Below are 144,179 nucleotides of genomic sequence, written 5' to 3'. Positions count from 1 at the left end.
TACCAAAGTAATCCCAGCAAGGAACACTGGACAGCGGTCAAGAATATCCTGAAGTACTTGAAAAGGACTAAGGAAATGTTTCTCTTTTATGGAGGTGACGAAGAGCTCGTCGTAAAGGGTTACGTCGACGCTAGCTTCGACACAGATCTCGATGACTCTAAGTCACAAACCGGATACGTGTATATGTTGAATGGTGGAGCAGTGAGCTGGTGCAGCTGCAAGCAGAGCGTCGTGGCGGGATCTACATGTGAAGCGGAGTACATGGCAGCCTCGGAGGCAACACATGAAGCAATATGGGTGAAGGAGTTCATCACCGACCTAGGAGTCATACCCAATGCGTCGGGGCCAATCAAACTCTTTTGTGACAACACTGGGCTATTGCACTTGCCAAGGAGCCCAGGTTTCACAAGAAGACAAGGCACATCAAGCGTCGCTTCAACTCCATTCATGAAAATGTTCAAGATGGAGACATAGAGATTTGTAAAGTACATATGGACCTGAATATAGCAGATCCGTTGACTAAACCTCTCCCTAGGGCAAAACATGATCAACACCAGAATTCCATGGGTGTTCGATTCATCACAATGTAACTAGATTATTGACTCTAGTGCAAGTGGGAGACTGTTGGAAATATGCCCTAGAGGCAATAATAAAAGTATTATTATTATATTTCTTTGTTCATGATAATTGTCTTTATTCATGCTATAACTGTATTATCCGGAAATTGTAATACACGTGTGAATACATAGACCATAATATGTCCCCAGTAAGCCTCTAGTTGACTAGCTCGTTGATCAACAGATAGTCATGGTTTCCTGGCTATGGACATTGGATGTCATTGATAACGGGATCACATCATTAGGAGAATGATGTGATGGACAAGACCTAATCCTAAGCATAGCACAAGATCGTGTAGTTCGTTTGCTAGAGCTTTTCCAATGTCAAGTATCTTTTCCTTTGACCATGAGATCGTGTAACTCCCGGATACCGTAAGAGTGCTTTGGGTGTATCAAACGTCACAACGTAACTGGGTGACTATAAAGGTGCACTACAGGTATTTCCGAAAGTGTCTGTTGGGTTGACACGGATCGAGACTGGGATTTGTCACTCCATATAACGGAGAGGTATCACTGGGCCCACTCGGTAATGCATCATCATTATGAGCTCAAGGTGTCCAAGTGGTTGATCACGGGATCATGCATTACGGTACGAGTAAAGTGACTTGCCGGCAACAAGACTGAACAAGGTATTGGGATACCGGCGATCGAGTCTCGGGCAAGTAACATACCGATTGACAAAGGGAATTGTATGCGGGGTTGATTAAATCCTCGACATCGTGGTTCATCCGATGAGATCATCGTGGAGCATGTGGGAGCCAACATGGGTATCCAGATCCCGCTGTTGGTTATTGACCGGAGAGTCGTCCCGGTCATGTCTGCATGTCTCCCGAACCCGTAGGGTCTACACACTTAAGGTTCGGTGACGCTAGGGTTGTGAAGATATGTATATGCAGTAACCCGAATGTTGTTCGGAGTCCCGGATGAGATCCCGGACGTCACGAGGAGTTTCGGAATGGTCCGGAGGTAAAGAATTATATATAGGAAGTGCAGTTTCGGCCATCGGGACAAGTTTCGGGGTCATCGGTATTGTACCGGGACCACCGGAAGGGTCCCGGGGGCCCACCGGGTGGGGCCACCTGTCCCGGGGGGCCACACGGGCTGTAGGGGGTGCGCCTTGGCCTGCATGGGCCAAGGGCACCAGCCCCAAAAGCCCATGCGCCTAGGTTTCCACAAAAGGGAAGAGTCCCAATGGTGGAAGGCACCTCTAGGTGCCTTGGGGGGGAGGGAAACCTCCCCTTGGCTGCCGCACCTAGGAGATTGGATCTCCTAGGCTGGCGCACCACCCCCCTTGGCCCTCCTATATATAGTTGAGGAGAGGGAGGACTTCATACCTCAGCCTTTGGTGCATCCCTCTCCCCTGTTACATCTTTCCCTCGTAGTACACGGCGAAGCCCTGCTACTGTGACGCCCTGCATCCACCACCACGCCGTCGTGCTGCTGGATCTTCATCAACCTCTCCTCCCCCCTTGCTGGATCAAGAAAGGAGGAGACGTCATCCGCTCCGTACGTGTGTTGAACGCGGAGGTACCGTCCGTTCGGTGCTAGAATCTCCGTGATTTGAATCACGTCGTGTTCGACTACATCAACCCCGTTCTTCGAACGCTTCCGCTCGCGATCTACAAAGGTATGTAGATGCATCTAATCACTCGTTGCTAGATGAACTCCTAGTTGGATCTTGGTGAAACGAGTAGGAAAAATTTTGTTTTCTGCAACGTTCCCCTACAGAGGTATCTCTGGGCCCACTCGGTAGGACATCATCATAATGAGATCAATGTGACCAAAGAGTTGATCACAGGATGATGTTTTTATGGAACGAGTAAAAGTGACTTGCCGGTAGTGAGATTGAACGAGGTATTGAAATACCGATGATCGAATCTCGGGTAAGTAATGTACCGATTGACAAAGGGAATTATATACGGGATAGATTGAATCCCCGACATCGTGGTTCATCCGATGAGATCATCGTGGAACATGTGGGAGCCAACATGGGTATCCAGATCCCGCTGTTGGTTATTGGCCGGAGAGTTGTCTCGGTCATGTCTGCATGGTTCCCGAACCCGTAGGGTCTACACACTTAAGGTTCAATGACGCTAGGGTTATTAGGAAGACTTGTATGTGATTACCGAATGTTGTTCGGAGTCCCGGATGAGATCCCGGACGTCATGAGGAGTTCCGGAATGGTACGGAGGTAAAGATTTATATATGGAAAGTTGTTGTTCGGGTTCCAGGAAAAGTTCGATTTTTTTCGGTATTGTACCGAGAAGCTTCCGGAAGGTTCCGGAGGATTCCGGAGGGGTCCAGAGGTCCGGAAAATGTTCCACCATGTCCAATACAGCAGCATGGGCTGTAAGGGGGCTCCCTAGCCTTAATGGGCCAGGGGCACCAGCCCCCCCAAGGCCCATGCGCATGGGAGAGGGGAAACCCTAAGGGGGATGGCCTCCACTTGACTTGGGAGGCACTCCTCCCCCCTTGGCCGCCGCCCCCAACCCTTGATGGGATCTAGGGGGGCCGGCCCCCTCTCTCCCCACCTATAAATAGTGGAGGGGTGGGAGGGCGGCCATACCTTTGCACCTGGCGCAGCCCCTCCCCTCCAATACCTCTCCTCCTCCGCGTGAGCTTGGCGATGCCCTACCGGAGAACTGCCACTCCATCACCACCATGCCATCGTGCTGCTGTTGGACTCTCTTCCTCAAACTCTCCCTCCTCCTTGCTGGATCAAGGCGTGGGAGACGTCTCCGTTCCGTACGTGTGTTGAACTCGGAGGTGCCGTCCGTTTGGCGCTAGGATCATCGGTGATTTGGATCACGACGAGTACGACTCCATCAACCCTGTTCTCTTGAATGCTTCCGCTTAGCGATCTTCAAGGGTATGAAGATGCACTCCCTCTCTCTCTCGTTGCTAGTATCTCCTAGATTGATCTTGGTGACACATAGAAATTTTATGAATTATTGCTACGTTCCCCAATAGTGGCATCATGAGCTAGGTCTATGCGTAGATTCTATGCACGAGTAGAACACAAAGCAGTTCTGGGCGATGATTTGTTCAATTTGCTTACCGTTACTAGTCTTATCTTGATCCGGCGGCATTGTGGGATGAAGCGGCCCGGACCGACCTTACACGTACGCTTACGTGAGACTGGTTCCACTGACTGACATGCACTTGATGCATAAGGTGGCTGGCGGGTGTCTATCTCTCCCACTTTAGTCAGATCGGATTCGATGAAAAGGGTCCTTATTAAGGGTAAATAGCAATTGGCATATCACCGTTGTGGTTCTGCGTAGGTAAGAAACGTTCTTACTAGAAACCCATAGCAGCCACGTAAAACATGCAACAACAATTAGAGGACGTCTAACTTGTTTTTGCAGGGTATGCTATGTGATGTGATATGGCCAAAACGATGTGATGAATGACATATGTGATGTATGAGATTGATCATGTTCTTGTAATAGGAATCACGACTTGCATGTCGATGAGTATGACTACCGGCAGGAGCCATAGGAGTTGTCTTAATTTATTTATGACCTGCGTGTCAATGAAAATGCCATGTAATTACTTTACTTTATTGCTAACCGTTAGCCGTAGTAGTAGAAGTAATAGTTGGCGAGGCAACTTCATGAAGACACAATGATGGAGATCATGATGATGGAGATCATGGTGTCATGCCGGTGACGATGGTGTTCATGCCGTGCCTCAAAGATGGAGATCAAAGGCACAAGATGATATTGGCCATATCATGTCACTTTATGATTTGCATGTGATGTTTGTCACGTTTTTACATCTTATTTGCTTAGAACGACGGTAGCATAAATAAGATGACCCCTCATTAAAATATCAAGGATTGTGTTCCCCCTAACTTTGCACTGTTGCTAAGGTCCGTTGTACCGAAGCACCATGTGATGATCGGGTGTGATAGGTTCTAACGTTCGCATACAACGGGTGTAAGCCAGATTTACACACGCAATACACTTAGGTTAACTTGACGAGCCTAGCATGTACAGACATGGCCTCGGAACACGGAAGACCGAAAGGTCGAACATGAGTCGTATAGTGGATATGATCAACATGAAGATGTTCACCGATGATGACTAGTCCGTCTCACGTGATGATCGGACACGGCCTAGTTGACTCAGATCATGCATCACTTAGATGACTAGAGGGATGTCTATCTAAGTGGGAGTTCATTGAATAATTTGATTAGATGAACTTAATTATCATGAAGATAGTCAAAAGGTCTTTGCAAATTATGTCGTAGCTCACGCTTTGGTTCTACTGTTTTAGATATGTTCCTAGAGAAAATTTAGTTGAGAGTTGACAGTAGCAATTATGCGGACTGGGTCCGTGAACTGAGGATTGTCCTCATTGCTGCGCAGAAGGATTATGTCCTTAATGCACCGCTTAGTGTGCTGAGCCTCGAGAGTCGGTTTTGTATGTTACGAACATCTGACATGCACGTTTTGATGACTACATGATAGTTCAGTTCGTAGTGCTAAATGGTTTAGAATTGGGGCACCAAAGACATTTTTGAAACATCGCAGAACATATGAGATGTTCCAAGGACTGAAATTGGGATTTCAGGCTAGTGCCCACGTCAAGAGGTATGAGACCTCTGACAAGTTTCTTAAGCCTGCAAACTAAGGAAAAAAGCTCAATCGTTGAGCATGTGCTCAGATTGTATGAGTACTACAATCACTTGAATCGAGTGGGAGTTAATCTTCCAGATGAGATAGTGATGGTTCTCCAAAGTCACTGCCACCAAGCTACTAGAGCGTCGTGATGAACTATAACATATCAGGGATATATATGATGATCCTTGAGCTATTCGTGACACCGCAAAAGTAGAAATCAAATAGGAGCATCAATTGTTGATGGTTAGTAAAACCACTAGTTTCAAGAAGGGCAAGGGCAAGAAAGGGATACTTCATGAAACGAGAAATCAGTTGCTGCTCTAGTGAAGAAACCCAAGGTTGAACCAAACCCGAGACTAAGTGCTTCTATAATGAGGGGAACGGTCACTTAAGCAGAACTAACCTAGATCCTTGGTAGATGAGAAGGCTGGCAAGGTCGACAGAAGTATTTTGAATATACATTATATTATTGTGTACTTTACTAGTACTCCTAGTAGCACCAGGGTAATAAATACCGGTTCGGTTGCTAAGTGTTAGTAACTCGAAATAAAAGGCTACGGAGACTAGCTAAAGGTGAGATGACGATATGTTGGAAGTGTTTCCAAGGTTGATGAGATCAAACATCGCACGCTCCCTCTACCATCGAGATTGGTGTTAAACCTAAATAATTGTTATTTGGTGTTTGCGTTGAGCATAGACATGATTGGATTATGTTTATCGCCATATGGTTATTCATTTAAGGAGAATAATGGTTACTTTCTTTACTTGAATAATACCTTCAATGGTCTTGCACCTAAAATAAATGGTTTATTGAATCTCGATCATAGTGATACACATGTTCATGCCAAAATATATAAGATAGTAATGATAGTACCACATACTTGTGGCACTGCCATTTGAGTCATGTTGGTATAAAACACATGAAGAAGCTCCATGTTGATGGATCTTTGGACTCACTCATTTCTGAAAAGATTGAGACATGCGAACCATGTCTATTGGTAGATATCCATGAAGAAACTCCATACAGATGGATCATTTGGACTCACTTGATTTTGAATCACTTGAGACATAAAAATCATACCACATGGGCAAGATGACTGAAAGACCTCGTTTTCAGTAAGATGGAACAAGAGAGCAACTTGTTGGAAGTAATACATTTTGATGTCTGCAGTCCAATGAGGTGAGGCACGCAGTGGATATCGTTATGTTCTTACTTCACATATGATTTGAGTAGATGCTGAGTATATTTACTTGATGAAACACAAGTCTGAATTATTGAAAGGTTTAAGTAATTTCAGAGTGAAGATCGTCGTGACAAGAGGATAAAATGTCTATGATATGATCATAGAGATGAATATCTGAGTTACGAGTTTGGCACACAATTAAGACATTGTGGAAATTGTTTCACAACTAATACCGCCTGGAACACCATAGTGTGATGGTGTGTCCGAACATCATAACTGCACCCTATTGGATATGGTACATACCATGATGTCTCTTGTCGAATTACAACTACCGTTTATGGGTTAGGCATTAGAGACAACCGCATTCACTTTAAATAGGGCACCACACAATTTCATTGAGACGACACTGTATGAACTATGGTTTAGAGAAACCTAAGTTGTCGTTTCTTAAAAGTTTGGAGCTACGATGCTTATGTGAAAAAGTTTCAGGCTGATAAGCTCGAACCCAAAGCGGATAAATGCATCTTCATAGAGTACCCAAAAAAGTTGGCTATACCTCCTATTTCAGATCTGGAAGCAAAAGTGATTGTTTCTAGAAACGGGTCCTTTCTCGAGAAAAAGTTTCTCTTGAAAGAATTGAGTGGGAGGATGGTGGAGACTTGATGAGGTTATTGAACCGTCACTTCAACTAGTATGTAGCAGGGCACAGGAAGTTGTTCCTATGGCACCTACACCAATTGAAGTGGAAGCTTATGATAGTGATCATGAAACTGCGGATCAAGTCACTACCAAACCTCATAGGTCGACAAGGATGTGTACTACTTCAGAGTGGTACGTAATCCTGTCTTGGAAGTCATGTTGCTAGACAACAATGAATCTACGAGCTATGGAGAAGAGAAGGTGGGCCCGAATTCCGACGAATGGCTCGAGGCCATAAAATCCGAGAAAGGATCCATGTATAAAACAAAGTATAGACTTTGAAAGAACTACTTGATGGTCGTAAGGCTGTTGGGTGCAGATGGATTTTAAAAGGAAGACGGACAATGATGGTAAGTGTCACCACTAAGAAAGCTCGACTTGTCGTTAAGATGTTTCCTGACAAGTTCAAGGAGTTGACTACGATGAGACTTTCTCACTCGTAGCGATGCTAAGAGTCTGTTAGAATTATGTTAGCGGTTACTGCATTATTTATGAAATCTTGCAGATAGGATGTCAAAACATTGTTTCCTCGATGATTTTCTTGAGGAAAGGTTGTATGTGATACATCCAGAAGGTTTTGTCAATCCTGAAAGATGCTAACAAGTATGCAAAGCTCCAGCAATCCTTCTAAGGACAGGAGTAAGCATCTCGGAATTGGAATGTATGCTTTGATGAGATGATCAAAGATTTTGGGTTTATACAATGTTTATGAGAAACTTGTATTTCCAAAGAAGTGAGTGGGAGCACTATAGAATTTTTGATGAGTATATGTTGTTAACATATTGTTGATTAGAAATGATGTAGAATTTCTGGATAGCATGCAGGGTTATTTGAAAAGTGTTTTTCAATGGAAAACCTGGATTAAACTACTTGAACATTGAGCATCAAGATCTATAAGGATAGATCAAAAACGCTTAATATTACTTTCAAATGAATACATACCGTGACAAGATTTTGAAGGAGTTCAAAATAGATCAGCAAAGAAGGAGTTCTTGGCTGTGTTACAAGGTGTGAGTATTGAGTAAGACTCAAGACCTGACCACGGCAGAAGAGAGAGAAAGGATGAAGGTTGTCCCCTATGCTTTAGACGTAGGCTCTACAGTATGCTATGCTGTGTACTGCACCTGAAGTGTGCCTTGCCATGAGTTAGTCAAGGGGTACAAGAGTGATCCAGGAATGGATCACATGACAACGGTTGAACTTATCCTTAGTAACTAGTGGACTAAGGAATTTTCTCGATTATGGAGGTGGTAAAAGAGTTCGTCGTAAAGGGTTACGTCGATACAAACTTTGACACTAATCCGGATGACTCTGAGTAGTAAACCGGATTCGTATAGTAGAGCAGTTATTTGGAATAGCTCAAAGTAGCGCGTGGTAGCTGCATCTACAAGATGACATAGAGATTTGCAAAGCACACATGGATCTGAAAGGTTCAGACCCATTGACTAATAAACCCCTCTCACAAGCAAGATATGAACAAACCCTATGGGTGTTGGATTCATTACAATCACATAGTGACGTGAACTAGATTATTGACTCTAGTGCAAGTGGGAGACTGTTGGAAATATGCCCTAGAGGCAATAATAAAATGGTTATTATTGTATTTCCTTGTTCATGATAATCGTCTATTGTTCATGCTATAATTGTATTATCCGGAAACCGTAATACATGTGTGAATACATAGACCACAACATGTCCCTAGTAAGCCTCTAGTTGACTAGCTCGTTGATCAATAGATGGTCATGGTTTCCTGACCATGGACATTGGATGTCATTGATAACGGGATCACATCATTAGAAGAATGATGTGATGGACAAGACCCAATCCTAAGCATAGCGTAAGATCGTGTAGTTTGTCTGCTAAAGCTTTTCTAATGTCAAGTATCATTTCCTTAGACCATGAGATTGTGCAACTCCCGGATACCTTAGGAATGCTTTGGGTGTGCCAAACGTCACAACGTAACTGGGTGGCTATAAAGGCACACAGCGGGTATCTCCGAAAGTGTCTGTTGGGTTGGCATGAATCGAGACTGGGATTTATCACTCTGTGTGACGGAGAGGTATCTCTGGGCCCACTCGGTAGGACATCATCATAATGAGCTCAATGTGACCAAAGAGTTGATCACGGGATGATGTGTTTACGGAATGAGTAAAAGTGACTTGCCGGTAACGAGATTGAACGAGGTATTGAAATACCGACGATCGAATCTCGGGCAAGTAACGTACCGATTGACAAAGGGAATTGTCTACGGGATAGATTGAATCCCCGACATCATGGTTCATCCGATGAGATCATCGTGGAACATGTGGGAGCCAACATGGGTATCCAGATCCCGATGTTGGTTATTGGCCGGAGAGTTGTCTCGGTCATGTCTGCATGGTTCCCGAACCAGTAGGGTCTACACACTTAAGGTTCGATGACGCTAGGGTTATTAGGAAGACTTGTATGTGATTAATGAATGTTGTTCGGAGTCCCGGATGAGATCCCGGACGTCACGAGGAGTTCCGGAATGGTCCGGAGGTAAAGATTTATATATGGAAAGTTGTTGTTCGGGTTCCAGGAAAAGTTCGGTTTTTTCCGGTATTGTACCGGGAAGCTTCCGGAAGGTTCCGGAGGATTCCGGAGGTCCGAAAAATGTTCCACCACGTCCAATATAGTAGCATGGGCTGTAAGGGGGGCTCCCTAGCCTTAATGGGCCAGGGGCACCAGCCCCCCCCCCCCAAGGCCCATGCGCATGGGAGAGGGGAAACCCTAAGGGGGAGGGCCTTCACTTGACTTGAGAGGCACTCCTCCCCCCTTGGCCGCCGCCCCCAACCCTAGATGGGATCTAGGGGGGCCGGCCCCCTCTCTCCCCACCTGTAAATAGTGGAGGGGTGGGAGGAAGGCCATACCTTTGCACCTGGCGCAACCCCTCCCCTCCAATACCTCTCATCCTCCGTGTGAGCTTGGCGAAGCCCTGCCGGAGAACTGCCACTCCATCACCACCACGCCGTCGTGCTGCTGTTGGACTCTCTTCCTCAAACTCTCCCTCCTCCTTGCTGGATCAAGGCGCGGGAGACGTCACCGTTCCGTACGTGTGTTGAACGCGGAGGTGCCGTCCGTTCGGCGTTAGGATCATCGGTGATTTGGATCACGACGAGTACGACTCCATCAACCCCATTATCTTGAACGCTTCCGCTTAGCGATCTTCAAGGGTATGAAGATGCACTCCCTCTCTCTCGTTGCTAGTATCTCCTAGATTGATCTTGGTGACACGTAGAATTTTTTTTGAATTATTGATACGTTCCCCAACAATTAGGACATGTATCTCAAATACAAGTTACAGGAATCTTGCAACCGTAGGGGTTCTCCGGATGCTCAGAATACATCAGTGATGGTGCAGACTGGTAGTGGGAAGGCACGGCCAAAACAATCAACCTCAATGGCGGCCTGTCATCCTTGATGGTGGCAGTTCCAACTCGGTGCTCGATTGTCGACGGCGGCGGCAGTACCCAGAGTTCTCAATGGAGGCAGTTCCTGCTCATACCCGGCGACAGTGCCAGTAGCCCTCAAGAATCAGTATCGGCAGTAGAAAATGACGCATGTGGGGCATCACCGCCTACAACGTTGTTTACATCATGTCACTCATCTCGTGCTGTGCACCACGACCCACCGATGTGCCGTCCCGTGCCTCCTTCCTGCATCGGCACTACGCCGCCGCCAACTCCCATGTGTTGCCTGGATCTGACCGACATGGGCCCCAAGTGGCAACCTGGCCTCATCTGCGCTCGGATCCGGCCGCTGACTTCCTTAATGAGCGCCCCTCCCCCCTACAGAAACGCATGCCGCCACTTCACCTCGAGCACTCACGGCCAACTCCAAGCCCTTCGTCGCAAGCTTCGTGTTGGATCCGAGAGAGCCGCTGCAGCGGCGGCGGCCTCGCGCGGAGGAACACAACGCGAAGGTCCGGCGCGGACGACTGCATGGCGGCCGGCGGCCAGAAGAGCACGGGCGCTAGTGGCGATCAGATGCGAAGCGGTGGGGGCGTGGGCGATTGATAGGAAGGGGATCGTGGAGTCGAGCTGGAGGTGGGGCGGCGGCCGCGGCTGGAGGTGGCGGGGGCGGCAGCGACGGGCGGCGGTGTTTGAGGGAGGGAGATGGGGGAGGGGATCGGCGGCGGCTGCGAGGGGATTGAGCGACGTAGTAACGAATGACGGCGGCGACTTGTGTGGGCAAGTGCATCGAGGGCACGAGGGTGCAAGCGTCTGGCTAATTTTCGTAGGTTAATTTTCGTAGATTTTTTTAGAGCAAGTTTTTTTCGATCAACCGAAGGGTTTAGCACTGGACATAGTGGGAGCATACCGATTTTTATTTCCTGGTTCGAGGACGGAGGGGGGAATCGAGGGGAAGCGGGAAGTGGGATCGAGGACGAAAAAAAACCATTTCTGGTGGGACGAAAATTGGTCGGCGGAGACTACCAACTGCTCCATTAGGAGTAGAGATTCACCGGAAGTACAAAGCACCCCAAACATAATAATAATTACATCAAGGTCCATGGACAACCGAACGACCATTGCTGCCGCCAGAACGAGCCGCCGACGTGATTTGAATCCAAAACATTGTAGATGGTACAGGATATTAGTTTATGCAGTATCAGTGGATACGTTTAATCTGCCTGTTCATGTTCTATTATAGGAATGTATTTATTGTGAACTTCTTTCATGTATTCAGTGTTATTGCCTTTCACTTCGAGATTTTTTTTAAACTCTCCTCCATCTGGCAGGTCGGTGAAGGTGCTGACTTGACAAGAGAAACATTCATCAAATTTGGAGCATCGACAGTGCAGTATTATTAGATATATAGAACTTGACTATGTAAATGTGAAAGTGCTGTTCCCTGCACGAGCACAGGTGCGATCGTTATTATTCCCGTCTGTCGGCTTCGAGATGGCCAGCCCACCACGTATAGGCCTAGGTATAGCTATTGTATTTCACCATTTTCCAAAGCTGATGGCCCACATCTGACACGTAGCAGAGGCGACGCCGTTTGTTTAGCGCTAATTTTTTTAAAATAATACATTCTTTTTATTAATTTTCATAAATATTACGCGGGATAAAAAAAGTTCAAAAATAATACACCGTCGGCCCGCTGCAGGCCGACTGGGCCTAGTCGGCCCACAGCAGGCCGATTGGATTCCAGTCGGCCTACAGCTGGCCGACTGGCCCCTGTCGGCCCACTGTGGGCTGATTGCATCCTGTTGGCCCACTGTGGGCCGACTGGAGCTAATTGGCTCGCTGTGGGCTAATTGTTTTTGCAAAAAAAGTAGGCATAAAAAATATATGTTTAAAAAAATGTTAATCATGTAATTAAAAAATGTTAAACGTGTATAAAAAATGTTCCTGATGTATACAAAAATGTACAATATATATGCAAAAAAGTACAATATAGACTATCGGCTCAGGTGTCCTACGACAACATGAGCCGTCCACAGACATATTCTGTCCTCAACGCCGGAAGTCCATTCAGACCTATTTAGTATGTCCACATGGTTGCATTTGAGGATAGATAAAAAAAAATGGAAATCCGTATCCATCAGGAACCAGTTCCTCGCATAATTATCAAATCCAGATTTCCATACTGATAATAAGGTGGACGCTCTTGCTGGATGATAGTACTATCAAGCAAGAAACACCAGCCCGCTCTTATGCTAACCATCATCTGACTACAGATACCATGTCCAACAGATACAGTTCATTCAGCCTGAGACCTGGATCCCCCCACACTACTATAATTCCGTCCCGCATTACGGAATACTTGAATACAAAGTCCACATTTTCTAGTCATCAGCTCAACACATTTTTATCTACCCATCACATTAAGATACGCAACAGTTTATCACCCAAAGTAAAATCACAAAGGTCAACTCTCATCTCTAATGCTTAGCAACCATCTTGCAGTTTAAGGGGCCGTTTGGGTCTCACCGGTGTTCGACTTGCCAACTACCGGCACGCCAATTATTTGGCGGACAAATCAACCGCCAGCGCCTCACCAACAAATGGCTATGGATTGCGTTGGAAAGATGGTTGGGCCTTGGCGAACCAAATTATTGGAGGCGATCCAAACGGATGCCGATGTTCTGGTCAACGCCAAAAATTTGGCTTGGCACACGGCGGCACCGATCCTGACAGCCTCTAAGCTCTACAAAATTATAGCAATTGGTCCTTCGCTTTCACACCACAGTTCTTGCAGCGAGCTGGTCCTCGTGGCTGTTTTGGCACATCCCCTTGGTCGGGTAGGTTGTCCTCTTATGGCCCTCGCCTCGACATATTGTGCACAATCTTGTACGTTTACTTAAACCTTCATAGGGTGCCTTCTCCTTGATTGTCGTTGGCTAGCCCATCTCCTTTTAGCTGGTGGCAAAAGCCCTACTATCTATTCCCGGATTCACTAGCTGATTGAGTATCCCCATTAGCGGCATCGTTAGGTAAACATGTTGTAGAGCATAGGCTTTAGAACACCCCCTTATCTAGCCACTCATTTTTGCATTGCGATTTGTGCAAGTATTTTTTATCTTTTTTGTTTCTCCCATATAGAACAACAAATGAACTTCAAACTTGGCAGCTCAATTGAACATTCTTACTAGAATGTGAGAAAAAACTTTCAGAATTTTTTGTGCATCATAAATACTAAAAAGTACATTTTTTAATAAAAAAAAATCTCATTTTGTATATTTATGTTGGACCAAAAAATCTGAATTTTTTTCCCACATTCTAGTTAGAATGTTTTGGTGTCTTGCAAAGTTTGAAGTTTATATGTTGTTTTGTTTTGAAGAAACAAAAAAGAGAAAATTTGGTGTAGTAAGTTAGTTGTCTAGCACGGATCTTAAAGCAATGTTAGAAGGTAAGGATAAGGAGTGTCCAGAAACCTGAGCTCTAAAAATCCGCGTCACATTAACTCTAACAGCTGCAACTATCATACCACCTTAAGGCTGAGTGATGTTGACAACATCACCATTTTCACCAAGTCTATCCTCCAACCATTGTCTTTTGACCTCAACAAACAAAAAAGAGCAGGGAATTCACACCGGCATTACCGAGTATTCTCACCCTCGGCCTTCCCCTGCATAACACACGAAATTCAGAACTGGTATTTTAGCCACTATCAAAGTAACGAAACAACATCACACCATACAAAATTAAAATGACAACAAGTACTGACCGCACATCCCCGAAAATTTCCGTCATGCACTTTATGCTCTGAACATTCAGTCTGCTTCTGCCATGTCTAATACCAAATCTCTTCTTCAGGAGTACAAGTTCCAGAAGTCATGTGCTTCACCTAAAGTATGAAAGCTAGTTCACAACGAATAGCATTCTCCAGGGCACTCACACGGCTTGGACAAAGGTGTCTACCGGGCACAGCTGCACCAATCTGTACTCTTGATTCATTCAAGAAATCAAAAAATTCAGCACATCGTAACAATAGCTAATTAACCATTTCCATCAAAAATTCTGAAAGTGCGTCAATAACAAGTACCAAGGCTAATTACCCATTACCATTTTTACCAACCATTTTGCTCTTTCCAACAATTGACTTTCTAACATCGAAATGCTTCCCAAAATGCACTTTCAGTGTAGACATGCAGTTCTAAAAACTAAATAAGGAAGTCATCGATTTTGACAGAAACAATACAGAACATAATTTGTTTCCCTCACTACCTGATCTAATGTAATGACGAGTAGGGAAGCAAAAAATAGTGCCAAAACCATGTGGTCAGCTAATACTGAACTAAATTCAAAAGTTGAAACACTGTAAGCGTGCATACCTTCGTGTCCACCCAAGAGCTCTAGGGTTCATCCCCCCATCGATTGTTGGGACACTTGTGGCGAATCAATAAATTTGGGAGATCTCAACCTCCACCAATAACGCTAGTGCCTGCTGCTATAGCTGACCGTCCACCATTGCGGCGACTAGGTTAGGCAGCGTTCCATGCCATTAACCTCCTCCACAACCTTATCTGTAGAGCGACGAGACCAGGCCGAGGGGTTTGATTCCAGAGACGAAACACACCGCCAAAATTTCACCTCACAGATTCATTTTCTTACCTTCTAACCGGCTGCATAAAAAACTCCATGTCCGCCTCTAGATATCAGGCCCGTCCAACAGAAAGTGTGTTTCCTGATCCACGGATCCGAAAAACACATGGCTTCATGAGCCATGGCCCACCTATGATAATGAGAAAATACAATGGTCTTTTATCTAGCACCATTCAAAAATGACAATGAGAAAATTATTCTGCACAACAACACACCTAAACAAACAGACATAAATTGGTTCTTAACAGTTCATCACTTGATCTAATTAGAAAGTACAGCAGCACAGGACAACAGTTCCGTATTCAACATGCATTATTCTCATCAGATGCACTGATCTTGTCTTAGCTGCAATTTCAGCAGCCCTCCTGGGGTCTTAGTTCTGCAACTTTGTTATAGTTGTTGCTGGCGACCCTCGACGCCACAGTTCCTCACCGAGCATGTTTTCTAGGTTGCTTCAGAACATCTCCTCGATCCGGGAAGTCATCCTATTTTGTCCGTGCTGCCGACAGATGGTGCAGAATCTTGTCCAGTTATTCAAGCCTCGTACAACGCCTTGTTGTTTCAGTGATTACGCAGAGCACATAAAACTACAATTAGACAAGCGGCTTTCAGGAAGCTAATTTATACAAGCACTGAAATTGTCGGTAATAGATAGTTTAATAGCAAGATAATTTGTAACGAGCAAGTAACGGTAACCATAAATAAAATGCAGGAAAGTAGCCCAATCCTTTTATGGCAAAGGACATGCCAAGACGGTCTCTTATAATAAGCAAAGCATTCTTGAGGGCACACGAAAATTTTATCTAGTCACTTTCATCTTGTTGGTTTGATTCACATTCACTATTTTGATAATTTGATATTTGGGTGGACCGGTGCTTGGGTACTGTTCTTACTTAAAAAACCTCCCACTTATGATTAACCCCCTCGCAAGCATTCGCAACTACGAGAAAAGTATTAAAATAAAATCTAACCATAGCATTAAACATATGGATCCCAATCAGTCCCTCATGGAATAGCGCATAAACTAGGGTTTAAGCTTCTGTCACTTTAAGAACCCATCATCTAATAACTACTCCACAATGCAATCCCGTAGGCCCAATGACGGTGAAGTGTCATGTAGTCGATGTTCACATAATACCACTAAGAGAATCACAACATACATACCATCAAAATATCGAACACATATCAAATTCACATGATTACTTGCAACATGACTTCTCACGTGACTTCAAGAACAAAAGTAACTACTCACAATGATATTCATGCTCAAGATCAGAGGGATATTAAATAGCATAATGGAACTGAACATATAATCTTCCACCAAATAAACCATATAGCGATCAACTACAAGATGTAATCAACACTACTAATCGCCCACAAATACCAATCTGAGGTTCGGGCACAAAGATTGAACACAAGAGATGAACTAGGGCTTAGAGATGAGATGCTGTTGTTGAAGATGTTGATGGAGATTGGCCTCCCAAAGATGAAAGGGTTGTTGGTGATGACGATGGCTTCGATTTCCCCCTCCGGGAGGGAAGTTCCCTTGGCGAAATCGCTCCGCCGGAGGGCAAAAGTGCTCCTGCCCAAGTTCCGCCTTGAGACAGCAGCGCTCCATCTCGAAATTCCTCTCCTTATTTTTCTAGGTTAAAAGACCTTATATACTAGAAGATGGGCACCAGAGGTGGGCTGAGCTGCCCACCACCCACCAGGGCGTGCCAGGGGGTGCCCTCTGGTAGTTATTCGCTCTAATATTCATTATATATTCTAAAATAATTCTCCTTAGATTTTCAGCTCATTTGAAGATGTGCAGAATAGGTATCTCTGGCATAGTTTATTTGGGTCTAGAATTCCAGCTGCCGTCATTCTCCCTCTTTGTGTAAATCTTGCATATTATGAGAGAAAAGACATTAGAATTCCTCCATAAAGTGTTATTATGCATAAAAACATTATAAATAATAGTAATTGAAAGGATCGATATGGTTGTCTAGAGGAGGGGGGGGGTGAATAGGCAACTAACAATTTTTAGCTTTTCTTTAACAATTTAAACTTTGCATCAAAGTAGGGTGTCTAGATATGCAACTAGGTGAGCAACCTATATGATGCAACAAGGATAGGAACACAAGCAAGCAAGTGATATGATACAAATAAGCTTGCACAAGTAAAGGCACGAGATAACCAAGAGTGGAGACGGTGGAGACGAGGATGTGTTGCCGAAGTTCCTTCCCTTTGAGAGAAAGTACGTCTCCGTTGGAGCGGTGTGGAGGCACAATGCTCCCCAAGAAGCCACTAGGGCCACCGTATTCTCCTCACGCCCTCACACAATGCGAGATGCCGTGATTCCACTATTGGTGCCCTTGGAGGCGGCGACCAAACCTTTACAAACAAGGTTGGGGCAATCTCCACAACTCAATTGGAGGCTCCCAACGACACCACGAAGCTTCACCACAATGGACTATGGCTTCGCGGTGACCTCAACTGTCTAGGATGCTCAAACACCAAGAGTAACAAGATCCGCAAGGGATTAGTGGGGGGAATCAAATTTCTCTTGGTGGAAGTGTCGATCGAGGCCTTCTCAACCACTCCCGAACAAATCAACAAGTTTGATTGGCTAGGGAGTGAGATCGGGCGAAAATGGAGCTTAGAGCAATAATGGAGCTTAGGGTTGGAAGAGATAAGTCAACGGAGAAGAAGGGGACTCCTTATATAGTGTAGGACAAAGATCCAACCGTTACCCACCAACCAGCCCGCGGCCAGCGGTACTACCGCGCCAGGCCAGCGGTACTACCACAGGGCTGCGCGGTACTACCGCTTGCTACCAAGCGATACTATCGCACGGCCATACGGTACTACCGTACAGGCCCGTGGTACTGCCGCAACCCCAGCGACAGCAAGGTCAGATCTGACGCGCAGGAGCTGAGGGCGGTACTTCCGCGAGCGCGGTACTACCGCGCCTCCATGCGGTACTACCGCATGGCAGAAATCCCCTAGCCAGGGGGGAGGAAACATCCGTGCCTACTTCCGCAAAGAAACGGAAGAAGTAAAAACCCGACACAGTAGTATTGCCGAGGGGCGGTACTACTGCCTGACAACATAGCGCGGTACTACCGCGGAGCGAAAGCGGTACTACCGCGGTAGGTGTGGATGTAAAAAATTACATCCGCCCCTACTACCGCGAAGGAGCGGTACTAGCCTGGTGGGCAGCGGTAGTGCAGCTCCAGGGGAGCGGTACTACCGTGGGAACCTGCGGTACTACCGCGCCACCGCACGGTACTACCGCTGGTGCCTACGGTACTACCGCTCTCCTTGGAGCAGTACTACCGCGACCCAACTCAGCAGCCAGAACCAGGGAGGCAAGAAAGCGGAGGAAGCGCCAAGGGAAAAGGAGGGGACAAGAAGGAGACGTGTACGTGATGATTCCACCCAAACCTTTCCGACGCGGACCCCCTCTTAATAGTACGGCTTTCCTACGACTCAAATCCACCAAAAAGAAACGTAGAAAAGACGTCGTCTTCAACAGACTTCGAGGGGCACCCAACCGTCTTGTGCCTAGCGATGAAATGTCTGGGATACTCAAGACACACGATTAGTCCGCAAACGCATTGTCATCAATCACCAAAACACCTTAGGGATAAATATGCCCTTACAATCTCCCCCTTTTTGGTGGATTGATGACAATACGGGATTTGCACAGGGGAAATAATATTTAGCAACCGCAAACCCCTCCACTCTAGAATATAGACGGGCTCCCCCTAGATGTGTGCCACCTAGATGAGTGCTTTGGACTGCACGACACACATACTAGGATTAAAGCTCCCCCTATATTATAGAGACGCGGCATATCTAGTAATAGGAAGGCTATCACAAGACAAGATAGCACAAACATAAGTTAACTAAGATAGATAGAGTGCATATGTCTTACACCATATGAAGGATAGGTCTCGAAGGCTTAAACCAAACAAAAAGCAAACAAAACGAGGCAAACGAGGTCCAAACGACAAAGCAAACAAACATACCAAGCACGACACAACGCAAATCCCTACACTCTCCCCCCTTTGGCATCGAGACGCCAAAAAGGCAGAGAGGACACCTACACACACAGGGTGGCTCAGGCAGAGAAGTTGTCCCACTGCTCCTCGTGCTCCTTGTCAGACTCAGCGGCGGGGACGGTCTCCTCGATGTCTTCCTATGAACTGGTCCACTTGTATCTCTGCTTTGACATCCAGGCAGCCTCAGGCGTGATGACGTCCTCAGACCCGCCAGACACATCCTCTCCAAAGAGCCTCATAACCTTCTTGTCACGGCGACGACTCTCCTTGTCTGCCACATGAGCCCTGTACTGTCCCTTTGCCTGCATGCAGGAGAGAGTCTTCATCTTTTCCTTTAACTTCTTGACCCACGACGGCTCAAAGGAAGGTGTGGTGGACCTAGCAGCACGGTCCTCAACAATATTCTCAGTAGCAGCCTCCTCCTCACAAACAGCCCTCCTAACAGAAGAGGCCTCAGCACGGGTAGTGGTGTTGGCCCAGTTGGGCTTGACGCGGAGGCTGATGGACTCATGGCGAATCCAGTCTGGAGCAAGGAACTCATCACCAGGGCACATCTTCTCCCAAGTGGTGGAGAGCAGCAGAAACAGGTACGGTCCATAGATAGGTACCTTGCGAGTGAACACCGCAAACCGAAGCTCACACCACATGATGTGTGAGACATCAAGTGGCTGAGTCTGAGATGAATGTGCCTCTGCACACAGGAGCAACATGTCCACTAGATAGGCATGTACCTTGTCCTTGTCTCCAATGCGTGGGAACAGAGTGTTGCGGAAGATGCGATGCATGATATCCAGAAAGGAGTTTAACACCCAAGTTGACTTGCCATTGGGGAGCACCTTCTCAATAAGGAAAGGCTGAAGCAGGTTCTTGTTGGCAGACTCAGAGTTGGCGTGAGGGCGAACACCAACGGGGGTGTGAAGCCCGTCATCAGGAATGTGAAGCAGATCCATGAACTCCTTCCATGTAGTAGACAGCTGACGGCCGTTGGTCATCCAGGTCATCCTCCGCTCATCCCCGGGATGAAAGTACACTGGGGCAAAGAACTGACAGATAAGCTCAAGGTCATAGTTAAGGTGAAAGGAGATCACTGGCTCAATAGCAAACTGCTCCACCAAGTCCAGAGCCTCTCCAAAATAGTCATGAAACTTGTCCTTCCGCATGTGATTCATGTCAATCCACTTGACATCCACGAAGGTATTCTGCTTGTTCTTGATCACATCCAGATAGATGAGAGCCTATTTCTTGGTCCAGAACAACTCGGTGCCTCTGAGGATAGACCGAGGATTCACATAGGGATTGATCTTCCGGCGTTCGACATACTCAGTGACTGAAATCTCGTCCATGCCCTTAGTAGGTTCCTTTTGCTTGCTGACAGTGGTCTTGATATTGCGCTTGGGGGCATTGGAGCCCTCTGGGGCTTCATCTTGGGGGTTGCGCAGACGCTTGGAGCCAGTGTCACGACTGGGATTGGAACGGCGAGAGCCACCACCTGAGACACAAAATGCAAAACACCCACGACAAACAAGAGGGATCAATGCAAAGACCACAACAAAGCAAAAGCAACATGCAGAAAGCACACAAGATAATTACCTAGAGAGAGATTTGACCCCTACGGTAGTACTGCCAAGTGCTGGGGAACTAAGATAGTAGTACCGCTCTTAGTCGCGGTAGTACCGTGTAAGGTCACGGTAGTACCAGGTCTAGGAGCGATAGTACGAGCTTAGTGCCTCAGCTAGCTAGTACTGCGTCTGATGAGCGGTAGTACCGCACGAGCTAGCGCAGTAGTACCGCACCTGATGGGCGGTAGTACCGCACGATCGGTAGTACCGCACATGAGACACGGTAGTACCGCACCGCGTCAGATCCGAACAAGTTCAAATCTGAGAAAAGCCTGCGAAACCGCGGCGGTACTACGGTTGGACAAATCTACCACAAGACAACATATCAAGTATGATTCCTACGCAACACGACTCTCCTACATCCTACTCTTGCATAGATTTGGCCTAAAATCTCAAGAACAACAAGCATCTCCCTAAAAACCTAGAAGCGAGAGAACAACCAAGAAAAAGAGGGATTTGAGGAAAAACCTTGGTCCATGGCAGGAGGAAGTGGTGGGGAACGATCCCACTGGTCGGAATCCGAGGAGAGTGGCGGGAGACGGAGATCCGGCGAGGGCCTCCGGCGCCGTTATTGAGCAAGAGAGAGAGAGAGAGAGAGACGTGGGGAGAGAGACAAGTGAATGGGTATGGGGAGTTGGAACTCCCCTGCCCGAGTCATAACCCCCACGCTCCCTCGACGGCGCGGTAGTACCGTGCCCCATCGCGGTAGTACCGCCCGGTGCGGTACTTCCGAAGTACCGCCACTACTAGGAAAAGGCCTACTAATGGCGCACCAGTTTTCTAATGGCACACCAGTAGTGCGCCATTAGTATGCCTAGAGGTGCGCCATTACTATCTGACTTAGTAATGGCGCACCACATAGAAGTGCGCCATTAGTAATAAATTTTTTTCAATTTTTTTTAAAAAATTCATTTTTTTTATTTTTTTCTTAATCTCGAGTCTCTATGGCTTAATCTCGGGTCAATATGCTTAATCTCAGGTCAAATCACACTCTATGGTCAAACTTTCCGGAAGGTCACCCATCCTCACACTACTCCAGCCCAAGCACGCTTAACTTCGTAGTTCTATCCAATCCCAGCACCACCTCACTTCACAAGCACTTATTGATATATCTATCATATCAATCCTATTAAACCTTGCTGATGTCTAAGACTTTGTTCATGTTCATGAGTATGATGAAATTTTGAAAAAATATTTCAAACTTCCCGGTTATTTTACGTATCATATTTTGAAAAATAATTCAATTTTTTCGAAACCAATTTGTTTTTCTGTTACTAGTGGCGCACCTAGCATACGATGCGCCACTAGTAAGTTAAATTTTTTTGAATTTTTTTCCTCCGGATCTTAAAAGCCCCGTAACTATTTTCTGTTAGGTTTTTGGGGATTTTGAAAATGTTTAATGGGGTAGATGATTTTTCATATAGAAAACTTTTTAATCCGAGTTCGTATGCAAAAGTTATGCCCGTTTTACAAATTTCAGAGAGATTTTGCAAATAAAGTCGAAATTCATATTTGTAAATTTTTCCAACAACTAGACCACATATCACATGGAAAACTTATTTTCTTTTATTTTTTTGACATTTCCATCATTTTCTTTAATTTTTTTAAACTGGAAAGGCGGTCCACTGGAGGGGGGGTGCATTCGGTGGAAGTTTTCGGCCAAGTTAGTAATGGCGCACCGTGGGACTGGTGCGCCATTACTAGTTGCCATTACTAGTTAAACTAGTAATGGCGCACCACACCCACGGTGCACCATTACTAGTTTTGAAAAAAAAATAAAACAAATTCTGAATTCTTTTTGAAAAAAACTTAGTAATGGCGCACCAGTTGATAGTGCGCCATTACTAGTTTTAACTAGTAATGACGCACTGTCCACTGGTGCGCCGTTACTAGTTTTGGAAAAATAAATAAAAAAATTTGAATTTTTTTGTGAAAATAATTTACTAGTGGCGCACCGTGGATGTTGTGCGCCATTACTAGTTTAACTAGTAATGGCGCACTATCCACTCGTGCGCCATTACTAATTTTGAAAAAAAATGATTTTTTTTTGTTACTAATGGCGCACCGTGGATGTGGTGCGCCATTAGTATTTGGACACTAATGGCGCACCAACACATGATGCGCCATTAGTATATACTAATGGCGCACCATATGTCTGGTGCGTCATTAGTGGCCATATCATCTATAGTCCTTTTCCTAGTAGTGCGCACCTGAGCGGTAGTACTACGCTATGGTGCGGTAGTATCGCGCCTCTCAAAGCAGTAGTACCGCGGCAAGACGCGGTAGTACCGTGGGCTCAAGAAGATGCACGTTTCAAGCACACGAAAAACGGGGTCTTTGCACGAACACTCCGAGGCAACACGACACCACAAGACCACGCTACACACAAAGGCAGAAAGGCAAACGACAAAACGAAACAACCACGAGACACCACCTCTCCAAAGAGAGGGCGGTGGCCGTAGCCACCTATGTTTGAGTCAATTGGTATGGCACCGCGAAGAATTATCCTTGGGTCCATGACCAAAACTCGTCTTTGAAGCACAAGTACCATCAAACATGGCTAATGTGAAAGACTTGATCAATTTATGCATAATGGGGGGAGGGAGAGTTCATTGAGAGAACAACACTCCCCCTATGTCCATGCCTACATCTAAACAAGATAACACGTTGAGTATGGTGGGGTGTGCAAGGATTCAAGCAACATTGCTCGAATCAATGATATTTAGATCATGCCTTAACTCACGAAATCTTGCTTCATCCAAGGGCTTCGTGAAAATATCTGCAAGGTTATCATGAGTGTTGACATAGTTCAGCTCGATCTCTCCTCACCTAATGTGATCCCGGATGAAGTGATACCAGATCTCGATATGCTTCGTCTTGAAGTGTTGCACCGGGTTGAGAAAGATCTTGATGGCACTTTCATTGTCACACCAAATAGGCACTTTGTCACAAATGAAACTGTAATCCTTTAAATTTTGCCTCATCCATAAGAGTTGTGCACAACAATTACCGGCCGCCACATACTCCGCTTCGGTTGACGAGAGAGACACACAACTTTGCTTTTTGGAAGACCAACTTACCAAAGAGCAACCAAGGAATTGGCACCCTAAGGAAGTGGACTTCCTATCCACTTTGTCTCCCGCCCAATCGGAATCCGAATACCCTACAAGCTTGATGTTTGCTCCTCTTGGGTACCATAAGCCAAAGTTTGGGGTATGAGCCAAATATCGAAAGATTCGTTTGACCGCCACATAGTGACTTTCCTTAGGTGCGGCTTGAAACCGTGCACAAATTCCCACACTCAACATGATATCCGGTCTAGATGCACAAAGGTAAAGCAAGGAGCCTATCATGGAGCGATATACCTTTTGATCCACCGCTTTACCATTGTGATCTATGTCAAGTTGGCACTTGGTGGGCATTGGAGTGGAAGCCGGCTTGACATCACTTAGCTTGAATCTCTTGAGCATGTCTTGAGTATATTTGGCTTGGTTGATGAAGGTTCCTTCTCTTCTTTACTTCACTTCGAACCCTAGAAAGAACTTCAACTCTCCCATGGAAGACATCTCGAACATTGAGGTCATGAGAGCGGCAAATTCCTCATTGAAAGCTTTGTTAGGGGAACCAAAGATGATATCATCAACATATAATTGGCACACAAACAACTCCTCTTTGACCTTCTTAGTAAAAAGAGTGGGGTCGATTAGCCCAACTTCAAAATCACGGTCTTGTAACAACTTGGTAAGGTGGTCATACCACGCACGTGGGGCTTGTTTATGGCCATAGAGTGCCTTATCGAGTTGATACACATGATCGGGAAAGTAGGGATCCTCGAACCCGGGGGGGGGGGTTGCTTGACATAAACCAATTCATTAATGGGACCATTAAGAAAAGCACTCTTCACATCCATTTGTTGTAACTTAAAGTTATGATGAGAAGCATAAGCAATCAACATGCGAATAGATTCAAGACGAGCAACGGGAGCAAAGGTTTCACCGTAGTCGGTACCCTCGACTTGGGAGTAGCCTTGTGCTACCAAACGAGCCTTGTTGCGAATGATAATCGCATGGGCATCTTGCTTGTTTTTAAATATCCACTTGGTTCCAATGACATTATGGTTCCTCGTCGGTCTTGGCACCAATCTCCACACTTTGTTGCACTCTAAGTTGTTGAGTTCTTCATGCATGGCATTGAGCCAATCCGGATCTTCTAGCGCCTGATAGACCTTGTGGGGTTCGACACAAGAGACAAACGCGTGATGCTCACAATAGTTTGCTAATTGTCTACGAGTGCTTACCCCCTTTCTTAAGCTTCCAAGCACATTCGTCATGAGATGATCCTTGGTGGAGAGCTTGGAAGCAACCTTGGCGGCACGACGCTCCAATTCCTCCTCGGGGGTGAGACGAGGAGTGGTCACTTGATCATCTTGAGCGTCGTCTTGAGCTTGTTCTTGTTCTTGAACTTGATCGAAGGAGATCGAACTTGACCTTGGGCATCACTTGATGTGTCAACACCGTCTTGAGCATGATCTTGCCCTTGGTCATGTTCTTGAGGATGAGGGCCTTCATGTTGTTCTTCGGAAGCGTGTGGGCCTTGGGTTGGTGATGGCTCCACTTGAGTGGAGCTTTGTCCTTCTCCTTCGGCCACAAGGGGTTCCTCAATGGGTTGGATAAAGCCAACACCCATTCTTCTTACGGCTTGAGGAAGAATTTCATCACCTACATCACAAGTGCCACTTTGCTCCACTTGGGAGCCGTTATTCTCATCAAACTCCACATTACATGTCTCCTCAATAAGTCCGGTGGATTTATTGAGGACACTGTAAGCATGAGAGTTTGTAGCATAACCAACAAATATGCCCTCATAAGCTCTAGCCTCAAATTTTGACAACCGAACACCTTTCTTGAGAATGAAACACTTACACCCGAACACCCGAAAGTACTTGAGGTTGGGCTTGTTACCGCTGATTATCTCATATGGAGTCTTGTTCAAGCCCTTGCGGAGGTAGAGCCGATTGGATGCATGACATGCGGTGTTGATGGCTTCGGCCCAAAAGTTGTACGGAGACTTGAACTCCACCATCATGGTCCTTGCTGCATCCATCAACGTCCTGTTCTTCCTCTCCGCAACACCGTTTTGTTGAGGGGTGTAAGGTGCGGAATATTGATGCTTGATCCCCTCATCACTAATAAACTCATCCAAGGTGTAGTTCTTGAACTCGGTGCCGTTGTCACTTCTTATTGTCAAGATCTTTGCATTGTGTTGACGTTGTGCTTCATTTGCAAAGTTAATGGCAGTTTGTTGGGTCTCGCTCTTCCTCTTGAAGAAATACACCCAAGTGTATCTTGAGTAGTCATCCACAATCACCAAGCAATACTTACTACCCCCAAGACCATCGAAGGATGGAGGCCCAAAGAGATCAATGTGAAGGAGCTCCAAAGGCCTCTTTGAGTAAATGATAATCGTGGGAGGGCGAGCCTTCTCATGTAGCTTTCCTTCGATACAAGCACTGCAAGCACGATCTTTAGCAAAACTAACATTCGTTAGTCCACGGACATGGTCCCCTTTAGGAGACTTTGCAAAGATCTCATCTTGACGTGGTCTAGACGGCGATGCCAAGGCCATCCCGCATCAACTTTAGCCATTAGGCATGTCACGGTCTTAGTGGGTCGCTCTGAAAAGTTAATCACATATAGACCGTTCTCGACATGCCCAACAAAGGCTACTTTAAGAGTCTTGCTCCACAAGAGGGCCACGGTATCGATATCAAAGAAAGTGGCAAAGCCCATGATTGCAAGTTGACAAATGGAAAGTAAATTGTATGCAAGGGACTCAACAAGCATGACCTTCTCGATCGTGAGATCATGAGAGATGACCACCTTGCCAAGTCCCAATACCTTAGAGGATGAGGCTTCACCCCACTCGACATTGGTGGGCATAGATGGAATCTTGTGCACGTCCACCACCAAGTCCTTGCTTACGGTCATATGATTTGTAGCTCCGCTATCGAGCAACCATGATCCCCCACCGGAAGCAAACACCTACAAGAGATTAATGCTTGGTTTTAGGTACCCATTTTGTAATGGGTCCTTTGATGTTAGTAACAAGGGTCTTTGGAACCCAAATAGACCATTCAATGTATTCATGAGGAGAACCAACGAATTTGGCATAGACATGCCCATCACTAGCACGGCATAACACATAAGAAGGATTAAAGTCGTCGGCTTTGATGCAATGAGTGACATTGCCCTTTTTGACAACGCGACCCTTCGCATTGTTCTTCTTCTTCTCCTCGGAGGCACTCTATCCCTCCTTCACAAAGGTTTGCATGAGAGGAGGAGGTAGTTTGATCTTGTCATTCTTCTTCTTGTTCTTGGAGTCGGGCACGTACCCAACCCCTTCCTTGGCCACAACTCCCTTTTGGTTGATCAAGAGGTCGTTGAGGTTCTTCTTGCCTTGTATGCAAGTCGCAAGACCTCTCTCAAGTTTCCCCTTTAGCTTAGCATTCTCCTCAACGAGATGCACATGATCACAACACGGGTTAGTAGCATTTACATTATCAATTAACATCATACGAGGAAAAGTGGCTTTTTACTTGGTTAGCTTTACTTGAAGTTAATCATGAGACTCTTTGAGGCTAGCTTGAGCACCCTTCAAGACCTTGTGAGCCTTGTCAAGTAGATCACACTCCTCTTTGAGTCTAGTAAGATCAACCTCAAGTTCGGCCTTCTCGGAGTTTAGCACATGAGAAACAATGAGGACATGATCATAATCTTTCTTTAACTTAGCATGATCAACGTTGTGTGACTCCTCAAGAGCCAAACAAAGACCACGCTCTTCCTCAAGAGCACTAGAAAGATCCGAAATCTCATCGGCATAGTCACGACTATACCCTTCCATCTTAGTGATGGTGTCTTCGTGAGCCTCGATCATGTCATTGGCTTCACCAAGTTGTTCCAAGAGAGCAACAAAGTGCTTCTTGGATTTTCCCTTAAGTTTGCCCATAAAGGCCTCAAACTCATTTGCCTCCACATTAGCTCCCTCAAGTTCATTAGTGCTATCCATCGGAGAAGGATGATTAATGATGGTAATTTTGATGTTGGGGGTTACCTTGATGGTGGCTTTAGCCATGAGGCACTTGGCGGTGATGCTCTCATTGGGTGAGTCGAAGAGAGACACCCGTGGAGTCGTCACAATGGCAACGGAGGCCATGGCAACCGACTTATCACCTTCATCATCGTCATCATCCTCATTGTACTCTTCTTGTACCACCAATGCCTTGGGAGGAGTCTTCTTGGTGAAGTTGCTCTTGTTGGGGAATGACTTGGCCGTGTCCTTTCGGATGAGCTTGCCACCATTGTCTTCCCTCTTCTCACACGGGCACTCCTCAACAAAATGACTCACGTTGCCACATTTGTAGCAAGTGCTTACACGTTGCTTGCTCTTCGTGCCACTTGAGTTGTTTTTGCTAAAGTTTGGCCTCGAGTTTTTCTTGCTCCAAAATTGCCTTGAAGCGAGTGCCATGTGTTCATGATACGCATACTTTGTATCTTCGGGGTTTCTCTCCTCTTCTTCCTCTTCTTCTTCTTCAACAGTGAGCTTGGCATTCAATGCAAGGTTGGGCTTCTTTGCCCTTTGAGAACGAAGCATCGCATTGTCGGCGGTCTTGTCCAAAATGTTCGTGGCCACAAACTCATCCAACACATCGCTTGAGGTCAAAGTGTGGAAGTCCGGTCTTTGACGAATGGCGGAGGACATGGCCTTGTGGTAGGGCATCATTGCCTTGAGGAATTTGCTCTTGATCCAATTGTCATCCGTGTCCTTGCTCCCGTGATCTCGTAGTGAGACCGCGAGTTTGGTTACTCTCCGATAAAGCTCACGAGTTTCTTCATCTTCTTTCATTGCAAACTCATCGGCCTCATCTTGCACCACTTCATAGTTGGAGCGTTGAATGCTTGCGCTTCCTCGGTAGAGAGAGACAACACAATGCCATGCGTCTTTGGCCAAGGCGAAGGGCCGAAGATGAGGTAGGTCTTCGGGTGGGATTGCATCTTGAATGATGAAGAGAGCATTCTCATTGAATTGATTATCCGCCGCTTCTCGAGGAGTGAAGTTGCTTGGATCATGCGGATAGAAACCTTCTTCAATGATTCTCCAAAGGTTAGTGTTCACATGATTTAAATGACGTTTGAAGTGGTAAACCCAAGAATCAAAGTCCTCATTTTTCACAATCTTAGGAGGAGGACCGACATGATTCAAATGAGTGGAAGGAACCGGTCCACCATAAACAAGTGGTGGTTCCACATGAGCAAAGATGCCGGTGCCATTTTTACCACTAGAAGAAGGAGCCTTTTCACTACTAGCTTCCCCCTTATCAAAGATAGCATCCGTCACCTTTTCGGTGGGATCACCCACTTTCAACGGTGCGGTGGATAGTTTAAGCCCCTCAAGGAATTTAGTAAACATGCTTTCAACCTCGGTCGTCATGGAGGTTTTCAATGTCTCCAAGGCCACATTGAACTCCTCACGAGAGACCGAGGTTCCCCCATCGCCCGTAGACGAGGTCGGATTCACACCGGAGTGTTCCTCCACACTGTCTACGGTATCAACCATACTCTTCGGATGGTAAAGTCCTTAATAAAGAGACGAGGCTCTGATACCAATTGAAAGGATCGATATGTTTGACTAGAGGGGGGGTGAATAGGCAACTAACAATTTTTAGCTTTTCTTTAACAATTTAGACTTTGCATCAAAGTAGGCTGTCTAGATATGCAACTAGGTGAGCAACCTATATGATACAAATAAGCTTGCACAAGTAAAGGCACGAGATAACCAAGAGTGGGGACGGTGGAGACGAGGATGTGTTGCCGAAGTTCCTTCCCTTTGAGAGAAAGTACGTCTCCGTTGGAGCGGTGTGGAGGCACAATGCTCCCCAAGAAGCCACTAGGGCCACCGTATTCTCCTCACGCCCTCACACAATATATGCGAGATGCCGTGATTCCACTATTGGTGCCCATGGAGGCGGCGACCAAACCTTTACAAACAAGGTTGGGGCAATCTCCATAACTCAATTGGAGGCTCCCAACGACACCACGAAGCTTCACCACAATGGACTATGGCTTCGCGGTGACCTCAACCGTCTAGGATTCTCAAACACCCAAGACTAACAAGATCCGCAGGGGATTAGTGGGGGGAATCAAATTTCTCTTGGTGGAGGTGTGGACCGAGGCCTTCTCAACCACTCCCGAACAAATCAACAAGTTTGATTGGCTAGGGAGTGAGATCGGGCGAAAATGGAGCTTAGAGCAATAATGGAGCTTAGGGTTGGAAGAGATAAGTCAACGGAGAAGAAGGGGACTCCTTATATAGTGTACAAAGATCCAACCATTACCCACCAACCAGCCCGCGGCCAGCGGTACTACCGCGCCAGGCCAGCGGTACTACCGCAAGTACCGCAGAGCTGCGCGGTACTACCGCTTGTTACCAAGTGTTGGAAATATGCCCTAGAGGCAATAATAAATTAGTTATTATTATTATTATATTTCATTGTTCATGATAATCGTTTATTATCCATGCTAGAATTGTATTGATAGGCAACTCAGATACATGTGTGGATACATAACAACACCATGTCCCTAGTAAGCCTCTAGTTGACTAGCTCGTTGATCAATAGATGGTTACGGTTTCCTGACCATGGACATTGGATGTCGTTGATAACGGGATCACATCATTAGGAGAATGATGTGATGGACAAGACCCAATCCTAAGCCTAGCACAAAGATCGTGTAGTTCACATGCTAAAGCTTTTCTAATGTCAGGTATCATTTCCTTAGACCATGAGATTGTGCAACTCCCGGATACCGTAGGAGTGCTTTGGGTGTGCCAAACGTCACAACGTAACTGAGTGGTTATAAAGGTTCACTATAGGTATCTCCGAAAGTGTCTGTTGGGTTGGCACGAATCGAGACTAGGATTTGTCACTCCATGTAACGGAGAGGTTTCTCTGGGCCCACTCGATAGGACATCATCATAATGTGCACAATGTGACCAAGGAGTTGATCACGGGATGATGTGTTACGGAACGAGTAAAGAGACTTGCCGGTAGCGAGATTGAACAAGGTATCGGGATATCGACGATCGAATCTTGGGCAAGTACAATACCGCTGGACAAAGGGAATTGAATACGGGATTGATTGAATCCTCGACATCGTGGTTCATCTGATGAGATCATCGTAGAACATGTGGGAGCCAACATGGGTATCCAGATCCCGCTGTTGGTTATTGGCTGGAGAGTTGTCCCGGTCATGTCTGCATAGTTCCCGAACCCGTAGGGTCTACACACTTAAGGTTCGATGACGCTAGGGTTATTAGGAAGACTTGTATGTGATTACCGAATGTTGTTCCGAGTCCCGGATGAGATCCCGGACGTCACGATGAGTTTCGGAATGGTCCGGAGGTAAATATTTATATATGGAAACTTGTTGTTCGGGTTTCGGGAAAAGTTTGGGTTTTTCCGGTATTGTACCGGGAAGCTTCCAGAGGATTCCGGAGGTCTGGAAAATATTCCACCACGTCCAATATAGCAGCATGGGCTGTAAGGGGGTGCCCTAACCTTAATGGGCCAAGGGCACCAGCCCCCCCAAGGCCCATGCGCATGGGAGAGGGGAGACCCTAAGGGGGAGGGCCTCCACTTGACTTGGGAGGCACTCCTCCCCCCCTTGGCCGCCGCCCCCAACCCTAGATGGGATCTAGGGGGGCCGGCCCCCTCTCTCCCCACCTATAAATAGTGGAGGGGTGGGAGGGCGGCCACACCCTTGAACCTGGCGCAGCCCCTCCCCTCCAATACTTCTCCTCCTCCGTGTGAGCCTGGCGAAGCCCTGCCGGAGAACTGCCACTCCATCACCACCACGCCGTCGTGCTGCTGTTGGACTCTCTTCCTCAACCTCTCCCTCCTCCTTGCTGGATCAAGGCGTGGGAGACGTCTCTGTTCCGTACGTGTGTTGAACGCGGAGGTGCCGTCCGTTCAGCGCTAGGATCATCGGTGATTTGGATCACGACGAGTACGACTCCATCAACCCCGTTCACTTGAACGCTTCCACTTAGCGATCTACAAGGGTATGTAGATGCACTCCCCTTCCCCTTGTTGCTAGATTACTCCATAGATTGATCTTGGTGATGCGTAGAAAATTTTAAATTTCTGCTACGATCCCCAACAGTGGCATCATGAGCTAGGTCTATGCGTAGTTTCTATGCACAAGTAGAACACAAAGCAGTTGTGGGCGTCGATATTGTCAATTTACTTGCCGTTACTAGTCTTATCTTGATTCGGCGGCATCGTGGGATGAAGCGGCCCGGACCGACCTTACACGTACTCTTACGTGAGACTGGTTCTACCTACTGACATGCACTAGTTGCATAAGGTGGCTAGCGGGTGTCTGTCTCTCCCACTTTAGTCGGATCGGATTCGATGAAAAGGGTCCTTATGAAGGGTAAATTGAAATTGGCATATCATGTTGTGGTTTTGGCGGAGGTAAGAAACGTTCTTGCTAGAAACCTATAGCAGCCACGTAAAAACTTGCAGCAACAATTAGAGGACGTCTAACTTGTTTTTGCAGCATATGCCTTGTGATGTGATATGGCCAAAAGGATGTGATGAATGATATATGTGATGTATGAGATTGATCATGTTCTTGTAATAGGAATCACGACTTGCATGTCGATGAGTATGACAATCGGCAGGAGCCATAGGAGTTGTCTTAATTTATTTATGACCTGCGTGTCAACATAAACGTCATATAATTACTTTACTTTATTGCTAAAGCGTTAGCCATAGTAGTAGAAGTAATAGATGAAGAGACAACTTCAAGAAGACACGATGATGGAGATCATGATGATGGAGATCATGATGATGGAGATCATGATGATGGAGATCATGGTGTCATGCCGGTGACAACGATGATCATGGAGCCCCGAAGATGGAGATCAAAAGGAGCAAAATGATATTGTCCATATCATCTCACTATTTGATTGCATGTGATGTTTATCATGTTTTACATATTATTTGCTTAGAACGACGGTAGCTTAAATAAGATGATCCCTCACTAAAATTCCAACAAAAGTGTTCCCCCTAACTGTGCACCGTTGCGAAGGTTCGTTGTTTTGAAGCACCATGTGATGATCGGGTGTGATAGATTCTAACGTTCGAATACAATGGGTGTTGACGAGCCTAGCATGTACAGACATGGCCTCGGGACACATGCGAAACACTTAGGTTGACTTGACGAGCCTAGCATGTACAGACATGGCCTCGGAACACGGAAGACCGAAATGTCGAACATGAGTCGTATAGAAGATACGATCAACATGAGATGTTCACCGTTGATGACTAGTCCGTCTCACGTGATGATCGGACACGGCCTAGTCGATTCGGATCATGTTTCACTTAGATGACTAGAGGGATGTCTATCTGAGTGGGAGTTCTTTAAATAATTTGATTAAGATGAACTCAATTATCATGAACATAGTCTAAATTGTCTTTGCAAATATGTTGTAGATAAATAGCTCACGTTGTAACTCCCTGTTTCAATACATTCCTAGAGAAAGATTAAGTTGAAAGATATTGTAAGCAATGATGCGGACTAGGTCCGTAGTCCGAGGAGTGTCCTCACTGCTACACAGAAGGCTTACGTCTTTGATGCACCGCTCATGTGCAAACCCCTACAACGTCGTCTGTGGATGTTGTGAACACCTGACAGACACATCCTGATGACTACTTGATAGTTTAGTGCATCATACTTTACGGCTTAGAATCGGGATTCCAATGACGTTTTGAACGCCATAGAACATATGAGATGTTCCAAGAGCTGAAATTGGGATTTCAGGCTCATGCCCGTGTTGAGAGGTGTGAGACCTCTGACAAGTTCTTTTGCCAACAAGATGGAGGAGAATAGCTCAGCTAGTGAGCATGTGCTCAGAATGTCTGGGTGCTACAATCACTTAAATCAAGTGGGAGTTAAACTTCCAGATAAGATAGTGATTGATAGAGTTCTCTAGCCACTATCACTAAGCTACTATTTCTTCGTGATGAACTATGACATGCAAGGGATGGAGTTGATCCCGGAGCTGTTCGCGGTGCTTAAGACCGCAAAAGGTAGAAATCAAGGAGCATCAAGTGTTGACGGTTTAACAAGACCACTGGTTTCAAGAAGGGCTAGGGCTAGAAGGGAAACTTCATGGATGGCAAACCAGTTGCCGCTCCAGTGAAGGAACCCAAGGTTGAACCCAAACCCGGGACTAAGTGCTTCTATTGTAAGGGGAACGGTCACTGGTAGCGGAATTACCCCAAATGCATGGTGGATAAGAAGGTTGGAAACTTCAAAGTATATATGTGTTATTAATGTGTACCTCACTAGTACTCCTGGTAGTACCTGGGTATTGGATACCGGTTCAGTTGTTATTATTGGTGACTTGAAGCAAAAGCTACGAACTAAACGGAGACTGGCTAAGGGCGAGGGAACGATGTGTGTTGGAAGTGTTTCCAAATTTGATGAGATCACCATCGCACGCTACGTCTGCCTTCGGGATTAGTATTGAACCTAGATAAATGTTATCAGGTGTCTATGTTGAGCATGAATATGATTAGATCATGTTCATTGCAATACGGTTAATCATTTAAGTTAGAGAATAATGGTTATTCTGTTTACATGAATAATACCTTTCATGGTCATGCACCCCATGTGAATGGTTCATTGAATCTCGGTCGTGGTAATACACATGTTCACGCCAAAAGATGTAGAGTTAATAATGGTAGTACCACTTTGTTGTGGCACTACTGCTTAGGTCATATTGGCGTAAGATGCATAAAGAAACTCCATATCGATGGATGTTTGGAGTCACTTGATTTTGAATCGCTTGACACATGCGAGCCATGCCTCATGGGCAGGATGACTAAGACCCCGTTTTCAGGTACAATGAAACGGGCAAGTGACTTGTTGGAAATCATACATGCTAATGCGTGTGATCCAATGAGAATTGAAGCGTGCGGTGGATATTGCTATTTTCTCATCTTCACTGACGATTTGAGTAGATATAGGTATATTTACTTAATGAAGCACAAGTCTGAAACGTTTGAAAAGTTCAAGCGATTTCAGAGTGAAGTTAAGAATCATCATAACAAGAAGATCAAATTCCTACGATCTGATCAATGAGAATTTCTGAGTTATGAGTTTGGCAAAAACTTAAGACATTGTGGAATTGTTTCACAGTTGAAGCCACCTGGAACACCACAGGGTAATGGTGTGTTCGGACGTCGTAATCGAACCTTATGAGATATGGTGCGATCTATGATGTCTCTTACCGATCTACCATTTTCATTTTGAGGATATGCGTTAGAGACAGCTACATTCACTTTAGATAGGACACGATCTAAGTCCGTTGAGATGACGTCGTATGAATATGGTTTGGAAAGAAACCAAAGTTGTCGTTTCTTAATGTTTGGGGCTGCGATGCTTAAGGCTTTAGCCGGAGAAGCTCGAACCCAAAGCGGACAAACACATCTTCATAGGATACCCAAAGGTGACAATTGGGTATACCTTCTATCTCAGCCCCAGGGCAAATTGTTTTTCGCTAAGAAAGGGTCCTTTCTCGAGAAGGAGTTTCTCTCGAAAGAATTGAGTGGGAGGAAGATAGAACTTGATGAGGTTTTTGAACCTTTACTTCAACCTGAGAGTGATGCAACACAGAAAGATGTTTTTTGTGGCACCTACGTCTGTTGAAGAGGAAGTTAATGATAGTGATCATGAAGCTTCGGATGAAGTTGCTATCGAACCTCGTAGGTCGACCAGGATATGCACTACTCCTGAGTGGTACGGTAATCCTGTCTTAGATATCATGTTGTTAGACAACAATGAACCTACGAGCTATGGAGAAGCGATGGTGGGCCCGTATTCCGAAAAATGGTTAGAAGCCATGAAATCCGAGATAGGATCCATGTATCAGAACAAAGTATGGACTTTGGTGGACTTGCCCAATGATCGGCGAGCCATTGAGATAAATGGATCTTTAAGAAGAAGACGGACATGGGCGGTAATGTTACCGTCTATGAAGCTCGACTTGTGGGAAAAAGTCTTTTCACAAGTTCAAGGAGTTGACTACGATGAGAATTTCTCACCCGTAGCGATGCTTAAGGCCGTCGGAATCATGTTAGCATTAGCTGTATTTTTCGATTATGAAATCTGACAGATGGATGTCAAAAAAAGTTTTCTTACCAGTTTTCGTAAGAAAGGGTTGTATGTGATACAATCAAAGTTTTGTCGATCCTAAGGATGCTAAAAGGTATGTTGGCTCCAGCGATCCTTCTATGGACTAGAGCAAGCATCTTGGAGTCAGAATATATGCTTTGATGGAGTGATCAAAGCTTTTAGGTTTATACAATGTTTGCTAGAAACTTGTATTTACAAGAAAGTGAGTGGGAGCACTACAACATTTCTGATAAGTATATGTGGATGACATATTGTTGATTCGAAATGATGTAGAATTTCTGGAAAGCATAAACGGTTGTTTGAAGAGTGATTTTCAAAGGAAGACCTGGATAAAGCTGCTTACATATTGGGCATCAGGATCTATAGAAATAGATCAAGACGCCTGATGATACTTTCAAAGAACACACACCTTGACATGTTTTTGAAGGAGTTCAAAATAGATCAGTCAAAGAAGGGGTTCTTACCTGAGTTGTAAGGTGTGAAGTTGAGTAAGACTCAAAGCTTGACCACGGCAGAAGAAAGAGGTTGGACGAAGGTCGTCCCCTATGCTCTTGTCATAGGCTCTATACGGTATGCCATGCTGAGTACCGCACCTGATGTGTGCCTTGCCACATGTCTGGCAAGAGGGTACAAAGGTGATCTAGGAGTGGATCACCAGACATCAGTCAAAATTATCCTTGGAGGAATAAGGAAATGTTTCTCGGTTATGGAGGTGATGAAGAGTTTGACATAAAGAGTTACGTCGATGCAAGCTTAACACCTATTCGGATAGCTCTGAGTAGAGATACCGGATACGTATAATGGAGCAATAATTTGGAATAGCTCCAAGTGGAACGTGGTAGCAGCATCTACGATATAAAGTTTTGCGAAATGCATAGGGATCTGAATATGGCAAGACCTGTTGACTACAACCTCTCTCACAAGCATAACATGATCAAACCCAGAACTCATTGAGTGTTAATCACATAGTGATGTGAACTAGATTATTCAGTCTAGTAAACTCTTTGGATGTTGGTCACATGGCGATGTGACCTGTGAGTGTTAATCACATGGCGATGTGAACTAGATTATTGACTCTAGTGCAAGTGGGAGACTGTTGGAAATATGCCCTAGAGGCAATAATAAATTAGTTATTATTATTATATTTCATTGTTCATGATAATCGTTTATTATCCATGCTAGAATTGTATTGATAGGAAACTCAGATACATGTGTGGATACATAACAACACCATGTCCCTAGTAAGCCTCTAGTTGACTAGCTCGTTGATCAATAGATGGTTACGGTTTCCTGACCATGGACATTGGATGTCGTTGATAACGGGATCACATCATTATGAGAATGACGTGATGGACAAGACCCAATCCTAAGCCTAGCACAAAGATCGTGTAGTTCATATGCTAAAGCTTTTCTAATGTCAAGTATCATTTCCTTAGACCATGAGATTGTGCAACTCCCGGATACAGTAGGAGTGCTTTGGGTGTGCCAAACGTCACAACGTAACTGGGTGGCTATAAAGGTTCACTGCAGGTATCTCCGAAAGTGTCTGTTGGGTTGGCACGAATCGAGACTGGGATTTGTCACTCCCTGTAACGGAGAGGTTTCTCTGGGCCCACTCGGTAGGACATCATCATAATGTGCACAATGTGACCAAGGAGTTGATCACGGGATGATGTGTTACGGAACGAGTAAAGAGACTTGCCGGTAACGAGATTGAACAAGGTATCGGGATACCGACGATCGAATCTTGGGCAAGTACAATACCACTGGACAAAGGGAATTGAATATGGGATTGATTGAATCCTCGACATCGTGGTTCATCCGATGAGATCATCATGGAACATGTGGGAGCCAACATGGGTATCCAGATCCCACTGTTGGTTATTGGCCGGAGAGTTGTCTCGGTCATGTCTGCATGGTTCCCGAACCCGTAGGGTCTACACACTTAAGGTTCGATGACGCTAGGGTTATTAGGAAGACTTGTATGTGATTACCGAATGTTGTTCCGAGTCCCGGATGAGATCCCGGACGTCACGAGGAGTTCCGGAATGGTCCAGAGGTAAAGATTTATATATGGAAAGTTGTTGTTCGGGTTCCGGGAAAAGTTTGGTTTTTTCCGGTATTGTGCCGGGAAGCTTCCGGAAGGTTCCGGAGGATTCCGGAGGGGTCTGGAGGTCCGGAAAATGTTCCACCACGTCCAATACAGCAGCATGGGCTGTAAGGGGGCGCCCTAACCTTAATGGGCCAAGGGCACCAGCCCCCCCAAGGCCCATGCGCATGGGAGAGGGGAAACCCTAAGGGGGAGGGCCTCCACTTGACTTGAGAGGCACTCCTCCCCCCTTGGCCGCCACCCCCAACCCTAGATGGGATCTAGGGGGGCCGGCCCCCTCCCTCCCCACCTATAAATAGTGGAGGGGTGGGAGGACGGCCACACCCTTGAACCTGGCGCAGCCCCTCCCCTCCAATACTTCTCCTCCTCCGCATGAGCTTGGCGAAGCCCTGCCGGAGAACTGCCACTCCATCACCACCACCCCATCGTGCTGCTGTTGGACTCTCTTCCTAACCTCTCCCTCCTCCTTGCTGGATCAAGGCGTGGGAGACGTCTCCATTCCGTACGTGTGTTGAACGCGGAGGTGCCGTCCGTTCGGTGCTAGGACCATCGGTGATTTGGATCACGACGAGTACGACTCCATCAACCCCGTTCACTTGAACGCTTTCGCTTAGCAATCTACAAGGGTATGTAGATGCACTCTCCTTCCCCTAGTTGCTAGATTACTCCATAGATTGATCTTGGTGATGCGTAGAAAATTTTAAATTTCTGCTACGATCCCCAACACCAAGTGGTACTACCGCACGGCCATGCGGTACTACCGTACAGGCCCGCGGTACTGCCGCAACCCCAGCGACAGCAAGGTCAGATCTGACGCGCAGGAGCTGAGGGCGGTACTTCCGCGAGTGCGGTACTACCGCGCCTCCATGCGGTACTACCGCAAGGCAGAAATCCCCTAGCTAGGGGGGAGGAAACATCCGTGCCTACTTCCGCAAAGAAACGGAAGAAGCAAAAACTCGACAAAGTAGTACTGCCGAGGGGCGGTACTACTGCCTGACAACATAGCAAGGTACTACCGAAGAGCGAAAGAGGTACTACCGCGGTAGGTGCGGATGTAAAAAATTACATCCGCCCCTACTACCGCGAAGGAGCGGTACTAGCCTGGTGGGCAGCGGTAGTGCAGCTCCAAGGGAGCGGTACTACCATGGGCACCTGCGGTACTACCGCGCCACCGCATGGTACTACCGCTGGTGCCTACGGTACTACCGCTCTCCTGGGAGCAGTACTACCGCGACCCAACTCAGCAGCCAGAACCAGGGAGGCGAGAAAGCGCAGGAAGCTCCAAGGGAAAAGGAGGGGACAAGAAGGAGACGTGTACGTGATGATTCCGCCCAAACCTTTCCAACGCGGACCCCCTCTTAATAGTACGGCTTTCCTACGACTGAAATCCACCAAAAAGAAACGTAGAAAAGACGCCGTCTTCAACAGTCTTCGAGGGGCACCCAACCGTCTTGTGCCTAGCGATGAAATGTCTGGGATACTCAAGGCACACGATTAGTACGCAAACGCGTTGTCATCAATCACGAAAACACCTTAGGGATAAATATGCCCTTACAGTAAGAAAACATGATAGAAAATGGACGTATCAATGGCCCAGATGCAATGCTCGCCGGGGTTGTAAAAGCCCACCACGTCGTCGGTATACATTCGCTCTTTGATTATCGTCCCATAAGTTTGATTCACCTCATCGCCATGCTTTCCATGAAGCTTTCCGCAAATCAAAGAGCTCCTTTCTGAATCAAAGATCATCTTCACGAAAAGCTTGGCAATGAGGTGAATCAGACTGATCGGCCGATAATCAAAGAGTGCCTTCGCAAATCAGAGTGTTGAAAGTAACACACCAATGGTAGTCAATTCATCCCTCTCAACACGCCACTTGGTGCTCAAGGTCATCCCAATTTATCTATTAATGGTATTCTCTTCGACACATGGGCAATCAAGGAGACCAACGAGATTTGTAGGAATTTCCTCTAGAAATCTAATGTATATGCAAATGGGAAATGGGAGGGCAAAGGTGTTGCACTCCCTTTGCCATCAACAGCTTCATTTATGAGGGATGTACTGATGCTTATGAACCCTTCATATCTCCGGCCGTTTGCCGCTATCTACGCAAGCATTTGATGAATCTCCTGAGTCCTGACTACAAGTTTTCCTTTGGGCATACTGAAGCACCCATCTGCTCCAACTGGACCTGGATATCCAAGTGTGCATCCAGGATCGAAGATTTCACCTGGCTGCATTTGCGAGATTGATTGACTGAATGCATTTGGTCAAGGGTACGGCAGAACATGTAGATGAGATTTTCTCTTTCATTCCTCGAATGTTGTGACTGTGTCCCCGAGTACCATTTTGCTCTCTTTTTTTCTACAAAGAGGATGGTAATGAAATCATGATGATAACATTGTTTTTTCATCAATCTCCAAAACACCTTAGGGATAAATATGCCCTTACAGTAAGAAAACATGATAGAAAATGGACGTATCAATGGCCCAGATGCAATGCTCGCCGGGGTTGTAAAAGCCCACCACGTCGTCGGTATACATTCACTCTTTGATTATCGTCCCATAAGTCTGGTTCACCTCACCGCCATGCTTTCCATGAAGCTTTCCGCAAATCAAAGAGCTCCTTTCTGAATCAACGATCATCTTCACGAAAAGCTTGGCAATGAGGTGAATCAGACTGATCGGCCGATAATCAAAGAGTGCCTTCGCAAATCAGAGTGTTGAAAGTAACACACCAATGGTAGTCAATTCATCCCTCTCAACACGCCACTTGGTGCTCAAGGTCATCCCAATTTATCTATTAATGGTATTCTCTTCGACACTTGGGCAATCAAGGAGACCAATGAGATTTGTCGGAATTTCCTCTAGAAATCTAATGTATATGCAAATGGGAAATGGGAGGGCAAAGGTGTTGCACTCCCTTTGCCATCAACAGCTTCATTTATGAGGGATGTGTGGGGGAACGTAGCATAAATTCAAAATTTTCCTACGTGTCACCAAGATCTATCTATGGAGTCATCTAGCAACGAGGGAGGAGTGGATCTACATACCCTTGTAGATCGCGCGCGGAAGCGTTCAAGAGAACGGGGTTGATGGAGTCGTACTCGTCGTGATTCAAATCACCGATGATCCTAGCGCCGAACGGACGGCACCTCCACGTTCAACACACGTACGGAACGGAGACGTCTCCCACGCCTTGATCCAGCAAGGAGGAGGGAGAGGTTGATGGAGATCCAGCAGCACGACGGCGTGGTGGAAGTAGCGGGATTCCAACAGGGCTTCGCTAAGCGCTGCGGGAGGAGGGAGATGTGTCACGGGAGGGAGAGGGAGGCGCCAGGGCTCAGGTATGTTTGCTCCTCCTTTTCCCCACTATATATAGGGCCAAGGGAGAGGGGAGGCGCAGCCCTTGCCCCTTCCTCCAAGGAAGGGTGCGGCCAAGGGTGGGGAGGAGTCCATCCTCCCCAAGTCACCTCGGAGGTGCCTTCCCCCTTTAGGACTCTCCCCTTTTTCTCTTCTCTTGGCGCATGGGCCTCTTGGGGCTGGTGCCCTTGGCCCATATAGGCCAAGGCGCACCCCCTACAGCCCATGTGGCCCCCCGGGGCAGGTGGCCCCACCCGGTGGACCCCCGGGACCCTTCCGGTGGTCCCGGTACAATACCGATGACCTCGAAACTTGTCCCGATGGCTGAAATAGCACTTCCTATATATAATTCTTTACCTCCGGACCATTCCGGAACTCCTCGTGACGTCCGGGATCTCAGCCGGGCCTCCGAAAAACTTTCGGGTTACCGCATACTAATATCTCCATAACCCTAGCGTCACCGAACCTTAAGTGTGTAGACCCTACGGGTTCGGGAGACATGCAGACATGACCGAGACGTTCTCCGGTCAATAACCAACAGCGGGATCTGGATACCCATGTTGGCTCCCACATGTTCCATGATGATCTCATCGGATGAACCACGATGTCAAGGACTTAATCAATCCCGTATACAATTCCCTTTGTCTATCGGTATGTTACTTGCCCGAGATTCGATCGTCGGTATCCAATACCTAGTTCAATCTCGTTACCGGTAAGTCTCTTTACTCGTTCCGTAACACATCATCCCGTGATCAACTCTTTGGTCACATTGCGCATATGATGATGTCCTACCGAGTGGGCCCAGAGATACCTCTCCGTTTACACGAAGTGACAAATCCCAGTCTCGATTCGTGCCAACCCAACAGACACTTTCGGAGATACCTGTAGTGCACCTTTATAGTCACCCAGTTACGTTGTGACGTTTGATACACCCAAAGCATTCCTACGGTATCCGGGAGTTGCACAATCTCATGGTCTAAGGAAATGATACTTGACGTTAGAAAAGCTTTAGCATACGAACTACACGATCTTTGTGCTAGGCTTAGGATTAGGTCTTGTCCATCACATCATTCTCCTAATGATGCGATCCCGTTATCAACGACATCCAATGTCCATGGTCAGGAAACCGTAACCATCTATTGATCAACGAGCTAGTCAACTAGAGGCTCACCAGGGACATGGTGTTGTCTATGTATCCACACATGTATCTGAGTTTCCTATCAATACAATTATAGCATGGATAATAAACGATTATCATGAACAAGGAAATATAATAATAACTAATTTATTATTGCCTCTAGGGCATATTTCCAACAGTCTCCCACTTGCACTAGAGTCAATAATCTAGTTCACATCGCCATGTGATACTCACAGGTTACATCGCCATGTAACCAACATCCAAAGAGTTTACTAGAGTCAATAATCTAGTTCACATCACTATGTGATTAACACTCAATGAGTTCTGGGTTTGATCATGTTGCTTGTGAGAGAGGTTTTAGTCAACGGGTCTGAACCTTTCAGATTCGTGTGTGCTTTACAAATCTCTATGTCATCTCCTAGATGTAGCTACCACGTTCTATTTGGAGCTATTCCAAATAACTGTTCTACTTGGAGCTATTCCAAATTGTTGCTCCATTATACGTATCCGGCATCTCTACTCAGAGCTTTCCGGATAGGTGTTATGCTTGCATCGTCGTAACCCTTTACGTCGAACTCTTCATCACCTCCATAACCGAGAAAATTCCTTAGTCCACTAGTTACTAAGGATAACTTTGACCACTGTCCTGTGATCCATTCTTGGATCACTCTTGTACCCCTTGACTGACTCATGGCAAGGCACACTTCAGGTGCGGTACACAGCATAGCATACTGTAGAGCCTACGTCTTAAGCATAGGGGACGACCTTCGTCCTTTCTCTTTCTTCTGCCGTGGTCGAGCTTTAAGTCTTAACTTCATACCTTACAACTCAGGCAAGAACTCCTTCTTTGACTGATCCATCTTGAACACCTTCAAGATCATGTCAAGGTATGTGCTCATTTGAAAGTACTATTAAGCGTTTTGATCTATCCTTATAGATCTTGATGCTCACTGTTCAAGTAGCTTAATCCAGGCTTTCCATTGAAAAACACTTTCCAAATAACCCTATATGCTTTACAGAAATTCTACATCATTTCTGATCCATAATATGTCAACAACATATACTCATCAGAAATTCTGTAGTGCTCCCACTCACTTCTTTGGAAATACAAGTTTCTCATAAACTTTGTATACACCCAAAATCTTTGATCATCATCAAAGCATACATTCCAACTCCGAGATGCTTACTCCAGTCCCTAGAAGGATTGCTGGAGCTTTGCATACTTATTAGCATCTTTCAGGATTGACAAAACCTTCCGGTTGTATCACATACAACCTTTCCTCAAGAAAATCGTCGAGGAAACAATGTTTGACATCCTATCTGCAAGATTTCATAAATAATGCAGTAATCGCTAATATAATTCCAACAGACTCTTAGCATCGCTACGAGTGAGAAAATCTCACCGTAGTCAACTCCTTGAACTTGTCAGAAAACATCTTAACGACAAGTCGAGCTTTCTTAATGGTGACATTTACCATCATTGTCCGTCTTCCTTTTAAAATCCATCTACACTCAACAGCCTTACGACCATCAAGTAGTTCTTCCAAAGTCTACGCTTTGTTTTCATACATGGATCCTCTCTCGGATTGTATGGCCTCAAGCCATTTATCGGAATCCAGGCCCACCATCGCTTCTCCATAGCTCGTAGGTTCATTGTTGTCTAGCAACATGACTTCCAAGACAGGGTTACGTACCACTCTGAAGTAGTACGCATCCTTGTCATCCCACGAGGTTTGGGAGTGACTTGATCCGAAGTCTCATGATCAATATCATAAGCTTCCACTTCAATTGGTGTAGGTGCCACAGGAACAACTCTTTGTGCCCTGCTATACACTAGTTGAAGTGACGGTCCAATAACCTTATCAGGTCTCCACCATCCTCCCACTCAATTCTTTCGTGAGAAACTTTTCCTCGAGAAAGGATCTGATTCTAGAAACAATCCCTTATTGCTTTCGAATCTGAGACAGGAGGTATACCCAACTATTAATCGGGTGTCCTATGAAGATGCATTTATCCGCTTTAGGTTCGAGCTTATCAGCCTGAAACTTTTTCACATAAGCGTCGCAGTCCCAAACTTTTAAGAAATGACAGCTTAGGTTTCTCTAAACCATAGTTCATATGGTGTCATCTCATCGGAATTACGTGGTGCCCTATTTAAAGTGAATGTGGTTGTCTCTAATGCTTAACCCATAAACTATTGTGGTAATTCGATAAGAGACATCATGGTATGCATCATATCCAATAGGGTGCAGTTATGATGTTCGGACACACCATCACACTATGGTGTTCCAGGCTGTATCAGTTGTGAAACAATTTCCACAATGTCTTAATTCTGTGCCAAACTCGTAATTCAGATATTCATCTCTATGATCATATCATAGATCTTTTATCCTCTTGTCACGACGATCTTTCAACTTCACACTGAAATTACTTGAACCTTTCAATAATTCAGACTAGTGATTCATCAAGTAAATATACTCAACATCTACTCAAATCATCTGTGAAGTAAGAACATAACGATATCCACTACATGCCTCAGCACTCATTGGACTGCACACATCAAAATGTATTACTTCCAACAATTTGCTTTCTAGTTCCATTTTACTGAAACCGAGGCTTTCAGTCATCTTGCCCATGTGGTATGATTTGCATGCCTCAAGTGATTCAAAATCAAGTGAGTCCAAACGGTCCATTTGCATGGAGTTTCTTCATGCATACACACCAATAGACATGGTTCGCATGTCTCAAACTTTTCAATAATGAGTGAGTCCAAAGATCCATCAACATGGAGCTTCTTCATGCGTTTTTATACCGATATGACTTACATGGCAGTGCCACAAGTAGGTGGTACTATCATTACTATCTTTTGGCATGAACATGTGTATCACTATGATCGAGATTCAATAAACCATTCATTTTAGGTGTAAGACCATTGAAGGTATTATTCAAATAAACAGAGTAACCATTATTCTCCTTAAATGAATAACCGTATTGCGATAGACATAATCCAATCATGTCTATGCTCAACGCAAACACCATTCTCGATGGTAGAGGGAGCGTGCGATGCTTGATCATATCAACATTGAGAACACTTCCAACACATATCGTTAGCTCACCTTTAGCTAGTCTCCGTTTATTCTGTAGCTTTTATTTCGAGTTACTAACACTTAGCAACCGAACTGGTATCTAATACCCTGGTGCTACTAGGAGTACTAGTAAAGTACACATCAACACAATGTATATCCAATACACTTCTATCGACCTTGCCAGCCTTCTCATCTACCAAGTATCTAGGGTAATTCTGCTCCAGTGGTTGTTCCCCTTATTACAGAAGCACTTAGTCTCGGGTTTGGGTTCAACCTTGGGTTTCTTCACTAGAACAGCAGCTGAATTGCCGTTTCATGAAGTATCCCTTCTTGCCCTTGCCCTTCTTGAAACTAGTGGTTTCATCAACCATCAACAATTGATGCTCCTTCTTGATTTCTACTTTCGCGGTGTCAAACATCGCGAATATCTCAAGGATCATCATATATGTCCCTGATATATCATAGTTCATCACGAAGCTCTAGCAGCTTGGTGGTAATGACTTTGGAGAACCATCACTATTTCATCTGGAAGATTAACTCCCACTTGATTCAAGTGATTGTTGTACTCAGACAATCTGAGCACAAGCTCAACAATTGAGCTTTTCTCCCTTAGTTTGCAGGCTAAGAAAATCGTCGGAGGTCTTATACCTCTTGACGTGGGCACGAGCCTGAAATCCCAATTTCAGCCCTTGAAGCATCTCATATGTTTCGCGACGTTTCAAAAACGTCTTCGGTGCCTCAACTCTAAACCGTTTAGCATTACGCACTGAACTATCATGTAGTCATCAAAACGTGTATGTCAGATGTTCGCAACATCCACAGACGACGTTCGAGGTTCAGCACACTGAGCGGTGCATTAAGGACATAAGCCTTCTATGAAGCAATGAGGACAATCCTCAGGTTACGGACCTAGTCCGCATAATTGCTACTATCTACTTTCAACTAATTTTTCTCTAGGAACATATCTAAACAGTAGAACTGAAACGCGAGCTACGACATAATTTGCAAAATCCTTTTGACTATGTTCAGAATAATTGAGTTCATCTTATGAACTCCCACTTAGATAGACATCCCTCTAGTCATCTAAGTGATTACATGATCCGAGTCAACTAGGCCGTGTCCGATCATCACGTGAGACGGACTAGCCAACGTCGGTGAACATCTTTATGTTGATCGTATCTTCTATACGACTCATGCTCGACCTTTCGGTCTTCTGTGTTCCGAGGCCATGTCTGTACATGCTAGGCTCGTCAAGTTAACCCTAAGTGTTTTGCATGTGTTCCGAGGCCATGTCTGTACATGCTAGGCTCGTCAACACCCGTTGTATGTGAACGTAAGGATCCATCACACCCGATCATCACGGCGTGCTTAGAAACGACGAACTTTAGGAACGGTGCACAGTTAGGGGAGAACACTTCTTGAAATTGTTATGAGGGATCATCTTATTTACTACCGTCGTTCTAAGCAAATAAGATGTATAATCATGATAAACATCACATGCAATCAAATAGTGACATGATATGGCCAATATCATATTGCTCCTTTTGATCTCCATCTTCGGGGCTCCATGATCATCATCGTCACCGGCATGACACCATGATCTCCATCATCATGATCTCCATCATCGTGTCTTCTTGAAGTTACCACGTTATCTATTACTTCTACTACTACAGCTAACGGTTAGCAATAAAGTAAAGTAATTACATGACGTTTATGTTGACACGCAGGTCATGAATAAATAAAGACAACTCCTATGGCTCCTGCCGGTTGTCATACTCATCGACATGCAAGTCGTGATTCCTATTACAAGAACATGATCAATCTCATACATCACATATATCATTCATCACATCCTTTGGCCATATCACATCACATAGCATACCCTGCAAAAACAAGTTAGACGTCCTCTAATTGTTGTTGCATGTTTTACGTGGCTGCTATGGGTTTCTAGCAAGAACGTTTCTTACCTACGCAAAGACCACAACGTGATATGCCAATTGCTATTTACCCTTCATAAGGACCCTGTTCATCGAATCCGATCCGACTAAAGTAGGAGAGACAGACACCCGCTAGCCACCTTATGCAACTAGTGCATGTCAGTCGGTGGAACCTGTCTCACGTAAGAGTACGTGTAAGGTCGGTCCGGGCCGCTTCATCCCACGATGCCGCCGAATCAAGATAAGACTAGTAACGGCAAGCATATTGAACAAAATCAACGCCCACAACTACTTTGTGTTCTACTCGTGCATAGAATCTACGCAATAGACCTAGCTCTGATACCACTGTTGGGGAACGTAGCATAAATTCAAAATTTTCCTACGTGTCACCAAGATCTATCTATGGAGTCATCTAGCAACGAGGGAGGAGTGGATCTACATACCCTTGTAGATCGCGCGCGGAAGCGTTCAAGAGAACGGGGTTGATGGAGTCGTACTCGTCGTGATTCAAATCACCGATGATCCTAGCGCCGAACGGACGGCACCTCCGCGTTCAACACACGTACGGAACGGAGACGTCTCCCACGCCTTGATCCAGCAAGGAGGAGGGAGAGGTTGATGGAGATCCAGCAGCACGACGGCGTGGTGGAAGTAGCGGGATTCCAACAGGGCTTCGCTAAGCGCTGCGGGAGGAGGGAGATGTGTCACGGGAGGGAGAGGGAGGCGCCAGGGCTCAGGTATGTTTGCTCCTCCTTTTCCCCACTATATATAGGGCCAAGGGAGAGGGGGAGGCGCAGCCCTTGCCCCTTCCTCCAAGGAAGGGTGCGGCCAAGGGTGGGGAGGAGTCCATCCTCCCCAAGGCACCTCGGAGGTGCCTTCCCCCTTTAGGACTCTCCCCTTTTTCTCTTCTCTTGGCGCATGGGCCTCTTGGGGCTGGTGCCCTTGGCCCATATAGGCCAAGGCGCACCCCCTACAGCCCATGTGGCCCCCCGGGGCAGGTGGCCCCACCCGGTGGACCCTTCCGGTGGTCCCGGTACAATACCGATGACCCCGAAACTTGTCCCGATGGCTGAAATAGCACTTCCTATATATAATTCTTTACCTTCGGACCATTCCGGAACTCCTCGTGACGTCCGGGATCTCATCCGGGACTCCGAACAACTTTTGGGTTACCGCATACTAATATCTCCATAACCCTAGCGTCACCGAACCTTAAGTGTGTAGACCCTACGGGTTCGGGAGACATGCAGACATGACCGAGACGTTCTCCGGTCAATAACCAACAGCGGGATCTGGATACCCATGTTGGCTCCCACATGTTCCACGATGATCTCATCGGATGAACCACGATGTCAAGGACTTAATCAATCTCGTATACAATTCCCTTTGTCTATCGGTATGTTACTTGCCCGAGATTCGATCGTCGGTATCCAATACCTAGTTCAATCTCGTTACCGGTAAGTCTCTTTACTCGTTCCGTAACACATCATCCCGTGATCAACTCTTTGGTCACATTGCGCATATGATGATGTCCTACCGAGTGGGCCCAGAGATACCTCTCCGTTTACACGGAGTGACAAATCCCAGTCTCGATTCGTGCCAACCCAACAGACACTTTCGGAGATACCTGTAGTGCACCTTTATAGTCACCCAGTTACGTTGTGACGTTTGATACACCCAAAGCATTCCTACGGTATCCGGGAGTTGCACAATCTCATGGTCTAAGGAAATGATACTTGACATTAGAAAAGCTTTAGCATACGAACTACACGATCTTTGTGCTAGGCTTAGGATTAGGTCTTGTCCATCACATCATTCTCCTAATGATGTGATCCCGTTATCAACGACATCCAATGTCCATGGTCAGGAAACCGTAACCATCTATTGATCAACGAGCTAGTCAACTAGAGGCTCACCAGGGACATGGTGTTGTCTATGTATCCACACATGTATCTGAGTTTCCTATCAATACAATTATAGCATGGATAATAAACGATTATCATGAACAAGGAAATATAATAATAACTAATTTATTATTGCCTCTAGGGCATATTTCCAACAGGATGTACTGATGCTTATGAACCCTTCATATCTCCGGCCGTTTGCCGCTATCTACACAAGCATTTGATGAATCTCCTGAGTCCTGACTACAAGTTTTCCTTTGGGCATACTGAAGCACCCATCTGCTCCAACTGGACCTGGATATCCAAGTGTGCATCCAGGATCGAAGATTTCACCTGGCTGCATTTGCGAGATTGATTGACTGAATGCATTTGGTCAGGGGTACGGGAGAACATGTAGATGGGATTTTCTCTTTCATTCCTGGAATGTTGTGACTGTGTCCCCGAGTACCATTTTGCTCTCTTTTTTTCTACAAAGAGGATGGTAATGAAATCATGATGATAACATTGTTTTTTCATCAATCACCAAAACACCTTAGGGATAAATATGCCCTTACAGTATGAAAACATGATAGAAAATGGACATATCAATGGCCCAGATGCAATGCTCGCCGGGGTTGTAAAAGCCCACCACGTCGTCGGTATACGTTCGCTCTTTGATTATCGTCCCATCGCGTCCGCTTTGCCGCCGTATGCAGGTCGTGGCGAGCCGCTGCCATCGCAGCAAGGCAGGCGGCGCCGCCCGCCTTACCTTGGCTGGTCTTCCCCGGCGATTACTGCAAGAAGAGGCGTGTATACTGCCCCGAGGATGCCGGGGTGCTGCAGATCCCTCTACTGAGCGAGGCGCTCATCAGCAAGAAGTTCGTGGGAGCTCATGACGAGGGCTGGGTCGCAGCACTAGGGGACAACATGCATCTTGCGGTCGTGAACCTCTTTTCCGGTGTTGAGGTATCGCTCCCCGCCAAGGACCTGAGCAAAGTCTTCTCAAGCAAGGGCAACTCAATTCGGAAGGTTATCTTCTCGGAATCTCCAACCTCAAGCGGCTGCATCATTGCCGTCATCACCCTGCGATACGATATGGCACTCTGCAGGATTGGTTGTCCGGACAGCATGTGGAGGACGAACCAATATTATAAACATCTACTCATCGACATCGTATTCTACAATGGACACCTCTATGGCCTTGCCTACTCCGGGTATCTGGTCATGTTTGAAATAGGTGCGAACAAAGATGGAGGGCCGGTGATTACCAACATTCCACGCTTGTTGCATGTCCAAAATAGTAGCGTCCCTATTGGGTTCCCGAACTACATCATTGAGCTGCACAACAAATTGGCGATGGTGGTGAATATTCTTCCGGGCGGTAGCCGTGAGCCTTTCTTCAAGGTGTTTGAGATTATTGACGATTTGACGACAATGTACACTCACAAGTGGAAGGAGGTGACAAGCCTGGGTGATTACGCCTTGTTTTTAGGGAAAAGGTGGTCCAAGGTGATGTACGTGCCGTCTGCTAGGCACGGCGAGGTGCAGAGAAGCTGCATCTACGCCGATGATATGACGTACTTGACAAGTTTGGATGGCCATGGCGAACGTGTATATCATATGCAAGAAGAAAACAATAACAATGCCACACAGATGATCAAAACAGCAGGATCATATGTAGGTGCCCGTTCTTATCCATGTGGCATGTGGATTCTCCCTCCGAATTTCTAGGAGCACAAGAATAGTCAAGAGTTACAACTTCAACTTTATTCCGAGTGTGTACATTATGTAAAGTCACATTTACTATATTCTTCCTCCGTATGAAAATATAAGACGTTTTTTGACACTATGTATGAAGTTACACACATGGTGCCTTGTTAAAACAGTGGCTGCCCATATGTAGTATCGCTAGAATATTGTGTCGTGAAGTAACAAAAAAAATGAATTATTTTTTCTTTTTCCCTCTAGCTATGTGTTTTGAAAATGTGTTTTCTAATCTTAATTTTACTATATTCTAGGACCCACATGCCATCCAGTAATAATTGCAAAGCGCCCAATTTATTGGGTAGTGGACGATTTAGTCAATCATATGACTTTTTTCACAACGTAAGCATCCAACCATGGATGAAATGGTCGAAGCACCATCTCAGGGCCTTGTCAAGCTTTGCGGCAGAATTCTGCATCAACTTCGCTCCCCCGGATTCTCCATGGATTGCAGCTGCGCGCCACGGGCACATGTCCGATGTGATAGATATATGCATGGTGCCATGGCCCATGGCAGCACCTGACCGTCTCACATGCCAGCCTCCTTTGCACAGTGAGTGCCATACACACAGATAGCCAGCAAGCATAATCGATAAACTTGCTTCCTATCGCAAATGTTTCTTTGCTTGTCCAGTTTTCGGCTCTCCTCGTGAGCATGCCTCACGCCATCGTTTTGAAGTGAAAGGATTCAAAAACATACTACAAAACTGTAATCCAAATTTGAGTCCGTCATCACTTGGACCTAAGCTAGGTGACGAGACTTCACGTCCACTCCTGCGCTAAGGTGTGGTAGGCATGTCTACTGTTGTATAGTTTTCTTAAATCACACACATTTGCCAGTAACATTGTTATCAAATATAATTGTTATGAAGGAGAGGCATCCTCCGCGAACCCTAGCCGCCGCCGCCCTTCCCCGCCCGTCGCCGGCAGGATCCGGCCTCCCTTGTCGGCACGCGGCCCGGATCTGGCCCTTCCTCCCCCCGCCCTTCGTCCCCTCCCCCTCCTTCCGCCCCCACGCCGCCCCCCCGGGAGGCGGCCGGGGCGGCCCCCGCGCCGCTGCTCTCGGCGTCGATCCGCCCTCCCTCTCCCCTGCCGTCGCCGGTGGGCGCCCCTGGCTCCGGCCCGGGGGGTGCCGGCGGCGGCAGGACCTCCTTTCCCCACGCGCGCGTCTCCCTGGTCTGAGACCGGGGGGGGGGGGGGGGGGGGGGGGGGGGCGGTGTCGCTCGGCTTGGCGGCGGCCCAGCGACCCGGCGCGGTCGCCGGCGGTAGGCGCGGTGGTGGTGGTGCCCTTGGCAGCAGGGCGGCGTGGTGGCGTGCGGTGGCCGGCGGCGCGTCCCCGACCCAGATCTGGGCCTTCCCGGCCCCATCTGGGTCCTAGCGGGCCGGTCCCTGGCGTGGCTTCGTCGTCGTCTGTGTGGTGAGGCGGAGGAGCGGCTCGGACGGGGGGCGGCGATGCCGATGGCGTGCCAGCTGCAGCGCGATGGCGGGAGCTGTCCGGGAATGGAGTTCCCGGCCGGGTCTGTGGGCACATGGGCCTGGTAGGCTCCTGCTTGTGTGTCCGGTCGGCTACCGTCGTTGACGGCGGAGGTTGTGCCCTCCCGCGTGCCGATGGTGTTGCGGCCCCTAGTCCCGGCTCCTATCCCTTGTTGTGCAGACCTCACCTCGTGGTGCCGTGGTGAGACGGCGTGGAGGCTTCTTGACCATGGTGGCGCAAGATGGTGGTCGGTTTAGTGGCAGGCTCTGGAGCACCTAAGGTGAAGGTTGGGATCGGGGGAAACCCCTGTCGGCCTGTCCGACACCAACGCGGCGACGCCGGTGGGTGCCGCTGGACCTTCCTGGAGGGCGTCGGGGCGACCCTTCCTCTCGCCTCGTCGTGTACCGGGGGAAACCCTTGGCAGCAGCGTCGTCCTCGTCACGGTCCTTCTTGGAGGTGCTGATTGGTACCGGTGCTTCGGAGCCTTGGAGCTTGGTGAGAGATCTTCGGTGGGCGCAGTGGTCGTGAAGCTTCTCCGTTTCCGTCGAACCGCCGTTGTCGGCATTCTTTTCTCTTGTTGTTTCTCTTTCGTTTCTTTTTGGCGTGACTGTGCTGCTTCCGCCCCAGCACCTATCCTTGGTTGTATCGGTTGGTTGCTTTGGAATACAAAACGGAGGAAAACCCTTTTTCGTCAAATATAATTGTTATGGTTCCCATCACAATTCTTTGTGATGCTCTGAATACGAGTACATAATCTAAAATAAATGCTAATGTTTTGCGAGCAAAGGGCTCTCTATTAAGTGCCGAAGCAATAGTCAACACTAACAGTCTTCCAGTAATGCATCCAATTTAGCAAAATAGGTGTGTCATGTGTCGTTTCCATCAAGCGCCCAAGTAAAAAGATCAAGATTTGCCAGGGTTCTTTCCAGAAACATGGAAATGCACAAAGCTAGCAGAAATGCTTAACAAGAATACCTAATGTGATCAGGAACAAACAGGCAAGGCATGGCAGGCTGCAAATGTTTAAATTTTCATGAAAGAATAAATAAACAAATAGAATATGTCAGCAAATCTCATAATCAGGGAGAGCACGATCTGCATGAAATTGGTAAAATGAATATCGAAGAAGCTTTTCTGGATCACCATCCCCACAGCATACTTGATTAAACAAGTTCTTGCTCAATTGGAAGGTACAAATCGAAAGGAGGGTAATAATGTAAGATCCAGCAAAGTAAAATGAAAATGTGCATCTAAACAACTACCCCCCCTGTTTCTAAATATAAGCCTGTTTTAGAGATTTCAATACGGACTACATACAGATGTATAGACATATTTTAGTGTGCAGATTCACTCATTTTGCTCTGTATGTAGTCCATATTGGAATCTCTAAAAGTCTTACATTAGGAATGGAGGGAGTAGAAGAAACAGGAACTGATTACTTAAGCAGTGCTTACTAAAGATTCCAGGATGAAAGGAACTAGATGGTGGACGCCCCATTATTTAGTAATCAGGTCAGACATGACTAGTTCAGAACTGCAGCTCATTTTCAGTTTTCTGTGTAGGTTTGCAAAACATCGAACAAACAAATTGGCAACTTTACACCTCTTGTTTCAGTTTTCCAAACATCCAGATCTTACCACGGAGATAGAATAATGGATCACAGCATAACAGAACAAGTTATGCGCCCAAGCCAAAATATAATCGCTAAGAGAGCACTAACCAGTCTAAGAACTGAATAAAATAAGCATGATTCAAAAGTATAATAGGATAAAACCCATTATAAAACCAAGTCCCTCTATGAACTGGGTGGTCTAAGTTGATAAGTTAAGTATTGCGGATTGTACGCCATCACATATGATGCATACACAAGAAAGAAGATGGCAACACCGCCACAGCCTATCCGCCGTCAACCAGATCTTCTAGCCCTTCCTAGTATGGAAACTGAATCCTGTACAGAAATGGAAGGATAATGTAAGTGTATTGCAGCTGCAGACGTAAAAAAAAAAACTCAGTTATTTGACATTTAAGATGAACAGAATTCCAAAGTATGAAGGACATTCACTGCAAGTGCAACTTCTCTTAACATGAATCCAGAAATAAACTTTCATTACATTTGATCCGTCCATTCCTAGCTGATAATAATCTAAAGAGGAAATTGCAACCAGGATACAAGAACTTGGCTAGTGGGAACAGATTGGTACAGGAACTTCAAAAACATTCACCACCGAACAGGAACTTGGTTTTCGTGTTGATCTGTGGTACAAATCATTCCTGTGACGACACATGGCACTATTCTTTTTACAAGAAAAACCGCTATTATATTTTCCTGCATTCGTAGCCCTCTCCTCTTTTCCCCGGGTCCATGGAGGTACCACACTCAGCACCTGTGCAGTGCACCATCGTCAAAGTGCTTGACGGGGAACCCAGCGCCGGCATCCGCATGGGGTCCTCCGATTAGAGAGGGGGTGGAGGTGGGGACAGCTGGCGTTGGTATTGCGAGCTCGCCCATGATGGATCTAGCCAGCGCGCATTGTGGCCTGGACGTAGCCTACGCCGCGAAGGTCATCGTCCACCATAGTGGGGACGACAAAGCCTTCTTCGAGGTTCCCCCGGTGCTCCAGTTCGCGTACCTCATGTGCGCTGCTCGGCCGGTGGATCCAATCGAGCTATTGCCACCGGAATCAGGTTCCTCCTCCCACTACCCGCATCGGTTTCGGTTTCACCCGGCGGCAACTGGCCTTCACCCCCACCCTGCCGGGACTGTGGCTTTGCCGCTCTGGGGTATGGCTCTAAAGCACCTCAGCCGTTTTCTAAGAGGCGTCATGTGATTCGAGAGCAGAGGACACGTGCAAAGCATGGTTCACCTTGGTTCCGCTGAGGATGATGTAGTCGTAGTGCGGTGGGCAATCACCAAGGCCTTCGAGCCCGCACAGGAGGCTGACGACCGCCTCGATGAAGCACCACCAGCACCTCGAGGATCCCGTGCCAGTGTGAGGAGGTCACTCTCAGGGAAATTCGTCAAACAGGTGGTGGCCAACGAGACCAACATGGTGCTCCGTAGCCATCGCCAAGAGGAGAGGGAGGGGCAACCCGATGCGCCATGAGAAGTCGTGGCGCGAGGAAGCGGGTGGGGCACCGCTGTGCCATGATCGGCCATGGCCATTGTTCACTTGTCGGCCGTCTCGCTGATGCGGGCAAGGTGCCCCTGGCGATTATGTTGTCACCGCTACACCACACCATATCGCCATATCGGACGGTGCCGCTGTCATAATCGACTATACAATGCTAGACCGATCTGTACATTATGTAATCGATTTGCTGCCAGCCAGAAACGCAAACAACTCGCATGCGCTAATTAGATTTTTTATAAAGGGAATATATTAATATCATAAAGATGCCAATTACACCCAGCCTCTACACCAACAAGATATCGAAAGACTTCAAAGATGCAAACAACCAAAAAAAATAAAAATAAAAAGATAAAAGAATCAAAGACCCCGTCGCAGTGATGAAACACTCGCAAAAGAGACTCTCTAACCGCCACCAAAGACAACATCCGGACACCAGAAGAGGTTCTCCAAAAACGATGCCTCCAAGAAAAAAACAATGCTCAAGTATTGCCGTCGCCCGATCAAGGATCTTGAGTTCTCATCTTGGAGAGAATCCGAGATCCCAAAAACATTGCCTTCACACGACCATTGCCAGGTACAACCAATGAAGGTCAAACCTTGGGCTCACCTTGAAGATCGCGGCTGGTTACTCGAGTAACACCCCCAAAAATGTTGTCCACCTGAGTTGCCACCCCCTCCCGCCAAGACCACCGCTGCAAGTTCTCAACACCTGACACACAGGAAAAAAAACCCGTGTCGCCATTCTTCGACGCAACCAAAAATCCTCTTCGCCACTACAAGTCTCCGATCGCAGCCATCATCACTTCCTTCAATTCTGTCAACGCCGTGGAAATCTATATTTAGATACATGTCCCATGACACTGACAAGACAACAAAGCTTCACACGACGCCCTCGAAGCCTCTTTGGCTGAAGATGAGGGCACACCCGACCGGACCAATACCGATCAAGATATCTAGTGACGCCATGCACCAAAAACTGAGATCTCGGAGAGAAAGACCGGAACCCGTCGGTGTCCAGATCGAGGAGACTGGCATGAAGCAGATCAAAGTTTTGGAGATCAAAGAACAGCAGGGCCAGCCACCGTGGAGCTCCCCTGAATCCGGACTGACCATATCTAGGGAGTTCCCGGCCTCCACCAACCCATGCGAGAGCCGCCGTCGCAACTCCTCGGGCAGCATGTTGCCTGTCCAAGGCCGGGCGAGGTAGCCACCGGCGCACCGGCCGTGCCACCCGCGAGGAGGAGGGCGTCAGCAGCCCTCTCGGCTGTGCCCACTAAAGGGACAGACCACCGCTGGGCAACAAGGCCGGCTTCCCAATTCACGCCAGCCCTCCTCGCTACGAGCACCATCGCTGGAGAAGGATGATGAGGGAGCCCCACCGGCAGCGTCGAAGCCCCCCGCAACCACCAGCGTCCCGATCTGATCGATCTAGCCGCTGCCGCACCACGGGAGACCATCACTGTGTAGCCCTCCGCGCCTGAGCATGACGACCACGTCACCGTCGCCCAACAACTGCCAGGAAGCAGCTGCGCCCCACGCCAACGTGCCACCGCCGCCCACCGCCATCTCCCCGCGGAAGACGACTCCGAGCGGGAGGTGAGGATGCCCCGCCGCTGCCAACGCTGGCCTGGCTTTGCCTGGCGGCGGCGAGGACAGGGGATGGGAAGGGTGCCAAGGGCGCTAGGGTCCCCCCGGTCGTGATGCGGGCGCGTCACGGGAGGGATGCGGGCTCTAGTGTGGAAAATATTTGTATGACATATACGCAACATCCTCAACACAGCGTCCGCCAGCGTGTCGTTGCACCTCTACCTGGTGTTCTTCAAACCCCACAGGTAAGATGATCCTGCTCAGCATCTCCTCAAGCTCCACGACCGGCTACGGAAGTTATTTCGCAATATCTCTGTAGTGCAGGGAGTTTCCGTAAAAATCCAGCAGGGTGTCATGCCACGTGTCTTCCCAGGATCGCTTTGTACCTTGGATGAACACAAAAGCCAAGTTGTTGTACTCGTGATGCACGTTTTCGTAGTTTTTGTACCAATCTGCTTCCACCTGCCAATTTCTTGTATCTAGGGTGAAATTACCTCTAATCTAAAACAGGAACAACTAGCTAAACTGCTCCCAAATTAGAATGCGGAAAACCGGAAATGTGAAATAAGGAATCGTGACATACGATACTATATATGTTATGAACAGATGTTTATATATCAACAAAATGTTATGTAAACTGTATATACTTCCAAGGAATAAAGCAAGGAATCATAAGAAAATTGGGAGCTGAATAATTTAGCCCATAAGGGCAAGGAGCTGCTTATGTCTAACAAGCCAATAATAATTGCAATGCATTAGCACCGACTGTTCAAAAACAAAATGAGTCAAGATATAGTTTATTGGCTTACAACACAAATTTGAGTGACTGTTCAGAGCTTAGCAACATGTTAAGATAATGTATCACTACCCTGAATGAACCAATTCAGACATTTGTGCCAGTACCCACAAGGCCAGAACTAATCAACAAGTCCACAAGTTGTTTTACACTTATTATTTCTGCAACACAGTTTAACTTAAACACCATTTGGCAACAAAATGGATTACATTGGTTTTACTTTTTTGCGACTGATCAGACATGGTCCAGAATTTTCAAGCCATGGACAATTCGGTATTCCTACAAACAGTTCCTACATAATTCGGGATTTCCTTCTTTACTGCTTGCTCTATTAATTTCTTTCTCATATATGAAAACTTATTCAGAATACAGAATGCAGAAAGCATGCAAGGGGTCATTGGTTAGCTTACGTATGTTAAACGCAGAGGAGAAACTCCAAAACCTTGAGAATCCTATCGTCCACCACATTGCACTTGACTTCAACTATTTTAAGGTGCTATGATATTGCAGATGATCTCTCAATTGAGCTGTAGCTTCCTATCATTACCACTTCCTGAGTTGGTTCCTATGGTAAGTAGAAACATTTACCCAAGATGAATGATTAATTTTGAGAGTGCAGCAATTGTCCATTAAGAAGATGTATACCCAGGAAAAGATTTGAAGAGTGAGCTTCTCCAGAACTGGTGAGTTTTTCAGAATGCAAGATAGTGGATCCAGGTCAGGAGCCTCGCACCAGTACTTATTGAGTAATAATACATTTAACTTGCTAAATGTAGAGCAATGCTTCAAATCTCTTGAGAAGATGAACTGTAGCAGGAATACAAAAGTAAACGATCAAGTAATCCTTACTGATAATGCAGGATGATGATCTCAGATCCACCAATGGTGATAATGCATAAGTAAGCAGTGCACATAGTACAACAGAAATGATAGATACCATAGAGGAGTAAAGAAGATGAGTGCCATACCTTTGGAAATGTAGACTTCAACTCAAGATGTTTAGCACCACTAGTGCAGAACCGGGCAATAGCACCGGTTCGTAAGACCCTTTAGTGCCGGTTTGGTACGGCGCTAAAATGTAGGCACTAAAGCCCCCCCCCCTCCCCCCTTTAGTACCGGTTCAGTACGAACCGGTGCTAAAGGGCAACCACGTGGCACGAGCCAGCTTCGGGGGCAGGGAGCCCTTTAGTACCGGTTGGTGTCACCAACCGGTATTAAAATGTTGGGGGGGTGGGTTTATGATTTCTTTTTCATTTAATTTTGTATTTTCCATTTAATTCTTTTTCGTTTGCTGGTATTTTACGATACTACATATTGTACACGTTATGCATATATATAAATAGAATTTCTAGTAGAGCCGATCATAATCGGTGCCTTCGGAGCCAGTGGCATTAGCCTAGCTAATTGGTGCCTTCAGAGCACGATAACAATTGGAAGTGGTTCATGGGGGCGGTAGCGGGTAATAGTATTCTCCTTTGGGATCTATGACCTGGTCGAGCAAAAATCCTGCTATTTCCTCTTGAATTGCTTCTATGCAGTCTTGTGCTAGGAGCTTGTCCCGCGCCTCTCTGAACTATTAAGAAGGAGATTAATATGCATGTGTATTAGTTGTGTGACTAGATATCGATAATGGTGTAAAAATTGTGAATAGTGTTCTGACAATCGATATCGTACCCACTCCTGTCTTTGAGATTTGCTCCTTTCGGATGCCATCATGCGAATGTTCTTGCAAACGTAGTATGCACATAGATCATTCCCCGGCGTCTGCTTCAGGGCCTTTACGAGAATGGAATTTGATCAGATAATAATTAATTAAGCATGATAATTAAAGAGATGGCAGCTAGCTAGTACTACTTAATTACTTACCTTGGGTCGATACCATTTCAGCTTTTGTTTCCATGCGCCTGGAGTGGCCCTGATAAACATTGCCCAAGCCCTGCCCCGCCGACAAAGAAAATGAATAAATGGGTTATTAAATAGTTGTTATCAGAAAATGACGAACTAATTAAATAGGCCGAGATATAGTTAATAATGATTGAAATTACCTGTTGACTATCCCCTTCACGATGGTGTAGTCACTTGCTTTCTTAAGTAGTGAGTCTAGTACTTCAACTGTTCCTTCATCAACTTTAATGATTAACAAGATCCAGTGAAATCTGCATGCACACACGTTTGCATGTCTTAATTAAGCGGCCATATGTAAGCAAAAATATGTAGCTATAGCTAGTAGGGAAAAACAAAATTTGTAGTACAAGACAGTGTGACTCACTAGAAATTGTAAGGAAGTAGTATATCTTCATTGTATTTGAGTTCCTTGAAGAACTGTAGCATGCTTTCCTCTACACATTTTTCGTGATATGGATCTATTTTCCATGTGTATTCATTAATGGTATTTGGGTCAACGAACCCAATGCCATAGCGTCCACCTTTTTTCATTTCATAAATCTTCATCCTGCATAATACCACAGAAAAGAATATAGTGAGGATAATTACAGGTAATGATTGATCAAAATGATCACTACAGCTAGCTTGAGACTTAAATTACAGAAAGAAATCACTTACAGACAATAGCAACTGGCGATAGATTTGTCGAGTGCGTCTTTATTGTATAGCTAAAATAGTTCTAAATACTCAATGGTCACAGCTTTCTTATGGTAGTAATGGTCCTCGTTGACATTCACCATGAGGGACTCTCGATTGGAAATCTTGGTAATGTCCATGTACCATTGATGCAATTCATACATTTTCGTTGGGAGCTTATTGACCTCCTCTGGCTCGACCAAAGGTTGGCCCCGGGCATATTTCCGTTTTATTTCCTCCTCTCTAGTCGGAGACATGGGCTCGATATCGAGGAGTTGTCCAACAGTGATCCCGATCGATTCAGCCTGCGCAATATGCTCCTCGGTTATTACCACATCGCCCACCCCAGGAACGTTAACGGTTTGCCCACAATAATATTGGGCGCGCCTACTCTCATGTGTTGTTGGCACAACAAGCGGGGGGATTGATTGCGCCGCCTGTTCTCCCAGTTGGGGAACGGTTTTACCGCTCCTTTTGCCAGCTGATTTGCTCGAGCTCGAGCTCGCCTCTTTCTGTAGACGTGATCGATTTAACTTCCTGAGGTGGCGCTCATAGTCTGTGTCAACAGGCTTGGGAGCTGGTGGTCTAGCCATACGAATGAAGTGGTCAATCTTTTCCACAGGCACTTTCTCCCTTGGCGGCGGTGGCGGTTTCGGTGCAAAATGGGCTTCCACCTCGGCTTTCGATATGGCTACGTTTTCCTCCTCGGACTTGTCGTAAGGCCTCTGCTGAAGAGACGTGAGGCTTGGACCATATTGAAATCGCTTGCCTCCGCCTGTGCCTGCAGTACTACCTCGACTTGTACCGCTACGCACCATAGCTGAGGCGGCTCTTTTCCGTGATTACTTAGGCGGCGAAGACGGCTGACGTGGCTGAGTTGGAGGAGGAGGAGTGGCCTGAAGCTGTGCCGGACTTGGAGGAGGAGTGGCCTGAAGTTGTGCCGGACTTGGAGGAGGAGTGGCCTGACGCTTTGCCGGACTTGGAGGAGGAGTTGCCTGAAGCTGTGCCGGACTTGGAGGAGGAGTGGCCTGACGCGTTGGTGGACTTGGAGGAGCGGGAGTCTGCTGACTTGGTGGCGGACTGCGATGAGGAGTCGGATGACGCGGTGTCGGTGGCCTTCGAAAGATGATGCAATCCTTTCTCCATAGGAGGATACGATGGCTGGCCTCTCCTAGTGTGTGCTCATCATCACCTCCAGGAATGTCAAGCTCTAGCCCCGAATATTGGTCCACCACCTCATCAACCAAGACACGAGCATAGCCCGCTGGAATCGGGTTGCAATGGAAGGTTGCCTCGGGGGGATTTGTAAAAGCAAGGGCGTCCGCCACCTTCATGGATATGTTCTTCATTTTGAAGTGTAGCTCGCAGTTAGTGTTCTCCATGATGTCATCCACTGGGTAGCTATCCAGCAATGGGTCGCCCGGGGCGGAACCCACGCTGCTTCTCGGCATGGATGGGACGGTGCTATCCATTGATGGATCATCCGCTAGCTGCTGAGACCCCCTTTGCTGGCTAAGTGAGTCGATCTGCTCCTGCTGCCGCTGGAATTTGATTGCCAAGTCCGCGTGCGCTGATTCTAGGCCTTGAAGGCGTTCATAGTCTAGCTTCCTCTGCTCCTCCTCCATCTTCCTCTTCTTCTCCTCCGCAATCTTCTTTCTCGCACGGGTTCTGTAGTCGGCGTTCCAGTCCGAAAACCCCTCATACCACGGAATAGCGCCCATGCCTTGTGTTCTTCCCGGGTGTTCAGGATTTCCCAGGGCACGCGTAAGCTCGTCGTTCTCTCTGTTGGGCTCGAACAACCCCGATCGATCCTCTTCTATTGCAACAAGTAGCTTATCTTCGGCTCCATCCAGACATGCCTTCTTCGAAACTTTGCCTGTCTTCGGGTCCAACTCCCCTCCATGCGCATAGAACCAAGTCCTGCACCTGGGGGTCAGCTCAATGTTTCTGGAGTGACACATGCATCCAACATCTCTTTCTCAGACTTATCCCACTTAGGCATTCCCACCGCATAGCCACCTAGCCCCAGCTTATGGAACTTATCTTTTTTGCGGCATTGGCCTTGTTTATTCTGGACCGTTCCTTAGATAATTCCGAATCCTTAAATTTCACGAAATCGTCCCAATGATCATTTTGCTTCTCTAGTGTTCCCTCGAATACTGGAGTCTTCCTTCCTCCCTTGACGTACTTGGCCCATTCACGAATCTTGTGGTTCTTGAATGCAACCGCCATCTTCCTAAGAGCAGCGTCCTTGACTTTCTCCACATCTGCATCTGTGAAATGATCTGGTAGGGTGAAATGTTCCATGAGAGTTTCCCAAAGAAAATGTTTTTGTCTGTTGTCGACAAAAGTAACTCCTGGACGTGGATTTACTGGCTCTCTCCATTCTTGAAGGGAGATTGGGAGTTGGTCCTTCACAAGAACTCCGCACTGACGAATGAACTTGTCCGCAATCTTCTTAGGCGCTAATGGTTCGCCATTAGGTCTGATTGCCTCGATATTGTACTTTACGCCCTCCTTCAACTTTTTGTTCGGGCCTCGTTTCGTCCTGTTGCCTGAAGATTTGCTCGACCCGGATGGCTGAAAGAAGAAAGATCGATTCGTTAATATATCTTCAAGTCATTTAAAACATGTGATGATCACCAGATGCCTGCTTATATAAATATATATACCTCGCCGGTCTTTGTTGTTTCAAGATCAACATTTTCTTCATCATGTACATAGTTCAAGACTTCATCAATTCGGTCATCGCGATCGAATATCATATCACCCTCCCCGGTGTTGTTTAGATATTCGGAGCCGTCATAATCGTCTTCGTCATTCTGATCATCATTGCGTATGATATTGAACAGGGCCTCTTCTCCCTCTCTGCCAGTATTGTCCGCCATAGGTTTTGTTTAACTAATCCAAAAGAAATATATTCAAATTACAATGCATGGATGTAATCAATTAATAAGGAAAAACTGAATCAATCATAGTACATAATAAGCATCATCGAATATAATCTCGAATACGTCATCTCGAATAATAGATATAATCTCAAATACATCGTCTCGAATAATAGATATAATCTCGAATACATCGTCTCGAATAATAGATATAATCTTGAATACATCGTCTCGAATAATATATAATCTCGAATACATCGTCGGATCATGCGGCGCGGGCGGTGGACACCCAAAGAGAAGGAACCCTCACAGGATCATAGCTGAAGTGAGATCCCTGAAGAAACTGTCAGGTATTGGAGAACCTGCCGCCCTCTAACGCAACCATGTAGCGATGGACGTGCTCGTCCTCCTCCCTGACACGGCGACGTACCACCTCCGGCGGGGCCGGCTCCCTCCGCACCGAAACTGGCCCACGCGAACGCCACCAAACGAGATCAGGGTCGACGACCGGGGCCGGGTTCCTCATCAAGCGGCGCGCCCCTCCAGGCAGCACCTCCCAGTGCCAGCCCGGCGGAGCCCAGTCCCGGACATGGGTCAGCCGGACGTCGTCGCGGACGGGTCGACGGCGAGGATGCGGGCCGGGCATCGTCGAGAACAAATACTAGCTATATGGCCGCAAAAAGTAACATTTTCTTAATGATTGGATTTTGATAACTAAAATTTCTAACATTTCTATATAACTAACATTCATATAACATTTCTAACAATGCTATATAACTAATATTTCTATAACATTTCTAATATTTCTATAACTAAAAAACAGAAAAAAAATTATAACATTTCTATATATATAACTAACATTTGTATAACATTTCTAATATTTCTATAACTAAAAAAAGAAAATTTTCTAACTTTTTTATAACTATTTCTATAACTAAAAAATAGAAAAATTTCTAACAATTCTAACATTTCTAACAATGCTATATAACTAACTATTTCTATAACTAAAAAAGAAAATTTCTAACATTTTTATAACTAATTCTATAACTAAAAAACTAAAATAATGTATGTGTGTGTGTGCTCACCGGCGAGGCGAGAGGCGACGGGGACGGCGACGAGCACGGCGACGACGGGGATGGCGACGACGGGGACAGGGACGGGCCGGGGCGGCGACGACGGGGACGGGGCGGCTCCTGACGGGGACGGGGACGACGCGGGACGGGCCAGGATGGCGCGGCGGTGATGATGGGGACGACAGGGACGGGGACAACGGGGCGGCGACGACGGGGACGGGGCGGCGACGAGGGATATGGAGACGGGGGCAGCGGGCGACGGGGCAGAGGAGAAGAAGCAGATGAGAAACTGAAATTTTTGAAGTGTTTAGTTATATAGGATGGACCTTTAGTACCGATTGGAGACACCAACCGGTACTAAAGGCCTGTTTTGGCCAGGCCAAGCGGCGGGAACCGCACCCCGTTTAGTACCGGGTGGTGGCTCCAATCGGTACTAAAGGCCCCCCATTTAGTACCGGTTGGTGCCATCACCCGGTACTAAAGGGGGTGCGCTGGCGCAGGTGCGGTGCGGCAAGTTTAGTCCCACCTCGCTAGCCGAGGGGCGTCCGCACTGGTTTATAACCCCCCGTGCGGTAGCTCTCTCGAGCTCCTCTCCAAAGCAGGCCTACTGGGCCTACATGTTCTGTGCTGCCCTGTGGGCCTACTGGGCCTTTGCGGGCCTGCATCCTGGCCCAACAACAGGTTGGGTTTCTAGTCGTATGCAGGCCGCTCTGGCCCAGTAAGCGGGTTTTTTTATTTTTTTGCTTTATTTATTTTTGAGTTGTTTTTTTGTGTATTTAGAGTTTCTTTGTGAATATTTTTGCTTTAGGTACAAAAAATTACAAACTTTCTGTTAGTGCCCATAGTTTTCAAATTTGAATAGTTTAAATTTTGAATTATTTGAAATTAGTGTGAATCACTAGTTTGTGAATAACTTAACTTTAAAAATCAGTAAAGGCATGAAAGAATTTGTTTGCACATAAAATTTCTTCGCGTTTCAAATGCCAAAACACATAACTACCCGAACTATTACAGAGATTCCCTTCTAGGTGTGAAACACAGAAGAAAGTGATGATAGTGAAGCCGATCACATCCTAGATCTTTGGGTGTCAAACTTTTTCTTCGCGTGTGTCCCTTTGTGCCGTAACCATGGAAAATCTTCATCATTTAACGGGATGCTCGGGTCAATATTCACTATGAATGGAGCAATTTCATCAAACTTTTCATAATCTTCTGACATGTCTGTCTTGTCATCCACTCTCACGATGTTTCTCTTCCCAGAAAGAACTATGTGCCGGTTTGGCTCATCGTACGATGCATTCGCTTCCTTATCTTTTCTTTTTCTTGGCTTGGTAGACATGTCCCTCACATAGAAAACCTGTGCCACATCATTGGCTAGGACGAATGGTTCATCTGCATACGCAAGATTGTTGAGATTCACTTTTGTCATTCCGTACTGCGGGTCTTCCGTTACCCCGCCTCGTGTCATATTGACCCATTTGCATCGAAAAAAAGGGACCTTCAAACCACGTCGATAGTCAAGTTCACATATGTCCTGTATATAACCATAATATGTTTCCTTTCCCGTCTTCGTTTCTGCATCAAAGCGGACACCACTGTTTTGGTTGGTGCTCTTCTTATCTTGGGCGATCGTGTAAAATGTATTATCATTTATCTCGTACCCTTTGAAAGTCATTATATTCGAAGATGGTAACTGGGACAGCAAGTACATGTCATCTTCAATAGAGGTGTCATGCATGGTACGTGTCTGCAACCAGCTGGCGAAACTCCTGGTTTGTTCATGTGTAATCCAGTCATCAGACCGCTCCGGGTGTTGGAGCGTAGCAAATTCTTGTGTTCATCCATATACGGAGCCACCAAGGCAGAATTCTGTAGAAATGTGTAGTGTGCTTCAGTGAGAGAATGTCCGTCCATACATATTATTTGTTCCCCTCCTAGCGTGCCTTTTCCATCCGGTCTTCCCTTATGCTGCGATTCAGGAACACCAATCGGCTTAAGGTCAAGAATAAAGTCAATACAAAACTCAATGACCTCCTCATTTTCATGGCCCTTGGAGATGCTTCCTTCTGGCCTAGCATGGTTATGAACATATTTCTTTAAGACTCCCATAAACCTCTCAAAGGGGAACATGTTGTGTAGAAATACAGGACCCAAAATGTTAATCTCTTCGCATAGGTGAACTAGGACGTGCGTCATGATGTTGAAGAAGGATGGTGGGAACACCAACTCGAAACTGACAAGACATTGCACCAAATCATTCTTTAACCTTGGTATGATTTCTGGATCGATTACCTTCTGAGAGATTGCATTGAGAAATGCACATAGCTTCACAATTGCTAATCGAACGTTTTCCGGTAGAAGCCCCCTCAATGCAACCGGAAGCAATTGCGTCATAATCACGTGGTAGTCATGAGACTTTAGGTTCTGGAACTTTTTCTCTGCCATGTTTATTATTCCCTTTATATTCGACGAGAAGCCAGACGGTACCTTAATACTAAGCAGGCATTCAAAGAAGATTTCCTTCTCTTCTTTGGTAAGAGCGTAGCTTGCATGACCCTGATGTATGCCGTCTTTTCCGTGCATACGGTGCTGTTCCTCCCGTGCCTCAGGTGTATCTTTTGTCTTCCCATACACGCCCAAGAAGCCAAGCAGGGTCACACAAAGATTCTTCGTCACATGCATCACGTCGATTGCGGAGCGGACCTCTAGGCCTTTCCAATAGGGCAGGTCCCAAAATATAGATTTCTTCTTCCACATGGGTGCGCGTCCTTCAGCGTCATTCGGAACAGGTTATCCACCAGGACCCTTTCCAAAGACCACATTCAAATCCTTGACCATATCATGTACATCAGCACCAGTACGGTGGCGAGGCTTCGTCCGGTGATCCGCCTCACCTTTGAAATGCTTGCCTTTCTTTCTTACGGGATGTCTGCTCAGAAGAAATCGACGATGTCTCAGGTACACATTCTTCTTACAATTAGCCAAATATATACTGTCGGTATCGTCCAAACAGTGCGTGCATGCGCGGTATCCCTTATTTGTCTGTCCTGAAAGATTACTGAGAGCAGGCCAATCATTGATGGTCACGAACAGCAACGCGTTTAGGTCAAATTCTTCTCTCATGTGCTCATCCCACACACGTACACCTGTTCCATTCCACAGTTGTAAGAGTTCTTCAACTAATGGCCTTAGGTACACATCAATGTCGTTGCCGGGTTGCTTAGGGCCTTGGATGAGCACTGGCATCATAATGAACTTCCGCTTCATGCACAACCAAGGAGGAAGGTTATACAAACATAGAGTCACAGGCCAGGTGCTATGGTTGCTGCTCTGCTCCCCAAAAGGATTAATGCCATCTGCGCTTAGACCAAACCATACGTTCCTTGCGTCATCTGCAAACTCCTTCCCGTACTTTCTTTCGTTTTTTCTCCACTGCGACCCGTCAGCGGGTACTCTCAACTTTCCGTCTTTCTTACGGTCTTCTCTGTGCCATCGCATCGCCTTGGCATGCTCTTTGTTTTGGAACAAATGTTTCAACCGTGGTATTATAGGAGCATACCACATCACCTTGGCAGGAATCTTCTTCCTGGGGCGCTCGCCCTCGACATCACCAGGGTCATCGCGGCTGATCTTATAGCGCAATGCACCGCATACCGGACAAGCTTTCAAATCCTCGTACTCACCGCAGTAGAGGATGCAATCATTACGGCATGCATGTATCTTCTGCACCTCTAACCCTAGAGGGCAGACAGCCTTCTTTGCTTCGTACGTACTCTCGGGCAATTCGTTGTCCTTTGGAAGCATATCCTTTATCATTAGCAGCAACTTTCCAAATCCCTTGTCAGATACATCATTCTCTGCCTTCCAATGCAGCAATTCCAGTGTGGTGCCCAGCTTTTTCTTGTCACCTACGCAATTCAGGTACAACAATTTTTTTTGATCCTCTAACATGCGCTGCAACTTCTTCTTCTCCAAATCACTTGCGCAATTTCTCTTTGCATCGGCAATGGCCCGACCTAGATCATCAACGGGCTCATCCGATGCCTCTTCTTCAGCTTCTTCCTGCATTGCCGGCTCGGCTTCTTCCCGTATTACCGGCTCAGCTTCTTCCCTCATTGTTGTATCATCGTATTCAGGGAACCCATGGCCAGGATAGCTGTCGTCGTCCTCTTCTTCTTCATTGTCTTCCATCATAACCCCTCTTTCTCCATGCTTGGTCCAAACATTATAGTGGGGCATGAAACCGGACTCAAACAGGTGGATGTGAATGGTTCTTGACGTAGAGTAATTGCGACCATTCTTACAGCCAGCACATGGACAATGCATAAAACCATCCCCTCGCTTGTTTGCCTCAGCCGCAAGCAGAAAAGTACGCACGCCATTAATGAACTCAGGAGAGCATCGGTCATCGTAATCCATTGCCGGCTCATCTTCAATACACAGCACCGAAAATATCAAATTAATACAATACATAAAGTTCATACATAAAGATCATACAACACTTAAATGCAACAAACAAATAACTCTCTAGCTAAAGAATTTAAATGCAACAACAAATGCGATCAAGATCGCAACTAAGGTAACAATTGATCCAACAGCATAATGATACCAAGCCTCACTATGAATGGCATATTTTCTAATCTTTATAATCTTCAAGCGCATTTTCTCCATCTTAATCTTGTGATCATCGACGACATCGGCAACATGCAACTCCAATTCCATCTTCTTCCCCTCAATTCTTTTCAATTTTTTCTTCAAATCCTTGTTTTCTCTTTCAACTAAATTTAACCTCTCGACAATAGGGTCGGTTAGAATTTCCGGTTCAACTACCTCCTACATACAAATATCTATGTCAACTTGATGGGCATAATTTATCATAAACATGAAATGCAATGAATAGTTTTAAAAGAGAATATACCACATCCGAATCATAACACGGACGAGGGCCGACGGGGACGGATATCAAAACCATGGCACTATGCATAACAAACAACGTATGGGTAAGATAATTATACGAGTAACTATATATCCAAATCACACAAACATCAATGTTTTATATAAAACTTCATGAACAAGAGGCTCACCACAAGGTGGTGCCGGCGACGGGACGTTGCGAGCGATCGACGGTGGTTACGACGGAGATTTAGAAGGTACTAAGTAAACCACACCTACATATGCAAAACTAAGTGTTATTTTTGACCTCAAATTGCATATAAATCAAATACTAGCACATATATATAATTCCTCCCAAATTACTAAACTCAAAAATCAATCACTATATAAAGCATTGCACGAGCTAATCTAGAAATGAGAGATGAAAGGAAAAAGTTGCTAACTTTTGTGATCATTTGAATGGATGGGGGCCTTCAAATCTTGGGCAAAATGTGTGATGAGCTTGAGAGGAAGAGGGAAAAGAACAGAGAGGAGAGGGGAAAGGGGAAGACAGAGCGAGCTCGGGTGGACGAAGGGTCTATGTAGGACGACCTTTAGTACCGGTTCGTGATACGACCCGGTATTAAAGGTGCTGGAGGGGCGCCGGACTGACAACATCCTGCCACCACTCACTTTAGTACCGGTTCGTGGCACGAACCGGTGCTAAAGGTTCGCCACGAACCGATACTAATGAGAGCGGCCCGGCTAGCTGTTGGAACCGGCACTAATGTACACATTAGTGCCGGCTCAAATTCAAACCGGCACTAATGTGCTTCACGTTTGACCCTTTTTCTACTAGTGCACTAGAAATACCATCCAGAAGCCCACTATTGCGAGCAGAAACACAATTCTTGAATGCATTGTTATTAGCTCCGCAGAAAACACCAGAGTCATAATTCAAACAGACATCATAGTCAAAGCCATAAAGATACACAGATGCAGTCTCTAGCAATGGCATGTTTCCAAGTAAAGGGGTTGGATGGTTAAAGGCATTTAGTTCAAGAGAGACAAGTCCTGGGGTAGAAATACGAAACCGGCAATCTGGGTCAGCGGTACTGCAATCTCTGATGGTCAAATGCTTCATGGAACAGGATGGTATCCTATCGGCACAGATGCGACAATTTTTATCATCTGGCGATCTTCCAATGCTGGACAGCTAGCAAAATCAAGCAAGGTCTTCTGTAGGGCTACACCGATAAGGTGCAATTTCTTGAGATGCTGAGACACAAGAGGCAGGTCGTCTAGATAGAGATGCCCATCAATATTAAATTTGCACATCACAGCAAAACGGATCCATAGATTCACATAGGGCTGGTCTTCTTGTGAGAACTCGTCGAATGCGATATCGACAGTGTCTAGGTCAGTGCACTCACGCAGGAGTAGCAGATGGTCCACGAACTTGTGGAGATCCTTGACATGGATAAGATCTTCACGGTCAGATTCACCGATGCGCAGCCCGGTGGTGCACCTCCAGAGGTGGCGCCAGCGCGAGGCGAGCACGCATGTCTGCACGGCCTCCTGTGCTGGGAGGAAGGAGAGCAAGTGGTGGAGCACCTGGTCTGGGAGGACGCTTATCCGGTCGGCACCGCCGCTCACCGGCAGTGCGCTCTCGTCCTTTTCCCTGGGAGGCATTCTGTCGAACAGGTGCCAGGCAAGGTCGCTGCTATGAGGCAAAGTGATGGTCAGACCACGCGAGAGGGCAGAAAGAGAGGGGATGGGCCCGATGGATACCTTGCGGAGGCATTCGACTCGCCGCCCACTAGCCACCGTCAGAGGTAGCAGGGATGTTTTATTTTTATTTTTGAGAAAAAGGTAGCAGGGAAATGGGGAGGAGCATTAGGCACACTCCCTCGCTGTGATGATATACTGCTGCTTGACCCTAAACTAGTAAATGTGCACGTGCAACACACGTTAATATTTAGGCAATATATTAATTGCACGCGGATATTAGCTATGCTATTATGTTTTGTTAATCGTGTGATTACTGTAATATTTGGTATGATATTAATTGCACGTAAAATATGTTGAACGCTCGTCATTGGAGCACTCTAGGTCGTTGGATTGACTTAGTTTAGTTTGATGGCTGAGATCAGTTGGATCTGCCCCTTTGGGCCTTTTTATATTGGTATAGAAAAAAGATAGTGTTGCTTTTGGGTTGGGCTCAATAACAAAACGCCTAATAATAATTGGGCTCTGATTCCACTTTTTTCATACACATTGTACATATATGTATACATTGGATATATTTTTCAATACAAATTTCATATTTTTGACATGCATTATTAACATTTTTCCAAGAAAATTGAAAACATATTTTTTTTCTACTTTTTTCCATATGCATTGTACATTTTTTGTACACATCAACATTTTTTCAATATACACTCAACATTTTTCAAAAAAATATAGAAAAATTGTATTATTTTTTATTTCTACTTTTTTCCATGCAAATTATACATTTGTTTTATACTTTTTTGTGCATACTTTAAAAGAAATTATGCATGATTAACATTTGTCAAAAAAGTCGAAAACATATTATTGTACTTTTTGATTTCTATTTTTTCCCATACACATTGTACAAATTTTAGTACATTTTTGTTATACTTTGGAAACATTTTTTCTGTACACACTTAACATTTTCTGAACACAAGATTTAGATTTGTCAACTTTTGTATATAAGCTAATACTTATAATAGACCATATTGTTGCCGTTCAAATTGAAAATTTTCAGAAGAAATGAATTGCTTTGCTTGGTACAGAACTTTCTCATGGGGTAGCGAGTAACCCTGATACCGGGTGGTATCTGAATTTTCTGTCCAGTACCCAAAACCCTAACGGCATCACAGTGCGGCCCGTGTGGTTGGGAAGAGTTCCAATCAGCTGCGGCCGTGCAAACAGGAGGAGACGAGGTCATGCAACGATAAATTACCAAGTTGCTCTCAACCTGAACTCTGAGATAACCGCCCTAACGGTTGGGTCAACTGAATACTGCATCTTAAAACATACTATGGTGTTCTGTAAAAAGCCTCTTAACCCTCTCGCATGCCCTTTGCCACTCCTACTACTTCACACGCCACCTCACCTTCAACTACGCCGAAATAGCTTACAACGGAGACCTAACCATCTTGCTACATTGGAGCAATGACGAATGAGGGTGCCATGTTCAGTGCAGAAAATGTTGCGGACATTGCCAGAGCATTTTACATCCTGTGAGGGTCTGGTCATTTTCGCCAAGCATGACCAGATGGTAGGCGTGGGCTCCCATACTGATACTGGCTAGGCAGATTAGTGAGCTCACCGGCCGATGGCTTCCTTGCCCTTGTTTTCATATTTCTTATGCTCGTGGTAGACAGACCTAAATCCAGACACTTGGGGTTACGATAACCACACAAACCTCGACCATGAGCTCACAAAGAGTGCTTAGAAGTGAAAGAAAGTAACATAGCAGCCCAAACCAAAGGTTACACTCAGCCTAACTCGGAACAACAATGCCTAAGAAAAAACTTCATCCTGCCGAGCTGCACCCAACCATTTCCCCACACCTCTCACTGTCAGTGCCACGAGTTTCTATTTGGCTCACATGCAAAGGCAAGGTCAGAACCATGACAATCAACGTGATTTGTCTCTCTTCGGTTCCTCTCTTTAGTTTTGGAACTATTGTAGGTGGCGGTCTGTCAGTATCAGGTCTGCTCCATGCCACTGCATCTATCTTTTATAACATGTTTTGCCTAGGTGCACATGTAGGCAGTTCCACTTTCTTATATATTTCTGGCCCCATAATAATCATGCACTAAATAATGCCTACATTTATTTGTTGCACCTTCAAGGGATCATGTGGTTCTTATCTAGGACCACTTCTATTTTCTCACTGAGTTTTTTGGTGCTCAAATTTATGAACCTTCGGTTTGAGGTATTTATCACGGTGTTACAAAGCTTAATTATGCTGCTAGTGCCTCTGAGTGCTTGTCAGACAAAAATAATATTGCACTTTGGACATGTTCCTTGTTCTAGTTGAAGAATTCGCATAGAAATGTCAATGTTTTTGTTGCATTACAAGAAGATCTCTCCGGCTGACATACAACATACAGCATGTCATTGATAATACTGTGTCCAAATTGCAGTGAAGGCAAGGGAAGTTGGCAACCAAACCTAGTTGGCTCACGTTTTGTCAATGTGGTGCTCTCGTCCGTCGTTATTTATAGTATACGTTAATGGTAAGAATTTGGGCTCCTTGGTAACTAAGGAGATCAATAATGTTCGTAAGAATTTGCTATATAAATCTACCATAGAGACAAATTGCATGGAGGTTTCATGTTTGATCAGTTGGATTCAGATTGATGTAGTTGGTCGGGGGTCATCAACTTTAGAAAGAGATATATCAATTGATGAACAGAAAAAAGACCGTGCCAGAACGGCATCCTGACTCTCTGTGGAACAGAGATCATTCCTAGAACAATTGAGATTGGTCATGCTGGCATTGCATGTTTATATACCTCATGGTCGATCAGTGACCAAAAAATACCCATCGACATTTGCATAATAGCTTATTCACATCCTTTTGGCCAACTGCCTGAAATGTGTATTTTTACATTGCAAAAAGAAGAAGAAAATGCCTGAAACGCAGACACACATGATGCCCCCCCCCCCCCCCCCCACCAATCGGGAAGTTTTGACCTAATTAATTCCTAAAGAATATGAATGAAAAAAATATCACATAAAAATTTGAAGAACAGGAGGATCCGGTCCCGGTAGACCTCCGGGACTTCTCCATGCCATTTTCCGGTGTGGAATCAGCAACGAATGTATGCACGGGCGGCGGCACCACCGGATCCATCTGAGAGTTCTCATTCATCCCCTCATCCTTGTGCCGCATCTAGACCTGCCGCCGCGGCATGTCTCGGATCAGGCCGGGAAACCTAGCACCCCCTTGATCAGCACTTTCCATTGCAGGCCGGTGGTGAAGGCGCAGGACGTGACCTTGTCGCCATTGGAGTGCCTGGCATGGGAGAAGCGATGGACGAGGAGAAGTGGTCGATAGTGATGACGATGAGAGAGGGGGCGCAGTATCCGCGCGTCCCCCATGTGCAGCTAATGGGCGACCGAAATCGCAGTTCCAAACACGATAGGTATATGTACCAAAAGGATACATGCACATTGACCCAATGCCCAAAGGGCACACTCTCAATAAAGAGCTACTTAAAACTCGTCTCCTAAAATGCCACACTCCTCCATCCAGAGGCTACACCTGGCCCAGCTCGGTACAACAATGACGAAGCACAAGACGATAAGATTCCATAAAGTAGAGATGTAGGCCGTTCCACAATTCGTCTTATCTTTTGATGCTATAATAATGTTCTAATAAATAATGGCCACATGTTATTTATTGCGCATGCGAGGGAGCATGTGGTTCTTATTCGGGATCACTTTTATTTTCTCTCCTGGACTTTTGGAGCTCGTGTAAATGAAGCTTTTGTGCGAGGCAACATTTTCATCATGCATGGCATAGTGCATAACTTGCATTACAAACAGAATACTACCCTGCAACGATTCCATCACATAGAAATAATTGTGTGAATTAGACACTAGTGTACAAAATCAACAAAACTCAAATCAAATTGTCATGCAGGTCTGACAAAGATAATACTGCATTTTTTACAGGTTGCACTCTAGTTAAAAAATACCCCTAGAGATATTTAGGGCTGTTGTTGCATTACAAGAACACCGCAAAGGCTAACCTGCAGCCTGTGTTGAATAAACTTGCGACCAAATTGTAGTGGACGGCTCATGTTTTGTGAACACTGTGCTCTTGTCCATCCTGATTTATCCATGTTAATTAAAATTAATCTGTTTGGGCTCATTGGTAATAAAGGAGATTGATTATCTTCATATCTACGGTAGAGACAAATTGCATGGAGGTTGCATGTTTAGCCAGCAGGAATAAGGTTCATATAGCAGGTTGGAACTTGGAGGTCATCGATCCTAGAAAATTTGGTTAGCAGCGCTTTCACTGGAAGCCTGGAAATGATATCAATGAAGAGACAAAACACTGTCCTGGATCAAAGCATTACTGAGCTTCACTGTGCACTGTAGCCATCAGCTCAACCACCGCCGTGGCAACTACCTGAAAGCAAGAAGCACTTGATCTCCTTCACCACCCTTGCTCAAGGTAATATAGTTCAGCACAGTAGGTTGTGGATGTGTCTGCAACGTCGGCCTCTATCCGTGCAGGTACTTCAAGTCAAGGGTGTTGGAGAACTGTGCTTTGCTCGCGTGCATGGACAGGAAGTGGTTCTATTAATGGCACTTGAAGAACCACGCTTTGCTCACCCAGATGGGCAAGGCGTGGTTGTGGCCAAGGTTGTTGCAGAACTATGCCTTGCCTGGGAAATTATACACTGACAATTCAGACAGGTCCGCCTGTATGCCCAAGTAGCAGTACCTGGTTTTCAGTTAGTACTTAGTACTAAGCACTCAAATCCTGATGTCTCATATTCTCAAGCAAGCACCCTTTTTTTCTTGCAATAATTTTGCTAAGGGCTGGTATAGGAGAGAAAGCTGTTGAGAGTCATGGGTTGTGTCCTAGTCATGAACCATAGAGAACACAATCCATCGGTGGTTGTATTTATAGAGATGATTTATCTGAGCATTATTTGGTTGCTCATAACATTTATATCGGATAAATTTCGTCAGATTTGAACTCGGAAGGTCTTCATAAATAATGGAAGTCTCCAATGATGTACAACAAGGGCATGTTCTATCATTTAATTGAACTTGGTTAGTACGTGTCCTTTCAAATTGGTAAACGCGCTTCTGAACTAGACGATTTCACACGCCGCGGGAAAACTCAGATGTTGCTATAAAACATTGTTACGGCACCATAAGCACAAATTATGTTAAGTTAGCAGCTTAATGGTTCGAGGAATTTATGTAGAACGTGAAACCTAAGTATTTGATGCAAAATTATCACAGGTTGATTAATATATGATAAAATATCATCAATTATTTGAATAGGGTGAATTAAAAATTTACCTGTGTTGCTTGACTTCCTCTAATTGACGAGAATTTGAAGCTTTGGATTTTATTTGTAGTTTCCAAATATTTTGGAATTATTTAGAACCCAAAATTATTTTGGAGGATATTCATAAGGCCCAAAATATAGTTTACAAAATTAATATAGTTATTTTATTTAACAATTGGGCTCAATTTTATTCCTTAAGTCCTAAATATTATATTTGGGTTTACTGGATTTTGTAGATTTTTCTGAATTGGTTTGCATTGATTTTTTAATCAAATTCAAAACACAAAAAGAATTAGGAAAAATGAATATGCAATCCAACCTTGCCAACCTTTGCAGCCCCACCCGTACTTGTACATAGGATGTTCCCTTGCACGAAGTTGCTGGATCCCTCTGCCTATCCAAGTGGCCAGTATCTCCTTTGTCGGTGAATGTACAACCTTTAACGATGCAATGGAATTCTTGATGAAGGAACTCGAGTTCTCCCAACACAGCGCCATGTATTGTCGTGCGCCAAGAATGCCGACGCACCGGACGGTCAGCCGAGTACGGTGGCACTCCTATTTGATTGGCATCAACCGGAGTATCGGGGCAGTCCTAGTTTGAAGTACTCGATGTTCATCATCAATTCAAAGCGATCACAGACGGTTGCGTTTTATAAACTATGTGTAAAGATATGTTACATCACACACATATTTTTTTATAAAAATGTATGCAAGGGAACACAGATGGATGAGTTTTAGAAAATGTGTATAATGATAGCCTACACCGCACACACTTTTTTGGCAATAACATTGTCAAAAGCATCACACACGTTGATGTTTTCAAAAACTATGTGCAATGATAGGCTACATCACACACCCTACTTTTTCAATAATCATGTGCAAAGCACTAAACATGTTCGTGTTTTTAGAACCGTGTGCAATGATAGTCCGCATCGCATAAACACACCTCTTTTGCAAAAACTGTTTGGACAATATTGCACATGATTGTGTCTTTTAACTGCGTGTAATATTTCGGCGTTAGCCATGCTTTTCTTCTACAACTATGTGTGCTGTTACATCACACAGTGTTTGGTCTTGATAGGTGCTTCTTGATAGCAGCATTCTTAAGTAATATCGTCCATGGAGGATTGATTCAACCAAAAAAGCTAATCAAATAAATTGCTTCAAATCTAGGCTAACCGCCGCGTAGTGATTGATCCAGTTGACCGAAGAACAAGTAGGTAGCCCGAAGAGTATATATTCTGAGCTTTGGATGAATAAATCAATGGCAAGAAGTCAAGAATGCATGACCTAACGAGATGAAGGCTGACGAGCTAATGTGGTAGTACAGGTGACAGAAGGAAATTGGCTGACAGCAACATAGTAGTCGAGGACCCAGCGGGAGGCCTGAGTATTACTGATGAACGACATTGACCAGATTTAGGAGTTCAAAACCCATTGAATGGTGCAACAAGACAAATACTCTGTATTAACACGTGCCACCCTCTCACTGAGGTCTCACTTGGACATACGATTTTTGTTCTGTACAGAGTAGCATTGTCACTCTTCCGTGTTATGAGAGGCGGAGGACATGGCCAACAAGGCGAGCACCGGCCTGATCAGGGTGGCTGCCCTCACGTCTCAGTCACACGTTCCCATCAAGATATGCATCGAGGGATTTTACCTGGCAAGGGAATAGGCAACAAGCCTTGCCAAGGAGCACAAGTGCACATCATCTTTACTCAGTCGCTCGTGCTCTCTACCAAGCACTGGTGCAAAATCTTCACCCTTGGTTATTAGCAAATAGTTAGGCACCGAGACAAAACAAACAGCAGTAGGTGGTTCTGACGGGGGTTGCTGCAGAACTGTGATTTGCTCGCACGGATGAGCAGGAACTGACTCTCGTCGAGGTTGTCTTAGAACTTCATCTTGCTCGCGCAAGTAGACACATACGATTTGGACACGTCCGCCTGTATGCCCAATCAGCAGTACAAGATCATCACTTTATGCTAATCGCTCAATTCCCGATGTCTCATATTCTCAAGCAAATGCCTTTTTTTCTTGCAATGATTTTGCTAACAGTTGGCGTAAGTGGGGAAGTTGTAAAAACTCAATGGGCCGTGTGCTACTCATCAAGCATAGAGAGACACATTCCATCGGAGGTCGCATTTATATAGATGATCTGGTGGCCACACATATTGCGGCTACTTGAAACATTTATATTGCATAAATTTCACGAGATATATCAGCACATAAGGTATTAATAGTATTGGGAGTCTCGAATGCTATACAACAAGGGCATGTACCATCTTTTATTTGGGCTTCGGTGTACATGTTATGTCGAATTTGATCAGCCAACTCGTTCAATTTTATCTGTTAGTTAGTCCTCTTTAATAATGGAAGTTTTTACGGTACATCGTACTACCTAATTTAATGAGTAGTATTAAGTCGATCCAATGGTTAATATGATTATTCGACTCAAAGGATAACTTGGTAATTTTCTATTAGACGTATGCTTAGATTTATCCTTTCACGTGAATCAAATAATACTGGCCTGGGTTGGCCTCGGCCCGCCATGCCGTCTGCAGCTAGACGTTGGCGCCACCATCCTTCATGTCGTGTGCGGCTAGCCGTCGGTTGCCGTCACCATCCTCCATGTTGTGCGTGGCTAGCCGTCGGCCGCCACCAAGTCCTCCGCCGAGCCCTTGAGTCTCCTACACCATCCTCCATGCTGTGTACGGCTAGCTGCCGGACGCCACAGGTCCTCCGTAATTCACTGGAGCACCTACCCCACCATCCTGATGCAGGCCGCCCCTCCGCCAGCTGCACACCCTTGCTTTTTTGACAAACATATTTGATTGATTGCTAATGTGAGTACTCCGGTACTGATTCATACGCTGATTGATTTCTAAGTATGCTGGTAATCTGCATCGTTTCTGATTGCTTTGGGATTTGAAGTGGCATTGGGCTTGGTCGAGGTCTTTAGGAGATTGACCTGCTGCCTAACAGCGGACCTGAAGCTCCCGTTGAGAATTTGTGGCAGTCGGTAGCACCCAACAGGCATGGAAGCGATTCAGGATTTCATGGAATGGTTGGATTGGATCGACCCTGACCTTGGAATCTACTCGCCAGCTTGTTTTTAGAGGAACTGTTGTTAGATTTATAATAGTGAACTACCCAAAGTGCCCCTAAATCATGAATATACTACCAGATTTCTTCGGTAGTATTGCTTAATCTGCAACATTAGATTGAAAAAATAAACGGTCCAAAATAACTTGATGTACTGTAAAAGGTAGGCAACATTTTCATCAGACAGTGCATCTTGGGTACTTGCATTACAAACGGAATACCACCCTGCAACGATCCCATCACAAAGAAACAATTGTGTGAATTATACTCTAGTGTACAAAATCAACAAGACTCAAATTAAATTGTCATGCTGGTCTAACAGAGATAATATTCCATTTTTGACTGGTTCCGTCCTAGTTTACAAATGCCCCTAGATATATCTAGAGCTGTTGTTGTATTACAAGAACATTACAAAGGCCAACCTGCAGCCTGCCATGAATAAACTTGTGACCAAATTCTAGCGGACCGCTCATGTTTTGTCAACACTGTGCTCTCGTCCATCCTTTTTTTATCTACGTTAATTAAAATTAACCTGTTTGGGCTTCTCGGTGATAAAGCAGATTGAAGATCTTCGTTGGAATTTTCTCTATGAATCTGCGGAAGAGACAAATTGTATGGAGGTTGCATGTTTAGTCAGCTGGAAGAAGGTTCATAGAGTAGGTTGGAGGTCATCGGCCTTAGAAAAATTGGTTAGCTGCGTTTGCACTGGAAGCCTGGAAGGGAATCAATGAGGAGACAAAAGACTGTCGTGGATCATGGCATTACCGAGCAACATTGTGCACTAAAGCCATCAGCTCCGCCACCTCTGTGGTAATACCTGAAACCAAGACGCACTTGATATCCTTCAGGGCCCTTGCTCAAGGTAATAGTTCAGCAACATCGGTTGTGGACGTGTCCGCAACGGCCGCCTCTATCCGTGCTGCAGGTACTTCAGGTCGAGGGTGTTGCAGAACTAAGTTATCTCGCGTGCATGGACGGGAAGTGGTTCTGTCCTAGGTTCTCGAAGAACCGCAGTTTGCTTGCCCAGATGGGCAAGGCTGGTTGTGGTCAAGGTTGTTGCTAAAACTGCGTCTTGCCTGGGAAAGTAGACTTCGACAATCTAGGTACGCCTGCCTGTACGCCCAAGCATCAGCACAAGATCATCGATGCATACTAAACACTCAATTCCCGATGTCACATATTCTCAAGCAAGCGCCCTTTTTTCTTGCAATAATTTTGCTAAGGGCTGGTATAGGAGAGAAAGCTGTTGAGGGTCCATGGGTTGTGTCCTAGTCATGAATCATAGAGCACACAATCCATCGGTGGTCGCATTTATAGAGATGATTTACCTTCACATGATTCGATTGCTCATAACATTTATATCGGATAAATTTGTCAGATATCTGAACTCGGAAGGTTCAAATAATGAAAGTCTCATGATGTACAACAGGGGCATGTGGCATCATTTATTTGAACTTGGTTAATACGTGTCCTTCCAAATTGGTACATCCTCTTCCAAACTAGATGACTTCACACGCTGCGGGAAAGATCAGATGTAGCTATGAAATATTGGTACAGTGTCGCAAGCACAAATTATGTTAAGTTGGCAAATTATTTAGGAGTAACAAACCTCTCCAAAAATCACGCTCTGCCCCCCGCGTCGCTCATCCCGGGCGACACGGGCGGCGGCGGCGTTGCCCCGCCTAACTCCCTCTCCTCCCGTCGTTCCCTCCGCCGTTGCTGGAGGATGCTGCCGGCGTGCGGCTGACGGCGGCGGCGGGGCCCCTGCTTATGGCTGTTCTTCAGGGACTACGAAGACCTGGAGAGATCGAATCGATTCTAGACGTGCATGTATTGCTTGGCAACAAATCAATCAACCTGTGTGCTTGGTTGAGGGCTTGCTTTGCACGTACTTGTGACTTCTCACCGACGGCGGCGGCTTTGGGCGGTGCTCTGTGGCTGTCCGGATGACAGGACAAGCGCCCCCATGCGCTGCTTGCGCCAAGATCTGGCCTGGCAGACGAGGCGCCATGGCGGCGGCCGTTGCCCAGGGGCCAGATTCGACATTTAAGATGCCGATCAGTGCTGCCGGCTGGCCCCTCCGGGTCAAGAAGATGGCGTTCTGGATGAGATATGCGGCGCCCATCGTCAGTGTGGCTGCTACGTTTAGATCCGATGCATCGCTGTTTGCTGGGCCCACGCCGACGATTGGTCATCTCATCCCGGCAGCGACCTTGATGTGGACTAGCGGTTGGGGCGCCACATGTGGCGCCTCCTGAGAGGAAGTTGAGAGCGAGGCCAGGTTGGCATGCGTTCTTTTCACTTGGTTTTTGCAGTCTGGGTGAGTAGCAACCAACAATAGAGCTGCTTTGGTGATGCGTTCCATATAATGTAGCTGGTTCAAAAGCAAGCAAGCCAGGCTTGCTTATAGCACAAATGACACACAATCATGCAGATGCAGGAAGTCCCTGCCCTTAGCATTATCTCAGACTAACAACATCAACCCAGCATGAAAATCTTTCTCAATCTAACTTAAGCACAGATTTCAACATAAAAGAGGCATTGGCGATTAAACGTCACCGCACTCCATGACAAGTTTGGCGAGGAAGAGGTGTGCTCTTTGAGGCCCTGGAACTGCAACAACCAGCAAAACAACATGAGCAGGCCTCCATCTCACCACCTTGGAGAGATCGGGCACCCAGGCTGTCAAGCTTCCTCCTGGCATGCACAAAAAAATTCAGATGAATAAGATAGCCAATCATTGCAAAGTTTAAAATCAGTACGTCAATCAAATTTCATCATCAATTGGCACCAGCAAATGTCACTGCTTGCTAATATTAAAGCGACACGTCCAAAATACATTAGATCTGACATTGCATCCTGTTGTCTCCAGCATCACAAGTGGTTGCACAAGGTAGATTAAATCTAGGTTATCTGCAATAAATTGTTACCACTACAAAGAAAAGATTCAATCACAAACCTAGTCGGCTATACAATGCTTGCATGTGAAAAAGATCATATCGCGGATAAAGAAAAAATACTTTTTTTCTTTGAGAAAGATATTTGCATTGTCTCGTGATAGTAGCATGTGATCATCATAATTCAAACTCAGGTGCATGTTTGATGTAATAATCAGATTTCAGAAAGCAAGGGCAAGTCAGGAGGAAGACATACATCAATTGTGACTCGGCCAAAACATGTGGCACCACCTGAGGGGAGCAATGGGCGGTGCCACGTTGTGTGGCGCCCCTTTTCTGCTCATTTTGGTCAGCTTGTGTGCCCACATCAACATCAATAAATGGCACCATTTATCAATGGCGGTAAAGCTCATGGGTCTGGTGCCGTTTCTTATGAATGCATATCAAGCATGAATAAAGTGACATTCCTTTATGAAAGAGAAGTAGCCATAATGCAAAAATATAGCTTTGCTCAGAAGTTAGAATGTAGACGCCACAACAGATAGACGACCATGCAAAGCGCATAACCTGAAGAAAAGATCTGCCACATTTTCTGAACTACCAATGATCACAATTTCAAGCTAACCTTTCTTATCAAGTAAATGAACTTCCTTGGAAGCTAGCTACAACTCAATCCAAAAGGGAGAATTGAGAAAAGCAAAATTGATGCACCTTCCTTCTCCTGACCAGGTCACCCACAAAACTCAATCAACCGCACAACCCAACCTAGAGATGAAAGGCAAGGGTGAGAAGGAGAAAGAGACCAGTGCACGATGGATGACGAGGCTAAGATCTTTGTAAAGTTCAGCCAGCAAAAGCATATTCACTACAGGGCACAAATAAGAACAGTCATTTTGTCATGTTTCAAAATTGACACTAAAATATATCACAAAAGGATGATAACCTCATGAAACTCAAGTAATATTCATTAATCTAGATTAGTCAATTAAACTGCACAACGTTTTAGCATTTAAGTGGCATTACCTTCACAAAAAGGAGACAGGATGGCTTCAAAAGCAGGTCCAGTACACATGGATTAGCCAAATTCGAATTTTCAAAATGATGGTATATCCTCGGTACTCTCGAACCTGCCACAAGAATGACAAGTGTTTAGAGGGCACAAATGAAGGAATGGAAAATATAATTAATTATGAGCACAACAATTGATGACATACCAGAATACATGTTCTCAAATTTGATGTGTGTGTGTGTGTGTGTGTGTATCATGGATCTCATGCAAGGTATAACTATCATCTCATGAGTGCAATGTAAAATGAAACTGAAGTAACAAATACCCAAAACTAATATATGTAAAACAAGTAAAATCTTGAGGGAAAAAACCATTGAAATCCTCTGTGGTTTTGTTCTAGATTGTACTGCGGATTTCCTTCTAAAGTCCACATACCTTTGACAGAAATCCTTCTTTTGTTAACTTATTACTATCTGCGTGGTTCTTTGCTACAGCACGTTAATCAGACCAGAATATGTACCATTTAGACCAATCCAGGGTCTTGTTGTACGGCACTTCACAAAGTCCTTCAGGTTTCAAGGGCTCGTTCTCTGCAACACCTGAACATTGGTGGGACATTCATCACTGACGAATCGCTCTATGCAGTTGCAGACAGTTGTGCAAATCTGAAGGTATGTATGTTTCCCTTCTCTGAACTTTACTGCTTCCTTTGGAATAGCTCTCCGGTAGCAAGCTGCACCTGATAAATTCTCTGCAAATGGCAATATTCACAGAAATCTCCAAATGGATCTTTGACTCATTTAAGCCAGACTTTTCGAAAAAAAATTGTTTCATATTTAAAAACAATCTCACATTTTTATATAGATGTGAAATTAAATTGTTGGTATCTCCAAGTTATATACACATACTATATTACACCAAATATACAGAAAAAGCAAACATATTTCAAACTGAAGCAAATTTATGTTGCCTCCTAATATCAACATTGTTAGCAATAATCTGAACAGCGGAGGAAAAGATCTTTCAGACCGTGACCTCAAGGCGTGCATGGCCGGTAGTGAGCTCGTCGACCAGCACCAGCACCACCCCATAACCTGAAGCCTGAAACAAACTGATGGTTAACTTAACTGAAGCTAGATCCTATTTTCTGAACCAAACATCAAGTAAACAGTAGTAGTCAATCAAAAATTATTTAACATAGTGTAATGGTGCAGTTGCAACTTCAGGAATTTGACCATACATCAGCAACCTATAAAGAACCAAAACAAGTTATAATTGTTCCAAACGACAAAACATAGATGAACATTTGTTTTCCATATTTCTCCTCTCAGAAATTTGCCTCACCAGATATGCACACAACAGGTGTGATTTATATCCTTGAAAAAAAATATGTCCCTCATATTTTCTGTTGTCTAGTAGAGAACCCTGACCATGGGATATGATGGAAAATTCAGATTTTGCATACTGCATGTTCATGCTAAAATCAGCTATTCACACAATTTGTAATTAAGTAAACACTCTAGAGATAATGTTAAAGTGGACACCGGCAAAGCATTTGGGAAAACGAGTCAGCTAAGGATGGTTCATATGCTAGTACATTAGTATAATAAATGATCTTCTATCGCTACAGAACGAAGTATGGTCTAAACAAAGCGGAAATATAAGTGAAACAAGTCTTGATGGCATATAAGAAATCAATAAAAAAAGGATCATACCATCATGTACACCAAAGCGTATCAATCGCCCTTCTTAAATACTGAATATATCATAGAAGAAAATAATATGAAGGAGGGTGGATATTAGATCTTTACGCAGTTGGAACTTTTATGCAACCTTCTGAACAGGATGTAGTGGGCATTCCTATAAACAGTGGTGATGGAATTATGTCAAGCACACGTGATGTGGAATTATGTCAAGCACACATGATGAGCTAGTAGGACACCCACACAAACATAAATTGTAATATATCCGCAAGAACAATATTATGCACCCACGCAAACAACACGCACTACTCATTTCTTTAGAGAAACCACTAACTGTTGGAAAATGACTACTCAGATAATAGTACTATTTTTGATATGTTGAATACAAATAGAACACAGGGAATCAGATATGGGCTGTGAATAAAGATACGATTTTCAGATAACATCATAAACTAAGTAGATCGATAGTTACCTGTTTTTACCATTTGATTTCTCTATATCTTGAAAGTCCCATAAGCTCTTTTAGGCAAATAAGAAGGTAGAGCGTTTTATCATTAGATCAACAAGAATAACGAAAGGACTAAAGCATTGTGCTGATCTGAGCAATAAATAGGAAAGATGATGTATGATATCGTGATCTCACCTGGGGCAAAAATCCTCGACATGGACAGAAAGCTTCAAAATCTTCAACGGGTGATCGAAAGAAAAGGACCCGCATCTCCATCCCCACCTTGTTCCCATCGTGTGCGGGCTTCAGATCGACGCAGACGACGTCGTGGGGCGGGGCTGGCGCGACCATGTGCTGGGACTGGAGGGGCAGCGGGACCTGGTGTCGCGGGCGGAGGCGTCAGACAGCGTGCAGCTTGGGGAGATTCGCCGTGTTGCTTCACCCTGAAGCAGGGATGAGGGGGGAGGGAAGGGGCGGCGAGGCGGCGGAGAACAGGAGGGTGTGGTTGCGCCGAGGGGAAGAGGCGAGGTTTTCCTTCGTGGAGAAGGCAAATCGTCCTAGGGGAGGTGTTATCTCGCCGCGACACACAAAGAATGGTCTTTTCAATCAATATGAGACAGAAAACGAGACGCTTTTGCGGTCCTGCCCAACCCGTTCGCTAGCCAGATCCGGTTTTCTTGTCCTACCTGTGATGAGGTGGACAGCGCGAGGGCACGCCCATGATGCGCACGTTAATGCTTCTCGATTGCGATGGCCATCGATACATCTTCGCGAGGTTTTCTCACTTCAATTTTGGTGGTTGACTTCGACGGTGAGATGCAAACTAAGGATGATGACTTGGCGTAGTGGGATGGTGATGCAGCGGTGCTGATTACACATCGCATGTAGCTGTTGAGATCGGGAAAATGTGGTGGCCTCAACACATGAGTTATGGTGGTGCTACTCAAGCACTGGGTCTCGAGTTCCGGGGTGAAAACCTAGGTGACCTGAGTTGGTTATGCGTAGCAATGGCGATATTTTTATGCCGTTACGTTGTTGAAGGCATTGCTCGGATATTGTCGGACTGATTTTTCAGGTGAAAACCTCGATTCTAACCATAAGTGGTTGAATCCGGTGACGGCGGTGACTGAGCGTCGTTCCCTTCCCGAAGGCGTTGCCGTTGAAGAATCCCGTCATTCGCGCGGTGCCATGACATAGTTGGTGCGGATATGGTCATTGTTGTAGTTTTCCTATTATGGATTTGGTCACTCTGATTTTTTCATCGTCTACGCATGGCTTTGGTCTTATATGACTTTGCTATTTGTTGACGTGTTATTATGTGCGTGTGTTAGTGTTGGCTGTATGCATCCTAACTATGCAGAGACCGGGTGTGCTCATTATGTTTGTATCCTCTTGATGCCTCATTTTGAGCCAATAAAATACACTCTTTGTTGAAAAAGAGTGAGATATTTTTCCCATACAAAATGGATGCCATGCTGGATGTGTTTAGTAGCCAGTGGTATCCTGGGTTGGCAGAGAGGCACACGGGAGAGATGTTGTCATAGTACACCACGGTAGACTTGGCAACATCGTAGTGAAGCTCCTGAAGTAGTTGCCACAACAATGAGCACTGAGCAACAACATAGATTTAGCGAAAATGCGCTTGGCCTGGTTCGATTTGCCGTCCCGTGGCGAGGTAGAACAAGCCCACCGAAGAAATCGTGCAGAGGCAGAGATATTCCCACAACGAGAAAGGCACGAGAAGCACTCACTCATCCGTCCGTGGCACCGGCAGGACATGCATCTATGTCTGATCCTTTCCTGCGCGTGCCATCGGTGGTTGTTGGAATCTGTTGTTCTGGAAGTAGATTAGCCGGAAAAAGATCTGCACAAGAGATCTGGCTAGTGTCGATGAAGTGAAAGCGTAGAAAAATAAAAGGGATAAACATAAAAGGAGAAGGTCTCACATTACGACATATCGTTCCTACATAACTCTGATGGAAATGTTAGCGGAAGGGGATGCACTGCTACACGTGGTGATCCTCCACTGCGAATACCACCATTACGTTTTTTTGAAACTGAGACCGTAGAACAATTGTTCTACGGTAATTTCATTAAATAAAAAAAGTATTTGCAATGAAAAAAACAAATACAACTTTATCCCACTCCTGCTCACATTGGCAAATTAAAGGATCTGTTTAGTTCAAGTATTTAGTATCTCTGCTTTGCTCTGTTTTGACCTGAGTTGAGCTGCCCATAAACCTTCTTTAAGGTAGTGCTTCCAGGAGTTGATGTGTGGTGCTGCTGATCTGAAAATCTTGTCATTTCGGACTGACCATATCCCCAGCAGCTCATCAATACTATGTCTTGAGCAATCTCCTGAGGCAGTTGGCTGGTGATCATCAGAATTTCATCATTAGATAGAAATACCTCAGTGTCTGTTGGGTGTTAGGAAATCCCAGCATTGGAGAGCAAATGGGCAATTCCAGAAGAGGTGAGCAAGTGTTTCCTCAGTGTGATCTGAACATAAAGCACAGTTGTAGTCCTGGATGGTCATATTTTTCCTGTGGAGAAGGTTTCGGGTGTTAAGTCTATCTTATAGAAGCAGCCAGTAGAAGATCTTGTGCCTCAGTCTGCAAGTGGTGCTCCACAGGTCTTTGAAAATCTTGTGTGCAGAATTGGCACCCTTGAGCAGCTTGTACGTCTTCCTGGAGGAGTATTGCGGTGAGGACCAAGCATAGTGCCATTGATCTTTATCTTCAGAAACAGCTCTGCTGGAGAGCATGTCTTGAACCATGTTAAATTGAGAATAGGCCTGTTCAGACAGTGGTCTATGAAAGAGAAGGCTGATATCATCTTGACACTGCATATTCTCAAGAGTGGTGTTCTTGTCTATTGCAAAAGAATGAAGTTTTGGGAATCCATTTTGCAATGTCTGTCCAGTCCAGTTGTCTGACTAGAAAAGTGTGGTGTCACCTTTATAAGGTTTGCATTTAGCATGTATCTTGAAGGTGGGAAGTAGTTTCAGCAATGCTTTCCACCATAACGATCCAATCATCCTATCACCTGGCGCTGAATCTTGATAATAAGATTCCCAAATGACATTCACCCATGGAGTATCTTCTTTATTCATGAACTTATGCAAGTGCTTCATGAAGAGGGACTGATTGTGGGTGGTGATGTCTAGGACACCAAGACCACCTGATTCTTTGGGTTTACATACTTTCTCCCATGAGATAAGGGTAGGGCCACTGTCCTTGGTTCCATACTTTCTCCAAAAACATTGCTTCAGGTAGATGTTAATCTGTTTAACCACTGATTTGGGCAGCATGAGAGTGCACATGAAGAAAGTTGGCATACTAGAGAAAACTGATTTAAGTAGAGTGAGCTTGTCTCCAGTAGAGAGCATGGTGGAACAACTTAGCAGTCTGTTTTCAATCCTTGTCAACATGGGGACAAAGTCTTCAATTCTTGGTTTGAGATGCAGAGTGGCAGCCCTAAATATGTATGAGGAAATGACCCAATCTTGCAATCCAGTAACTGAGATAGAGTATGCATCTTGTCTGCAGGGGTGTTGATAGGGATCATGATGGATTTGGAGTAGTTCACTTTGAGTCCAGTGTAAGTTTCATAGTGTAGGAGTAGGTTTTGAATCTGGCTTAACTGTCTAGCATCAGCCTTAGCTACCAAAATAGTATCATCAACATATTGTAGTATAGGGTAGTCTTGACAAGAATGATGTTGCACAGGAGATTCCAGAAGAGAAGGATTGAAAGAGATCTGCAGCAAGCACAAATATTAAAGGGGAAAGAGGGTCACCCTGTCTAACTCTTTTCTTGCATAAGAATTGTTTCCCAGGAACCCCATTGAGGAGGACTGAGGAGTAGCCTGTGGCATAAATCATTTTAATCCAACTTATCCATCTAGAGCCAAAACCTTTAGCTTGCAGAATATCAACTATAGTGTCATGATTGATCATATCAAAGGCCTTCTCAAAGTCAAGTTTCAAAAGGATTATCTCTTGCTTAGATTGGTGGCATTGATAGATATACTCATAAGTCCAAGCCAAGAAGTCCTGAATACACCTATTATTAAGGAAGCCATATTGGTTTTTATGGACCATACTCAAAATCACTTTCTGAAGTCTGTTGGCAAGAAGTTTGGTGATGATCTTGAGTGTGCAGTTGAGTAATGAAATAGGTCTGAATTCTACTGGTGAGGAAGTAGAGTATTTCTTTGGTATCAATGTAATGAAGGAGTAGTTAATACTCTGAAGATTAACTCTACCATTGTGAAAGTCTGCAAGCAATTTATAGAAGTCCTCTTTAATAATCCCCCAACAAGCTTTCAAGAAAGTAGAGTTAAAACCATCAGGGCCAGGTGCCTTGTTAGCTGGCATGTTCTGTACCACCTCATCAATTTCCTTCTTATCAAAAGGGGCTTCCAACTCTTCAAGATGTTGATGGTGCACAAGCAGGTGTCGGAGTTGTAAAGGATTTTGAGAAGGAGCCTTTGTACCCAGTCTGTCTTTAAATGCCCTGTATAAAATAGCAGCTTTGGCATGGTGTGCATGGTGCTCTGATCCATTTTCATCCTTGAGCATGTCAATACATTTGTTCCTGAATTTGATTGTGGCCTTTGCTTGAAAATACTTAGTATTAGCTTCTCCAACTTTAATTTGTCTGATAGTTGCTCTTTGTTTCCAATACAGCCTTTGGTGTTTCAACAACTTCTCCAAGTGCAATTTGAGGATCTCTCTGCTATTGTTTTCTACCAAAGTTAGGTCTCTCACATCTTCAAAGGTATCATAGCAGAGAATTAAAAATTGGTGTCTTCAATGATCTTTTTGAGATTGGAGATGTTTTTGGCCCAAGTCTTTAATCCTTTCCTCAACCTCTTAAATTTTGTGGCAATAGTTCTGGCACTATCCATGTGCCCCACATCCTGGTTCCAAATGGTCTGCACTACATCCTGAAAATCTGGGTGTTTCAGCCAGTAGTTTTCAAATCTAAGGATGTTAGCTTTGGGTATAGATGTACCAATCTTGATCATAATAGGAACATGGTATGAAGTTGTTTTTGCCAGAGGATGAGCAAAAGTAGCTGGGAAGTTCAAAGTCCAGGTCTCAGAGGTGAAACACCAGTCCATTTTTTTCAAAAGTGGAGCATCCTGCATGTTACTCCAGGTAAAGTTCCTGCTTTTCACAGGAATTTCAATAAGTGCTTGATTGCTAATGGCTTCATTGAAAGCAAACATGTCTGAGATACTACCTCCCTCTCTACTTCTGTTGTGTGAATATCTGATGTAATTAAAATCCCCAAGCACCATCCAATTAACATCATCTTGTATTTGAAAATTCTTAAACCAATCAATGAAATTGCTCCTATCTGGTTGCTGACATGGACCATAAATATTGGATAGGATACAGGAATCTCCATTATGATTAGAGGTGAAATTGATTGAGAGGGAGTATTCGAATGGAAAATTTGTCCATGAAAAACCTGTTCATTCCAGGCTACCAAGAGGCCTCTAGATGCACCAATAGAAGGGAGAAAAGAAAATTTATTTGTACTCTTGGGATAGAAATTTTTAATATAAGAACTGTCAAATTGTTCTCTCTTAGTTTCCTAAAGGCAGACAATTGTACACTGAGATTCTTCAATTTTGTTTCTGATTGCAGTCCATTTATCCGGATCAGTGATGCCTCTGACATTCCAGTTCAAAATAGTCCAATATCTAGCCATATAACATGTACAGAGTAGGCAAACATGTACTGTGAAAATACTTATGTCAGAGAATAAAGAAGGAGAATCTTTGCAGATCATAAAGTAGTAGTGGGCAAAGATTAATAACCCAAGGTGCTACTGTAACAATAATAACTGAGTCTGACACATTGAAGCATAGCAATCTCAGGGCACCTCTATTACACTGATCATGACACCAAAAGAACCATAGTGCCTACCAAACAAATTCAGACATTACAAACTGACAAGTTCTTAAAACATTGAGAGCTGGATGAGTCTGATCCTCAAGATAAAAATGCAACTTCAGAGGCCATATTACTACTAGCTAAGAAGCAACTACTGGAGCTTTATTGAATCAGCTACTGGGAGCCTTTGCTGAGTCCTTGCCAGCCTTGGGGCCCACTTTGGATGTAGTAGTGCTCTTGATCTTCTTGTGCTTCTTGGAGAGAAGTTCCTCAGAAGTATCACTTGCAGGCACCTTGCAAAAAGCAGTGTTAAGATTCTTAGCTACTTTTATTGGGATTGGTGGAGTTAAAGCATGACAGGCCATACAATTCCTATCTGTGCAGATGTTCTTTTTATATCCATTTGCTAATTTTTGCAATATGCAACTTCTCCTTACCTCAGTTTCTACCAAGGGCACTTTATCCTTCCTCTTCTTGTTATTGTGCAGAGCTGATGAGGAAGATGCCGCGGCTGGCATTTTTGAAGATGAGATTAAAGGAGAGGTTACTTCCTGCTCTTCTCCCCCTGTTGAGACACAATGGCAGTGGAAACAAATGATTCAACAATTGGGCAGATCTTAGGGATAGCAAATGGTAGAGTACTGAGACCGCTAGACCCTTGTGAGATTATCTCCCAGACATTAGAATTCACAAACTTTTTGGCACAATCAAATTTATCAGGTGTGAGGAAAGTAACCGACAAGAAATTGACCCAATCAACAGGTACCTGGATGATATCCTTGTCATTCTTCGAAGGAGCAAAGTGCTTTTTTCAGGTCTGAGCTCCCTCCTGACCTAGGAGCTCTGCCAGCTGAGCATGATCAGTTTCCATAGTTGACAGCACTAGATCAACATCCGGCAAATTCAGTTGCACAAGACTTGTAGTGATAATATTGTGTTGATTGAGGAAAGCAGGTACGGGGAAACCAGGGGGGTAGACAAATCAGAACAATTACCATTGGAGGAGGTATCAACCATACCATTTGGAGCTGTGGGGATATCATTCAAAGGTTGATCCAGTGGCACTGGTTCCATCTGCAGTTGTTATGTTTCTGTCCTCTTTTCTTTAGTTGCAGATACCAACAACTTTAAAGGAGCAGCACTAGAAGTAGAGGGCAGGTGAGCCAGCAACTCCATCTGCATGGGGTCCTCCTGTCTATCAACCACTTTGTTGCTTGGCTGCCACAGAATCACATCCAAACTCATATCAATAATAGGCTGCCTTGGGAGCTGGGGGCCCATAACTGCCTCCACATGGGGAGGATGGGCAGGCTCAAGTGCAGGGATAGGCCCATCTGCCAAATTCAAATCTGGTAGGAGAGGAGCCAAGGGCCCATTAGCTAAAGCATCAAAATTGGCACTGTGGCCAGATTGTCCCATGGATAGAGTGAGGCTACTATGATCAACGTTCTCATTAACTGGCTGAACATCTTCTTCCATGGGCCCCATAAGATCACTGAGCTCAAGGAATTCTCCAGGGTTGTTCACAAGCGAATCCCATGCATCAAGGATGATGATGGCGGCTCAGACTCCCACAGGGACACCGTGCCATCTTCTTGAATTAAATGGTGCATACCAGGTTACTGATATAATGGGAGCCCACACAGCTGCGCCCCATGCTTGAGCGGGCCAGACAGAGTGTCCGGCATAGGCTGCTAGTAGAGAGAGATGAACCAGACATTCTGTTTTGCCTCGGTTGATATACCTTTTCCCGCATACCTGGCTGACAAAGACCGCCTGATCCTCCACGTTCCTAAGGCCGACAGTTGATCTTATGTAGCTGTTTCTTCAGCCGTGTGCCGATGGAATTTAGCCTTTTTTCGATAAAAAGTAGATTTTATTGGCTCAAAATGAAGCATCGATAGGATAGAAACACTATGAGAACACATTCGGTCTTTGCATAACTAAGATGCACACAGGCAAAAGCAACACACACAAAATATTGCCAGCAACTTGCAAGTCAAAAAAGACCAAAACTATGATTAGGCGAGGAAACAAGTAAATAAAATCCAAGGTGATCAGATCTGCACAACCATAACAGTATCCATATCCACACTAATCATATCATGACTCCACAAGGAGGATGAAGACCATCAACAGCAATGCCTTCAAGAATGGAAAGGTGTTGACGCAGTCGCCATCACCGAATCCAACGATCAAATCAAGAATTTAGATTTTCACCCTAAAGAATCAGTCAGAGGATATCCGAACAATGCCTTCAAGAAGGTAACAATGCAGAAAACATTGCCATTGCTGCTGGAGCTCGAGACCGAGTGCACATAGCACCATATCGAGCTCACTCGTTTATTCTTGCCATTATTTTTCCGCAATCCGAGCAACTATATGCGATGTGCGACCACCACCGCTGCAGCCCCATCCTTTTGTATAAAGCCTTCGAACATAGTTTGTATCTCCTTGCTAAAGTCAATGACTGGAGCTAGAGAGATGAACCCTCTCCGAAGACCTCGCAGTTACCACCGCCGTCGTGGAGACATAGAGGCCACTTTAGCACAGTTTGCAGCCACTACCATCTGGCTGACCAGATCTTGATCACCACCACCACTATATGAGGCCATTACACCCATGTGGAGAGAAGCAAACCCCTCTGAATAGCCATGCGGCAAGTGAGCCGGGAAGCCAGATCTGGTCGTGAAATACCAAATCCAACCGTCCCATGCAGCTCCCGCCTACTACGCATTGGATCTCGGCAAGATGAACGGCCCGGCATCCTGAATTTTTTGGGTCGCCACCCCCGTCCACTATGGCCAGCAGCCACATCCGACAGCCAAGGGGCTTGAGCAGGAGCCTGATGCAGAGGGATGGAAGGCAACGGCAGCCAAGCGATTAGGGGGGCAGAGGCGTTGTTTTTGAGGGGGGATCTTTACAATCTTTACAATCAAGGCAACACCGTATCATTTTAGCAACACATCAACGTGTGTCAGAGAAGGGAACGTAAAAAGACACCATTTGTAAATAAGGTTTGATAATAATGAAAAGGCCTTCTATATGAAATAATAGTAGGGTAGGTGAAAAGCTAAACTCAGGCAACCGTGATCGACGACTCGGATCCCAGAGATCGGCTATGGGCATCTCCATCATCAAGTACTTCCATACTGAAAAGGTCTGAACTACAGACAATTATACAAAATTCAAATTGTCATGCACATCTGACAAAATAATATCGCAGTTTTAACATGTTTCATAATATTCTATTTTAGGAATTCCCAAGAAATATCAAGGTTCCTCGTTGCATTAAATGATCTCTAAGCATGACCGACAATATGTCCTCAATTAATTAAATTGCTATCAAATTGCAGCGACCGCGAGGACAGCTGCACTCCAACGATAGTAGTCACTTGTTTTGTCAGTGGGGTGCTCTCATTCATCCCTATGTACATATCTTACCTGTATTCCGTGTGTGGGATCCTAGATAATCAAGGAGATCAATACGCTTAAGGTTTTTAAAAAGAACATTGACACGATTCGTAGAAATTTCCTCTATAGACCTACAGTACACGACATAGCACAGTGGTTGCATCTTTGGTCAGCTAGAATCAGACCTAAGAAAGATAAGTTTGTTGTGGTTGGAAACAGCAACAAGACACTTTTCTAGAGCTCAAGTTCGCTCAGTCAACAAGCACCGAATGCCATCTTACTTAGCTTATTCAGGCATCAGCTCTGCCATCTCTGTGGCACTGCCAACTGCCTGAGGTGATGACGCACTAGACGTACTTCAGCACCCGTGATCAAGAGCTGAGGGTCGCTAGTTGCATACTGTTGGGACAAACCTGGTCCGGCGACGAACGCCGAGTAGCCTCCAGCGATACGACCGCCAGACGAACCTCTTGTTGTCTCTCTTGCTCAAACGGAGATAGAAGAAGTGCTAGACATAGATTTTCAGATGACGTACGCCTCGCCGCATGAACGGCGCCACGCCTCGCCGCACGAACAACGTCATGCCCGCCGACAAACGGCGCAACGGCCGCACACACGGCCTTTCTTTGTCTCTTAACCGGGCACAATACCCCCATCTACAATGGACTGGATTACATGGCTTAAATAGCCAGACTCACCGGCCACCCCGCAGCCTGAACGCACACATAGCTAACTATCCTGGAGTCTGGAGTCTAACAAACTCTATCCATGCACCCACACAACGCCCACCTCCTAGAATATCTCAACCACATGCAACCATATCATCCGATGCATGCACGTAGCTAACAACTCTGGAGTCTAACCAACCTACGTGCATGACACACACAACCTAATCAACTGACTCAATCATGATTATCCTAACACATACTATGAGAAGGAGATGAATTGCAGCTCAAATCTCAGTCCGAGAGATCTATGCTGAGAAACGTCAAAAGACCAGAACATACAAGATCCAGAGGCTACCATCACACTACAGGTCTGTGAACAACAATGTCCAATGATAAGATTCTGCAAACTAGAGAGCTCGCAACCAATTCCGCATGCCTCTCAATCCCTCGAGCTGCTAGGCCATATAAGAACCATGAAAATCAACTTGATATTTATCTCTCCCTTCTTCTGTTGAACTTTGCAACAATTCTAGATGGTACTGTTATGCTTGCTCTATGCTACTGCATCTAGCCTTATAATATGGTTTGGCTTTGTCTAGGTGCAGATGTAGAGCATAATTGGTTCGATGCCAAAAATTGGCATGCAAATATTTGGCCAATGCCAAATGTTGGCTAGTGATTGGTTGACTACCAACTTTTCTTGTCAATCTCACAAAAAGTTGTCAAAATTTGATAACTTTTGAGTTTGCCAAATGTTGGCTTGCCAAATATTGGCAATGCCAAATGTTGGCATCAAACCAATTATGCTCGTAGGCCATTCCATAAGTTTTGTCATCTTCTGAACACTATAATAATGTCTACTAAGTAATGGCTGCATATTATTTATTGCGCCTGTGAGGGAGCACGTGATTCGTATCTATGACCACTTCTATTTTTTCTCTTAGACTTCCGGTGTTTGTGATTATGAAGCTTCAAAGCTAGGCAATATGGTTATCATGATCTCACAAAACTTGGGCTGCTAGCACACCATAGTACTTGCTTTACGAATGGAATAGAGAGAAGTGCATATTTCAACCCCGAACTCTTGCCCTACTATAATTTACAACCCTGAACTCCAATACCATTTAAGTTACAACCCCCAACTCTCAAAACAGGCCAGGATTCAACCCATCTCTCACTGTTGACCGGTTTTGACCCGTTGACTGGGTGAACTGTAAATTCAAATAAAAATCAAAAAGTATATTTCGATTGCCTATACCAATTTTCAGTTTACTTGGACATCTAACTAGCTCTCAGCAAAAAAGGTCAAATGTGGGGTCTGTGAAACAGCTAAATGTTCGGGCCGATTTTGACTTTCTATGCTGAGTGCTACTCAGATGTCCGAACGCGATCAAAATTGACACGGACATCGGTATTGAGTCTTTTTGCAAAACAAATTTCGAGAGCTACTCAGATGTACTAATTTTAAATTTTTTGCAAGTTTTTTTGAATTTACTGTTCACCTGGTAAAAAATCGATATTTTTTAAATTTTATTTTTTTTCAACCTTTTTTTTTTTTGAATTTCCTGTTCACCAGTCAATGGGTCAAAACCGGTCAACAGGGGGAAAGAAGCGTTGAAACCTGGCCTTTTGGGGGGTTGAGGGTTGTAATTTAGACGGTATTAGAGTTTGGGTTGTAAACTAGACTAGGGCAAAAGTTCAGGGTTGAAATATGCACTTTTCTCAATGGGGAATATTACCATGCAACAATCCCACCTCAAAGAAACAGTGCAAAATAACTGAACAAAGTCTAAATCAACCAATAAAAATCATATCGCCATGCACGTCCGAAAATATAGTGCACTTTTGACATGTTTATTGTGCTAGTTCAAGAATTTTGCAATATCCAGGGTCGTTTATACATTACAAGAAGATATTGAAGACTGACCTGCAACCTCATCCGTGCCGATTGGTGGAAAGATACAAATGAACACTAGTAGGCTCATGTTATGTCCGCACGGTGACCTCATCCGTGCCGACTGATATATATTATGGAAACATTGTGGAAAACTAATAAAAACTATAAAGCAATGGTTCTCACGGGGAAGAGGGCAAGCTCGTAACCTCTGGGCTAGATTGTGCGACATTGAGTATTGACTAGTGGTTGGGGCCCGCCTTTGCGGGCCGCTTGAGAGAAAGCTATACGCACGTCATCATCATGTCAAAAAAGTTTAAAAATATTCTCGCGTCGCGTGAACATCACAACCATCTTAAAAGGAAAAAGAAAAAACCCAGAAAAACTTCTCTCAAAAAAAGTCCCCTACCTTTTAAAAAAACTCTAAAAAGTAATTTCTCACCGTGACCAACCAGTATACGCCACATGGTGTAACCATTCTAGCGCCTCTGAATGGGTATCATAACCATCTTAAAAAAAGAAAAAACGTAGAAAAACTTCTCTCACAAAAAATCTACCCACCATTTAAAAAAACTCTAAAAAATAATTTCTCACCGTGACCAACCAGCACGCGCCACATGGCGTTGCTAGTTGGCCACCATTCTAGCGCCTCTTAATGGGTTTAATATTTGATCGTGTACTGAAGTTATAAATATTATTCCCCTCTATTAGCAAACCTGCTGCAGATTTGAATGTAAGTTCAGACCGTAACTCCCAGTGCCTTGCCGGCCTCAGCTGACGGTGGCAATCCTTGGACATAACTCGAGAATACTTCCCCGCAAAAAAAAAAAAAACTCAAGAATACTTAGCTTCAACGGCGATCTCTACAACTGCGGAATGCCCAAGGTCAGTCCACAAGCAAACTCACTTTACTGCACTTAAGAATTTGGTTGTAACTGTAAATACCCACGGGAGTGAATCTACCTGCGAAGTGGTTACATATATATGTTTCTCCAAAGATTACTCAAGTAGCTAGGATGTTCTGGATTTTATCTAATTTTATGCCGGAAGGGTGTTCTGGATATTACATAACTTCGATTACTAGTAGATTACTCGAGTATGGAGTGGTGATTCTAATTATCACTGACTAAGATAAAAGGGCTCTTACTGTTTCCTTGCCATACTTTCTCTAGCGAAGTTCATCCGGAAATGCTCTAACTTCTTCCAGTGTCAAACATTGCCAGAGTAGAGTGCACATTTATTGTATGCTGTAAAATTTAAATGAGTCCAACGAAATGCAAATGCCCTTCTGTTTTGTAGGCCTTAGTTTTTCTGTTTCTCCATTCAAACAGCGCTCCTGTACTAACTAGCTTTGATATTTGATAACAAAGGTTTCGGTGGGGCGTTGCCCTGCTGTACAGCTGAAAAAAATAAATGCAAAGATAATTGAAATATGCATGTTCGTATGGAGCAATATTAGTTTGCACCTACATATTGTGACTACTATTAAAAATGCAAGTCAATGTTTTCATGTCGCTTGGACAGTTGGCCTGTCATTCTGACATGGTTTTAATTTGCTAGGAGCAGAACTTGTGTATTCCATATATAGGGCCACCAGGCCAGTAAAGAGTACAGTACAGGTACAAGTACAAATACAAGAGGTTTATAAGGATACATGTTAGCAGCCGTGTGTCACCCACCCTTTAACTCATGGAAGTCAATGGTTTGGAGAACTTTTCTATTCCGTGAAGAATTTCTCTAAAACTTTACAGTCAGTGGTTTGGAGACTTTTTCTATTTTGTGAAGAATTTCTCTAAGACTTGGAACAGGCTAGTCAATTTGTGTGTAGACTCCATAGATACCCACAAACAACTTCCCTCGTCTACCGTCTCCTTGCTTGCCGTGGAAGCTGCTATATCTGCTGTTACATGTGAACTAGTGATTCGTTTCATCTCCTTCCTAATAAACAAGTACCATCCTCCTTAACCCATGCACAATCAGACGAGGAAAAGGCAGTGGAGAGGTTGCTCTTTGACCCATGCACAATCAGACGAGGAAAAGGTGGTGGAGAGGTTGCAACACTTCCTGATGAGAGTCGGCACCATGGTCGAGCATTCGGTACATTAACAACACCGGGATGATGGCGCAACTCAAGATGCTCTCGGAGTCCATTTATTGAGGACACCGCATGCTCGACACCTCGAGGTACCAATCTAGCCCTGCAAAACTTTGTAGGCATCGACGAGGTTAGCAGCAACAACCCCTGTAACAACAACTTCTATTTAGCAAAGAGTTATAGATGAACAACTGATAAGGTCACACGCCTCGAGTTACGTGGGGCCTTGGAAATCTTAGAAATTGCTATTGATAAGATGGCAAAATTTGTTGTGCTTCTAAGTGGATGCGAGCACATCTCTCATAGGCCCTATGATGTTTACCTTTACACTGACAACTTCATGTTCAGCCAACACACTTAAAAGCAGATGATCTTGAGCTTCTTGTTGCAACACAATGATCCTCCTTGTTATCATGTACCAGCTATTCTTCCGGTCATTGGTGGTGCTGCAATGGGAAATAAAACTTTGGTTGCTCATGCATGTGGCGATGAAAGGGTTGGCTCATGATTCTCCTCTGTTTTGCACTTGAAAGGACACGAGATTTTGAAAATACTTGACCATGGAAGGACAATGGATGGGATGAGAATGTTGGTAGTTATTGAGTTTGCTTCTGATATAGGTGACGATGACTGGAAAAAATTCTAGTCATTTTTCATAGGAATGGACAGTAGAAGCAAGATGATCATCATAAGTAGACTCAATTTAGCCAAATTTGGATCGGTGGAACCAATTTTCCAAAGTGTTCTATCTTACGATGAATTGAGGTACCTTTTCAAGACATTTGCATTCGGAATTGTGGACCCTGCACAACATCCACTACTAGTACAAGTAGCAGATGAATTTGCCAAGGTGTTGCATGGTACGCTAGGTGCACTTGTCACAACAAATACATTTGCGGATGTCTTTAGAAGGAATCTCAGTGTTCAATATTGGCTTTGTGTATTTGACAAGAGGAAAGGAATGGTTAAATGAAACCTCTCCATGTATGGTGGACACCCAAGCATGTTTATAGGAGAAGGACATCCGGTCGACATAACGGACTTTGCTTTGCATCAACTTAGCATGAGACGTTATACAATTAATGGTTCAAGCAAGAAGAAATTACCAACTCTGACATTTGGGGAACTTATAGCAGATCATAGTGTCAAACCAAAGCAAGACTTTGTTCGCGTTTCATGGGAATCAAGAATACCCCTGCATAATTCATTTTCTCATTTTGTTTCTACTAGTCATGCTCAGGATACACATGCAGGTGGTCCCTTGTCAGGGAGGAAGCGACGACGAGTGTCCATCTAATTTTGTTTTTGAACCCATGTAATGTAACACTTGCATACAACGTGGTTACTGAAAAACAACCATCGTGCCTCTGAAATGATAATGAACATATGGCGATTGAGATGTGTAATTCCCTAAAAAAAAACTATAGTACCTGGTAAAATCATCATCATTTTCTTTTCACGGAAAAAATGGTTATGATTTTACCTGAGCCGGTGGTCACCTTGAATTCAAACTCGAGGCGAATCGACAGAGAGAAGATTTTCTCCGAGTTAATTTCAGATCATTCTCACCCCAACCCTCCGTGTTTGTTACCGCCCATGTTGGCCTTGCCCAGGACTCACGCACATGCAGAAGAAGAGTCACACGAGCACACACTGGATACACAGAGTTTTCCGGCAACACATCTGCCTTTTCTCTTGTTCTTTTATCTTCTCACTATTTAATCATCTGGTCACAAGATTTTAAAATGAGAAACATGCAAAGCATAGGCCAAGCTGTTACAATAAATCTAAGACGCTCCGTCGATCTACCGAGGACCAAGCAATCCAACGAGCACGACACCGAGGTTTGTTAACGAGGTTCGCCGATATGGCTACATCCCCGGGGCCTGACTACGAGCGCTCCTCTCCATGACACCGCTACAATACCGCACCCCGGCCGCCCGGGCGCCGGCACACGCGCCAGCTCCCTCGCGTGCCTGTGCTATTATGTTGGCATAGGTTACATCGTGTGTCTACCTCCGATATATATGAGAGGCCTAGGATACAAGTGTCCTATTAGGACACAACTCTTATCCTGTCTGCACACAGTCCAAAACCAAGTCCAACGGTAACCTACCTTGTACAGGAATATTTGACATAAATCTAACACAAGCCCCACAACAACTTGATCCGGTTTTCACTCCACTACTAGCCACTCTCAAGCACACCTTCGGGCACTAGCTCAGCTAACTAGGCCACTAAACCAGCCCGTGCTCACATGCACAAGCAGGCTACTCTCAAGGATAAACTCAACTCACATGTAAGCCTCAACTAACTCACCACACTTAAAGCTAGTTTTTTGGCTGCACATCCTCACGCACTTAGCTGCATGTACCGGTTAGTTACCAGCCCACAAGCACACTGACTAAGTAATCTGAGTATTGCTGCTATTGCACCTATGTACTCGCCTCCTGGCTTGCCGATCATATCACATGCACTCTCTATATCTCTGTGGCAAAGCATGCAAACACTAGTACTTGGCTTACTACTAATGGAAGTCTATGGCAACGATGCCATGCAATAAAGTTAACATGACCTAGACCTATGCAGTTAATACTCATAGCAAGATTAGTTCTAACAACCCATAAGCAAGCTCTACAAGTCTTACCTTTCACGAAAAAAACTAAGCATAAAGTTGCTTTGTTCGTACATTCCACCGGATAAAAAGGAAGTGCTGATATGTCTGCTCCGAGGTCACTTGGGTGCGAGAAACTAGGAACGAAATTGCTGTGCACACAATCTTTCATGCACGATTTTTGCACAACAGGATTTTGAAGGCACACAAATTACATAAAGAGGCAATCCAATGGTGTAGATGACTTGTCGTCTGTGGATCGTCTTTGAATTCATGGACTGCATAGCAGTGCTCAACTAGGAATGGTGCCATCCTTTGTGATCCCCGGCTAGCAACTTTGCAGCGCTACTAGAAGCGAGACCGAGGATTGTCACCAACTTTTGACACCGGAGCATTGTCACTTCCTACAAGCATATTATTGGTGTGGTGAGCCCTCCACGCCTGTCGATGTGCTTTTCACACCTGATGTGAACATATACTGACCCCACATTATAAATATTCATGGTGACCTTTGGCGGAGGCACCTGTATCATCTATATATTGTACTCATTTTTGTACGTTCCTTTTCACTTCACCCTTTGGATCCTCATAAGCATCGATGAAGAAAGCGATGGTTTTGCCGTCATCAAGTAGACGAGCAAAAATCAACAATAAGCAGCGGCACTAAAGAGTCTGAGACCTCAAGTTTCATGGCATAAGGAGAAAAAAATGAATCTAACTAGATGCATCGATTTTGTGGCAATTATGTCACTCTAATAGAGGGAGGAAGAGTGGACAAACTTATATATAGGTGGGATTTTTTACGGTACATCATACTACTGCAAATAGTGGGTAGTATATAATTGACCCAATGCTCATGATTGATCCCTGCTTTTTCTCTTGAGGACATTTTGGTAATTGTATATAGATGATTCTTGTGATGGTATAGAAGGTTAGGCAAGCATATTTTATACATACTCATCAACATAAATCTTTTCTTAAAGTCAGCCTCAAAGGATCTCGAATCCATGAAGCAAGAATAGAGTTTCCTGGTTAGTTAAGGAAAAACCGGGTGAAACCTGTCACAGCCCGCCTGCAAAGGCAATACACCCTGTGGGCGACCTGTCAACAGATGCGAGAAAGTACACATGCCTTCGAGGAGAAAAGCGTCGTCGAGGTTGCAACCCGGTGTCATCATCATCACACCTCCACGAGGGCGACTCTGACTCCATCATCCACATAAATTAAGTATCATGAATTCATGATGCAAGTACTAAATTACAGTAAAGTAATCCTAATCAAGCCTCCTTTTCGGAAAAAACAATCAGAGGAAATACAGTTCCAAGGGGTGGAACACCAACGGAAATTATAAGAGTACAACCCAGAGCACATGTATTAGCTCCATGATTAACCAAGCCCAGAATAAAAAATACAATAGTGATGCAAATTAGGAAGTTTCTCAAAGAGTCGTTGAGAATAAAAACTTAATTGTTGCATGGCTCCCTTTCTATGCTGTCAGCGAGCAGAGAGGGGGAGGAGAACTAAATGTACTACTCTTCCATGTTGTGAGCAGACACAGAGATGGACAGCATGGCAGCAAATGCGAGCACCCGCCTGATCTGAGTGGTTGCCCTCAGGTCTCAAGTGCACAATTCGGTCAGAGCAGGATTTTATATGGCAAGGGTAGTGGAAGCAAGGTACTTTGCCAACGAGAGCAGCAGAGGTGCAAGCAATTCATTCCTAGCAAGCATGTAACAATTCGACACCGAGCCAACAACAAGCAGAAGCACACTATGTCCATGGAAGAGTAAGCACTCAATTCCCGATGACTCATGTTCTCTATCTAGTGCCTTTTTCCTTTCTTCCAATGGTTCGTTAAGCGTTCATGTAGGAGAGTAAGTTGCTGAGACTCCATGGGATGTATCCTACTCATGAAACATAGATAGAACATAGCACTTGGTGTTCATATTTATATGGAAGATATAGCCATGCATGATGCGGTTGTTTGAGACATTTATATAATATATATTTCACGAGATATTTGAGCATGCAAGATCTTGAGAAATAATTGAAGTCTTGAGTGTCATACCTAAGGGCATGTGCCATCTTTTATTTGGACTTGGTTGATACGTGTCCTTTCAAATTCGAACGAAGTCGCTCTGAATTTAATTCACAATAATTACATGTTCCTTGAAAGAAGGAAAATGACTCGGCTTCTGACACTTGCTCTCTATCACATGCATGCATTCATGCATGCAACGGCACAACCTGATCGCTGCTCTTGCATGCGGATTCGGCTTGCCTGCTCTCTCCCCATGCGTTAAGGGCATTAAGCCTTTCTTGTATTAGGCGCAATGGCGTTAAAAAATTGACCAGAGCAGATTGGCCCTTCGCTTAGAAACAAAAGTGCTCGACATACAAAATTTTACAAGCTTTTACAAGCTCTTTCCATCTAACAACCAATCACAAACCTCTCTCCCCCCCCCCCCCCCCCCCCCCCCGGATTTTCAGAGGGGTGGGCCGTTCCGCTCACTTGTTGACCAATAAAAACTAACCCACTTGTAAAAGCCTGTAAACTGTTTGTACGTGTAGCATTGCCGAGTAATCCGGGATGGAGGAAGTAGTACCTTTCTTTTCTTGTTTCATCCAAAAAACTATGGGCAAGCTAATTAAGAATTCGCTTCACCCGCAATTTTTTTAAGAATTCGCTTGACTCCTAGTTCCTAGTGCATAAGCGAAATTAAATCAGCATTCACATAGTCAAAGAAGAGATGACATAAGACCATGTTGTGAAGCTGGACTAATCTTGATGCTCCATAGAATCACATCGAAAATATTCTAGAAAGACTTGACATGTTGGTCATGATAGTGGTAAGATATGCATTCCTTGCCCAATAGGAACATGTAAAGATTGTACAACAGTGGAAATCATAATCATTCCAGACAAGGATAAAGTCCATAACTCATAAGTAACACAATGTATTAGAACAGAAAATTCACAATATTTAAGACCCAAGTGATATCAGAAACCCAAACATCCAATACTTAGGAGATGGAGCATTTGACGGAGAAGATCACGGTTATGACATACTTTTGTCTAATATTGTCGGATAAAGTCTAGTATATTGCTCCCATAAGGACGTAGTTCCAGCCAAATGTATATCCAAACCCAACTCTGCAGCCATCGCTGATAGGAAAGGTTACAAACCAGGAAAATAATTATTACATCTTAATCCCTTCCTTATATTGTCGTAGTCAAGTAATCTAGGGGCACGTGCTTGATTTGCTTCCCTCAGAGGCTGTCCATTGTGGTCCACATTTTTTTGTTGCATTTGTCATAACAAAGAGAGAGAAAAAAAATCCATTTTACTACCCTAAAGAAAGTTGGTAGTTCATTTAACCTCCTGATCTTTATTCTGCTCCCTTCACCCTTTAAACAATCTCATACCAGCCAAAACCAGTCTCTGGGTGGTTTGCCTTGACTGGGTGCTAATATGGCAATGGTCAATGGTGGTTTTGACCTGCGGATGTGTCTCCCTCATCACGCTAGGCTGAGGTAGAGCTCTCCGGTCGGGCGAGGCGATGGACGCGAGCACGGCTGCAGGCCACTATGCTCCTCGCCAGGGCCTCCATGTCTCCATGGCCTGCACCCGGAGCGCCCAGTTTATATGGGAGCATGTTGAGGCTTGCCGGCCATGACCACGGCAGCGCAGGCTCGGGAGTGAGTGCGGGCAAGCAGGGGTTGACCGCGGCAAGCGCACTCATCGGTGGCAAAACTCCATGTTGTGGACGTGGTCATCGACGTTTTCTCCTAAAGCTCACCCTGCATGTACCAAGCACAACGCACGGACACAGTAGCACTAAACAAATCACACGCACGCACTCGCTTGGGGAATATGACGAGCTGTGCCGAGCGAGGATAATGCAACATGGTCGTCAATGGACAGGACTTATGCCCCTATCCATTTCTTTTGGGCATGAGCACAGGGGGCTCATCCGGAGTTCCATTGCGCCACACGCTGCAGGGCAGGGTCGGTAGGGGCACAGCTACGACGGCCAAACCTTGCACGCGGACGTGACAGAGGGTAGGGGAAGCAGAGCAACACACGGCTAAATTTTGTGTTTTGACCCTTTTCTAAAACCTATTCGAGATTTGACTCTAGTTTGAAATTTTTTCGATATCTGACCCTTTTGCTACCGCAAGAGACCATGACGGTAGGGTATAACAGCTTACCGCCAAGGTCCCTGGCGGTAGGGTTGCATGCCCTACCGCCAAAAACCTCCTAAGTATTGAACACAGTGCGTGCTCGTGACTACCGCCAAGCACCTTAGCGGTAGGGTTGTGCAGGCTACTGCCATGCCGGTTGGCGGTAGCGATGTTTCCTATCGCCAAAGTCCCTGGCGGTAGGCTGTTAGACCCTACCGCCATGAACTCCGACGGTAGCAAAAGGGTCAGATCTTAAAAAAAATTCAAGCTAGGGTCAGATCTTAAATAAGTTTCAAAAAAGGTCAAAACACCAAATTTTGCCGCAACACGCCACACCAGCGATGGGAGGCTCCTCCTACGGCAGAGAACACACCCGGATGCACCTTCACCCCTGCCACACCACGTGCACGAGTGCTTGTTCAGCAAGGGACATCAGCAGTGTTGCGTCTTTCATGGATGGAGGACGGACGTGGGTGCACGAGGTCGATGCTGACGCCACAGCTCGCAAAGCTTTGCTTCGAGGACACCCTCACATTCCTCTCATGCCACTCGCTCTACTGGCCAAATCAATTGGTGAAATCCACACAAAATAGCTCGGAATCGACCGAGGATCACCGGATACTTCCGCCGTCGGGAGCGACGATTCTGATGGTCTTCGAGTGATTCAATGATGGGTAGCTGGAAGAGAATGACGCGTTCAGGATGACTCAGGGTGGTGTCTAGCAAGGATAACGTCGATGGAGCTTGGGCGTGCTCCTCTGCCAGAGACGAAGAAGAAGGCGAAAGGGGAGAAATTAAAGCCTGTATGGCATTACACTGCGGCGCAGGCAGCAGCAGAGAATCCCGAGCGACAAGTCGAGAATAGTGGGTGATGCCCGCAACTGCGGCAGTGGGTCACGAAAGCGACGGCGGCAGATCAAGACCCCATTTTCCAATTTCTTCCCAGCAGTGGCACCGTACAAATCCCCACCTCACAATATGGCCCCATGGTCAAATACTGCTTTGACCTCATCCACATCAGCAAAGCACCTAATGAACCCACCTAAGACCATTATTTAACTGTATTGGACAGACTAGTACAAATGCCCGTGCGTTGCACCGGGCAAACTATTAAATATAAATTGCTCCATCATGTGCCATTATGCAGCATTTTTAACATTTTTTTCAAACGTCAGAAATAACGTCAATGTAACCTTTGAGTGTAGCAATTATGATCTTGATGCACCGCTATCTAGCAGTGTTTGTGCAACAAGATTGTATTGACTGAAATTGCTATCTTTCCTCTAAAAGTAATAGAAATAAGGCAACTTGCAAAAAATAAGGCTCGACAATGCTTTCATCTTTGGTGACGACCGACCCTGCTTGTCCTTCTACTTAAAAAACGCTATGTTAGACTTGACCAATTGTTAATACCAATCCGGCAGCAATAACTACTACTAATGCATATTCATATCCCAACATTCGCTGCGCCCCTCGCATTCAAGCTCTTGCTTTGTCCTGCGGCCTGCCCTCTAAGCAAAAGCAAGATCTAGACAAGAGTGAAAAGCAGTCAGAATATTAATAATCTAAAAAGTCCTTCCTTGGTTGTGTAGCTCCTTCCTAGGTCACCACAACAGGACAGTCTGATACAAGCCTTTCCTAAAAAAAAAGAACCCGATACAAATTATGGAATGCTAGTAATTATGAATAATTTTTAACAGAGATGTTGTCGATTGTCATCACTGACCACACAAAGTTGAGTGCCTGAGTCAAGCATAAAATAACATCTCAAACGAGGTTAGATCAAAATGTCCGTTCATGCCCATGTAGCCACATCCCACAACAAAAGTTCATCCAAATAGAGCTCAACAAGAAAGGCACATATAATGGCAAACATGGGCACATGAAATGGAAGTACATGACTACATAATCTATCAAAGAAAAGAAAATACAACCCTGATGAGGAAACCGGTTCATACTGTTACACTCTAAAAAATATTGAAGAAAAAAACCAGAAGGTCATCTATAGCCTCTGGCAAACTTTTGAAGATAAATCAGACTGAAGTGTTATCGCTTAGACTCTATCCAAATCTATTATATATAAAAAGTTCTTGACGGGTTAACCGGAAAAAAAGATAAATAAGTTAGAAATTACCACAATAATTAGAAACATATCGTCGTTGATTTGGTGGACCCATAACTTAAAAGATGTAATTAATGGATTAGATCTAAGTATGCTTTATCTCAAAGAGAGAAAAAAACTGCAGCTATCCTTAGCATGTACGAGCTGCTCTATCCGAAAATAAGTATTACGTGCAGTTCTGAGATTTAAAGAATATAGCGTTACCTTACGTGCATGCATAGGAGTAGGACTTCCTTCGAGAAAAATAAATATAAAACCTACATGGTAACATGCATGCATAGGACTTCTCTTAAAAACAAAAATCTACATGCATGCATGACGTGGGCATATTCCTTTCTAGATGCGTACATCCATACATGCTTATATGGATGCATAAAGAAATAAAAAAAGTACATGCGCTGCCGCTAGACACACTAGTAGAAAACAGGGCTATGGTCCAGGCCGGTTCAGCCCATTAGTCCCGGTTCAGTCTAGAACCGGGACCAATGTGGGCATTGGTCCCGGTTCGTGAGCCCAGGGGGCCGGCCGGGCCACGTGGGCCATTGGTCCCGGTTCGTCTGGACCTTTTGGTCCCGGTTGGTGGTTCGAACCGGGACCAATGGGCCTCGCTCCTGTCCCACCACCATTGGTCCGGGTTGGTGGCTTGAACCGGGACCAAAGGCTCCCCTTTAGTCCCGGTTCATGCCACCAACCGGGACCAATGAGGTGCCTATATATACCCCCTCGTGCAAGAGCAGAGCACAGTGCTCTGTTTTTTCTGGCCGAGGGGGAGAGGGCTTTGTGGTGCTCTAGCTCATCTCCTATGCACATGAGGTGTTCGATGGAATGCCCGAGCCACACTACTTAAGCTTTCTCCTCTCGAAGCTCGACCTTCAAGCTCCATTTTCCTCGAGATTTGTACACTTCTATTAATTTGGACACTTAATTTTATATAATGCACGCACAGATGAACCGGCAATGGATGTACGGTGACAGACACACCCGCGAGTACATTAAGGGCGTGCATGAGTTTCTCGATGCGGCTGAGGCAAACAAGCAGAATGGTTTTATGTGTTGTCCATGCACTGAATGTGGGAATACGAGGTCTTACTCTAACCGGAAAATCCTTCACTCCCACCTGCTTTACAAGGGTTTCATGCCACACTATAATGTTTGGACGAGGCACGGAGAAATAGGGGTTATGATGGAAGACGGCGAAGAAGAAGAGTACAATGACAACTATGTGCCCCCTGAATACGGTGATGCTGCAACGGGGGGAGCTGGTGAAGATCAAGAGGAACCAGACGATGTGCCCAATGATGCTGCCACGGGTGAAGCTGCTGAAGATCAAGAGGAACCAGACGATGTGCCCGATGATGATGATCTCCGCCGGGTCATTGTCGATGCAAGGACGCAATGCATTAGTCAAAAGGAGAAGCTGAAGTTCGATCGCATGTTAGAGGATCACAAAAAAGGGTTATACCCCAATTGCGAAGATGGCAACACAAAGCTCGGTACCGTACTGGAATTGCTGCAGTGGAAGGCAGAGAATGCTGTGGCCGACAAAGGATTTGAGAAGCTACTGAAAATATTGAAGAAGAAGCTTCCAAAGGATAACGAATTGCCTGACAGTACATACGCAGCAAAGAAGGTCGTATGCCCTCTAGGATTGGAGGTGGAGAAGATACATGCATGCCCTAATGACTGCATCCTCTACCGCGGTGCATACAAGGATCTGAACGCATGCCCGGTATGCGGTGCGTTGCGGTATAAGATCAGACGAGATGACCCTGGTGATGTTGACGGCGAGCCCCTCAGGAAGAGGGTTCCTGCGAAGGTGATGTGGTATGCTCCTATAATACCACGGTTGAAACGTCTGTTCAGAAACGAAGAGCATGCCAAGTTGATGCGATGGCACAGTGAGAACCGAAAGAAAGATGGGAAGTTGAGAGCACCCGTTGACGGGTCGCAGTGGAGAAAAATCGAGAGAAAGTACTGGGATGAGTTTGCGAAGGACCCAAGGAATGTATGGTTTGCTTTAAGCGCGGATGGCATTAATCCTTTCGGGGAGCAGAGCAGCAATCACAGCACCTGGCCCGTGGCTCTATGTATGTATAACCTTCCTCCTTGGATGTGCATGAAGCGGAAGTTCATTATGATGCCAGTTCTCATCCAAGGCCCTAAGCAACCCGGCAACGAAATTGATGTGTACCTAAGGCCATTAGTTGAAGAACTTTTACAGCTGTGGAATGGAAACGGTGTACGTACGTGGGATGAGCACAGACAGGAGGAATTTAACCTTAAGGCGTTGCTGTTCGTAACCATCAATGATTGGCCCGCTCTCAGTAACCTTTCAGGACAGACAAACAAAGGATACCACGCATGCACGCACTGTTTAGATGACACTGAAAGTATATACCTGGACAAATGCAGGAAGAATGTGTACCTGGGCCATCGTCGATTTCTTCCGACCAACCATCAATGTCGAAAGAAAGGCAAGCATTTCAAAGGCGAGGTAGATCACCGGAAGAAGCCCGCCATGCGCACCGGTGATCACGTGCTTGCTATGGTCAATGATTTACACTACGTAATCTTTGGAAAGGGTCTCGGTGGACTAGCTGTTCCGAATGACGCTGAGGGACACGCACCCATGTGGAAGAAGAAATCTATATTTTGGGACCTACCCTACTGGAAAGACTTAGAGCTCCGCTCCTCGATCGACGTGATGCACGTGACGAAGAACCTTTGCGTGAACCTGCTAGGCTTCTTGGGCGTGTATGGGAAGACAAAAGATACACCTGAGGCACGAGAGGACCTGCAACATTTGTACCTGGGCCATTGGTCTCGGTTCATGGCACCAACCGGGACTAATGCCCACCTTTAGTCCCGGTTGCTGCCACGAACTGAGACTAAAGCCTCTTCGATATGAGGCCACACTTTGGAATTTTTCATTCTCATCTTGCAGTTGCCGCCCCTGACGTCGCCAGGCTGCCCCGACGCCGCCCGCCCCCATCGTCGCCGTCGCCCGCGCCCATCGTCGCCGTCGCCCGCGACGCGCGCCGCCCCGGCCCGCCCCCGTCGCCGTCGCCCTCGTCCCTGCCCCGACGCGCACCGCCCCGTCCCGCCCTCGCCGTCGCCCGCGCCGGCCCCTTGCCCGACGCCCGCCGCCCCGGCTACCGTCCCCGTCACCGCGTGCCGCCCCGAGCCCGCCGTCCTCGTCGCCGGACTCCAGCCGTCGCCGCCCCCCTCAAAGTGAGCCCCCCTCTCGAGTGCCACTCTTGCGCCCGAGCGCCCTTGCTCCGCCCCTGCTCCGCCGGCCCCGAGCGCCCGAGGAGAAGTAGAGGAGAGGAGAAGTGGAGCAGCAGCAACGCGTTGTCCACTTTTCTGAATTTTTTGGAACAGGAGGAATTTTTTTGTCCATATAGAAGGTGTTTGATGAAATGCTAGATGGCTTTGGGCACTTTTGGAATTTTTTAAAAAAATTTGTGGTGAGGTACTGATGCAAGACAAAGGCGATGGCAAAATTTTAGAATTTTTGGAGAGGTTTAGAATAGGTTTTCAACAAGTTATTTGAATCCGATTCAGATTTCATTTGAATGAAATTTGAAAATTTTGAACTATAGATCAGAATATGCTAAATATGCCAAAAATGTTTTTTTATATGATTTTTTTTCATATATGTATTCATTTTTTTATTTAGGTTGTTAATTAGTAGATATCGATTTTAGGTTAGTGTAGAGGAAAAAGTAAAATAAGGAAAAGGAAGAAAAGAGGAAGAAGAAAGAAGAAGAAGAAGAAAAGGAAGGAGTGGAAAAAGGAAAATAAGAAGAGGAAGGCTTCTTTTTTTTTCTTCGATCTTCTCCTCTATTTTGTTCATGGATATATGCTAAAGAAAACGAGGGGGGTGATAGATGATGATGAGGGGTCGAGAGTGGGACGAGAGGTCGAGAGGTGTCGAGGGGAGAAAAAATATGTTATCAGGGACGAGGGTCATCGAGGGGTCGAGAGAGGGATGAGGGGTCGAGAGAACTAAATAAGAAGAAGAAGAGGAGAGGAAGAAGAGGAGAAATAAATAAGAAGAAGAAAAAAGAAGGGGAAGAAGAGGGAGAAGAAGAGGAGAGGAAGAAGAGGAAGTCTTCTCCTCTATTCTTTCTTTTCTTCTTTTTTCTTCTTCTTCTTCCTCTTTATTTTATCGGGAACGAGGGTCGTCGAGAGGTCGAGAAGCGGTAGAGGAGAAACCCTAAATAGAAAGTATCGTCGGTGTGAGATACATGTACCGTCGGTGTCGGACACTACACCCACATCCCACAAGTGGCGCGGGCTTCGACGCCCACGTCACTTGTGGGATGTGGATGTAGTGTCCGACACCGAAGGCCACATGTATCTCACACCCACGATACTTGCTAGCTATTTAGGGTTTCCTCTACCGAAAAGAAGAGGAGAAATAAATAAGAAGAAGAAAAAAGAAGAAAAAGAAGAGGAGAAGAAGAAAGGAATAGTGGAGAAGAAGAGAAAATAGAATATATATTCTATTTTCTCTTCTTCTCCACTATTCCTTTCTTCTTCTCCTTTTTTTTTCTTCTTTTCTTCTTCTTCTTCTTCTTCTTCTTATTAGCCGGAAGTAGAGAGAGGTTTCCTAGTGTCAAAGTATTGAAGAAATCCATGCCTTCATCATTAGCCAGAAGTAATCAGGGCATGTTGGTACGAAGTTCTGCAAAGTTATTCTGGAATGGAGTCCCGGATAGAATAATCCGCCTTTTGGTACGAATTCAGCAAAGGCCTTCCAAATAGCGATATTCGGAAGGCTCTTGCTGAACTTTGTACCAAAAAGCGAATTATCCTATCTGGGACTCCGTTCCAGAACAACTTTGAAGAGCTTCGTACCATCATGCACATGTTACTTTCGCCTAATGATGAAGACATGGTTTTGTTGAATCCTTTGACACTAGGCAACCTCCCGACCCCTCGGCGATCCTCTCGAACATGAGAGGAAGAAGAGGGTGGTCTAGGGGTCGAGGGTTCCAGGGTCGTCGAGGGTTCGAGGGGTCGAGGATCGCCGAGGGGTCGAGAGAGGTTTCCTAGTGTCAAAGTATTGAAGAAATCCATGCCTTCATCATTAGCCGGAAGTAACCAGGGCATGTTGGTACGAAGTTCTGCAAAGTTATTCTGGAATGGAGTCCCGGATAGAATAATCCGCTTTTTGGTATGAATTCAGCAAAGGCCTTCCAAATAGCGATATTCGGAAGGCTCTTGCTGAACTTTGTACCAAAAAGAGAATTATCCTATCTGGGACTCCGTTCCAGAACAACTTTGAAGAGCTTCGTACCATCATGCACATGTTACTTTCGCCTAATGATGAAGACATGGTTTTGTTGAATCCTTTGACACTAGGCAACCTCCCGACCCCTCGGCGATCCTCTCGAACATGAGAGGAAGAAGAGGGTCGTCTAGGGGTCGAGGGTTCCAGGGTCGTCGAGGGTTCGAGGGGTCGAGGATCGCCGAGGGGTCGAGAGAGGTTTCCTAGTGTCAAAGTATTGAAGAAATCCATGCCTTCATCATTAGCCGGAAGTAACCAGGGCATGTTGGTACGAAGTTCTGCAAAGTTATTCTGGAATGGAGTCCCGGATAGAATAATCCGCTTTTTGGTACGAATTCAGCAAAGGCCTTCCAAATAGCGATATTCGGAAGGCTCTTGCTGAACTTTGTACCAAAAAGCGAATTATCCTATCTGGGACTCCGTTCCAGAACAACTTTGAAGAGCTTCGTACCATTATGCACATGTTACTTTCGCCTAATGATGAAGACATGGTTTTGTTGAATCCTTTGACACTAGGCAACCTCCCGACCCCTCGGCGATCCTCTCGAACATGATGTAGTGTCGTTGTTGTCGATATATACCCCCTCCCGATAGCTTACTATGATTAGGTAGCTAGTTCTACGTTTGGCACTAATATATCCATCTGTCATGTTTGAATAATAATTTCCATGTTGCAAATATTTGTAGAAACTATGAACACCGCCCTTGACGAAGCAACAAAAGAAGCGTTGTTGAGACATAATCGCAGAAGGAAGTGATGCCATCTCGTTGTTTCTCAACGAAACCGATGGTCTGGAAGGAGAGGGTGAACAAGCTGGCTACGGTGACCTAATGCCGGTGCAAGAAGAAGAACATGAGGACGGCTCCGGTGACCCAATGCCGGTGCAAGAAGGAGACCGTGATGACGGCTCCGGTGATCGAACCGAGTCCGGCCAGGTATATATATTAGTTAAGCCTATGCTGACTAGCTGATTGATGCATTCATTGTTTTGGTATGTACACATATTAATTAAGTCTTTGTTCTTTTTTCTGGCCCTCCGAATCGAGCACAACTTTGGTAAAGAGACGAGGCCCGAAGAAAAAGTTGAGCTCGGATGAAAAGTTTGAGATCATAGCAATCGCGCCCGACGGCCAACCTATTGAACCCCTCCGGACAAAGAGCGCATTTGTTGCTCAGTGCAGGGTTCTGGTTAGGGACAAGATCCCGATAAGCATCCAGCAATGGTTTAAGCCGGCTACAGAAGACCCTGAGGTGTCTTATGTCAATGATATGCAGAAAAATGATCTTTGGACTGAGCTGAAGTCAAATTTCACCCTACTGCCTGAGGATAATCCAGAGAACCCAGTTAAAGAAAAATTAATCAAGTTTTTGCTCTGAAGAGGATGGCAAAACTATTCAGGAGGTGGAAGAAAGAGCTGAATAAGTTTGTCGAAAATAATGAGACACCAGAATTCAAGGGCAGATATGAGAAGATCAGAGATCACTGGCCCGCATTTGTGGCCCACAAGACATCAGAAAAGAGTAAGAAGATGCCGGCGACAAACAAGCAAAATGCTGCGAAGAAGAAGCTTCACCATCGCACGGGGTCAGGTGGCTACCTCGTAGCCCGGCCTAAGTGGTCCAAGAGTGAGAATGATCTGGTTCATAAAGGGATCGAACCAGAGACAAATAACTGGCCAGACCGTTGCCGGACTTGGTTCTTCGGGGCTGGCGGAACCCTGGACCCTGAAACAGGGAAGTGCATTTGGACGAACGATCAAATGGACATACCAGTCAGTAAGCTTAAGCAGTATATTGAAGCAGCGCAAGAAGGGACGTTCTTTCCAGACAGAGAGAACGACAAGCTCACAATGGCCCTCGGGAATCCTGAGCACCCTGGACGGACACGAGGCACGCCAGGCTCCGTTCCGTGGAAGGTTGGGTTTCCGGATGCAGGCGGTTACAAATCCCATGAGAGGAGGAAAAAAGTGCAGCAGACCCAAATGCAGGCGCTGCAAGCAAGGGTGGATGTGATAGAGGAACGAGAAGCAAATCGCAGCAAACGTACTGCCGAAGCCTCCCCCGAAGCTACCCCGCCATCTCAGCGCAGAAGCAGCATGGCTTCCACCGAGCTGCTTCAGCCAGAGCATGCCTTGACGGCTCCTGCCAGCTATCCCGTGGATGCTATCACGGAGTCTCAAAATTGCCACCTTATGACGCAATGGATGAATATGAAGGTCAAGGCGGCTATTGGCTCTGTTTATCCTACTGAACCCGGCACAACTTTTCACTGCCGGCCGATTCCAGAAGGATATGCTAGGGTGATGGTGGATGAGATAACGGAGGGATTTGAGGACCTCCAGCTTGACCACCCTACCGGTGAAGGGGAGACTCGGCTGGAGTCTGCTTTGAAGACTCCATGCCTATGGCGGAAGGAGCTCATCAACCTTCCAAACTGGACGCCTCCGCCTCCTCCTCCTCCTCCGGCGAGTCAGGGCACTCCGCCTCCACCGCCTCCTCCTCCGGCGAGTGACGATCAGGGCCCTCGGCCGGCTCCTTCTCCGGCGTGTGGCGGCACTCCGCCTCCTTCTCCGCCTGCGCCGACGCGCCCGAGCAGCCAGCCTCCTCCTTCTCCGCCTCGTCAGCAAGGGCGGAAGAGATCTGTCGCCGCTCCAGCTGCTCCGGCGCGTCGTAGTCCTTCTCCTCTGCCGCTTAAGCAAGTAAAGAAGACAACTGCTACGTCTGCTCGGTCGGCGTCTAGTAGTACAACCAGAGGCGGGAGGACATACAGATTCGGTCCTTCTCTGAAGACTCCAGAGAAGTTACCATACGAGAGGACCCAGGAGGAGAACACCGAGATCGCGCGAGAAGAAGTGAAGAAATTCTTTGAAGGGGTGAAAGCAAAGAAACATCCACCTCCGGAGGAGAAGGTAGATCGGGTGAAAGTGAAGCGCACTCTGGCTGCCCTGACAAAACCACCGAAGTCTGATCCGCCGAAAGGAAACTATGACCGCATTATTGGAAAAGAATTTGCCGAAGCGGAGCGGTCGGGAAGTACTGTCAGTGATCAAAGGCTGAAAGAACGACGAGCTGGGAAACAAATTGCCCAGCTCGGCGAACAAGCGAAGCAATCGTGCCCCCCGCTCAAGGTGCCTAGCCACAACGTCGATAATGATCCGAGGATGGTGCCCGGTTATAGCAATCTTGCAGATTACCTGCCCGACGAAGTACATTATGAACCCATGTACGTGCAGATACAAAGATACGAGTACGGGAAGCCTCTCGTCAAAGATGAAAGATCTCTATCAACGATGATGCGAAGATTGCATGATTGGTACCTGAAAATCTGCAGAGACTCTGGGGGGAGGAGTACTTTGTATGCGAGAGTTAAACCGGAGCATGACCTCGTTGGAATTGATCTGTTGCCTTGTTCCATTTGAGGAGTTCTATCAGTTTTTCAATCAATTGGCCTTCGATAAAACAACGGTCGCCTGCTACTGTCTGTAAGTAGTACTACTTCTGTCATTAAGTTTCTCTATATAGCTTAGCTCTTTCATTGCATGTATTTATAATCATCCTCACTATATTATGCAGATTGAAGATCGTCGAATTGAAGAAAAGACAAGTCGGTGATATTGGGTTCATTCACACATATCTCATAGATGCAACCCAGGTTAAACTTCATGCCGCAGCTACCGAGGCCAGCTTGCTACGATCGTTCGTAATAAATCAAAACAAAGATATAATACTCTTTCCTTACAACTTCAGGTGAGTGTTACTGTCTTGTGCGTATTCGGTTTCCCTTATATATTAGTCAAGGTTATAGTAATGTAATTGATGAGTTATGCATGTGTGTGCAGTTACCACTATATTCTCCTAGAGATTAAGCTTGAGCAGGGAGTAGTAACCGTCTTGGACTCTAAACGAAAAGATCCCAAGGAGTATGCGGACATGACTGAAATCCTCAAGAAGTAAGTTAAATCGATCATTATCCACCATATCAGCAACTTTGTTCATTTCCTGATATCAAGTAATTGTTTTCTTTGTCCGGCAGGGTTTGGAGAAAATTCACCAAAATAGTTCCGGGACTGCCGAAGGAGCTGGAATTTAGACACCCGAAAGTAAGTACTATAGTAGCATGTTCCGCGCATCTCCTAGTGATTCAAGCGCTAGTTTCATCAATACCATTTAGCATTCTTGCTTATCAGTTTGATTGACCTCTATTTCTTGTAAAGTGGTTGTGGCAGGAACAAGGGAATGATTTCTGTGGATACTACATCTGCGAGTCCATCCGCCACACGACCTGTGAGCGGGGCGGGTACTCTAACGAACAATATGAAGTACGTAAATAACAACATTCACAATTTTATTTTATTACCATCATTTGTGTTGAGTTTCATTCATTTATATATATATATATATATATATATATATATATATATGTATGTATGTATTGACCCCTTCTTCAAATTAGATGTTTCGGAAGCGGGATGAACTCCTAGCACCAGCTCGCATGCGAGCAATTCAAGAGGAATTGGCGGCATTCTTTCTTGACCACGTGATCCCTGAAGACGGAGAATTCTATGTGGACCCTGAGTCCGTATGATTATATTTGTAAGAGATAATTATTGTATATATGTAGCCGGTAGTGTCAGATAGATATACGAGAACTTGTTGTTCGACCAATCTCTCGGAGAAGGAGAGGTGGTCGATATCACTTCTTTCTGTATATATGCATATATGTTCATGACGATTTTCTGTTTCCTTCATTTGCTTACTAGCTTGCTAGCGTGTCTAGTCCTCTCTATATACGTATGTATAGTACGTAGCGTCGACCAAGCACGGACATAAGAGAGGACACTTCTCTCTATTAATTATAACTAGCTAACACAATATATGAAACACCTAAATTAACCCTGCAAAACCCCCAACCCCCCTCCCCCTTTCAAAAAAAAAAACAGAAACCCCAGCCACAGAAGTGCTGACGCGTGGATGCCTATTGGTCCCGGTTGGTGCCACCAACCGGGACCAAAGGGTCTCCTGACTGGGCTCTGCGCACTGCCCACGTGGAGGGCCTTTAGTACTGGTTCTGGATTGAACCGGGACTAAAGGGGGCAGGTATTAGTACCGACACTTTAGTCCCGGTTCCGGAACCGGGACTAAAGGCCCTTACGAACCGGGACTATAGGCCCTTTTTCTACCAGTGACAGGACATGGACTAAATTTTTTTTGGTACATAAGGAGATTTATTTTAATATCCATAAGTTTACAATCTGCCAGTACAAGATTAGAAATAAAATCCGAACTATGTGGCAACCAACAAGCGGTGCTACGGGTCGTACGAGCATAAATGGCCAGACAGCGTGCTGCTGTATTGCAAACCTTTTAGTGCATCCAACATATGTATGCTCCCATTAAACCTCAAGCAATAATCAACTTAACCTTTTGTATGTGTGAATATGATATATATTAAGAAAACATTAAGGGCCCACAAAAAAAGAAAAATATTTTAAAAAATCCCAACATCAAACAGTTAATTTCTAAAGATAATAAATCTTGAAAAACCAATGTAAAAAAATTCTATCAACCGCCACATGCAGAGTGCATAGTATGCCCAATCGAAAAAATGCCCAAAACAAGCCGTAGGACCAGGGGTAAAAACAACACACCAATGTCTCCTCCATACCCCCTGTGCCAGCCAGTCATCATCCCTATCGTTCTGCGGCAGATTGCCTGGGCGATGGGGCCACCAGTGAGATCGATCGAGCCTTTCCTCTGGCTAACCATGTGTCTTCACCGTCATACCATAGTTCTCTCCCCTGTGCCATCCCTTTGCTGTAGCCGTCCTTTGTACATATACACCGGAATCTAGCCGAGCTAACATTGCTTATGTTTACTGCATGTCAAATAAAAATCTAGCATGACGGGTTTACTGGATATGTATAATATTTTGATACACTCTAACTTTATATACGAAACCGAAAAACACTTACAGTAAAAAACATTAAAGTACAATTAATATGACAATTAGCACATCGATAGCAATTTTTTTTGGAGGAACACGTCGATAGCAAACTTACATATGCTTACACGAAAACAATGAGAAATATTATATTATTATCTAATAAAGGAAAATAATAAATCATCATGACAAAATGCATGAAAAATAACACAAATATAATGTATGTGATGTGATTGGTCATAAAAAATGTTAGTACGGTATGCACAATTAGCATGTAGATGATAAATGGATAACACATATATCTATATATCAATAAAAAAACAAGCCTAAGAGAAAACTATGTTTGCAAAAATATTAAATTTGAAATGTCATCACATTTTTTTCAGTTTTTTAAGACAAATAAGTTATATGCTCTCATCATTGAACTTTCTAAAGTTCTAGCCTGCGCATCGAGCGGGCCACTTTGCTAGTTGGAGGTAAAAGTTGTAGTGCACAGTAAGGAAATTTTGTGGCGTGTGAGATTAGGCGTGCCTAACTTTAAATTAAAATTAGAATTCATGCATGCCAAATAACATCTCCGTGCAACATGCACATACATCCACATAATATTATAATATAGCTCAACAAAAGATAAGAGATTTTGCAGACATAAATTAGGACATGCAAACACGGGTTGTTGGTATAAAATAGTTGCATTTAGCGAAATTAGAAAACCCATATCTACACTGACCTGTAATATTATCAGTTTCGTGAACGTCAGTGGTGCTGTTGACCATGTATTGGATGTACTTTGGACCATTTGGTGTTATGAAAATATGGCAGTTATTTCACATAGACATGGAAGATAACCGTAGTCCTCGATTTGCTCGCTGAGTTATGTACGATATGAATGTTATCCAAAGGAGTAGGCGACCTCTCAGCTGCAGCAATACCTTCGGCTTCTTATACATTTCTTTCTCCTTTCTGTTCAAGCGAAAATAGGATAAAGCTACTTTAAAACACACTAACAATGGATGTCTTACAGCAGAAAGTGCAACGCACTATAAGCCTCGAATACCATTTTTTGCTAAGTTCTGTAACATTTCCTCTCTGTTGCTTATGCAAATATAAGCAGTTAATTTGCTTCTGAACTTGGCCAGCAGAAAGTGCCCACATATGCATCTCCCCGGCCAGCAGTCCAGCTTGGTGCTTCTCTGTTTCTGAGTTAAGTTGGTACTGTAATAATAGGAATCAGCCTATACTATTTTTCTTCTCACAAAAATCACTATTAATGTAAATGCTACTTGGGCCCAGAAAACGTATTGCTTTATCTCAACAACTACTTGTGTATGTGAGTAAATAGATCAAGAAATTACTTTCTAGCATTAGTTAGTTCCAGCAGCTCCTTCCTGCTATTATCCAAAATGTGCCTGTAATCACAATGTTCCTTTTATTCCTCCATAGCAGCATCCAACTACCATCGATAACTAAACTGTCTCTCATATTATGGGTTTCAACGACAATGCTGCCTAGAGGAAGTGGAGCCAGAATTATAAGCGATGGCGTGCCATTAGGACAGAGGTTGCGTGGCTCCGGGCAGATTACGGCAGCGTGCAACAACTTATAATATGACTAATGCACACGAACGGAAAACTGAATCAATTTGAATAAGTAAACAGTAGGCAAGACCAGAAGATCGGAATCTATTTTCATGTCAAAGAATATATTAGTTTGGTATATGAAACATGGCAAAAGTGGAAAATATGTAGCTCCTAACCACTTACCGTGGATTATTCAATGGGCTGGAGAATATGCAAACATGGATACGGCTAGTGGGTGCAGTAGTGACAGATGATAAACTCAAACGGTGGTGAGTTGAAAAGCCTCGCCACCAGTCCGCTGCAATTCCTTCACCTGGCAACCTAACCGATGGTGGCGTTCTCCTGATTTGCTTCAAACTGACATCAATACGCCTCCACCGTTGCATCAGCCATCATCCATTACACGCCTATGGGAAATAAAATAGATGCTCGATCTCAGAGGACGAGCACTGATTTACTCATTGATACAAAACTGACTAAAAGATCAGTCCTAGCTTTTTTGTTCATTTATGGACTGAAGTGTAGCATCTATAAATATTTCAAACTTGAATCAAATCGGGAGAAACAGAACTTATTTGCCAACCTCGTGGTCATTTTGTTTGCCCCAGTTTTTGTAGCAGCCACCTTTTACCTGGGGTTACTCAACCAAGCATACCCTTTTTTGAGTAGTTAATATAATGCAGAACACGAATTATATGTAATTGGACCAGGTATAGTATTTTAACAGGAACCAAGCCTTGAATAAAACAGGGAGCAATCAGACTTGAAGCACTACAGCACGAATCAGTTGTTAAATTTAAAGTATCAACTTTCAGACTTGAAGCACTAAAGACTTTTGCTGAAAGATGTCATTATGTCAGTTTATGCTTGGCCACAATCACAAGCCAATAATGCTCAGATACCGCCTAAGAAAATATCTATACTTTCTTGTTTCCATAACAATGATGATTACTGTATGACGCTAGATTGGGTTAATGTTCTTCTGATGCTATCAACTGAATGCAGATTTGCAAAGGCTAAATAAAGGGCGGAAGATATGAGAAGCTTACCAGCTTGGTGGCGTTCTTGAGGAGCTCAAGCTTGGCATGCACGGTGACGGGAACCCTGATGGCCACCATCTTGATCCTCCAATAATCTATGGATTAGGCGGCAAATGGTTTATAACTCTGTCCAAACTTTAAAAATCACGAAGGGTTGCGCCAATTCGCTGCTCAATAAAAAAAATCATGCCAGTCTCTATCCCTTGCCAAGTCCCATTACAAAATATCTTTAATCTACCACTGCCCGACACGTACATGACACAAACACATAGACTTTCGGTCACCATATCCTCTCTCTTTCACTATAATAATCATCAAAATTTAGGAACACGCCTGTTGATGCTGCACTGAATTGTATGAACATCGTTCTTTCTACATCCTCCTAAACCTGAAATATGCAGAGTTAGAAAGTTTGTACTTTGTATATATATGATGATATTAAGAAAAGGAAAAAAGAGTATCAAGAACAGTTTTATATGTTTGGCCATGAGCCATTACAAACTTCGATATATCTATCTCTGCATATCGCAAACTATCACAAATGAAAAGTATTTTTTTTGTTTAGCTGCTCCATGGAACAACTTCTCTATATATATACTAAACATTCTCACAGATAACCAAAAATTAAAATGCGTATCAAGACATGAATATGTGTGTTTGACAAAGTAATTACCAGTCTCTGAACCATACTTCTAAAAACTGACAGGAACATGGTCATGAACTCCTCCCCAACGATCTCCCTGAAACCAAACACTCCCTGACCTATGGTCCTTCTCCTGCTGACCTGCCTGCCAATCAAGAAAACATAGGACCTTCACATCAACTCATGATCGCATATAAAGAAGTGATCGGCCATTGACTTGCGCATGTCTACCAAGAACAAAGAAGAAAATTTAATAAACTGAAGGTCCGACGATTAGGCTATTTTCCATTATAGCACAGATAAGCAAGTATACTTGGGATCAAGAAATCTAGCAGCTTCTAGTCAATACAGTAGCAACATATAGCAGTTTGTAATATCTCCCTGAACATCATCTACCACGTGGAAAGCAAAGCAAAAAAACACATCCCAAAAAAACAATGTGTTTCTCTCGAACAATTTCACTCGCTTGTTTTCTTAACAGATAGCCTGCAGCGGCGCCGCAATGTTTCCTCTATCTGAATCTTTCCCCTACAAATCGATAGTAAGCCGTAGCCACGATCCCCTTTCTCTTCCATCTCATCTAAGATCCAACTCCTTACCAACGACCCCTTGCCCCATGGGGAGGATCGCGCGGCGGACGGCTGGGGTTTCTGATGTGGCACAGAGGAAAGGGGCGGAGGGGATCGCCGTTGGGTTCCTGTCGATGTCGTAGTCGTCGGCTGGTGGTGTAATTGATATGGCCTAGAACGGATTGGATGAAGGGCTGGTGACCGAGGGGGGCGTGCGCCATGGGAGGGGGCGCTGGTGGGAGGGAGGAAGGAGGCGCCATGGGAGAGGAACACGAGGGGGCGCGGGAGCGGAGGTGCGGTGAGGAGACGGGTGGAGCGAGGGTGCGGGGACGGAGAGAAGCTTTCCTGGGCCGCCGAGGTTTCGCCGCCGCCGCTGAGCGCTCGTCGAGCTGCTGGACTCGGTGAAGTTGAAACGGGGGGAGAGAAACGGTAAAATAGGAGGGCCTTTTTGCAAAAAAGACCATGATGGGTGAGTGGGCGAAACGATACGTGCTTTATTAGTAGGTAAAGATAAAGATTAAGGGGTTAAAAGAGGAGAAAAAAATGATCACGGGGTTATGTGAACCATCCACTTTGTTCATGGTAGTAAAATGAACTTTTTTCTAACAAATAATCTTGCCAACAAGTGCCCAAGTACACAAATAGTTTACTTGGTCACTCAAGCACTACGTTGAGCATAGGATAGCTCTTGAGGACTGAGCACTCAATTCCTGACGACTCATATTCTTAATCTAGCAACCTTTTTTCTTGCAATGGTTTTGCTAAGGGTTGATGTAGGAGAGGAAGTTGTTGAGACTCCATGGGATGTGTCATACTCATGAAATCTAGCTAGAACCTACCAACGGTGGTCATATTTATATGGATGAGTCACACATGATGAGGTTATTTGAAACATTTATATAGTATATATTTCATGAGATATTTGAGCATGCAAGAGCTTCATCAATAATTGAAGTCTCTAATGCCATACATAAGGGCATGAACCATCTTTTGTTCGTACTTGGTTGATAAGTGTCCTTCACATGCTATTAGCCAACTCATTCAATATTCTATGAGGTGAAGTCTTTAATTAATATGTGCATATAATGCTTGCTGACTAGCTTCAGATCGGAAATATTTGTGCTGCACATATCAGTATCTACCCTATCAATACTTGTGGACTCGGATAATTGGGCAGGTGAGCCAAAGCAACAAAACAAAGAGATGCTGAATTTTATTCTTGGTAATTAGATGTTGTTCCTTGAAACAAGGTGAATTGTGCCGTCATTTCTTCTCCTCTCCCCTGTCATAAATACTCTTGTAAAAACAGAGAAATTCAGAAATATATTTACCCCCTCCTCCCCCCCCCCCCCCCCCCCTCCCCTCCCCCATGACAGTCATGAAACAACACAACCCAATAGATGCTCACACATGCATGGAAGCATGCCCTGTGCATTTGGCGGTAAACCTTGTACCTATTAGGCATAACGGCCTTAAAAATCTGACTAGACCAAAGTAGCCCTCCGGCAAGTAATCCCAAATGGAGGGAGTGGTACATTTATTTTGTTGTTTCCTCCAAAAGATTCTGGAGAAGCTAATTAAGAATTCATCCTAGTTCTAACCAAAATTAAATCCATTTTCACATAGTAAGATAATAGATGACATGTCCACATATGACCATGTTTTTATGTTTGACTAATCTAGATGTTCTAAAGAATCATGTCAAGAATATTCTAAAAACACTTGACTTGTTGGCCACGATAGGGCAAGATATACATACTTTCCCAATAGGAACATGTAACGACTGTAAAGCAGGGTAAATCTTACTCATTCCAGACAAGGATACCTGTAAGTCATTAAGTGACACAATTTAATAGAACATGAAATTCAAAATATTTAAGTCACAAGCGCTATAAAAAACGCAAACATCAAATAGATAGGAGATGGAGCATTTTTGAGATAAGATCACTATTATGACATACTTCTGTCTAACAGTCATATAAAGTCTAGTATATCACTCCCATAAAGGTGTGCTTTCTCAGCCAAGTGTATACCCAAAACCAACTCAACAACTATCGTTAGTCAAAAAGGTTACAAACGGGGAAAATAATTATTTCATCTTTCCCCCCACTTTGCAATGTACTAACTATGTATGCCTTCAATATATTGTGGTAATCTAGTAATCTATGGGTGTGTGCTTGAGTTGCTTCCCTCAAAGGCTTTCCCATTGTGGTGTTCATTTTATTATATTAGTTGCGTTTTACATAACAAGTACAAGACATTTCAAAACTTAAGGTTTATCAACAAGATCATGACCCTGCCCCTAGATTTCGATGTACTATCTGTTGTTGGCCCGGGGATATGCACCACTATTGTTTAGGCAAAGATGTTATCATATGTAACATCAACACATACTTTTTCGACCATGTTAACACATCTCATTGATACACTAGTAGAAAAGGGGGCAAAGGTCCAGGACGGGTCAGCCCATTAGTTCCGGTTCAGTCCAGAACCGGGGCCAATGGGGGCATTGGACCCGGTTCGTGATCCCAGGGGGCCGGCCGGGCCACGTGGGCCATTGGTCCCGGTTCGTCTGGACCTTTTGGTCCCGATTGGTGGGACGAACCGGGACCAATGGGCCTCGCTCCTGGCCCACTACCATTGGTCCCGGTTGGTGGCTTGAACCGGGACCAAAGGCTCCCCTTTAGTCCCGGTTCATGCCACCAACTGGGACCAATGAGGTGCCTATATATACCCCTCGCGCAAGAGTAGAGCACACTGCTCTGTTTTTTCTGGCCGAGGGGGAGAGGGCTTGGTGGTGCTCTAGCTCACCTCCTATGCACACAGGGTGTTCGACGGAGTGCCCGAGCCACACTACTTAAGCTTTCTCCTCTCCAAGCTCGACCTCCAAGCTCCATTTTCCTCAATATTTGTCTAGGTTTAGTGGTCTGTCACGCCCCGCCGTCGATCACCCGCGCCGAGCTCATCGCCGGCACCACCGTGGTGAGCCTCTTGTTCTTATCTTCTTTCTGAAAGGAAAAATATTCTTACTTGTATGTTTACATAGATACTTGTATTATTTTCTTATTTTTATTATTTCATCTTATATAGTGCGATGGTTTTGGTATCCGCCCCCGTCGGCCCACGTCCTGTCTATGATTCGGATGTGGTATATATATTATCTTTATAACTATTGGTTCATTTATTGTTTATGAAAGTTATGCCGACCAACGTGACATAGATTTTATTTATCTAGGATGTATGTGAACCGGAAATTCTAACCGACCCTATTGTCGAGAGGTTAAATTTAGTTGAAGAACAAAACAATTTCTTGAAGGAAAAAATAAAAAAATTGAGGAGGAGAAGATGATATTGGAGTTGCATGTTGCGGATGTCGTCGATGATCACAAGATCAAGATGGATGCAATGCGCTTGAAGATGAGAAAGATTAGAAAATATGCCATTCATACCGAGGCTTGGTATCATTATGCCGTTGGATCAATTATTACCTTGGTTGCGATTATGATCGCATTTGTTTTCGCATTGAAATGTTTTACATAGTTTCAATGTATGGTTTAATTAATTAGATGCTCTGGAGAGCTATATGTTGTTAGATGAAAACTATGTATGTACTTTGGTTTTAATGTGATGATGAACTTCTATTAATTTGGACACTTAGTTATATATAATGCACGCAGATGAACCGGCAATGAATGTACGGTGACAAACACACCGCCGAGTACATTAAGGGCGTGCATGAGTTTCTCGATGCGGCTGAGGCAAACAAGCAGAATGGTTTTATGTGTTGTCCATGCACTGAATGTGGGAATACGATGTCTTACTCTAACCGGAAAAATCCTTCACTCCCACCTGCTTTATAAGGGTTTCATGCCACACTATAATATTTGGACGAGGCACGAAGAAATAGGGGTTATGATGGATACGGCGAAGAAGAAGAGTACGATGACAACTATGTGCCCCCTGAATACGGTGATGCTGCAACGGGGGGAGCTGGTGAAGATCAAGAGGAACCAGACGATGTGCCCAATGATGCTGCAACAGGTGAAGCTGCTGAAGATCAAGAGGAACCAGACGATGTGCCCGATTATGATGATCTCCGCCGGGTCATTATCGATGCAAGGACGCAATGCGAAAGTCAAAAGAAGAAGCTGAAGTTCGATCGCATGTTAGAGGATCACAAAAAGGGTTGTACCCCAATTGCGAAGATGGCAACACAAAGCTCGGTACCGTACTGGAATTGCTGCAGTGGAAGGCAGAGAATGCTGTGGCTGACAAAGGATTTGAGAAGCTACTGAAAATATTGAAGAAGAAGCTTCCAAAGGATAACGAATTGCCCGACAGTACATACGTAGCAAAGAAGGTCGTATGCCCTCTAGGATTGGAGGTGGAGAAGATACATGCATGCCCTAATGACTGCATCCTCTACCGCGGTGCATACAAGGATCTGAACGCATGCCCGGTATGCGGTGCATTGCGGTATAAGATCAGATGAGATGACCCTGGTGATGTTGACGACGAGCCCCCCAGGAAGAGGGTTCCTGCGAAGGTGATGTGGTATGCTCCTATAATACCACGGCTGAAACGTCTGTTCAGAAACGGAGAGCATGCCAAGTTGATGCGATGGCACAGTGAGGACCGTAAGAAAGACGGGAAGTTGAGAGCACCCGCTGACGGGTCGCAGTGGAGAAAAATCAAGAGAAAGTACTGGGATGAGTGTGCAAAGGACCCAAGGAACGTATGGTTTGCTTTAAGCGCGGATGGCATTAATCCTTTCGGGGAGCAGAGCAGCAATCACAGCACCTGGCCCATGACTCTATGTATGTATAACCTTCCTCCTTGGATGTGCATGAAGCGGAAGTTCATTATGATGCCAGTTCTCATCCAAGGCCCTAAGCAACCCGGCAACGACATTGATGTTTACATAAGGCCATTAGTTGAAGAACTTTTACAGCTGTGGAATGGAAACGGTGTACGTACGTGGGATGAGCACAAACAGGAGGAATTTAACCTAAAGGCGTTGCTGTTCGTGACCATCAATGATTGGCCCGCTCTCAGTAACCTTTCAGGACAGACAAACAAAGGATACCACGCATGCACGCACTGTTGAGATGACACCGAAAGTATATACCTAGACAATTGCACGAAGAATGTGTACCTGTGCCATCGTCGATTTCTTCCGACCAACCATCAATGTCGAAAGAAAGGCAAGCATTTCAAAGGCGAGGCAGATCACCGGAAGAAGCTCGCCATGCGCACCGGTGATCACGTGCTTGCTATGGTCAATGATTTACACTACGTAATCTTTGGAAAGGGTCCCGGCGCACTAGCTGTTCCAAATGATGCTGAGGGACACGCACCCATGTGGAAGAAGAAATCTATATTTTGGGACCTACCCTACTGGAAAGACCTAGAGGTCCGCTCTTCAATCGACGTGGTGCACGTGACGAAGAACCTTTGCGTGAACCTGCTAGGCTTCTTGGGCGTGTATGGAAAGACAAAAGATACACCTGAGGCATGGGAGGACCTGCAACGTTTCCACGAAAAATACGGCATGCCTCCGAAGCAGTATGAAGGTCCTGCCAACTACGCTCTTACGAAAGAAGAGAAAGAAATCTTCTTTGAATGCCTGCTCAGTATGAAGGTCCCGACTGGCTTCTCGTCGAATATAAAGGGAATAATAAATATGCCAGAGAAAAAGTTCCAGAACCTAAAGTCTCATGACTGCCACGTGATTATGACGCAACTGCTTCCGGTTGCATTGAGGGGGCTTCTACCGGAAAACATCTGATTAGCCATTGTGAGGCTATGTGCATTCCTCAATGCAATCTCTCAGAAGGTGATCGATCCAGAAATCGTACCAAGGCTAAGGAGTGATGTGGCGCAATGTCTTGTCAGTTTCGAGCTGGTGTTCCCACCATCCTTCTTCAATATGATGACGCACGTCCTAGTTCATCTAGTCAACGAGATTGTCATTCTGGGGCCCGTATTTCTACACAATATGTTCCCCTTTGAGAGGTTCATGGGAGTCCTAAAGAAATATGTTCGTAACCGCGCTAGGCCAAAAGGAAGCATCTCCATGGGCCATCAAACAGAGGATGTCATCGGGTTTTGTGTTGACTTCATTCCTGGCCTTAAGAAGATAGGTCTCCCTAAATCGCGGTATGAGGGGAGACTGACTGGAAAAGGCACTCTTGGAAGTGACTCAATAATATGCAGGGACGGATATTCTTGGTCTCAAGCACACTACACAGTTCTACAGAACTCTACCTTGGTGACCCCGTATGTCGATGAACACAAGAACAGTCTGCGCTCCAAACACCCGGAGCAGTGCGACAACTGGGTTACATGTGAACACATCAGGACTTTCAACAGTTGGTTGGAAGCACGTCTCAGAGGTGACAACATTGTTTGTGATGAGTTGTACTTGTTGTCCAGGGGACCATCTTTGACTGTATTTATTTAGAAAGGATACGAGATAAATGGGAATACATTTTACACGATTGACCAAGATCAAAAGAGCACCAACCAAAACAGCGGTGTCCGCTTTGATGCAACAACCGAGAGGGGAAAGGACACATATTATGGTTACATAGTGGACATATGGGAACTTGACTACGGACATGATTTTAAGGTCCCTTTGTTTAAGTGCAAATGGGTCAATCTGTCAGGAGGCGGGGTACAGGTAGACCCACAGTATGGAATAACAACAGTGGATCTGAAAAATCTTGGGTACACTGACGAACCGTTCGTCCTAGCCAATGATGTGGCACAGGTTATCTATGTGAAGGACATGTCTACCAGACCGAGAAAAAGAAAAGATAAGGAAGCGAATACATCATACGATGAGCCAAAGCGCCACATAGTTCTTTCAGGAAAAAGGGACATCCTGGGAGTGGAGGGCAAGACAGACATGTCTGAAGATTATGAAAAGTTTCATGAAATTCCTCCCTTCAATGTCAAGGCTGACCCAAGCATCCTGATAAACGATGAAGATTATCCATGGTTACGGCGGAATAAGCAAATGACACAAGCGAAGAAAAAGTGAAGACTTTCTCCCGCAACTATTATGATGATACCATGCCAACTTTGTAACAGATGAGTATGATACCATTGTCCGTTTTGTACATGCACATGTTATGCCAACTTTTTCAGAGTTCATTTGAAAACTATGAATTTAGGTCGAGTTTTCTCTATAGGTGCATCTATGTTCATTTTTTTAGTAAAGTTAATCACAAACTTGTGATTCACACAAATTTCAAAGAATTCAAATTTGAAAACTAATGGCACTAACAAAAATTTTATAAGTTTTCTAAAACTAATGACACTAACAGAAAGTTTATAATTTTGCTGACCTAAAAGCAAAAAGAATTAAAAAATAAAGCAAAATACAAAAGAAAATAAATAATACAGAAAACAAAACAAAAAAACTGGAAAAAACAAAAATAGCAACAATAAGTATTTTGTTGTAAGTAGAAACAAAATAAAATAAATAAAGCAACAAAGAAAACAAAAAAACTAAAAAAGTGTTTTTCAAATTTGAAAACTAATGGCACTAATAGAAAGTTCATAATTTTTCTAAAATTAAAGCAAAAAGAATTAACAAATAAAGCAAAAAACAAAAGAAAATTAATAATGCAGAAAACAAAACAAAAAAACTAGAAAAAATAGCAACAATAAGTATTTTGTTGTAAGTAGAAACAAAATAAAATAAATAGAGCAACAAAGAAAAAAACTGCCACCTATTGGGCCACCACGGCCTGAATACGACTAGAAACCCAACTTGGGCCAGGATTCAGGCCCGCAGAAGGCCCAATAGGCCCACAAGCAGAGATGTGTCAGATTAGGCCCATAGGCCTGCAGTTCAGAGGTGTTCGAGAGGGGAGAGGCAACAGAGCTTATAAACAGGTGTTGGCCACTCTCAACTAGCGAGGTGGGACTAAACTCCCACCACCACGCCAGCGCAAGGCCTTTGGTCCCTGTTGGTGGCACCAAACGGGACTAAAGGAGGGCATTGGTCCCGGTTCATGGCACAAACCGGGACCAATGCTCCGTCTATATATACAACACTTGTGAAAATTTTTGTTCAGTTCTTCGATCCCGCCCCGACGACGCCGCCAGGCTGCCCTTCTGCGCCTCGCCGTCGCCGTCGTCGCCCCTGCCTCCGACGCCGTCCCGCGCCGCCCAGATGCCGTCGCCACCCGCGCCGCCCCGACGCCGTCGCCGCGCGCCACCCCACGCCGTCGCGGTCACCTCCCCGCGCCGCCCCGCCGCCGTCGCCGCCCCGCGTCGCACCCCGACGCCTTCGCTGCCCCGCCTCTGCCTCGTCGTCGCCTCTGCCTCGCCGCGCCCCAGCTGCCCCGCGCCGCCGTCGCCTCTGCCTCGCTTTGGTCAGGGCCGACACCGCCCCCCTCTTCCCCCTGTTTTTTTGCAACTATATATATATATGTGTGTGTGTGTGTTTTTTCCTGATTATATGTATATGTGTGAGTATATGTATGTGTGTATATCTGTTTATATGTCCTTTTTTTAGATTTTTTGTTTTTTGCATTTTTATAAAAATGTATATATGTATGTATATATGTTCTCTGTGTATATATATGTGTTAATGTATATATGCAAAAGATAGATTTTTAGAAAAAATAGTATTTTTTTTCTGCTCATAGATTTTTTTGGTGATATTGATTATTGTAAATATGAAAATGTTTGTATATTCATATGAACAATGAATTAGGCAAAACCTTTACTTTTTTCTAAAATTTCTATTTGAACATTATTTAAGAAAAACAAGCAATACTACTTCATGTATTTTTAAGAAGGAAGAAGAAGAAAAAGAATGAGAGAAAAAAAGAAATAAGAAGAGGAAGAAAGGAGAAGAAGAGGGGAGAGGAAGACGAGGAGAAATAAATAAGAAGAAGAAAAAAGAAAAAAAAGAAGAGGAGAAGAAGAAATGAATAGAAGAGAAGAAGAGAAGAAGAGAAGAAGAGAAAATAGAATTTCTCCTCTATTTCTTTCTTCTTCTCCTCTTTTTTCTTCTTCTTTTTCTTCTTCGATCTTCTCCTCTAGCTATTCCTTTCTTCTTCTCCTCTTTTTATTTCTTCTTTGTTTTCTTATGTTTTATTGGGTCTGTCGTCGTCGATATATACCCCTCCCGATAACTTCAACATGAGGGGGGGTCGATATACCCCCTCCCCGATACTATTATTTTCCCATGTACGTATGTCGTGTCGATATAAACTCCCGATAACTTCAACACGTGGGGGGGGGGTCGATATACCCCCTCCCGATAACTTCACCACGAGGGGGGGTCGATATACCCCCTCCCGATAACTTCAACACGTGGGGGAGGTCGATATACACCCCATCCCGATAACTTCAACACGAGAGGGGTCGATATACCCCCTCCCGATAACTTCAACACGTGGGGGGGGGTCGATATACCCCTCCCCGATAATATTATTTTCCCATGTACGTATGTCGTCGTTGTCGATATACCCCAAACCCTTGAAGCGTTGTCGAGGCCACCCCAAACCCTAGAGAAGCAGCATCGAGGCCACTAATTAATATTAGTTCTACGTTTGCCACTAATATATCCATCTATCATGTTTGAATAATAATTGCCATGTTGTAAATATTTGTAGAAACTATGGACACCGCCCGAGACGAAGTACAAGAAGAGTTGTTGGGGGACATAATCGCACGAGGAAGTGATGTCGTCTGCTCGTTGTTTCTCAACGACACCGATGGTCTGGAAGCATCTGGCTATGATTATGAAGGCTCCGGTGACCCAATGCCGGTGCAAGAAGGAGACCGTGAGGACGGCTCCGGTGACCCAATGCCGGTGCAAGAAGGAGACCGTGATGACGGCTCCGGTGACCGAACCGAGTCCGGCCAGGTATATATATTAGTTAAGCCTGTGCTGACTAGCTAATTCCGAATCCTTGAATTTCACGAAATCGTCCCAATGAGCACTTTGCTTCTCTAGTGTTCCCTCGAATACTGAAGTCTTCCTTCCTCCCTTGACGTACTTGGCCCATTCATGATTCTTGTGGTTGTTGAATGCAACCGCCATCTTCCTAAGAGCAGCGTCCTTGACTTTCTCCACATCTGCATCTGTGAAATGATCTGGTAGGGTGAAATGTTCCATGAACGTTTCCCAAAGAAGAAGTTTTTGTCTGTCGTCGACAAAAGTAACTCCTGGACGTGGCTTTGCTGGCTCTCTCCATTCTTGAAGGGAGGTCAGGAGTTGGTCCTTCACAAGAACTCCGCACTGACGAATGAACTTGTCCGCAATCTTCTTAGGCGCTAATGGTTCGCCATTAGGTTTGATGGCCTCGATATTGTACTTTACGCCCTCCTTCAATTTTTTATTTGGGCCTCGTTTCCTGTTGCCTGAAGATTTGCTCGATCCGGATGGCTGAAAGAAGAAAGATCAATTCGTTAATATATCTTCAAGTCATTTAAAACATGTGATGATCACTAGATGCCTGCTTATATAAATATATATACCTCGCCGGTCTTTGTTGTTTCAAGATCAACATTTTCTTTGTCATGTTCATAGTTCATGACTTCATCAATTCGGTCGTCGCGATCGAATATCATATCACCCTCCTCGGTGTTGTTTAGATATTCGGAGCCGTCATAATCTTCTTCATTCTGATCATCATCTGGCTCGCGAGGATTGCGTATGATATTGAACAGGGCCTCTTCTCCCTCTCTGCCGGTATTGACCGCCATAGGTTTTATTTAACTAATCCAAAAGAAATATATTCAAATTACAATGCATGGATGCAATCAATTAATAAGGAAAAACTGAATCAATCATAGTACATAATAAGTATCATCGAATATAATCTCGAATACGTCGTCTCGAATAATAGATATAATCTCATCGTCTCGAATTATATATATAATCTCGAATAAATCATCTCGAATATTATATATCGAATACATCACTAGCTAGCTAGCTAGCTAATAAAGATCGAATACTAGAGAGTAATCTAGGCGGTGGACAACCAAAGTGAAGGAACCATCACTGGATCATAGCTCGGGTGATCTCCCCAAAGAACCTACCAGTTATTGGAGAACCTGACGTCCATAGCAGCCGTGTAGCGATGGACGTGCTCGTCCTCCTCCCTGACACGGCGACGTACCACCTCCGGCGGGGCCGGCTCCCTCCGCACCGAAAGTGGCCCACGCAAACGCCACCAAAGGAGATGAGGGTCGACGACGGAACCCGGGGCCGGGTTCCTCACCAAGCGTCGCGCCCCTGAAGGTAGCACCTCCCAGTGCCAGCCCGGCGGAGCCCAGTCCCGGACATGGGTCCTCTGAAGCAGGACGTGATCGCGAACTGGTCGACGGCGAGAATGCGGGCCGGGCATCGTCGACAACAAATACTATATGCCGCAAAAGTAAAGTAACATTTTTTAAATGATGGATTGTGATTTCATATATGCAAATTCTAAATTTTATAACTAAAACTAACATTTCTAATATTTCTATAGCTAAAACTAACATTTCTAATATTTCTATAACTAAAAAACATTTCTATATAACTAACATTTCTATATAACTAACATTTCTAATATAACTAACATTTATATAAAACTAACATTTCTAATATTTCTATATAACTAACATTTCTAATATTTCTATAACTAAAAAACATTTCTATATAACTAACATTTCTAATAATTCTATAACTAAAAAACAGAAAGATTGTGTGTGTGTGTGTGTGGTACATGGCGGCCGGGGCTAGAGCTAACCGGCGAGGCGCGACGACGGGGGGCGGCGACGGGGACGGAGACGGAGACGGCGACGGGGACAGGGCGGCGACGACGGGGACAGGGACGGGCCGGGCGGGAATGACGGGAGGACGGGGCGGGGCGCGACGACGGGGCGCCGTGCGGCGACGGGGACGACGGGGACGGAGATAGCGACGGGGACGGGGCAGCGACGACGGGGACGGGGACGGGACGGGCAGGAATGACGGGAGGACGGGGCGGGGCGCGGCGACGGGGAGGACGGGGATTGAGACGGCGACGGGGACGGAGACGGCGACGGTGACGGAGGGCGACGGGGACGGCGACGGACAGCGACGGGGACGGCGACGGACGGCGACGGGGGTGGCGACGAGGGGCGGCGGCGATGGGGCAGAGGAGAAAGAAGTGTTTTCTTATATAGAACAACCTTTAGTACCGGCTGGAGCCACCAACCGGTACTAAAGGTCTGTTTTGGCCAGGCCAAGCGGCGGGAACGACACCCCTGTAGTACCGGGTGGTGGCTCCAACCGGTACTAAAGACCCCCCCACTTTAGTACCGGTTTGAGTCACCGCCCGGTACTAAAGGGGGTGTGCTGGCGCAGGTGCGGTGCGAAATGTTTAGTCCCACCTCGCTAGCCGAGGGGCGTCCGCACTGGTTTATAAGCCCCAGTGCGGTAGCTCCCTCGAGCTCCTCTCCAAAGTAGGCCTACTGGGCCTAAATGTTCTGTGCTGCCCTGTGGGCCTACTGGCCCTTTGCGGGCCTGCATCCTGGCCCAACAACAGGTTGGGTTTCTAGTCATGTGCAGGCCACTGTGGCGCAGTAGGTGGGCTTTTTTCTTCTTTTTTTTGCTTTATTTATTTTTGAGTTGTTTTTTTGCTATATTTAGAGTTTCTTTGTGAATATTTTTGCTTTAGGTACAAAAAATTACAAACTTTCTATTAGTACCGGTAGTTTACAAATTTGAATAGTTTAAATTTTCAATTATTTGAAATTTGTGTGAATCACTAGTTTGCGAATAACTTAGCTTTGAAAATAGATTTTTCAGTGATTCTTTTTTCTTATGTTTAATATTAGTGTGTTTTATCATTATATTCAATTTGGTAATGCTTAGGTTATTTAAAAAATGAAATGCCTTTGTAACGGATGAGTTTTCGTCCGAAACCCTGATACTTCGAAAGAGATTGTCCATTTTGTACACGAAGTGCATCCAGTTTTTGCGGTAACCCCCTCTACTTTTTGCACATGCTATGTGGGTGAAATTATGATACCATGCCAACTTTCATCCTTTTCTGAGTTCTTTGAGATGCTTTTCAATTTCAGGGTCATTTAGCTGAAAAAATCAGTAAATGCATGAAAGAATTTGCTTGCACATAAAATTTCTTCGCGTTTCAAATGCCAAAACACATAACTAGCTACCCTAACTATTACAGAGATTCCCTCCTGGGTGTGAAACACAGAAGAAAGTGATGATAGTGAAGCCGATCACATCCCAGATCTTTGGGTGTGAAACTTTTTCTTCGCGTGTGTCCCTTTGCAACGTAGCCATGGAAAATCTTCATCATTTAACTGGATGCTCGGGTCAACACTACTAGGAAAAGGGCTATAGATAGGATTGATACTAATGGCGCACCATGGAAGCAGTGCGCCACTACTATATACTAATGGCGCACCGGTTGGTGATGCGCCATTAGTGTGGAAGACACTAATGGCGCACCAGAAACAGGGTGCGCTACTAGTATTAATTTTTTTTTCTATTTTTCCATACATACTAATGGCGCATCAGGTCGAAGTGCGCCATTACTAGTTCTAAGTAGTAATGGCGCACCAAGCAGACAGTGCGCCATTACTGTAATTTTTTTTTGCAAAACTACTAATGGCGCATCGTTTCACAGTGCGCCATTACTAGTTTAAACTAGTAATGGCGCACTATTACCCGGTGCGCCATTAGTATATATATATATATATATATTTTACTTTTTTGCAAAACTACTAATGGCGCACCTGCAGTGGTGCGCCATTAGTAACCAGGGTTACTAATGGCGCATTTGCTGGTGGTGCGCCATTAGTAACCTGGGACCCCAACAAGATATTTTGGACAGCCCCACACCTACCCACTCACTTTCCCCACTTCATTCCCTCCACCTCCTTCTCCAAGCTTTCGGCCATCTTCTCCAAGCCTTCGGCCATCTTCTCCACAACAAGATATTTCGTACAATGACCGAGGCAACAGAGGACGGACGGAGATATACTCAAAGAGCACAACTCATGTTTCACGCGTTGGTTCAAGCAGAAGCTTCTATCGTACCCTTTACATGAAGATTCTTCCGCGGAAGAACAACTCATATTCGCCTTGTCATAGGGCACCGAGCACAACCTGATGACCTATGAGGCGTACGATATCAACGGCTACACATTCTACACCGAGGACAAGGACATGAAGAGCGATGGTTATCGGAACTCCGAGGTAACGATGGAATCCTACACCGGTAACGACAAGGACAGATACTACGGAAGGATCGAGGAGATCTGGGAGCTGAGCTACGCTGGAGAGAAGGTCCCGATGTTCCGTGTCAGATGGGCCAAGAGCGTCCTAAAAGAAGACCGGTATTTCACCACCATGGTTATACCCGAAGCCAAATCCAAGACCGCGGGCGCAAACGTCACCGCGAAAAATGAGCCATGGGTATTGGCTTCCCAAGTGGACCAATGCTTCTTCATTACCGACCCGTCAAAGTGTTGGGGAACGTAGCAGAAATTCAAAATTTTCCTACGTATCACCAAGATCTATCTATGGAGAGACTAGCAACGAGGGGAAGGAGAGTGCATCTACATACCCTTGTAGATCGCTAAGCGGAAGCGTTCAAGTGAACGGGGTTGATGAAGTCGTACTCGTCGTGATTCAAATCACCGATGATCAAGTGCCGAACGCACGGCACCTCCACGTTCAACACACGTACAGCCCGATGACGTCTCCCACGCCTTGATCCAGCAAGGAGAGAGGGAGAGGTTGATGAAGATTCAGCAGCACGACGGCGTGGTGGTGGATGCAGGGCGTCACAGTAGTAGGGCTTCGCCTATACTACGAGAGAAAGACGTAACGGGGAGAGAGGGAGGGGCTACACCAAAGGCAAAAGGTGTGTTTGAGAGGCCCTCCTACCCCACTATATATAGGAATCCCAAGGGGGGGTGCGCCAGCCCCTAGGAGATCCAATCTCCAAGGGGGTGGCGGCCAGGGGAGGAGTCCTCCCCCCCAAAGGCACCTAGGAGGTGCCTTCCCTCCTTGGTACTCTTCCTTAGGGTTTCCCCCTTCACCCTAGGCGCATGGGCCATAAGGGAAGTGGCGCCACAGCCCACTTTGGGCTGGATCCCTTCCCACTTCAGCCCATGGGACCCTCCGGGATAGGTGGCCCCACCCGGTGGGCCCCCGGGACCCTTCCGGTGGTCCCGGTACAATACCGATGACCCCGAAACTTGTCCCGATGGCCGAAACAGCACTTCCTATATATAATTCTTTACCTCCGGACCATTCCGGAACTCCTCGTGATGTCCGGGATCTCATCCGGGACTCCGAACAATATTCGGGTTACTGCATACACATATATCTTCATAACCCTAGCGTCACCGAACCTTAAGTGTGTAGACCCTACGGGTTCGGGAGACATGCAGACATGACCGAGACGTTCTCCGGTCAATAACCAACAGCGGGATCTGGATACCCATGATGGATCCCACATGTTCCACGATGATCTCATCGGATGAATCACGATGTCAAGGACTTAATCAATCCCGTATACAATTCCCTTTGTCTAGCGGTATGTTACTTGCCCGAGATTCGATCGTCGGTATCCAATACCTAGTTCAATCTTGTTACCGGCAAGTCTCTTTACTCATTCCGTAACACATCATCCCGTGATCAACTCCTTGGTCACATTGCGCATATGATGATGTCCTACCGAGTGGGCCCAGAGATACCTCTCCGTTTACACGGAGTGACAAATCACAGTCTCGATTCGTGCCAACCCAACAGACACTTTCGGAGATACCTGTAGTGCACCTTTATAGTCACCCAGTTACGTTGTGACGTTTGATACACCCAAAGCATTCCTACGGTATCCGGGAGTTGCACAATCTCATGGTCTAAGGAAATGATACTTGACATTAGAAAAGCTTTAGCATACGAACTACACGATCTTTGAGCTAAGCTTAGGATTGGGTCTTGTCCATCACATCATTCTCCTAATGATGTGATCCCGTTATCAACGACATCCAATGTCCATGGTTAGGAAACCGTAACCATCTATTGATCAACGAGCTAGTCAACTAGAGGCTCACTAGGGACATGGTGTTGTCTATGTATCCACACATGTATCTGAGTTTCCTATCAATACAATTATAGCATGGATAATAAACGATTATCATGAACAAGGAAATATAATAATAATCAATTTATTATTGCCTCTAGGGCATATTTCCAACAGTCTCCCACTTGCACTAGAGTCAATAATCTAGTTCACATCGCCATGTGATTAACACTCACAGGTCACATCGCCATGTGACTAACACCCAAGAGTTTACTAGAATCAGTAGTCTAGTTCACATCACTATGTGATTAACACTCAATGAGTTTTAGGTTTGATCATGTTGCTTGTGAGAGAGGTTTTAGTCAACGGGTCCGAACCTTTCAGATCCGTGTGTGCTTTACAAATCTCTATGTCATCTCCTAGATGTAGCTACCACGCTCTATTTGGAAATATTCCAAATAACTGTTCTACTTGGAGCTATTCTAAATTGTTGCTCCATTATATGCATCCGGTATCTCTACTCAGAGCTATCCGGATAGGTGTTAAGCTTGCATCGACGTAACCCTTTACGACGAACTCTTTTTACCACCTCCATAACCGTGAAAATTCCTTAGTCCACTAGTTACTAAGGATAACTTTGACCGCTGTCCTGTGATCCATTCTTGGATCACTCTTGTACCCCTTGACTAACTCATGGTAAGGCACACTTCAGGTGCGGTACACAGCATAGCATACTGCAGAGCCTATGTCTTAAGCATAGGGGACGACCTTCGTCCTTTCTCTCTATTCTGCCGTGGTCGAGCTTTAAGTCTTAACTTCATACCTTATAACTCAGGCAAGAACTCCTTCTTTGACTGATCCATCTTGAACACCTTCAAGATCATGTCAAGGTATGTGCTCATTTGAAAGCACCATTAAGCGTTTTGATCTATCCTTATAGATCTTGATGCTCAATGCTCAAGTAGCTTAATCCAGGCTTTCCATTGAAAAACACTTTCCAAATAACCCTATATGCTTTCCAGAAATTCTACGTCATTTCTGATCAACAATATGTTAAAACATATACTCATCAGAAATTCTATAGTGCTCCCACTCACTTCTTTGGAAATACCAGTTTCTCATAAACTTTGTATACACCCAAAATCTTTGATCATCTCATCAAAGCATACATTCCAACTCCGAGATGCTTACTCCAGTCCTCAGAAGGATTGCTGGAGCTTTGCATACTTATTAGCATCTTTCAGGATTGACAAAACCTTCCGGTTGTATCACATACAACCTTTCCTCAAGAAAATCGTCGAGGAAACAATGTTTTGATATCCTATCTGCAAGATTTCATAAATAATGCAATAATCGCTAATATAATTCCAACCGACTCTTAGCATCGCTACGAGTGAGAAAGTCTCATCGTAGTCAACTCCTTGAACTTGTCGGGAAACATCTTAACAACAAGTCGAGCTTTCTTAACGGTGATACTTACCATCATTGTCCGTCTTCCTTTTAAAATCCATCTGTACTCAACAGCCTTACGACCATCAAGTAGTTCTTCCAAAGTCTACACTTTGGTTTCATACATGGATCCTCTCTCGGATTTAATGGCCTTGAGCCATTTATCGGAATCCGGGCCCACCATCGCTTCTCCATAGCTTGTAGGTTCATTGTTGTCTAGCAACATGACTTCCAAGACAGGATTGCGTACCACTCTGAAGTAGTACGCATCCTTGTCATCCCACGAGGTAGTGACTTGATCTGAAGTTTCATGATCACTATCATAAGCTTCCACTTCAATTGGTGTAGGTGCCACAGGAACAACTTCCTGTGCCCTGCCACACACTAGTTGAAGAGACGGTTCAATAACCTCATCAAGTCTCCACCATCCTTCCACTCAATTCTTTCAAGAGAAACTTTTCCTCGAGAAAGGGCCCGATTCTAGAAACAATCCCTCATTGCTTTCGGATCTGAGACAGGAGGTATACCCAACTGTTTTGGGTGTCCTATGAAGATGCATTTATCCGCTTTAGGTTCGAGCTTATCAGCCTGAAACTTTTCATATAAGCGTCGCAGCCCCAAACTTTTAAGAAATGACAGCTTAGGTTTCTCTAAACCATAGTTCATACGGTGTCATCTCATCGGAATTACGTGGTGCCCTATTTAAAGTGAATGTGGTTGTCTCTAATGCCTAACCCATAAACTATTGTGGTAATTCGATAAGAGACATCATGGTATGCATCATATCCAATAGGGTGCAGTTATGATGTTCGGACACACCATCACACTATGGTGTTCCAGGCTGTATTAGTTGTGAAACAATTTCCACAATGTCTTAATTCTGTGCCAAACTCGTAATTCAGATATTCATCTCTATGATCATATCATAGATATTTTATCCTCTTGTCACGACGATCTTTCAACTTCACCCTGAAATTACTTGAACCTTTCAATAATTCAGACTCGTGATTCATCAAGTAAATATACTCAACATCTACTCAAATCATCTGTGAAGTAAGAACATAACGATATCCACTACACGCCTCAGCACTCATTGGACTGCACACATCAAAAATGTATTACTTCCAACAAGTTGCTTTCTTGTTCCATTTTACTGAAAACGAGGCTTTCAGTCATCTTGCCCATGTGGTATGATTTGCATGTCTCAAGTGATTCAAAATCAAGCGAGTACAAAACGGTCCATTTGCATGGAGTTTCTTCATGCATACACACCAATAGACATGGTTCGCATGTCTCAAACTTTTCAAAAATGAGTGAGTCCAAAAGATCCATCAACATGGAGCTTCTTCATGCGTTTTATACCGATATGACTTACGTGGCAGTGCCACAAGTAGGTGGTACTATCATTACTATCTTTTGGCATGAACATGTGTATCACTACGATCGAGATTCAATAAACCATTCATTTCAGGCGTAAGACCATTGAGGGTATTATTCAAATAAACAGAGTAACCATTATTCTCCTTAAATGAATAACCGTATTGCGATAGACATAATCCAATCATGTCTATGCTCAACGCAAACACCAATCTCGATGGTAGAGGGAGCGTGTGATGCTTGATCATATCAACATTGAGAACACTTCCAACACATATCGTCAGCTCACCTTTAGCTAGTCTCCGTTTATTCCGTAGCTTTTATTTCGAGTTACTAACACTTAGCAACCGAACCGGTATCTAATACCCTGGTGCTACTAGGAGTACTAGTAAAGTACACATCAACACAATGTATATCCAATATACTTCTATCGACCTTGCCAGCCTTCTTATCTATCAAGTATCTAGGGTAATCCTGCTTCCAGTGGTTGTTCCCCTTATTACAGAAGCACTTAGTCTCGGGTTTGGGTTCAACCTTGGGTTTCTTCACTAGAGCAGCAGCTGAATTGCCGTTTCATGAAGTATCCCTTTGTGCCCTTGCCCTTCTTGAAACTAGTGGTTTCACCAACCATCAACAATTGATGCTCCTTCTTGATTTGTACTTTTGTGGTGTCATACATCACGAACATCTCAAGGATCATCATACATGTCCCCGATATATTATAGTTCATCACGAAGCTCTAGCAGCTTGGTGGTAATGACCTCGGAGAAACATCACTATCTTATCTGGAAGATTAACTCCCACTTGATTCAAGTGATTGTTGTACTCAGACAATCTGAGCACAAGCTCAACAATTGAGCTTTTCTCCTTAGTTTGCAGGCTAAGAAAATCGTCGGAGGTCTTATACCTCTTGACGTGGGCACGAGCCTGAAATCCCAATTTCAGCCCTCAAAACATCTCATATGTTTCGTGACGTTTCAAAAAACGTCTTTGGTGCCTCAATTCTAAACCATTTAACTGAAATATCACGTAGTTATCAAAACGTGTATGTCAGATGTTCACAACATCCACAGACGACGTTCGAGGTTCAACACACCGAGCGGTGCATTAAGGACATAAGCCTTCTAAGAAGCAATGAGGACAATCCTCAGTTTACGGACCTAGTCCGCATAATTGCTACTATCAACTTTCAACTAATTTTTCTCTAGGAACATATCTAAACAGTAGAACTATAGCGTGAGCTACGACATAATTTGCAAAAATCCTT

The 144,179-nt window shown here is 45.1% G+C and overlaps 1 protein-coding gene, 1 long non-coding RNA gene and 1 pseudogene across 9 annotated transcripts; 1 reads left to right on the top strand and 2 right to left on the bottom strand.

Moving 5' to 3' along the window:
* The first annotated feature begins 40,905 nt into the window (after positions 1–40,905).
* On the top strand, positions 40,906–55,343 carry LOC147957670 (uncharacterized). The gene is made up of 5 exons (XM_087531809.1): positions 40,906–40,910; positions 44,473–44,521; positions 50,332–51,224; positions 54,980–55,082; positions 55,224–55,343. Exons 1-5 carry the CDS (start codon positions 40,906–40,908, stop codon positions 55,341–55,343), a joined length of 1,170 nt encoding a protein of 389 aa, XP_087387935.1.
* Positions 55,344–58,814: 3,471 nt separating this feature from the next.
* On the bottom strand, positions 58,815–71,504 carry LOC147957669 (FBD-associated F-box protein At4g10400-like; annotated as a pseudogene).
* A 10,864-nt stretch (positions 71,505–82,368) lies between these two features.
* Positions 82,369–86,918, bottom strand: LOC125525744 (uncharacterized). Of its 8 annotated transcripts, none has more exons than XR_015611396.1 (5): positions 86,250–86,916; positions 84,939–86,125; positions 83,918–84,654; positions 83,151–83,659; positions 82,369–82,694 (listed from the first exon to the last, which is right to left on the bottom strand). It is a non-coding gene; the product is annotated as an uncharacterized LOC125525744 (long non-coding RNA). The 8 variants fall into 8 exon arrangements; XR_015611394.1 differs by having other exon boundaries at positions 83,918–85,152; positions 85,248–86,125; positions 86,250–86,915; XR_015611395.1 differs by having other exon boundaries at positions 83,918–84,021; positions 84,339–86,125; positions 86,250–86,914.
* Positions 86,919–144,179: the final 57,261 nt, after the last annotated feature.

The sequence above is a fragment of the Triticum urartu genome, chromosome 7A, assembly GCF_056163025.1.
Source record: "Triticum urartu cultivar PI428250 chromosome 7A, HENAU_Tu73, whole genome shotgun sequence".
Lineage (NCBI taxonomy): Eukaryota > Viridiplantae > Streptophyta > Magnoliopsida > Poales > Poaceae > Triticum > Triticum urartu.
Note: the sequence above shows the minus strand (reverse complement) of the source record. Positions and strands in the feature narration are given on the sequence as shown.

Bases quoted from the DNA above. Each gene is read 5' to 3' on its own strand.
- LOC147957670 (XM_087531809.1), top strand. The intron at 51,225-54,979 runs GTACTTGACAAG...ACATGAATCCAG, and splicing joins ATCTACGCCGATGATATGAC to AAATAAACTTTCATTACATT. The intron at 55,083-55,223 runs GTACAGGAACTT...CTGCATTCGTAG, and splicing joins TGGCTAGTGGGAACAGATTG to CCCTCTCCTCTTTTCCCCGG.